Here is a 144,179-nt window from a genome sequence, read left to right on the forward strand (position 1 = left end):
TGTGTTGTCTGGTTTGCATGCATTTTCATTTACATCAATGACTGTGATATAGATCTCATCGTACCTTACTTTTTCCACTTTGCACTTCAGTTTTGAGGCCCATCCACACTGTCATGTCCACTCCAGTCCACCATTCCTGATTGCTGCAGACACTCTGTCACGCACACACACACTGCACGTGGCCTCTCTGCTCCCCATTAAACGGGCACTCCCAGAGCTTCCAGCTTCCCACCACCCAAAACAAAGATGCCATGGGACTTCCCCGGCTTTCCAGGAGACTGTGTTTCCAATGCAGGGGCTGTGGGTTCTGTCTCTGGTTGGGGAACTAAGATTCCCACACACTGCATTGTATGCCCAAATAAATAAATCAACTATACTTCAATAAAATACATTAAAAACAAGAAATTATTATGTCATCTGAGATGACTAATCAAGAAGAAATGGACCCAAATTAAGGCAAGGGAGATTTAATTTGGGTCCTGATGAAGTATTTTACAAAAGAGGAAACACAGACTGGACTAGCCATGGGCAGGAGGATGAGGACGTCAACTCATTCCAAAGCCCTTGAAGCAACAGCAGAGCAGGAGACCTTGCATAGTCTGGACTGGAGGCACGCTGTCTGCAGTTAGGGGAGGCCAAGGTGCCTTTCAGACCAGGCAACACTCCTGCAGAGTGGCCAGACGCTCTAGCAAGCAGCGTTTTTCATTTTTAACAACTGAACAAGAACCTCTTCCTAGAGGAAAAAGGAGGGCTGAGAGCCTGGCTAGGATTCCAGGAGCTCAGACTCCCTGTTCCATCTGCTGTCTGGAACCCCTGGAGCGTGGGCCTGTTCACTACTCATTTTCTTAACCACTCACAGGGGCCAAGGGGAATCTTAAAATATTAATGTCCATTTAGCAGAAGAAACTTTTGAATCATCCAATCTTACCTGTTGTATCATAACCATATTTGCCAATTATCCATGCAGAACTGCTATGGAAGGTTTCTTCTAAAGAAAACTTCCTGGAGGTATTGAACAATGTTGGACATAGAAGAAAGGAGATCACAGTAGTACCCAGCGAGCTTCTAGGAGAACACAAATAAGCAGGTCCAGCCTAATAACCAGCAGCTCCCCAGTTCTCAGCGGGGGCCCAGCACACACATGAGAAATATCCCCCAACAGCCAACAGCTAGGAAATCCTAGCTCTGCATACCAAGCTCCTTAAGCAATGATAAATCTGCTTCACTTCCTCCTTTATTTTCTAACCAAGAGTTGCAGTTTCTGTGTGGAGGCCAGAAGGACTGACGACGTCATGACTTTCTCACAGCAGTTCACTCCGTCATCTTAGCAGTTGCTTAAGAGGTAAGTCACTTTCTTTGAACTTCCATTTGAAAGCCAAAACTAGAGATTATAGTTCTCAAACAGGGTACTCAATCTATCCCTTGATTCCTATCAGACTAAAACTTTCAAGACAAACCTCCAAGGTGTATCTTTAGGACTTGGGTGGAGGTGGGGAGCTGGCCGGTGGAACTGAGACCTGGCATCTGCTGTGAGCCCTGCACATTCAGGGCCTTTGGTAACCTTTACGATGATGCTCTGACCGTTTTCAGCAATAACATTTTCTAGAACTCTATGCTAAAAGAGGTAAAGGGGCTACAGTGGCTACAGAAGACTTCTGGAAGCAACTTCACCTACTCAGAAGAGTTAGAACCGTGTTGTAGCCACACAAATAAGAAACAAGACTCAGGGCTGTGGGCACAGCCACCTGGGGACAGGTTTGTGGTCTCTACCACTTAGGAGGGCTTCCCTGGTGGGTCAGAGGTTAAAGCGTTTGCCTGCAAGGTGGGAGACCTGGGTTCAATCCCTGGGTCGGGAACATCCCCTGGAGAAGGAAATGGCACCCCACTCCAGTACTCTTGCCTGGAGAATCCCATGGAGGGAGGAGCCTGGTAGGCTACAGTCCATGGGGTCGCAAAGAGTCGGACACAACTGAGCGACTTCACTTTCACTTTCACCGCTTGGGAATGAATTTCAGGACAACCATTGGTTAACAGAAGAACACTGCTGCCATTCCCATCCGTTTCCCTCCTTTCCCGCCCCCTTTCCCTTCTCAGAATCATTCTGAGACTAGATTATTTCTGTTTCCTGTGTGTGTGCTTAGCTGCTCAGTCGTGTCTGACTCTTTGCAACCCCATGGACTGTAGCCCACCAGGCTCCTCTGTTCATGGGATTCTCCAGGCAAGTATACTGGAGTGGGTTGTCATTCCCTTCTCCAGAGGATCTTCTTGACCCAGAAATCGAACCCACATCTCCTGCATTGCAGGCAGAGTCTTTACTGTTTGAGCCACCAGGAAAGCCCTATTTCTGTTTTACAGAAAGAAAAAGTTATGTCTCCCCCTTAACTTCAGAATGAGTGTTGGTGACTGAAGCAAACTCAGCAGTTTCTGATGCATAAACCAACATTTAGATAATTAACCATCCCGTTGCAAGTCTTCTGAAAAATATTGGCTTACACTCTGATCTCCTATCTTTAAAAAATTTTATCACTCTTGGAAAATCATAGTGCTCAGGGCTATGGAGTGAGGGGCTGGTTACATGGAATGTCCTGCCGTGATGAGATTACTAATCTAATGAAAGAGATAAGACAGAGGTGAAAAACCTCTAGAAATAAAGATAAAAGACTCAGGTAAATGCATAGGAAACTAAGCACAGCTCTATAGAGTTAGTGTAGCCTAAGAGGCAGGTGGCGGACAGAATAGTGTATAATGCACAACAAAGAGAAATTACTGGACGTGCACATTCTTCTAGAAACAATTCACACCATTTCTCCTTTTTAACTACAGTGAAAGTGAAAGTGAAGTTGTGTCCGACTCTTTGCGACCCCACGGACTGTAGCCTATCAGGCTTCTCTGTCCTTGGGATTTTCCAGGCAAGAGTGCTGGAGTGGATTGCCATTTCCTTCTCCAGGGGATCTTCCCGACCCAGGAATCGAACCCCAGTCTGCCGCATTGCAGGCAGACGCTTTACCATCTGAGCCACCAGGGAAGCCCCTTCACTACAATGCTCAACCCCAAACCTAAACATTGCTAATTCTGCCCTCTACATAAAGACTGCTCATTTTAAAACTATGTATAATTTAAAACATATAAATAGTAGGCTTTTTAAAAGATAGTTATTATTCACTAATTTATATAGTGAATAATATAATGATTCCCCGTGCACCCATTCTCCAGCATCAACAATCACCAACTCCTGGCTATTATTATTTTGTCTCCCCGACACACACACACTGATTCCCCTCCATCCTGTGCCATTTAAAAATTTTGTTTGTTTTACTTTTGGCTGTGCTGGGTCTTCATTGCTATGCAAGCTTTTTCTCTGGTTGTGGCCAGTGGGGGTTCCTCTCTAGTTTCGGTGTGCGGCTTCTCCCTGCAGTGGTTTCCCTTGCTGCGGGGCACAGGCTCTAGGGCACTTGGGTTTCAATAGTTGTGGTTCCTGGGCTCTAGAGCACAGGCTCAGTAGTTGGAGCATGAGGACTTAGGTGTTCCGTGGCAGGTGAGATCTTCTCGGATCAGGGATCAAACCCATGTCCCCTGCATTGGCAGGCAGATTCATTCCCACTGAGCCACGAGGAAAGTCCTCCTGTGCCATTCTGAAGCAAATTCTAGGCACTGTAGAATTTCTTTAAACAATTTTTTTTATTATAAAATTTACTTGGCAGCACTGGGTCTTAGTTGCAGCATACAGGATCCTTAGTTGTGCATGACAAGCCTTAGTTGCAGTAAGTGGGATCTAGTTCCCTGACCAAAAATCAAACCCGGGCCCCCTGCACCGGGAGCATGGAGTCTTAGCCTTTGGGCCACCTGGGAAGTCCCAGCATCATATAATTTCATCTATACATGTTCATTATGTATCTCTAAAAGACAAAAACTCATTTTAACATAATCACTCCCATGTTTGAAATTAATAATTCCATAGCATCCATGGGATCGTGTTTTAGGGAACAAATGAAAAATGCTGACCTGTGGAGACAGGCAAAATATCCCCATGGCCATAGAGATGTGAAACTGTCATTCTCACACTGTGGTTCAATAGGACATGCTTCTAGGTTGGCTGTTAAGACCTCAGAAAGTGGGTGATGAGATCTCAGAGTCAACCTAATTGTTGTTATTTGTTTATTCTGCATTTCTGGGTGGGGAGTCATGGGATGAAATCCCTCTGAAAGGAAGATTAGAGAGCCTGCCTTCTCATGAGTGATTCCCTTTAGACAAGGGGAGAGTCTGTGTAATCAGTCCATGTCATGGTGTCACACTTGCCAAAGTACTACACACACAGCTCAGGAATATAAGTGAGCATTCTAAGCCAGGAAATTAGTTGTAGATCCAGAGCACAGTCCAGAAGCAATTGTCTGAGAGTTCTCCAATGCTTAATTCTACTGATTTCTATTTCTTTGGAAATATTTCAGGAATTTGTCAGAGATGTAATGACATTTAAGTGGCATTCATAAAGTAGCTGCTAAGTCACTTCAGTCATGTCCGACTCTGTGCGACCCCATAGACGGCAGCCCATCAGGCTCCCCCGTCCCTGTGATTCTCCAGGCAAGAACAGTGGAGTGGGTTGCCATTTCCTTCTCCAATGCAGGAAAGTGAAAGTGAAGTCGCTCAGTCGTGTCCGACCCTCAGCGACCCCGTGGACTGCAGCCTTCCAGGCTACTCCGTCCATGGGATTTCCAGGCAAGAGTACTGGAGTGGGGTGCCATTTCCTTCTCTGTCATAAAGTAGAGTCAAGTAGAAAAGGGGTTTGTTTTAGGAGACATACATATTCCCTATATTCCTTTGTGATGATTGGTCAACAAATGTTCCTTTAAGAATGTCACACAAGGGCTTCCTTGGTGGCTCAGTGGTAAGGAATTCACTGCCAATGCAGGGGACACAGGTTCAATCCTCGGTCTGGAAAATCCCACATGCCACAGTACCACTGAGCCTGTGTGCCAAAACTACTGAGCCTGTGCTCTAGAGCCCAGAGACCGCAACTACCGAGTCCGTGCGCCACAACTACTGAAGCCCACGTGCCCTAGAGCCTGTGCTCTAAACAAGAGAAGCCACCACAATGAGCAGCACCACAGCTAGAGAGCAGCCCCTGCTCTCCACAACTAGAGAAAAGCCTGAAAAGCCACGAAGAACCAGTAAGCCAAAAATACATAAAGAAAAAATATATATACATAGAATGTTACAGAAATACAGGTTGGTTTCCATAGTTCCCAGAGATGTGCAAAAATTCCCTAAATTCTGTTCTGTTGTTGTTCAGTCACTAAGTCATGCCAGACTCTTTGTGACCCCATGGAACCCAGGCTGTCCTTCACTATCTCCTGGAGTTTGTTCAAACTCATGTTCATTGAGTCGGTGATGCCATCCAACCATCTTGTCCTCTGTCATCCCCTTCTGCCCTCAATCTTTCCCAGCATCAGGGTCTTTTCCAAAGGGTCAGCCCTTTGCATCAGGAGGCCAAAGTATTGGAGCTTCAGCTTCAGCATCAACCAATCCTTCCAATGAATATTCAGGGTTGATTTCCTTTAGGATTGACTGATTGACTGATCTCCTCACAGTCCAGGGGACTCTCAAGGGCCTTCTCCAACACCACCATTTGAAGACATCAGTTCTTAAATCCTATTTAAAAGCTCTCAAGTGTAACACATTTTATAAAGCTAATAATTATTTCCTCAATTATGTTCCTTTTGAGTCTAGATTTTTAAACGCGTTTTTGTTTTTCTTAAAATGAAACAATCCCAGTTAGACTTGCAGGAGGAAATCACATGCTTTTGGTGTTCAGCATTCCTTGCCACTCCTGTGCCACTACTGCTGTAGCCACCTTACTGGTTTTTCTGCGTCTCATTCTGCCCCTTCACACCGAGTTGTCTTCCTGAAGCACATATCTAATCCTGCCACTTCAATAATAGGCATTGAATGTTTCCATCACCTTCCAAAAACCCCAGTTCCTTAGGATCGCATCACATCAAGGTCTCTGAGCTGTGCCCTGACTTATCAGAACAACCCTATCTCCCACCGTTCTCCCACCCACATATTCTGCTCTCCAGTCACATCAACTAATAAATGCTTTTAGAATGTGGTCCATGATTTCCAAACACTAAGCCACTTGCCTCACTTCCTAGAATAGAGAACAATATAGCCCAGTGATAAAGAGCATACCCTTCTATGTTAGACTAGATTCAGTTCTGACTCCGTCACCTTCCAGCTGTGTGAGTTTGATGACTTAATCTGCCTGAGCCACAAGTTTCTTCCGCACTAAAATGGGGATATTGACCGTGCTTTTCTCATAGGGTTGCTTGGAGGATTCTGTTGGATTATGCATGCAAAATGCTTAGCACAGTGCCTGGCACACATTAAACACCCAATATATGATGGCCCTTATTTCAATCTATTAAGGTCCATCTATCTGTCAAAAAACACTACCCCTTGAAGCATTTTTAGTTCCCCTAGTCTCATCTCTCCCTCTAGGATCCCACAGATCATTAATAATCTCATTCTCAACACTAACTACAGGGTTGGCCAAGATGTTCTTTTGGGTTTTTCTGTATGATGTTATAGAAAAACCTGAAGGGACATTTTGGTCAACTCAGTATTATTATTTAGATACTCTGCTCTACTTTACTGAATCTCTGCCATGTACTAACTGCCATAGCGAATAAAAGATGGAGAAAACTTGGATCTTTGCCATACAGGTATTCACAATCTAGTTACCAAACACTGATAACTCAATACAATTCACTCAAAGACAATGTTTGTTGAATAAAGCTGTGGCTCATTATCATTATGAAACTATTTTTCCTGAGGTTCTCTTGTACAGAATAATCTCAAAGTATGACCTAGATTTTAGTCCTAGTATGACCTAGTATGATATGATCCTAGTATGACCAAGGACCATGACCATTTCCCCTACTACTAAACAGAATTTACCTCTTAAGAACATATATATAGTGAACATAGCTGAGTTTAGGAAACTATCGAAGGAAAAGTTGTACCAGTGATATTGTCAAATTCAAACAATGCCATCAAACTATGACTTCCTCTGTTCCCAAAGCTTTTTCCAAGATAAGTACACAGAGTGTTGGATCTAAAATATGGCCCAGGGCTAGAAGCACTTCTACCCTGCTTTTCCTGATGATGCAGTTGTGATGTGTATTCTTGGTGTACCTGTAATTCAAGGGCAGAGCAGACGGTGAAGGCTGCATGTCCACGCTGCATCCTCTAACCCTGTCTAGAGACTGTCAAGACCACGAGGTCAGTGACTACCACTGAATTTTGGCTGTGGAAAGCTGGCAGTCCTAACTGCTGAAAGAGTCCTCTGCCTGTATGAAGTGATGCTCTAAATCAGTGCCAGGTTCTCAGGGTCAACAAGGCTTCGGGTGAGACCTGCTCAGGTTCCTGCTTCACCCAAATACCAGTTGATGACTCATACAATGTTTCCACACAGGAAACAGTGCATGTTTGGGGCCTGTGAACAGAGCACATGTCATCAAGATGGCTTCTCATGAAATAATTGCTCTGGGCTGCCAAAGAAAGAGGAGTGGCTCCTCATCCTGGGCGGAGCTCACCACCCCTTTCTCCTGCTGTCCTCCCCTCCAAGCTGCCTGGCACTGTGACCAGGAGCAGAGCTAAGCTGGTTTCTTCCCTCTCCCTCCTGAGTTCTAGCTCTGTGGGTAACGGTGGGAAAGGAAGCCTTATTCAACTATAAGCAGCTTTGCGATTTTTGAAAACATCCTCAAAAGTCATGTGTATTTCAGACATGCATCTTGTTTAAATGTTTTTAAGGACAGTTCATTCCAAAATAGTTAAAAACATGTCTCACAGTTTGATCAGTGTCAACCATGTTTCCAGCACACACAGACACACACACACATATATTTTTTTCTTTCCTTCACAACTGAGTATGTCATCTATCTTGTGACATCTGGCATATAAGAGTTCAGCTGAGGCTTAAGGTTCGTTAGCACCCTCTTAGCACCCCTAAGGAGCTCATCTTTGTCTTAATGCAATCACATTCATGAAAGTGGGGCTTCTCTTGTGTTTGTGTGTGTGCGTGTGCACATGTGTGTGCCCAGTGAGGCTTCTAATCACTAGCATCAGCAGTCTCATTTTTCCACTGCAAGTAATTTTTGTTTTTACCCCAGAAAGAGTAAAATATTTAAATTGTCCCATAAGCACCATTATGCTAACAACGAGAGCAACACTTTCAAGACTGCAGGGCATATTAGACTTCAATAGCCCAAATGATGACTGAGAGCCTGAAAATAAGACAGGTTCAACTAAGGAGAAACTGCAATTACAGTGAATACAAATGTAAAATGTCTCAGAGAGGAGGGTGCTTGTTCTATTAAAGTAACCTGTGTACGGAGAGCATGTGATGGGTTTCAATCTGTTAACATCAATACTTTCATGGGGCTGTCACCTCACTCTTTCATCTCATCCCACACCCTTCTCCAGTTTCAAGGAAGAGCAAGGATAGTAGGATGATGGAAATAAGTATTTGTTTAGCATGGATTATTAGTAAACAGAAAAGTATTATTTATGTCTTTACTTGACATGGTAAATATTGAGTAATAGCATAACCATCTAATGGGGTTTTAAGAAAAAAGATACGTTACAGGAACTTTTTACACAGTCTATAAGAACAAAAACCAACATTCTCACAGAGTTAGATGATTATCAGTGATGAACAAACCCAGCTTCTGTGGAAATGGTTGCTGGTTTCCACAAGCCACATGAAGTCTAGATTCCGAGCCCATTGATGAAGGGAGTGAGCTGCTCTTCACTCAGACTGAGATCTTCAGCCCCACATATTTTCAGTAGAACTTTATACTTAATGCCTTACACAGGGTAGTCCACCAGCAGTTTAAAAAAAAGTAAAAGAGAGACTTGATTCAAACAAAATGTAAAAACAGGAGAAATATGGAATTTGAACACTGACTGGGTATTGATAATATTAAACTTCAAAACTGTTGTAAAGACATAATTATATCTTTATAAAAAGAGGACTTAGCTTTTAGATATACACATTGAAGTATTTAGGGAAGAATTATACTGATGCCAGTATTTGCTTCAAAATAATACAAGAGGAGAGGAAATAAGTAGGGGAATGAATGAAATATAATTGACCACATGTTAATAATTGTTAAATCTGGGTGATAAGTACATAGGGGTTCATTGTGCACGTATCAAAATGATACTCCATCTACTCTTGTAGATGTAGATGGATATATACTCTTGTTTATATTTGAAACTTCCCACAATAAATTTTTTTTTTTAATTTTGGAGCATTGGAAACAAAATTAGATGCAAAGAATCCTGCCATGGACAAAGTTGTTTTTTAACTGGGGAAAAATAAGTTGCAGGAGGATATGTACAGGATGATGCCATTTAATAAAATGTCAAACATGCCAAACAGTACAATACAGATTTTAAGGGTACCTGCATAAAGTCAGGAAGATAAGAATGGTATTCCAGATACAAATTTCAAAACTATAGTTATTGGAATGCAGGAAAGGAAATGTAATTGATGGCTACACAAGGGGCTTCAACTATTTTTCTAAAGTTTTACATGTTGTCATGGACACATAAGTGATTATTGTATTATTCTCTGAGCATCTTTATATTTCTAAAATGTTTCACAATAAAAACATATAAATTAAAAATAAAAATGAAATGGAAAGTGGACAATCATCTGTAGGGATGTCTGAAGAGTCCTGCACTTCCTGTACTGACTTTTAAGAAAAATATCCATTTCTATCTCAGTTTGTAAGAATTGGGTTTTGTTTAAAATATTTTTATTATAAAAATACAAAAATGTAACTAGCATATTTAAAGAATAGTAATAAAACAGACACTGTTGAAGTATAGTAACTCAAGAAACTCAACATTACTAGTCCCATAGAAGTTCCAGGTATACTCTCTGATCACATTCCCAGCAGATAGAGTTGCTATCCTGAATTTTGTGTTTGTTAGTACCACCTTTTAAAATAATCTAATCATATACTGTATATTTTAAGATACAGTTTTGCATGTTTTTAACTTACACATGTGGAATCATATTGTGACTTGCTTTTTTGATGAAAGATGTTGGTGAGATTTATTGATGTTGATGCACTGGAGTTGTAGTTCATTCACTTGAAGACTCTGTGTGTGTGTGTGTGTGTGTGTGTGTGTGTGTGTGTGTATTAAATATATCATTGTTCATCCAGTCTATTGTTGAAGGACTTCTGGTTTGTTTCCAACTTTTGCTACAGTAAACCACACTGCTAGAAACATCCTTCTGCTACTTAGCTCCTGAAGCCCATGTGCAAGCCCTTCTCTAGGGTAAACACCAGGGAGAGGGATAGTTGAGTTAGTGCAGGCTCATCTACAACTTGAGTGGATAACGCCAGATTTTCCAAAGTGGTTGCGCCAATGTGCATTCCCACCAGCACTGTATGATACACCCTACTGCTCCACATCCTCACCAATACTTGGAATTGACAATTTTTGCCAAATGTTATTTTCTTACTCAACCTCAATACAATAATCAAAAGTAGGATATCAACACTACTATAATAGTACGGTGTTAATCCAGAGTCCTCATTCAAGGTTTTTCCAGCATGTTTTTAATAGCAAAACATGCTAGTCCAGGATCACATGTTTTATTTAGCTTTCATCTCTCTTCTCTTTCAGTATGGAAAAGTTCTTCCGTCTCTCCTTGACTTCCGTGGCCTCGATCCTTTTGAGTATTGCAGGCCAGTTGTTTTTCTACAGGGCTTCAGATTTTGTTTTCCTGATATTTCCTCGTGTTTATATTCAGGTCATGCATTTTTGGCAGGACTATCAGAGAAATAATGTTGCTCTTCTCATTGCATCCTGTCAAGTGGTAAATTATATCAATTTGTGCCATTACTGAAAATGTTCACTTTAACCAATTATTAAGATTACTCCTCTGTAAAATTACTTTCCCCTTTGTAATAAATAATTTATCTATGGGGAGACACTATGCAATATCCTGTTTAGTTTTAACACCCTTCAGTGATCTTTGCCAGCATCAATTATTAGTGTGATGGTAAATGATGATTTTCTTTTTCCATCATTCCCTCTACATTTATTAAATGCAGCTCTACTGCAAGAAAAAGCTGTGTCTTCTCCCCTATTTACTTATTTTTTGCATTATTCATTTATATGTTCATAGAGTCATACTCATTTTTATTTATACATCCATTGTTATGTTCAGTCCCTAAGTTGTGTCCTATTCTTTGTGACCCCATGGATGGGAGCAGGCCAGGCTTCTCTGTCCTTCACTATCTCCCGGGATTTGCTCAAGTTCATGTCCATTGAGTCTGTGATGCCATCCAACCATCTCATCCTCTGTCACCCCCTTCTCCTCTTCCCTCAATCTTAGCTAGCATCAGGGGTTTTTCCAATGAGTCAGCTCTTCACGTCAGGTAGTCAGAGTATTGGAGGTTCAGCATCAGTCCTTCCAATGAATAGTCAAGGTTGACTTCCTTTAGGATTGACTGGTTTGATCTCCTTGCTATCCAAGGGACTCTCAAGAGTCTTCTCCAGCACCATAGTTTAAAAGCATCAGTTCTTCAGCGCTCAGCCTTCTTTATGGTCCAACTCTCACATCCATACATGACTACTGAAAAACCATAGTTTTGACTATACAGAACTTTGACAGCAAAGTGATGTCTCTGCTTTTTAATACACTGTCTAGATTTGTCATAGCTTTTCTTCCAAGAAGCAAGCATCTTTTAATTTCATGGCTCCAATCACTATCGGCAGTGATCTTGGAGCCCAAGAAGATAAAATCTGCCACTGTTATTACTTTTTCCCATTCTATTTGCCACAAAGTGATGGGATGCCATGATCTTAGTTTTTTTGAATGTTGAATTTTAAGCTAGCTTTTTCACTCTCCTCTTTCACCCTCATCAAGAGGGTCTTTAGTTCCTCTTCACTTTCTGCCATTAGAGTGGTATCATGTGTATATCTGAGGTTGTTGATATTTCTCCTGGCAATCTTTATTCCAGATTGTGATTCATCCAGCCCAGTATTTTGCATGATGTACTCTGCATATAAGTGAAATAAGCAGGGTGACAGTATACAGCCTTGACGTACTCCTTTCCCAATTTTGAACCAGTCTGTTGTTCCATGCCCAGTTCAAACTGTTGCTTCTTGATCTGCATACAGGTTTCTGAGGAGGCAGGTAAAGGGATCTGGTATTCCCATCTCTTGAAGAATTTTCCAGTTTTTTGTGATTCACACAGTCAAAGTCTTTTTAGCATAGTCAATAAAGCAGAAATAGATGTATTTTTGGAATTCCCTGGCTTTTCCTATGATCCAACGTATGTTGGCAATTTGATCTCTGGTTCCTCTGCCTTTTCTAAATCCAGCTTGAACATATGGAAGTTCTCAGTTCATGTACTGTTGAAGCCTATAGCTTGAAGGATTTTGAGGATTACCTTGCTAGCATGTGAGATGAGTGCAATTGTTGGTAGTTTAACATTCTTTGGCATTGCCTTTCTTTGGGATTGGAATGAAAACTGATCTTTTACAGTCCTGTGGCCATTGCTGAATTTTCCATGCTTCACTGAGTGAAGCATTTTAATAGCATCATCTTTTAGGATTTTAAGTAGCTCAACTGGAATTTCATCACCTTCACTAGCTTTGTTCATACTGATGCTTCCTAAGGCCCACTTGACTTCATACTCCAGGATGTCTGGCCTAGGTAAGTGACCACACCATCATGGTTATCAGGGTCATTGAGACCTTTTTTGTATAGTTCTGTGTATTTTTGCCACCTCTTCTTAATCTCTTCTGCTTCTGTTAGGTCCTTGCTGTTTCTGTCCTTTACTGTGCCAATCTTTGCATGAAATGTTCCCTTGGTATCTCCAGTTTTCTTGGAGAGATCTCTAGTCTTTCCCATTACATTGTTTTCTATTTCTTTGCATTGCTCATTCAAGAAGGCTTCTCTAGAACTCTGCATTCAGCTGTTTTGTTGTTCCCATTGTCTCAGATTTGACCATGAGGAGTCCCTTCTAGTTGGTGTCTGTGTTCTTTCAGCATCTCTTTTAAAGGAACTTACTGTTACAATAATATGTCTCAGGTTCATCATCTACTCCCCCCACCCCCACCCCCTGCACTTGGCTGTCAGAAACTTGAGTCTCTCCTAACTCTGTGTGATCTCTAAGAAGTATTCAGCTTATAGCTCCCTGGCAGATACTCTTTGGCTGGCTTTGTAAATTTCCTCTATGCATACCTTGTCAGTCTGGTTACTCCAAGAAGCAGATGCCAAGAAGAGGATGTGACATGAAAGAGATTTATGGAAGTAAATACCCATAAGGAAAAAAGGGAAGACAGCCAGGGGTAGCGAAGGGAGTCATAAGACTGCAAGGCAGTGCTGAGACTTATGAAGGAGAGAGGGATGAAATCGAGAGGAAAACATTTACACCGCACTGTATCTCTAAGGAAGTTTGGGAAGGATGAAAGCGCCTGATATATTTGACTTGCCACCAGTGAGCCAGTTAGTCTCCTCAAGGAATGATGCCATATCAGGGGCTCAGCATCAGTCTCTTCACTGTAGTTCTCAGTATATAAGACTTGCACTTCTTTTATTCCTAATGAACTTGTGTCCCTTGGGCCCTCCCATGGAACATTATTCTCTGGTTGTCTCCTGGTCTTATATAACACATTTATTCTATTCTCTATCCTATTTCTCTCTTCCTTTCTCACTTTAAGGGCAATTCAGGCACTTCTACTTCCCTGGGTGTTGGTCATAGTTATTCCCAGGCTTTTAAGAGCAAACACAGCAGTGTGCTTCCTACATCCCATAAGGTCCTTGCTAGAGTGTTAAATCTCATGTCCTGACAGGTTTCCCCCAAGTCAGTGAACTCTTGCTTATCTAGACATATATTCTAGTCCCCTTGATTAAATACCCCAAATCTAATACCAGGGATGTTTTCCTGAATCTTCCCAGTAAGGTAGCTAGTTCTTGTAATTCTTTTGGCGTAAGTTAATTTGCAGTCCCTGCAGTTGGAGCTCTAGGAGGCACATTTTCATGATTGCCACACATTCTCTGATTACTGCTCAGCAAGATATTGGAGAGGAATCCATGCGGATTTCTAAGTTCCTTCTCTACATAGTTTTTCCTTCTCTAGTATTCTGCCTTACCAACTCTAGCCATCTTGACCTCCCTAAGCTTATATCCCCACCTCATAAACTCACCAAATGTGCCAGTCTCTTGCTGAATCACCACCTCCCTGTTCAGTGATCCAGAAATTATAGAAAGCCTGTGTGATCACAGTGATTGTTTCAATAATTTTTCTTCTCTCAGAGATCACAGTCCTGGGCTGCCTGTTGCCCAGGGTCCAAGATAGTTGTTTCATGTTTTCTTCTATTATCTTAGAAATTGACAGCAATAAAGCAAAATCTTTGACTTGTCAGAGATGAATACAAATTGCTACTATCACTATTTCTCTGATAGCGCTAACTGTAAGGAAAGCTGGGAAAACTAGTTTTTATATCTGGCATTCATGTGCTCAAACTGAAACCTGAGAAAAACTTCAACTAAACGTTCCTAAAAGCACATGGAACTGTGAGTGTTCTGAAATTTTAAGGAAGAACTGCAACATGACATCACTAACTACTATCCCAAAACTTCTTCTGACAAGCGTGGTCTGTGACATCCATGTCTCAGTTTCTTACTGATCAGTTTTGACATCATCCATTGATTCTTCAGCAAGTCTCCAAACTACCAAGGTCATTTTGAATTTAAATGATTTGTTCCATACATATCAAGGTACATAATTATATAAAGGTACTGGGGGTAGGGTGTTAAGGTACAAAGATACAAGTTAAGAGGTAACTGACATTATAAAGCAGGATGTGAAACATAAATTTGTTTATATATGGTATAAGCAATAAAAATGGAAGTCTATTCTTCAAGGTGATAAATGTATCAGGGTGCTTCCTATCACTGGAATGGTATCCTGTGTTCCTTCTTCCAAATGAAGGGAGAGGAGTGCCACACAGCAGCAACCTGCTGAGCTACCAGTTGTAAACCCTTCCACTTATAACAACTCCACTAGGCCAAAGGACTAGAACCAGGATTCCTAATCATCACATGAGTATCTACTCAATAGACTTCAAAACCTGACCTGGTTGATTGCCAATTCAGCTGCCACTGCCTCTGCCTTTCCCACTTCTCAGTGACTTTTGGTGACCACAGAACCAAGTAATGGCAACCCTATCCACAGAGGCATATATGCCAAGAAGGCAATAAAGTCCTCTCCCTTGTATAGGTACCTTCCAAGGCCATGAGAACAGCCCTAACAATTTCATAATCGCAAATTTGTATTCTTTTTTCCCCAGCTGCTGCTGCTGCTGTTAGGTCGCTTCAGTGTCTGACTCTGTGCGACCCCATAAACGGCAGCCCACCAGGCTCCCCCCTCCCTGGGATTCTCCAGGCAAGAACACCGGATTAGGTTGCCATTTCCTCCTCCAATGCATGAAAGTGAAAAGTGAAAGTGAAGTCGCTCAGTTGTGTCCAACCCTTCACAGCCCCATGGACTGCAGCCTACCAGGCTCCTCTGCCAATGGGATTTTTCAGGCAAGAAAACGAGTGGGGTGCCATTGCCTTCTCTGTTTTTTTTCCCCCTCAGAGGGGCCTTCAAATCTAAAAGCTTCAGGCTTCATAAAACCTTCATCTTCTTATATTACCACGTAACTCATCTACTCAGCACCCTACAACAGCCACATTTGTAACACCAACTTACCTACCCCCATAATGCACAAAGACTCTGAGAAAATCCAATGTAGGCTCAAAGGAGAAACACTAGAAACTGCCGGTCTTGACTTGGTTTTCCCAGGACAGAACAGAACTACAATACCCCAGGTGGCTCAGTGGTAAAGAATCTGTCTGCCAATGCAGATTCCTGGGTCAGGAAGATCCCCTGAAGAAGGAAATAACAACTCATTCCAGTATTCTTGCCTGGGAAATCCCATGGACAGAGGAGCCTGGCAGGCTACAGTCCATGGGGTTGCAAAAGAGTTGGACAGGACTGAGCGACTTCACTTTCACTTTTCACACTTTTACACATTAAAAGCAGGGATGTATTTGTCATCCATGCCGATTTCATATCTAAACAAGTGGAGACCAAGGTACAGATCCCCTCATAAATCTCACAGGTGGTACACAATAAGAGTAAGGGGTACTTACAGACCAATTTATTATCAAAGTAAATGAAGTCAGGATAAACTTGGACAACTTGGTCAAAAGAACTATGATTAAAGACCACCATTCTGGGAAACTCCCTGGCAGTCCAGTGCTTAGGACTTGGTGATTTCGCTGCTATGTGTCTGTGCTCAGTCACTAAGTTGTATCTGACTCTGTGACCCCACTGACTGTAGCCTGCCTGGGTTCAATCCCTGGTTGGGGAACTGAGATCCAGCAAACTGAGAGTACAGCCAACAAGCAAAACTGTAATTCTGCATCTTTGAAGAAGACAACTAAATTTCATCAGTACAGTATAAACTCAATATGCCCTGTGTGTATTAAACCTTATCTTAGTAAGTCCTCACAATATCTCTATGAGAGAAGCTTTTCTTGTCTCCATTTTCCAACTGAGGAAAACTGAGGCAACAAAATACCACACCCATACTCTGCAGTAAAGAAGTGTGTAAAAGTCCTGATTCTATTTTGGGCAATCAGATGATAACCTGGACTCTATTATACTATATGGCTCTTACTAAAAACGGAAAATTCATTCAACAAATGTGTTTTTAAATGTTTAATTGGAGGGTAATTGCTTTACAGTGTCGTGTTGGTTTCTGCTGTATCACAATGTGAATCAGCTACAACTATACACATATCCCCTCTCCTGAGCCTCCCTCCCACCTGCCACCTCTCCCGTCTCCCGATCTCACCCCTCTAGGTCATCACAGAGCACCAGCTTGAGCTTCCTGTGTCACACAGCCACTTCCTGCCAGCTATCTGTTTTACACATGGGAATGTATGTGTTTCAGTGCCACTCTCTCAGCTCTTCCCACCCTCTCCGTCCCCGGCTATGCCCACCATTCCATTTTCCACGTCTGCGCCTCTGTTCTGGCCCTGCAAATAGGTTTACTAGTACTATTTTCCTAGATTTCACATATATGCATTAATATACACTCTTTGTTTTTCTCTTTCTGACTTACTTCACTTTATATAGGCTCAAGGTTCATCCACCTCACTACAACTGACTAAAAATTCCTTTCTTTTTATGGCTGAGTGATAGTCCATTTATAGATGTACCACAACTTCTTTATCCACTCATCTGTCGATGGACATCTAGGTTGCTTTCATATCCTGGCTATCATAAATATTGTTGCAGTGAACACTGGGGTATATGTGTTTTTTGAATTATGGCTTTCTCAGGTATATGCCAAATAATGAGCTTTCTGGGTCATATGGTAGTTTTATTCCTAGTTTTCTGAATAATCTCCATACTGTTCTCCACAGTGACTGTATCAGTTTACATTCCTAGCAGCAGTGCAGGAGGATTCCCTTTTCTCCACATCCTCTCTGGCATTTATGTTTGTAGGTTTTCTGATAATGGCCATTCTAACCACGGTGAGGTGATAACTCATTGTAGTTTCAATTTGATTATTTTTCTAACAATGAGCGATGTTGGGCATCTTTTCATGTGTTTTTTGGCCATTTGTATTTCTTCTTTGGAGAAATCTCTGTTTAGGTCTTCTGTCCATTTTTTGATTGGGTTGTTTTTCTGATATTGAGGTGCATGAGCAGATTGTATATTTTGGAGATTAATCTTTTCAACAAATATTTTTAAAAAGAGAAAAGCCCCAGGAGTTCATAGATATAGTTTCAATAAATATTCTGATACCACTAGATATTGTTTGAAGGGCAGGAATTAAAGGAACCCATTTTCCAAATTCAAATCTATTGAACAACAAATCAAGGGAGACTGCCGGTGGCAGAATTTTTTTAAGGTTGATGCTGGGAAAGATTGAGGGCAGGAGGAGAAGGGAACGACAGAGGATGAGATGGCTGGATGGCATCACCAACTCAATGGACATGAGTTTGAGCAAGCTCCAGGAGATGGTGAAGGACAGGGAAGCCTGGTGTGCTGCAGTCCATCGGGTTGAAAAGAGTCGGGTACGACTTAGTGACTGAACAACAACAAAAGTTTTTCAAGAGGCATCAGATGCTTTAAACAGTTTAGTAATACTGATAAATGTAATATTAGTAACTACAAAGAAATTACTCAGAGACATCCAAGAGAAGCTGCCTGAAATGTATATAAATAATCAGGCTTGATCTAAAAAGTCTTAAGACTTTGGAGTCATTCATCTGAGGAAACTCAAATCCTAGCATGCATTGTTTCCTGCATTTCTCATCCTAGGGAGCAAAAACCACTGATTTAAGGGCAAAAACCACTGCCTCATTAGGACCCCATCTTCATACACTAGGTTCAGTCCAACATGGAGCTGAATGACTTGTCCTGTTAGACCAGGGTAGACAAGAGCTCCTGGTCCTGAAAATGACGGCTATTGAGCTCCCTCTGGAGGTGGTTAGGACTAACTGACTTGAAAGAGAACTTTGGAATCCTCTTTATGCTTTGGCAAGCCAGGCACAGAGACTACATAATAGCCATTGGATGCCTGTAGTCTCTATTCTGCTATCCATTTAATAAAACACCAGTGGTAAAGAGCAAGAATCTTAACCCAAAGTTAGTCTGAAAATCAATCTGAGGGACTTCCCTGGTGGATGGGAATCCAGCCTCCAATGCAGGGGACACAGGTTTGACCCCTGGTTGAGGAACTAAGGTCCCATATGCCGTAGGGCAACTAAACCTGCATGCCACAACTAGAGCCGTGGGCCTCAAGGAAGAGTTAATACAGCCAAATAAAGAGATAAGTACCTAAAGATAAAAGAAAGTAAATCTGAAGCACTTTTTGTTTTACTTATCCCTCTACGTTATACATTTTGTTTATACTTTCAATACCATCCAATTAAGCAAATAAATCACTTTGCTTGTTCTAAGCCAAGAGTTCCTTGAGAGACCTGCATACACTGAGACAGTACTCACACAATTTCTCACTCTGTGGCAAGCACTAAGTATATTAATTTAGGTCTCCTGATACATAGTTATTAAAGAAACAGAAATGTGGTCACTTTCAGTGGAAAATCTAAAATTCTGACCCATATACTGTAACTCATATGCGTAATTCTGACCCATATATTGTAGAGCATTATTTCTTTTTACCCTTTCACTTGTCTTATCTGAATTTCCTTGTCTCTTTCTAAATTTCGAGAAAAAATTTTTCTCACTTATCCGAGATTCCTCTGGATTCTATTCCTAAAAAGCATCCTCCAAGTTTTATCTCTAAAAGTACCTAAGTTTCAATTCCTCCATTAAAATGCTAACAAGCTGTAAGCTTACCTCATTTCCTTCACCTTTAACCTCCATGCCGAATGACTGCTACTCATTCAGCTACTTGACAATGAATATTAACATGATATAGACAGCACATTCTACCACATCAATAAAATTATCTCATAGTTTATTCTTTGTTTTTTTTCAAGTGATTCCTATGTAGGTGTTTAATAAATTCATTAATTCACAAGAAAACGTTATTGAGTGTCAATATATGCTAGGCACTATTCTATGCTGGGGAATATAGCAACAAACAAAACACTAATTTTCCTGTTCTCATGCAGTTCATCGTTTATTGGAGGGAGATCATTAAAAAAAAAGCTTGTCAGATAGGGAATGATATATGAAGAAGTCAAGCAGGAAACAGGAATGAGAATGGGGAAAGTTGTCATCTTAAGCAACCTGATAGAGAAAGCTTCATATATGAGTAAAAGTCAGTAAGGAGGTTGTTCTGAACAACAGGAAGGAGTTAAAGGAGGGACTCCTGCAGTTACCTAAGGAAAGATATTTCTCATCAGAGGAAACAGCAAGAACAAAGGTTCTGAGGCAGGAACAGCAAGGAAGCCAGTGGGCCTGGAACAGAATAAGTAATAGAAGAGAAATAGCATCATAGAGAAAGTAGAGGCAGGCTGTGTAGGGCCCTGGAGGTGGTTGTAATGTCTGCAGCTTTTACTCTGAGTTGATAGGAAACTGAAGGTGGAACAGTGTTAAAGCGGGAAGATCAGGTACCAGAAGACCACTACAAAATCCAGGCAAGAAATGTTGTAAGTAATAGTAGAGGGAAGAAAGCAGTCACTTCTTAGAAATACTTTATAGGTAGAGCTGAAAGCATAAGTTAGAGATATAGAGATGAAGAGAGAAGTCAGGGATTACTGCAAGATTTTCCTCCTGAGCAACCGGAAGAAACAGAGTTGCCCTTAACCAGAATGAAGAAACATGGAGCAGGTAAGAGGAACACGAGAGTGGGGAAGAGATCAGGACCTGAATTTGGGACATAAGATATCTATTATATGCTTTGAATGGACAGTTGGAAACTTGGGTCTGGAGTTAAGAAGTCCAGTCCAGTCTAGAGAGAAAATTAAGAGTCATCAATATATAAGTGATGTTTAAGGCCATACACCAGGATAAGCTCACCTAGGGAATGTAGAGAGAAAAAGAGATCTAAGAACAGAGACCGAATGCTTGTTGATTACTTGAACTACATAACTATTATATCCCTCGCTTTCCCTTTGCTTACAGGACTCATTAGGTTATTAATTAAGAGAAACTAATGAGATTAAAATAAGTTCATAGTGATTATCTATTGTCCAACTCCTTGGGCAGAGTTGATGAGAGAGATGCAGGCATGGAATAGAAATAAATTAAACACAGAAATCAGTACTGTATCTTCTCTGAGCTCCATCTAATGTCATGTTCTAGCCGCCATGGGACATTTTCAGTTTTGATGGAAGCAACCCATTATTTCAACCAATTGCTTTGTAACAAATATTTACAAGTTAGATTCATACATGGAAAATGAAAATAGGCCAGAAATACAACTCAAACACACTTGTCTGACTAACATCTTTTGACAAAGTATTATCAACCAATAGACTATCCATCCTATCTAACTATGTCCACTGCTGAAGTTCCATTGGCAAACCTCATACTTCAAACTTTCATATTATTGGCAAAGAATTCACAGAATAAATGAGTTACAATAACTGAATAAGAACAACAAAAAGAACGGGCAAGCCATTACAAATTCCTATCCACATATCCACATCCTTAGGGATAGTCTTAAACTAAAAGAGCACACAATCAATCAGGGATATTTTATATAAGACAGAGCTAGAAATTTTGGTAATGACTCTAAAGGTTATTCCTTATTCACAACTTTGACTAGATCTTCACTTTCAGAATTCTTTAAATTTCTACTTCCAGGCATCATTGACTAATAGGTATTGGCATTACCTTAAACAATGATAAAACTGGAAAAATAAATAAAACAACTGTTTTCACACAATGGACAGAAGAATAAGGTCAATTTCACCAGAAATAAATAGCCCTAAATATACATGCATCTGTGAAAGTGCTGCACTCAATATGCCAGCAAATTTGGAAAACTCAGCAGTGGCCACAGGACTGGAAAAGGTCAGTTTTCATTCCAATCCCAAAGAAAGGCAATGCCAAAGAATGCTCAAACTACTGCACAATTGCACTCATCTCACACACTAGTAAAGTAATGCTCAAAATTCTCCAAGCCAGGCTTCAGCAATACGTGAACTGTGAACTTCCTGATGTTCAAGCTGGTTTTAGAAAAGGCAGAGCAACCAGAGATCAAATTGCCAACATCCGCTGGATCACGGAAAAAGCAAGAGAGTTCCAGAAAACATCTATTTCTGCCTTATTGACTATGCCAAAGCCTTTGACTGTGTGGATCACAATAAACTGTGGAAAATTCTGAGAGAGATGGGAATACCAGACCACCTGACCTGTCTCTTGAGAAATCGGTATGCAGGCCAGGAAGCAATAGTTAGAACTGGACATGGAATGACAGACTGGTTCCAAATAGGAAAAGGAGTACGTCAAGGCTGTATATTGCCACCCTGCTTATTTAACTTACATGCAGAGTACATCATGAGAAACACTGGGCTGGAAGAAGCACAAGTTGGAATCAAGATTGCCGGGAGAAATATCAATAACCTCAGATATGCAGATGACACCACCCTTATGTCGGAAAGTGAAGAGGAACTAAAAAGCCTCTTGATGAAAGTGAAAGAGGAGAGTGAAAAAGTTGGCTTAAAGCTCAACATTCAGAAAACGAAGCTCATGGCATCCCGTCCCATCACTTCATGGGAAATAGATGGAGAAACAGTGGAAACAGTGTCAGACTTTTTTTTTTTTGGCTCCAAAATCACTGCAGATGGTGATTGCAGCCATGAAATTAAAAGACGCTTACTCCTTGGAAGAAAAGTTATGACCAACCTAGAGAGCATATTCAAAAGCAGAGACATTACTTAGCCGACTAAGGTCCGTCTAGTCAAGGCTATGTTTTTTCCAGTAGTCATGTATGGATGTGAGAGTTGGACTGTGAAGAAGGCTGAGCGCCGAAGAATTGATGCTTTTGAACTGTGGTGTTGGAGAAGACTCTTGAGAGTCCCTTGGACTGCAAGGAGATCCAACCAGTCCATTCTGAAGTAGATCAACCCTGGGATTTCTTTGGAAGGAATGATGCTGAAGCTGAAACTCCAGTACTTTGGCCACCTCATGCGAAGAGGTGACTCATTGGAAAAGACTCTGATGCTGGGAAGGATTGGGGGCAGGCGGAGAAGGGGACGACCGAGGATGAGATGGCTGGATGGCATCACTGACTCGATGGACATGAGTCTGAGTGAACTCCAGGAGATGGTGATGGACAGGGAGGCCTGGCGTGCTGTGACTCATGGGGTCGCAAAGAGTCGGACACGACTGAGCGACCAAACTGAACTGAACTGAGTAACAAAGCTTAACATGCAGAAACCAACTACTACTAGAGCTGAAAGGAGAAACAAACAAATCCATCATTACAGCTGAAGATTTTAATAATCCTCCCTCAGCAATTAATAAACTAGCAGACTGAAGATTAGTAAAGATATAAGACCTAACTACCTCATTAGCATGAACTCAGGTATGGGTGAAAGGGGTTTATTATGAATTACAAAAGACACTCCTCTCACTCCTCAGCCAGGAAATTATAAATGTTTTGGGAGCTCTGTGTCAGGAAAAGGCGACAAAGACCTAAAATTTGTATTTGTTACTATATCACAATATCACAAAGAGCAAATTAAGCCCAAAAGAAGAGCATAAATCAGTGAAATAAGAAACAAACAATAGAAATAAAACCAAAAGTTGGTTCTTCAAAAAAAAAATTAGGAAAGTTGATAAACCTCTAGGTAGACTTACTAAAAAATCCCCCACGAATTACCAATACAAGAAATGATAAGCGGGACATCACTTCTTAAGCGATAACAAGGGAAAATGGTAAGCAATGTTATGCCAATAAAAATCAACAACTTTGGTGGAATAGATAAATTCCTTGAAAGAGGCAAATTACCAAAACTGACACAGGAGAAATAGCAAATCTAGATAGCTCCATATGTATTAAATAAATTTGAGGAAATTGAATTTGCATGTTAAAATCTTTCCACAAAGGAAACTTTAGGTCTTGCTGGCCTCACTGGTGATTTCTAACAAGTGTTTAAGGAGAAAGTAAAATTAATCTTGCACAAATTCTTGCAGGAAAGAAGAGGGAAAACTTTCCAACTCATTTATGAAGCACTGTAACACTGATATCAAAGGCAGGCAAAGATAACACAAGAGAAAGGAATGGACTAAAATCCCTCATTAATGTAGATGCCATATCTTAATAAAATATTAACAAATCAAATTCAATGCAATACATAAAAAGGATCAAGTGGATTTTAACCCTAAGAATGTGGGTTGATTTAGCATTAAAACATTAATTAATATAATTCATACTAACAGAAATAAAGAGGAAAAATCATAAATCATCTCAGAAGATACAAGAAAAGTATTTAACAAAATTTAATAGCTGCTCATGGTAAGGACACTCAACAAACAGAAATAGAAGGAAACTTCTTCAATCTAATAAAAGTTATCTACATAAAACCTACAATTAACATCAAACTTAATGGAAAAAGGTTGAGTGTTTTCTCTCTGGTATAGGAAAAAGGCAAGAATGTCCACTCTCACCACCTCTGTGCAGCACCGTCACACATCCTAGAAACACTGGAAAGGAAGAAGTAAAAGTATCTTTATCTACAGATGTTGTAACTGCTTATATAGGAAATCCTAAGGAATAGACCAAAAAAAAAAAAGGAGGAAGGAAAGAAGTAAACCTACTAGAATAAGTTGAATTTAATTTAGCAAGGTCTCAAAACACAAGATCAATATAGAAAGACAAATTGTACCTCTGTAACTACTAGTAACAACCAACTAAAAGATATTTTTAAAAATACCATTAATAATTGCATCAAAACCCAAAACACACTGGAGTAAATTTAATGAATGATGTATAAGACTACTACAAAATACTACAGAAAAAATTAAATATCTAACTAAATGTAGCGCTTATATCACGTTTGTGCATTGCAAGATTCAGTGTTTCTGAAATATCTATTCTCCTCAAATTGATGTATAGACTTTAACACAACCCCAGTCAAAATCCCAGCAGGCATTTTTGTAGGAACTGAAGAATAAAAAAGACAATCCTTTAAGGATCAAACATCTACTTCTGCTTCATTGACTATGCTAAAGCCTTTGTTTAGATCACGACAAATTATGGGTAATTCCTAAAAAAGATGAAAGTACCAGACCACCTTACCTGTCTCCTGAGAAACCTGTATATGGGACAAGAAGCAATAGTCAGAACTAGACATGGAACAACTGACTGGTTCAAAATTGGGAAAGGAGTATGACAAGGCTGTATATTGTCACCCTGCTTATTTAACATATATGCAGAGTACATCATGTGAAACGCTGGGTTGGATGAATCACAAACTGGAGTCAGAATTGCCAGGAGAAATATCAACAGCCTCAGACATGAAAATGATACCACTCTTAATGGCAGAAACTAAAGAGCCTCTTGATGAAGGTGAAAGAGGAGAGTAAAAAATCTGGCTTGAAACTCAACATTCAAAAAACTAAGATCATGGTATCTGGTCCCACTTCATGGCAGATAGATGGGGGAAAATGGAAGCAGTGACAGATTTTATTTTGGATTGGAAGATTTTATTTGTTTGGATTTTGGACTGGACTCCAAAATCACTGTGGATGGAGACTGTAGCCATGGAATTAAAAGATGCTTTCTCCTTGGAAGGAAACCTATGACAAACCTAGACAGTGAATTAAAAAACAGAGACATCACTTTGCCAACAAAAGTCTGTATAGTCAAAGCTATGGTTTCTCCAGTAGTCATGCACGGATGTTAAAGTTGGACCATAAAGAAGGCTGAGTGCCAAAGAATTGATGCTTTTGAATTGTGGTGCTGGAGAAGACTCTTGAAAGAACTCTGGACTGCAAAGAGATCAAACCAGTCAATCGTAATGGAATCAACCCTAAATATTCACTGGAAGGTCTGTTGCTGAAGCTGAAGTTCCAGCATTTGGCACTTAATGCACAGAGCCGGCTCATTGGAAAAGACCCTGATGCTGGAAAAGACTGAAGGCAAAAGAAGAAGGGGGCAGCAGAGGATGGGACAATGACTCAATGGACATGAATCTGAGCAAACTCCAGGAGACAGAAATGCAAAAAGGCAAAACGATTGTCAAGAAGGCCTTACAAATAGCTGTGAAAAGAAGAGAAGCAAAAGGCAAAGGAGAAAAGGAAAGATATACTCATTTGAATGCAGAGTTCCAAAGAATAGCAAGGAAAGATAAGAAAGCCTTCTTCAGTGATCAATGCAAAGAAATAAAGGAAAACAATAGAATGGGAAAGACTAGAGAGCTCTTCAAGAAAATTAGAGATTCCAAGGGAACATTTCATGCAAAGATGGGCTCGATAAAGGACAGAAGTGGTATGGACCTAACAGAAGCAGAAGATATTAAGAAGAGGTGGCAAGAATACACAGAAGAACTATACAAAAAAAGATCTTCATGGCCCAGATAACCACGACGGTGTGATCACTCGTCTAGAGCCAGACATCCTGGAATGCGAAGTCAAGTCCTGGGTGTTCACTGGAAGGACTGATGCTGAAGCTGAAACTCCAACACTTTGGCCACCTGATGCAAAGAACTGACTCATTGGAAAAGACCCTGATGCTGGGAAAGATTGAAGGTGGGAGGAGAAAGGGACGACAGAGGATGAAATGGTTGATGGCATTACTGACTCAATGGACATCAGTTTGAGTAAACTCTGGGAGTTGGTGATGGACAGGGAGGCCTGACATGCTGTAGTCCAAGGGGTCACAAAGAGTAGGACACAACTGAGCGACTGAAATGAACTGAAATGAACTGGGATCTAGTTCCCCAACCAGGGATCAAACCCGGGCCCCCTGAATTGGGAGCATGGAGTCTTAGCCACTGGACCACCAGAGAACTCACTGCAAATTTTAATCAACCTTTTAATAAGTTGAAAAGAGATCACAACATCATAATAAAGAAATTATGTTTTCCTTTGTTGTTCAAGTCTATTTGGTAAATACAAAATCAGGCAGAGTCTTGGTAAAATACCAAACTATCTCATTTTGTTTCTTGAATAATATGACAACCAAGAATTTTGGTAGTGTTTCTCTTCTGGGTCATACATAAATAGAAAAAGTTTGTACTACATAAAAGGCACTATCAGATTGAACTAGGAAACTGAAAGAGTGCTGGCAGTTGTTTAAAGGAATTTTAAAAATTAACATTTAATATGATATAATTTTGATACTTTATAAGTATTATAAATGCTTTTATAGCTAATTAACAGAACATATTTTTAATCATGTAATGGACTACGTTTTTTAAAAATGTCAGACATTTCATTAAGAACTCACTTCAGGAAGCTAGAGCATTCTAGAAAAAAACTGACACTTAGATTATATGACTAGCAGAGGGCAGAGATCAGTAGAAATACAGTATGGGTCATATGACAGGATGTATTACCTACTCAGTAATGATGGCAAGTAAAAAAGCACGTAGAGATGAGATGACTTTATAATTCCAAATCATAACATCACATCAACAGAATTTTTAGAAGAAAGAAGAAAACTATGAATGGTTTGCTAACAAAACAAAGTTGGATGATGCTACTATGGACTAACTACTGTCGTAACAGCTCATGTTACGTTTCTGTTGTATATAAAATTAAAAGGGAAGACTTGCCAATTTGTATTTTTTAAGATTTAAAAGAGAAGACACTACCAGGAAAAAAGTCTGTTCCTCTTCAAATTCTTCCCCTTACAATGGCCATCTCCATCCTAAAATCAGAAACCAAGCCAGTAAGAACCAGGGATAAGAATATAAATACATGTTGCCAAAACTTTGACCGTATAAATGTTAAATTATACATAACAATATATTCTATATAAACTACTAAATGATAAACATGCTGGTCAAGCCAAAAGATTTCCTTCAAGACTCGGCTCAATTTCCATCGTTTTAAACATGTTTCATGATATGTTCAATTAAATACTGCTCCAGAATGTCCAATGTAAAACCAAACCCATGTTTCATGTTATCTAGTGTACTTGCTTGCTCAGAGATGTCTGGTTCTCCCAGACATTGGAATCTCATTTTACACATTTAGAAATCTTTCTATCTATAAAGTTCTGAACCAAAGCTAAGAATGACCAGTAATCAAACATGACTGAGATAACAGGTCATCAAATACAATTATATGACCAAACATAAGCTGTAGTTTTATTAGGATGTACCAGTCAGGCCATTTTTATAAAGTAATGTTCAAATTAAGAAAACATGAAACATTTATAGATTAATAAATTTAAAAACAAAGTTAGGTTGAGTTTACACATAACTACACAGGATTTACGATCTATCTGTAGAATTCTCTAGTCAACATTTTTGTGTATGTAATATTAATAAAAAGGATTTTTTTTAACCATACAGTGTGATTCTGGGGTTCCCTGAATTTTCAGCTGCTGCATTTTCTACTCTACATCTGGCAGGTTCTTCTTCCTTTCAGTTTGTGCATTTCCTGTATTCTAAAAAGTAAATAGAAACAGGACCTTAGTTGAGGAAACGGTGAGTCTTTGGCTAAGGAAATACAGCCACAGATAAGTACTTGGCTTTGCACCTGGGAGCTATTTTATAAGGCCCAGGGAGACTATTTAGCAAAGGGTCCTTATTACCATCCTAAGACAGAACTGAAGGGGGCTCTTCTGCAGACTCTTCTTTCCTGCCTGAATCACTCAGCAGTAATGGGAATTTCTCTCTAGGTCATAGCATCTATTGAATACATGTCTATACTGTTAACTGGGAAGTGCCTGGATATGATTTAGTAAGTCAGAAACAAATCTGTGGATAGAACAAATAAGCTGCCATTCCCTGTCTTAAGTTTTTAAAAACATATCATATTCTCTCATGCTCTAAATTAACAACCTATCAACTTGAAATTTAGGACATTTTCTTAATTCTGAGATTAATTTATTAAAAGCATTTGAATCAGCCTCATAGGTAATTTCGGAGAAGGCAATGGCAACCCACTCCTGTGTTCTTGCCTGGAGAATCCCGGGGATGGGGGAGCCTGGTGGGCTGCCGTCTCTGGGGTCGCACAGAGTCGGGCACGACTGAAGCGACTCAGCAGCAGCAGCATATGTAATTTCTGTCACTTGTCAGAACTGCATTTGAATGATTAGTGTTGGGTTGGGTTTTTCCTTACCATCTTGTGGAAACTGTCTAAACAAACTTTTTGGCCAATCTGATACATATAAACTATTATTATCATTGATGACTTCTGGATATTTCTAATAACTACAACTGTTTCACTGTTACTCTTTAAAAGATCATCTTTTCAGGAGTTCTACATTATATGCACAAAAAGGGATTTTCCCTTCCTATTATGTATTTTTAAAATGTCAGAACTGTCTTAAGAGTTCCTTTCTTCCTGGATTAAAATGTAATTTTAGTTCTGAGGGCTTTCACAGTACAGTAGGACAAACACATGCAGCACATTACTAGTCTGCCCAAACTCAAAACCCTTAACTCATCCAATTATTCCAAAAATGTGCAAATGGTGTGCTGTTCAACACACTGTGATATCAGTAAGTCACCCAGGTTTAAAAGTTTGAAGTCACCTTATTCTTTTTTATAACAAACTAAAAGATGACTGTTAATGCCTTTCTTGTTCTATCTAGAAAATATTTCTTCTCTGCGAAACTGATTGTGGAGTTGTCAACAAGTTCAAGGCCAGGAATAAGGCATAAATGTCACTGTGAAAGTATATCTAACAGTGTCTGATAATTCTTACCTGAATGTTTTAGAAATCAATAGACTTGGTTAAAAATATCTTCTTACAAAAAAAAATACCTTCTTACATAGTTTTAGATGATGGTTTCTATTTTTATAAGTTCCTCAAATTTCCTTAATAAGTATGTGCTAATTTTATCACAGATAAAAATGTAGTCAATTTTATTTAGAAAATAAGAAACCGAGATAACAAAGTTGATGACCTCACAGGTGTACAGGATAGAAGGCTGTTAATATAATTTAATTCAGTGGACTCTCAGCACAATCCCTTTCCCTTAAAAGAATACCTTTAAAGAGTATTAATTTATAATAGATACTGATGGCTTCAAGATCCCCAAATAAAATTCAAGATTATCTGATACTTAGCTCAGAGCATATCTTTATGAAAATAGGACAGTAGTTAGAGAGCAGAGATGGGGGAATAAATTGGAGGGAAAAAAAGGAAGAAAAAGGCTAAAGACAAAATACATATGTTCTTGTGGCCAGGATAATCCTATGTTTATACCACTATTCCTTTCCTCTGGCATGGTTTACCTACCACCAAGTAGTATACATAACACACATACTATTTTCTCTGGGTAGCATATATTCAGTTACTCAACATTCAAATGAGGGTTCAAATTTACTACCCTCAAAAATAAAACATTTTTTAAAACCTTTATAATTGATTATTCTAGGAAAATATAGTTCTGTTTCTAGAGGTCAAAGATTACAGAATTTTGAAATTTTATCTAACTTTCCAACAGTAATAACAAATTATATACTAAGTCAAATGTTCTAAACATCATTACTTAGCAAAAGCTATCAATAAAAAGTTTTACCTCTTGTTTTTCTTGATATTGATCTGCATTAAGTAAAGTTGGTATTTTAGATGAATCTGTTCTCTTTGATTCCCTCTTCAACACTTTAATCTGTTTCACTTTTGCAAAAATATATACGAGAACTTGTTACTCTTACCTTGAAATTTTACTTTCCTTTTCAAGAGTTTCAAATGGAAATTCTGATATCCACTAAAGTCAGTTTCTCAGTTTATTATAAAGGAACTAAACAAATCATGAGCTGTAATGGTATAAAATATCAGTCATAAATGATTTGTTATATAATTTTACAAATAGTCTACCAGTCTGTCCTCTAAATAAAGAAGACATTTACTTTTAAAATTCTGAGTATTACTGTTATGTGGATCAGATAATTCCTCTTGAGTTATGCAAGTACTATTTTCTTGCTATTATATTATCTTTTCACAAGGTGTCACTGTTCTTCAAAGAAATGACTGCAAAAAAAAATGAGCTTCATTTTATGAGCTCAATACATGTTATAAAATCTTAATTGACTAACTCCTTGAATGCCTGAAGCACACATACATCATTCCTGCTATTATATGGACAAGTTATCCCAGAAAAACAGAGGAAACTGCAATTGCCCTAGGTCATAAACCAAAAACGTCTCCCTCAAATACTATTCTAACATTTCAACAAAATTGAGCTAATAAAATTTTTACTTTAAAAATTTTTCTTAACCCTTCTTTAAAATTATCTCCTTTAAGTATTACCCTTTATTTGACTATGGAAAAAAATTTTTTTTCATCAGCTGAAAATATTTTGCCTAGCAGTATACTCCATTCTGGGGCTTCCTAAGTGGCGCTAGTGGTGAAGAACCTGTCTGCCAGTGCAGGAGATGTAAGAGATGTGGGTTCGATCCCTGGATCAGGAAGATCCCCTGGAGAAGGGCATGGAAACTCACTCCAGTATTCTTGCCTGGAGAACCCCATGGAGCCTGGAGGGCTACAGTCCATAGCTTCACACGGAGTCAGACACGACTGAAGGGACTGAGCATGCACGCACATACACACACATACTTCTTTCTACCTAAGTCATATTATAAATGTAAGTTGTATTACCAGAAAAGGTTTTTTAAAATATTCTATCTGGAGATTTGTAAAACTGCAATAAACGTTTACCTTCCATTCCTTTCATCTCCTTTGATTGTATTATGAAAGGCAATTCTGGGAAATGGAATTCTTTCCTGTCAGATCTGGAAAAATTCAGCTTCCTTTTGTTTCCATTTGCCATTTGGTCAGTTTGGCTGGTTCGCTCATTAAACACACACTTCTCCATTTGGCTCTAAAAAAAAAAAAAAAACAAATAAGAGTTAATTTGAAAAAAGGTGTGTAACTACTTGCTGGATGAGGAGCCAACAAATTTCAGCCTTTTGGATGGTGTAAGATAGGCATAAAAATTAGTCTTTGCAAGGTTATTTTAATAATTAAAAAGTAGAAGAGAGGGCTTTCCCTGGTGGCTCAGTGGTAAAGAATCCACCTGCCAATGCAGAAGACAAGGGTCCAATCCCTGGTCCAGGAGAGTCCTCCGTGCCATGGAGCAGCCAAGCTGGTGCGCCACAGCTACTGAGTCTGTGTCTGGAGCCCAAGAGCCGTAACTACTGAGCCCACATGCTCTAGAGCCCATGCTCCACAACAAGAGAAGCCACTGCCGTGAGAGGCCCGAGCACTACAACTAGACAGTGGGCCCTGCTCGCTGCACCCGGAGAAAAATCTGTGCAACAAGAAGTCCGAGCACGGCCAAAGATAAAATAAATCATTTTTTCCAAAAAGACGTAGAAGAGCATATCATCAAACATATAAACGGATCAAACTCCAATAAAAATTTCATAAATTTTTTTAGCTTATTCAACGTTCTGAGGATAGTCTTGATCATGAGAACCACAGTCTCAACTTTTAATTTTTTATCCTATTCATTGCACTCTGATTTTGAACAAACTGCTCTGGTTCATTTTATTAATAACTTATTTTTCAATTTACAAAATGATGTGCTCTGGACACTGGGAAAAGCCAAAGGAAAAAATTACTTGTGAACTCAGCATTCTGGAAAAACTTTTGTGCTACCTGTTTTTGCTTATTTTATAACAAACGATAGAAACTTTCTTAGGTTAATGTAATGTAATGTCATGTAATGCTCAGTATCCCATTATGTGGATATATTCTAACATATTTAACCAGTCACTTGTTCTTGGATGGATGTGCTGTTTTCAATGTCTTATTATTATAAATAACATTGTTTCAATTATAAAGTAAACTATTTTCCTATGTGAAAAATGGGAAAATGAATGACACCAATTTTGTTTTCTTGGGAAAAGTAAGATGTATTTATTTGGCAATTGCTCTTACTCTATAAAGTAAGATATTAAAATCATTTTTTGAAGTGAAAAACCAAAAAGTCTTGTGATTTTTAAAGGAAAATCTTACCTTTTTCCCCCCAAGTCACTCATTGAATACACAAATCAAGTTATAAGAAATTAACTAAAACTGTGAAAACATTAAGGAAATGATGACCTATTTTCACTCCAGGGTAAAAGGGAAAAATAAAAGCACATTAAATAAAATGTTAGAGCCCTAAAGACAAAGAAAAGGACACAGGGTGAGAGGATAATGTTGAAAGAGGATGTAATTTAATGATGAGGTTCTTGCCTTACTTGAGTGGAACCTGTATCCTCATGCCTGTTAGATATAACTTGTCCAATAGATTGTGAAGACGTACGTCTCTTTTTGGCTCTTTCAGTTAACCTATTATTTAAAAACAAATGAGAAGTTATTAGAACTCCTCAGAAATTCTTCTGTTTTAGCTTCAATAATGATAAGTTATACCATGGTAGTCTACTGTTTGAACATGTGCCAAAATGCAATTGTTAGTCCATAAGTACCAACAGCTCTAAGAGGAAAAAACAGCAGAGAACAACTCACTCATGGCTAACATCAGTGGTGACACCATGCTGTGGATGGGGTTACTCCAGCTGGCCCGCTTGGTTCTCTCTATCTCTTCTGAACCTGGACCTCTTAACTACTGGGTTCATGAATTTCTGAGCTTTTGACCAAGGCTAGTTTATAATTATGGTTATTACAACCATGGTTTGGGAGTTACCTCAAGAACGACTGGCACTTGCTGTCTGTAGTCTGTTATATAGACATGTCCACTTGCCACCTCTGCAGACCGCTAAGCTTCACAACTTACAGCCCAAACCAGCCTGCTAGGATTGAACTAGTCTTCTAGGATGCTGAACTGAGCCTCCTACTCCATCTAGAGCCATGCTGCTGCTGCTAAGTCGCTTCAGTTGTGTCCGACTCTGTGCGACCCCATAGACGGCAGTCCATCAGGCTCCCCCGCCCTTGGGATTCTCCAGGCAAGAACACAGGAGTGGGTTGCCATTTCCTTCTCCAATGCATGAAAGTGAAAAGTGAAAGTGAAGTCAGTCAGATCTAGAGCCATAGCAGTTCCCTAAATTTAGAACTGGCCCTGATGCCTTGCTAGACAGACTCTTGCCGTCCATTCGTCACACTGCCCTTGATTAATTAGGTTCATGGTACCAGTGTCTCAAATCTGTATTAGTAGTTGAATCTAAAATTGATCCAGTATGTTGTTTTTCTCCCAAAATATTTAACCTTGAAAAGCTATCTGACTACATAAGATTATTTTCAACTATCTTTTTTCCATTTAGATAATTTGCTACGATAGGAAAATAAAGCTTACTTTGCTATATAAAGGCACATCAATACCAAAAGTGAGGTCACATTACATTTTTCTCTTCAAATGGGAAGTAATTTTTCTGAGGGCCTTTTTTTCAAAATGAGGTTTTTGCAAACTGCATTAGTGCAAAACCACACACCTAGAGCATACCCAAGAAAAGTTAATTTCTTCTATAGCATTCATAAGAAGAATTTAGTAATGGCCCATTATATGATTATAATTTCAAAACACCTTCCAATTCAGTTTATATACAGACATTACAAACTTGCTTCTTTGAAATACCATTATATAAAAACATTATAAAACTTAGGTCCATTTCCTTCTGTTTATTTTCTGTTAAAACTCACCTTGAATTGGAGTGGGAGAGATTTGAATTGGGATTTGAAGCCATCAAGTTACTGCTAGTTAGATTGATGGGTGGCATTACCGTACTACCCCCAGCACATGGATCATCTTTCATGCCTGTAGCGTTAGTGCTGGGATTGACAGGGTTTGCTGGCTCACTGATTACAGGTTTTGTATCTTGAGACATAGTATGAGCAGTTTCAGCTGCAACCTGTTGACAATGTCCACCTTCACACACTATCTTTTTTGGTTCTAAGATATCTCCTTTTCCTCCTTTAACTTTAGTAACTCTGACTTTGATCTCCTTGGGCTTTTTCTCTTTTTCCAATTCCTAGAATAGATACATCCAAAATCTGAGTCAGTTATTTTTATCACGAGAGTACTAACTATAATACAGTTATACTAGCTAAAAATAAGACCAGTTTTTACCTTTCCCCAAACTGAAATACTTTGCAGTGTATTGGTATAAATTGTTTTTCTTTCTTCTTTCATAAATTCATTTTCTTTAGAATTCTCTTTTGGTTTTATGAATGAATTGACCTTTGCTTCTTGTAGCAATTTAGCTTTCAGTTCTGGTATGAATCTGATAAAACAAGCAATATCAAATAATTTTATGTAGATACTGTTTAATCTTTAAAAGACCTTTTAATCAATTAATTTACATCTGAGCTACAGCATAAATAAGTTATCAGTAATGTATGCCAAGAGATGGCACAATATTTATCTAATACAAGTTGTTTCTTGGTAAAGATACATCTTTCAACAGTTTCTCCATGGTAATTTACTATTAATAAAACTTTCACAAGATAGACATATGAATTAGTTTTCTTTTGTGATGTAAAGCTTACTTAATAAAAGCACTGCTTTCAATTCTGATAAATGTACTATTCTCTTCAAAGAAGACTCAGGCCACTTTGTCCCTTTTAAGTCCTATTCTTTTAATAGGACTTAAAAGATGAACTAGTTTCTAAAATCTTACTCTAGAGAAATATTTTTGAATTAGAATACATCAATACTGAAGCGAGATTGTTTTGGCTTTAGGTTGGCTTAAAATTTATTTATTTATTTATTTATTTTTGGCTGTACTGGGTCTTCATTGCTGCACATTGCTTCTCTGGTTGCCCTTCTAGTAGAGAGGGGTTACTCTCTCGTTGTGGTGTATGGGATTCTCTCATTGTAGCTGCTTCTCTTGTTGCAGAGCATGGCCTCTTGGGCACACAGGCTTCAGCTGTTGTGGCATGGAACAGGGGCTCAGCTGCCCTGCGGCATGTGGAATCTTCCTGGACCAGGGGTCAGACCCATGTCCCCTGCACCGGCAGGCGGATTCTTAACCACTGGACCACTGCGGAAGTCTGAGCTTGGCTTTTTATAAAAGTTATTTATTTTTAAATAGAAAGTCCAATTTGTATGGCTCAAAACTCAAAAACTTTATACTGAAAAGTCTCCTTTCCACCCTTTTCCCCGAGCTACAGTTTCCTTTCTTGAAGCAGCTGCTGCTATCAGTTTGAGACTGAATAAGTTCTACCATGAATGAAATCTTCCCTAGAATTATAGCAAAGGGTAAGTGTGAGATGAAGGAAAAAAAAAAAAGTGTGATTAGTTTGGCTGAATAAGAAAATGGCACATTTCTGTTAAAATTTCCTTGCCTTGTGGAACTCAAGAACTTTTACCCTGTGATAGTAAAATCCTAATAGTTAAATACCCAAGAGAAATCAAAAGAGTCTATATAGAATTGACAGGAAGCAACTCTTTTATTCAATAACTGATACTTCTCATCAATGGTACTTTTAATATATCTTCCCATTTTCTGTTTTAGAATAAAATTCTTGAAATGCTTCAGGTTCTACTTACTTGCAACAGTTCCCTTTTCTTTGACTTTTTCTACTTCAGTCTATTTTCGAAGGAGGTCCTGGACTTTCCTATGCCTGATCTTAACTCCAACACATTTCAAATTAATATTTATGTTTCTGCCTCATACTCCAAGGCAAACAATAATTTTGCAATTAATAAACTTTTCCTGTTTCTTTCAAAGCTCAAATAGAAAATGGTGTTTTTTTTTTTTAAAGAAGCATGGCTGATTTATGAATTCACAGTGTTAACATATATTTTAGATACAATGTGGGACAGAGAAAGGCTTTAAGAGCCATGGTCCCTGTCTTCAGGGAACTTCCAGTTTGGTGGGGAGAATAAAACAACAGGAACTGCAACAGATAATAAGTAAAGCAGAGAAAAAAATCATCTGGGAAATGAATGCTAATTATAATATATAGGTCAGAGATGCTGTCAAGAGGAAAAACTGGACTATTCTGAGTCAGGGGTCTAAGTGGAAACAAGGCTAAAAAATATTGATGGTTTATTTAATGTTATCTCTGCACTATAGTTGGAGAAGGCAATGGCACCCCACTCCAGTACTCTTGCCTGGAAAATCCCATGGACGGAGGAGCCTGGTGGGTTGCAGTCCATAGGGTCACTAAGAGTCGGACACGACTGAGCGACTTTGCTTTCACTTTTCACTTTCATGCATTGGAGAAGGAAATGGCAACCTACTCCAGTGTCCTTGCCTGGAGAATCCCAGGGACTGGGGAGCCTGGTGGGAGGCCGTCTATGGGGTTGCACAGAGTCAGACACGACTGAAGCAACTTAGCAGCAGCAGCTGCCCTATAGTAAGAATTGACAAATGCATGTGAAGAGCTTAGCTCACTGTCTAGGACATAGTAACTGTGTAATAAATGTTAACTGCACTATTTTTCTTAGCAGTTTTCACCATGACAGCTGCAAGTCTACCATATATCTAGTCAATACAAAAACTCAGTAAGTTTTTGATAAACTGAATTCTTTTGTGTAACATTAACCTATGTAGCAATTTTCATGCTAGTAAAATTTCCTAATACAAAACACGAAGAAGTCCCCACTCACTCAAAATGCTTACTTTTCAATAAATCCATCTCTAGTAAAATACTCATGATGCAAAAGATTGGTAGATGACATCCTCTCAGCAGGATCAATTTGTAAGCAAGCCTAGAAAATGAAAAAAGATTCCATGTTAAACAAATTCTTAACATGTCTCCTTAAGGTAAATGTTAAATTTCACAAATGCAGGTATAATTAATTACCCAGAGCTAAAAGAGTTCTTGAAAAGATAGAATTAGACCTCAGAACTTTTTGACAGTGAGTTCTGACCACTTGTTTCCGTAAGAAATTTGTACTTGTAAAGCAACACTACAGGTTAAATGTCCTATTTCTAGCCAAAACAGAAGTCAGTCTATTTCTGCTGGAATTAGTAGGAATTATTTAGCTCATTTTGGTCCTCTTATTCAGCCCTGTAAGGAAGAAAGTTCATGACTTATCACTTCCATTTTATAGAGCTAGAAGCATGTTTAGTAATTTGCCAAACTAGAATTTTAACTCATATTGTCTGATTCCTAATTCAATGCTTTTCATATGGCATAAAACAATTTCACAAGTATCCAAGCCCCCAAATCCTTCAATAACCCATTATCAGAACAGCTATTTTCTGCTTCCCTTCACTTGGGATTACTTCAACTGAGAACCAAAAAAACCCCTACAAAACAAAGAGACAGTGAAGTAAGAGTATCAGAAAATAAGTTGTATATAATGACTCTACATATAATTAATCATAATTAGAATACATTAATCCAAATATTAAAGACATAATTTGAATAAAAGCCATTTGCCTGATAATTTTCATTCTTCCTCCAAAAGAAGGCAAAACATACTAATAATAGGTAACTTTTATTTATGCTTATTATGTGTTTGTCATATAACACTCTATCTAGTCTTTTCCTATTGCCTGATCCCAACAACAACCCTACAAGATGGGTACTACTACTATCCTCATTGTACAGATGAGGAGACTAAGGCCCAAAGAGGACAAGTAATTGGTCTAAGATCTCATAAATGGAAACAATAGTTAAAATCCAGAATGTACAAAGTAATTGCATATAACATTACACTTCTGTTTATTTCACAAAGTCTAGTTTAAACTGATTCACAAAGTTATAGAGATCTGCTATACAAGAATTTGCTTATAGTTAACAATATCACACTGTCCATTTTAAAATTTGGTTAAGAGGATAGATTTTATGTTATGTGGTTCTATTTTTTTTACCACAATTTTTAAAAATTGACTCAGAAAGTCTATTTTCGTCTTTATGATGTGAGAATAGTCATATCCTTAAGACTGAAACTAGCTAAAAGCATGTACTTATTTTAGAACATTAATAGTTACCCATCGATAAAACTTAGGAAGAAAAAAGCTAAAAGGTCACAGCCAATTGGAAGCAGATATATATTCCTTCTGTAAACAGTATAATTTACAGAATTTAAACATTTGCCCTGGTTTGGAAAATGTAAAATATGACACTTTGAGAAACAGACTGGCTGTTGTCCCTCCTAAAATAAAAACGCATACCTACACGAAGACTTAGAAGTGAATGTCAACAGCAATTTTACTTGTAGTAGCCAAAAAGAGGAAAAAACCCAAAACAGGGAAACAGATTTTTTTTTTAAAGTGTGATATGTTCATACATGGAATATTACTCAGCAATAAAAAGGAATAAACTACTGATACACACAAAAACATGAACTGAATCTCTAGGCTATACGCTGAGTTAAAAAAGACTGACATGAAAGAATATATACACTGTTTGATTCCATTTACAGACTATTCTAGAAAATATAAACTATAGTGGAAAATAAATCAGTGGTTGTTTAGGGACAGGAATGAAGGGAAAGTTGGATGACAAAAGGATGCAAGGACATTTTGGGAAGTGATGGAAATTTTAGGTATGTTGATTGTAGTGGTGGTTTTACAGGTATGTATACATTTACCAAAACTCATCAAATTGTACATCTGAAATCATGTAGTTTACTGTATAGAAATTATACCATTATAATATTGTTTAAAATTTTTAAATCTAGGGAAAAAAATACATGCTCTACACCAGGTATTAAGATGTATTTTAGGAAATTCTTTGGCGGTCCAGTGGTTAGGACTCAGCGCTTTCACTGCCAGGGCCCAGGTTCAATCACTGGTTGCGGAACTAAGATCCCACAAGCTGCATGGTGTGACCAAAAAAAAAAAAATGTATTTGAAAGTTATAATAATCAAAATTGTACTTGTAATAGAATAAGGAGAGAAATCATTGAAATACAAATATACCTCAGCATGTATAAGCAATCTGTCTATGATAAATGTGGCATTCCAAATCACTGGATTATTCAAGTTGAAAAAAGTATTTAGAATATATAAAACAGGACACTAATATGATTATTTGGCAAGTCAATGTAAAAGTATACTTTAAATCACAAATAGTTTAAGGATTCTTAAAATAAGAACTACAAATGACCAATTAATGTCAGTAACATGTCCAATTTCCCTGTAATGAAGGAAGTGCAATTTTAAAAAATATACTGTATCTCTAGTTAATTAAGTTGCAAATGTTTTTAATATTATAATATTCAATGTTAGATTGAGAATAGAGATTTATACCCAATGCTACTTGAGTATAAATCTATGAAATCTTTCTGGAGGAAAAAATAGCAAGATATACCAAAAGTCCTAACAAGTATAAACCCTTTGGTCTACCAGTCACACTTCTAAGAATTTATCCCAAGCAAATAATACCACAAGCTCATACAGATATATAAAAGATGTTTACTATAGCATCTTTCCCAATAAGGAAAAAACTTGAAACCTAGTGTCCAAAATTTCAAGATAAACTAGAGTATAGTCACACAATGAAACACTATGCAAGCACTAAAATTATGACACAGCTCCATATTTACTGACATGGCAGTGTGCTTAAACTATAATGCTGCTGCTGCTGCTAAGTTGCTTCAGTCATGTCCGACTCTGTGCGACCCCATAGACTATAATGCTAAGTGAAAATAAACAGGTTACATAGCAGTGTGTAAAGTAAGACAGGGCTTCCCAGGTGGCTCAGTGGCAAAGAAACCGCCTGCCAATGCAGCAGATGTGGGTTCCATCCCTGAGTGGGGAAGATCCCCTCAAGAAGGAAATGGCAATGCATTTCTGTATTCTTGCCTGGGAAATCCCATGGACAGAGAAGCCTGGAAGCCTATAGTCCATGGGGTCACAAAAGAGTCAAACAGGACTTAGTGACTAAACAACAATAAAGTATGACACCTTTTAAAAAGCATAAACTGTTACGCATGTATTTGGTTGGGAAAATTATATAAACCAAAACATCAACAGTAATTTTTCCTGGATTGCGGGGGTTGGGAAAATGTTAACTTCTCTATCAAGTATTCTATTTTTTTATGATCATTATGTATTCTTTGTAAAATCAAAACTATGACATGAAAAAAAAGAAATTAAAGTGGAAAATGTAGCAAAAAACTGATCCTTTAATAAACTCTAGTTCTTTACAGTTACCAAAGAAATAACTTTCTTCCTTTGATAAGTCTTTAGGTGTTACATGTCATGTTTAGTTTTATCTAAAAGACAGCAACAACAGTTAACATTAACAACATTTGTTGACAGCTTATTCTAGGCTTTGTGCTAAGAACATTTCTACCATTAGCTCATTTTATCCTCCAGCTCCAGAAAATAAATATTGTTAATGTTGTTTTACAACTCAGTAAACTGAGGCATGGAGATTGACTTGCTCAAGTTTATGGAGCTAATTAGTAACAGAGCTGGGTTTTAAAGAAAGTTCATGTGAATTCAGAGCCCTCTCTCATAAACACCATGCTATATTTGCTTTGAAGTTAGATTACCACTTTTTTTAAGGGCTATACATTAGAAGTAAGACAAGTTAATTGACCCTGGGAAAGAAAATTGGCTGGGAAGAGAAAATAAACAGAAGCAAGTAGCTCTCTCACTTCTTGAATTCTATTCTAAGTATGCTAGTATATTTATTATGCAGTTCAAAATAAAATTTAAATTTTAAACTAATTTAAAAGTGCTATATAATGTTTTTGTTTTCTCCAAATCAACCTGAATTTTGGCACTGGTATATCCTCAAACTACATTACAACTATAGCTGCCAGTGCCTCGACATACCTTAGAATATCACTGTACAAGGAAGAAATCTCTTGGGTAGCTGCTGGGAAGACTGGCTGTTAAAAGGTGTTGATCAACATGGTAAGTCCTTAACATTTTCCAGTTTATCCTTAAAATTTTCCAGTTTATCAATAAAATTGGAATTAACAAGAAAGAATAGACTGGATTATCCCAGGGGCCTTTAAATTCTAACAGTCTGTGACTTTTAACTTCTCTGAACTAAAGACATAAACACAGAAGAATATAATAACTTTGAACAGTTAATATTACTCCAGGAATCCTTTTGGAATTTCATTAAAGTCATATCTTAAAACTGTATTATAATTTATGCAAATTTCCAATAAATAAGTCCTTAATCTCTTAACATACATGAACTATGTCAGCCAGCAATCCATTTAGCTTTGGGTATTTTTTTCTTGCACTTTTGGGATGTTGAACTTGAGGAAGGACCACCCCAGCAAAAATGGGACTCTTAGAAAAGATATTCTGCAAGTGAGGTGTCAAATTGCCTGAAAAGAGAAAAAAATACATACATAAGAAAACAGGGATATTATTCTACAACCAAAATAATCAAATTGTTATGTTGTCTGCATCAAATTACTGAAAGAAAGAATAACAATTAAGTTCTCTCAATTTTTAAAAATTGAACAAGAAACTATCTTCTGAATATAGCATAAGGAACTATCTTCTGAATACAGCATAAAAAAGTAAGTTCCCCAGTAATCTGTTGATAGCACATAGGCAGTAGAGAATAAAAAACCACAGGTGCATTTTCTTTTTTCAAAATACAAGACATGATATATAATGCTATTAGAAAAGGCACATTCAAACTGTTATGTATTTCCATAAGGGTATCAAAATGGTTTATCTAGCAAGTGGTGATCGGCAAAGTCTTATTCAAAACAGCTAAAATACTAAAATTATATAGAAATAGAAATATTGTAAAGAAAAAACAAGGCTATAGATTAGTAGCAGAATGTAGAGAACTATGAATAGGAGCAGAAAGAGCTAAGTTCTACCACTAGTTTTGCTCTTAACTAGTTCTGTGACCTTGGGCAAATCTTCCCTTTCTATATCTTCGTTTTCTCATTTGTAAAATGACAAAACTGATCCCATCATCTCTAGAGTTCTCTCACCATTAATCTCATAACCAGAATTTTAAATATGACAGAAAAAAGTATGATGCTTTAAGGGTCTGAACTGTATCTTTAACCAATATTTATCCAGATTCACAGTTTTTAGAGTTGTTCAAAGTACCTTCCTCATGATCCTGTAATTATATGTTTATGTATAGCTTTCTCATCACAAAATAGGTTGCTCAAGCTCCTCAATCAAAAATATATCTTTGAAACCCCATGAGCAACACTAACCATGAAAATGTTTGGGTAGTCAAAGCAGATCATCAAATAATTCAGCTATCATCAAACATATTTTTGAATATTTAGCTATCTGCTTATCTACTGTGGTTAATAAAAGTTTTCTTAGTAAACAACTGGTTTTCTATTTCCAAGCACTTTAAAAGAGCACCAAAATCAATTCTATTATTTAAAAGTCCTCTTTGAAAGAGGCAAATATTTGTAGAAGCCAAAATTTTATAAAAACTTTCAGACAAACTGAAGTAGGTTCCTATTTTACTATTTTTCTTAGTATCAACCATCAACATGGTACAGCTATTTGCATCCAGGACAGGGAGGCCTGGCGTGCTGCGATTCATGGGGTCGCAAAGAGTCAGACATAACTGAGCAACTGAATTGAACTGAACTGAAAAAAATATATTATTTTCAAAAACAGAATTTTTCTACCTTTTTTTAATTAGCCCAAAGCATCCATCTACTTCCATCTATCAAAACAATATGCTTCTTTATTCTTATAAAGATAGACTAAATTTGAAAATCAAGCAGAATTTATCTGAAAACACTTATTTAGCCATTTAACAGTACATTTCAGTAATACCTACCTACTTTTAAAACAATTTTATGAAGTAAATCCAAATCAGAGCTGCTAGGAAGATAGGGATTTCCAGTGGCCATCTCAATGATCATACAGCCCAAAGCCCAGATATCCACAGGTCTGAAACAGATGAGAATAAATCACTCTTTCATGGAGAAATATATAAAACATCTTTTCTTAAAAACCCTTTTTGTTTTGGCTATGCTGTGTGACTTGCAGGATCTTAGTTACCCAACCAGTGATTGAACCTATGTCCATGACCTTATCTTACACCACTTATAAAAATTGACTCAAAATGGATGGAAGACTTAAATCTAAGAACCAGAACTACAAACCTCTTAAAACAGAGGCGTTTCACAGTCTTGGATCTGGCAAAACCAAAAGCATAAAAACAGACAGAATGAAATTCATTGAAATTACAAACTCTGTTTCTCTAATGATACACACCATCAATAAAATCAAGAGGCAATTAAATAAGAGAAAATATCTGCAAACAAGTATCTGATAAGGAATTTATATCCAGATATACAAAGAATTCTTACAATTTAATAATAAAAAGCCAGTCTAATTTAAAAAAGGACTAAGGTTCTGAATAGAAATTTCTCCAAGGAAGATATATAAATGGTCAATAAGCACATTAAAAGATCAACAATGAAGTCCAAAAATCATTAGTTATCAAAGAAATGGAAATCAAACCCATAAGGAGATACCACTTTACACTGATAAGGATAACTAGAATCCAAAAGTCAGATAATAAGTGCTGGTGAGGATACGGAGGAATTTGTAACCCTCACACTCTTGATGGTGTCTTTACATTCTTCAGGATTCATTATTTGTTTATTAGATTGTTGTTTCCTATACTATTTTTACTGATTCACAATAGACCGAGGCCTTTCTACTTTTTGAAATATCTAGTACAATTTAAAAATTAGTATTTGTCAGTGTTTGCAAAGACTTTGCCATACTGAGGAACTAGGAAACTTGTGATAACACTGGCAGAATAGATTTTAAAATCTTTGCAGAATCTAGAGTCTACAGAGAAGCAAGGAGGCCACTCTGCAAAGGGTAGGGCACAGCTTAAGGCAAGCGCGGATGGCAGCCTGAGAGGTTTCTGCATGTTTCCTGGGGCTGGGGCCACTCAGCTCCAGGGGGCAAGTGCGGCAACATCAATAGCAGCAGGATAGATGTCTAGGGTCTCTCTGCTCTATTTAAGGGTGTCCCTTTTCTACCCCAAGCCTAGATGCAGAAGGCAGAGTTTATCAGTAGTTCAGGTAACAGATACACCGAGGGAAAAAAGAGATGGCTAGGAAAGGCCAGGGAGGATCCCCAACTATACATACTTTCCATAAGAGGTATCTTTTAATACTAATTCTGGAGCTCTATACCAGCGTGTGGCCACATAGTCCGTATAAACATCTCCAGGAGCTGCTAGCGTTCGTGCAAAGCCAAAATCACAGAGTTTAGTAATTCCTGATTGGGATACTAAAATATTCTCAGGTTTTATATCTCGATGAATGATCTAAAAAACAAACAGAAGATGTAATACATTAAAATGAGGTTTAATTATCTAGAAAATTTCTCAACAATTAAGAGAAAATCTAGCTAATTAAGATAGCAAAGTTATTTTCTTACCACATGCAAAGGATTAGCTACACAGTGCAAAAATATGTAACTATAAATAGTTGTGTGTGTGTGCTCAGTTGTGTCTGACTCTTTGTGCCCCACTGACTGTAGCCCACTAAGCTCCTCTGTGCATGGTATTTTCCAGGCAAGAATACTGTAGTGGGTTGCCATTTTCTACTCCAGGGGATCGTCCCAACCCCTTGAAAAGATAATAATGAAGGTAATACTGAAAAGATAAATCGCATTCCTAAAAGAAAAAGCAATAAAAAAGAACTTAATGGAAAAAGTTTAACTTTCCATTAACCCCGTGTCACACTTCAGGTACTGTCCTTTGTCTCATTTCCTTCATAGCTAAACTTCTTGAAAACATTATTTTTACTTATTCACTTTCTGATCACTCATTCATTGCTCAAGTGGAAGGTGAGCAATCTTTCTTCTGCTCCCCCATTCAAACTGCCCTCGCAACTCTATTCAATGCTCTGTGGAGCCCTAAATGGGAAGGAAATTAAAAAATGTGGGAAAAAATATATATATATATATATATATATATATATATATATATATATGATTCACTTTGCTGTGCAGCAGAAACTAACACAATTCAAAACAACTATTTGCTTAGTCCCTTAGTTGTGTCCGACTCTCTGTGACCCCATGGACTGTAGGACACCAGGCTCCTCTGTGTCCAGGAAACTTTCCAGGCAAGAATATGGGAGTGGGGAGCCATTTTCTACTCCAGGGGATCTTTCTGACCCAGGGATCAAACCCCCATCTCTTACATCTCCTGCATTGGCAGGTGGATTTTTTACCAACTGTGCCACCTGGGAAGCTCGCAAAACAGCTATATTCCAATAAAAATAAATTTTAAAAAGTGTCCAGGCCAAAGTCATCAACAACTTCATCATTGCTACATCCAACAGACACCCCTCCATACATATCTTGCCAGATGTGAAATGAAAATTGCTCAGTCGTGTCCTACTCTTTGCGACCCTCATGGACTATATATAGTCCATGGAATTCTCTGGGCCAGAATACTGGAGTTGGTAGCTGCCGTTCCCTTCCCCAGGGGATCTTCGTAACCCAGGGATCGAACACAGGTTTCCTGCATTGCAGGCGAGTCTTTACCAGTTGAGCCACCGGGGAAGACCTCGTTAGATATCTTAGTGTAAAAATATAGCCAACCACTCCTGCATTCCCGACTTCTGGGACCAGTTTCCTCCAATGGCAGTTTCTTTTCCTCTGTCTGTAAATCTAGGGTTCTGGTCTTAGGCTTCCCTTCTCATGCATCTTCTTTCTTGCACAATCTCATCTACTTTTTTTTTTTTTTTTTGGCACTTTCTTGGTTATGGGAATACCATATTCTTTCGGGCTTCTTCCCACCTATTGGCTGTTTCATCTCAATCTCACCTACTCTTACAGGCCTTAGTACCTATCTATATACTAATGATTTCCATATTTCTATCTCTAACCAAGATATTTCTCTGGGTTTCCATAAGAAGTGGAAGCCTGCAAGAAATCCCATAAGGCTGACCCACACACTACCACAAACTCAGATAATTAAAAACTAAATGGATTATCTTCTCCGCCAAACCCATTTGTTCTTAAGAGTCCTTTAGCTCAGTGAATGGAACCAACATTGACCTCAAGGCTCGAGCCAGAAATCAAGACACATTTCTCCCTCAGGTCCCATATTCTCTCCATCCACTTCTCTCCCTAGTTCAAGTCCCCTCAGCTCTCTTATCAAAATTCTTACTTACTAAATGGTTTCCCTGAATTCCCTCTGATCCTCTCCCATTCATTGCCCACAACGAAACCTGAGTATTATTTTAAAATCATGTTTGTGATTATGGCACTCCTTCAAGGATTCCCCATGCCATAGGACAAATTTGAAGCTACATAAAATGGCTGGTAAGGACTTACAGGATTTGGCCTCTGCTCACATTCTCAGCCATTCTTCCCTAGCCTATAGAATATTAGTTTCCCAATTTTCCAGCTTTGTGTCATCACTCTTTGCGTTTGCTAATGCTGTTCCAACTGCCTAGAACACTGCCTCGCCAACTATTTCCTTATGTCTCAGCTGAGATGTCTGCAATAAAGAGGTTCCTTTTATATATTATTCTACATTTCCTCCTTCACAGTTAATAATAATGCTTTATTATTATTTGCCTATTTACTTGTCATTCCCATTGGACAGTAAGTTCCATGAGGGTAAGATGTGTGTGTTTTGTTCAGGCTATATCCCCCATGCCCAGTACAGTGCCTGAAACAATGAAGGCATTTAAAAACTTTATCAAATGTATTAAGCATACTCTCATCACCAGCAAAGTATCACAGCACCAGGGAAAATATCTTGGTGACAGAATTCTGGGATCTTTCCTTTTTTATATAACTTATTGCTATAAGCTTTGGGGATTAGCTTTTGTTCTGCCTCAAGCCTTCCTCCTAATTGGCCAAATAATTATCTTAGGGTAATGAATCACCTTAAAGGCACCATCTGTAAAACTTTGTTAGTCCCTTTGTACTTTCACAACTTTTACTGAGTGACTACTACATGCCAGGTACTATACCAAGATCTGAGACTATAACATGAGCAAAAATAGACATGGAAAAGTGCTTTAAAATATCACTTTACATATTCTGCCTACTACACAGCTATGACCCTCCTCCTCAGTGCTCTAAACATGCATAAAGATACACTCAGTTGACACCCTAAGATGTTCACTCTTTTTAACAGTTAACACCCTGACTACATGCAGAATTTTGTTATCTTTGAGAATCAAGCACTCTCTGAATTCCAACTTCTAAAATTCGGTTTTAGCAACATCCTCTTTGGTCTTCCACAACCACACTGAGACCTCTATAAACATAGTATTTCTATGTGTTTAGACTTTCTCTAATTTTTCTCATCAATGTTTAATAGTTTTCAGTGTATAGGTCTTATTTTCTCTAAGTATTTTATATTTTTGATGTCATTACAGTGGTATTTTTAATTCAGTTTCTGAGTTTGCTAATACGCAGAAATACAAATAATTTTGGTATATTGATCTCCTATCCTACAATCTTCATAAACTTACAGCTTAGTTTTTTAACTTTACTGTAGATTCCATAAAATTTTCTACAGAAATGATCTTGTCATTTGTGAATAAAGACAGTTTTATTGCTCAAAACAAACAAACAGAGAGATACCACTTCACATCCACTGGGATAGTGATAATCGAAAGACAATGACAATACTGGGAGGACACAGAAAAACTGATACATTGTTGATGGGGATATAAAATGGTATAGCCACTTTGGAAAAAACAGTTTTGCAGTTTCTTCAAAACGTTAAAACATAACCTCACCATATGATCCACTGGTATTCTTGAGTTATCCTATTTCTATTCCCCACTCCCCAGTTCCTGGTAGATTTGTAGACCAACAGCCCCCAAATCATGGTGAAAACTAGCAGCCTAGTAGCCACCAGAGGAAGCTGTATCCCCTAGCTATAGGGTTGGATCTCCTCCAAAGCCCCATTCCCAGGTAACTATCATTATCTAACATGTCTGTCAGATTACTGGAAAATGCCACTAGAAGTCTTGTCTTCACTGACCTAACTCAGAGCTTGCCCAGGGCAAAGGGCCTTTGTCAGAAACAATTAGCATCTACTAAATAACATTACTGGAGAAGGCAATGGCAACCCACTCCAGTGTTCTTCCCTGGAGAATCCCAGGGACAGAGGAGGCTGGTAGGCTGCCGTCTATGGGGTCACACAGAGACGGACAAGACTGAAATGGCTTAGCAGCAGCAGCAGCAGTAGCAAATAACATTATAGCCACCTGAGGGAGCTATAACAGGACAAACAACAAGCTGACCAAAATACTTAATTAAAAAGAGAGGCTGGGAGTGAGATGTCCATAAAGGATTTGGAAAGTTCCAACATATTACTTAGAATCATGAAGGGTACATGCCCAGCTGTGCACACACTAGGAAAGACCTGAGATTGTCCCTAAGCTCTCAGTCAGTTCAGTTCAGTTCAGTTCAGTCGCTCAGTCGTGTCCAACTCTTTGCGACCCCATGAATCGCAGCATGCCAGGCCTCCCTGTCTATCACCAACTCCCGGAGTTCACTCAGACTCGCATCCATCGAGTCCGTGATGCCATCCAGCCATCTCATCCTCGGTCGTCCCCTTCTTCTCCTGCCCCCAATCCCTCCCAGCATCAGAGTCTTTTCCAATGAGTCAACTCTTCGCATGAGGTGGCCAAAGTACTGGAGTTTCAGCTCTAGCATCATTCCTTTCAAAGAAATCCCAGGGTTGATCTACTTCAGAATGGACTGGTTGGATCTCCTTGCAGTCCAAGGGACTCTCAAGAGTCTTCTCCAACACCACAGTTCAAAGTCTGGTGGAATCTGGGTTCTACACAAGCAAGAAGGGCTAAGTTGTTAACTCTCTGCCTAAACACTGAAGATATGCCCCAACACAGAGAGAGAAGGAGCCTTCAGTAAATACCCAGTTAATATGGCTGAGAGATTTATTAGTTTCACGAGTTTAAGGAATTCTCTGTTCAAACATTAGCTGACCAGTAAGCTAACTGAGCAGATTTCAGTGGTCACATATGACAAACAATACAGACTTCACAAATTAGTTCAGGAAAATAACTAACAGTTACAACTGCAAACCTTGAGACATGGGAAGTTCTGATCTCCAGATTGCCACAATGTTTTATTTTACATGTCCAGTTCTCAACAAAAAATTATAAAATTTCCAAGAAAATTCCCCCAAAAAGGTGTGCAAAGGAAGATACATGCCCATGCATAAGGGGAAAAAGCAGTCAATAAGAAGCTTTGCCTGAAGAAACCCAGATATAACCTGCAAGAAAAAGACTATTCAGTTCATTTCAGTTCAGTCGCTCAGTTGTGTCCGGCCCTTTGTGACTCCATGAACTGCAGCACGCCAGGCCTCCCTGTCCATCACCAACTCCCGGAGTCAACCCAAACTCATGTCCATCGAGTCGGTGATGCCATCTAACCATCTCATCCTCTGTCGTTCCCTTCTGCCCTCAATCTTTCACAGCATCAGGGTCTTTTCAAATGAGTCAGCTCTTTGCATGAGGTGGCCAAAGTATTGGAGTTTCAGCTTCAACATCAGTCCTACCAGTGAACACCCAGGACTGATTTCCTTTAGGATGGACTGGTTGGATCTCCTTGCAGTCCAAGGGACTCTCAAGAGTCTTCTCCACACCACAGTTCAGAAGCATCAATTCTTCTGTGCTCAGCTTTTTTTATAGTCCAACTCTCACATCCATACATGACTACTGGAAAAACCATAGCCTTGACTAGATGGGCATTTGTTGGCAAAATAATGTCTCTGTTTTTTAATATGCTGTCTAGGTTGGTCATAACTTTCCTTCCAAGGAGTAAGCATCTTTTAATTTCATGGCTGTAATCACCATCTGCTCTGATTTTGGAGCCCCCAAAAATAAAGTCAGCCACTGTGTCCACTGTTTCCCCATCTACTTGCCATGAAGTGATGGGACCAGATGCCATGATCTTCATTTTCTGAATGTTGAGCTTTAAGCCAACTTTTTCACTCTCCTCTTTCACTTTCATCAAGAAGCTCTTTAGTTCTTCTTCACTTTCTGCCATAAGGGTGGTGTCATCTGCATATCTGAAGTTATTGATATTTCTCCCAGCAATCTTGATTCCAGCTTGTGCTTCTTCCAGCCCAGCGTTTCTCATGATGTACTCTGCACAGAAGTTAAATAAGCAGGGTGACAATATACAGCCTTGATGTACTCCTTTTCCTCTTTGGAACCAGTCTGTTGTTCCATGTCCAGGTCTAACTGTTGCTTCCTGACCTGCATATAGGTTTCTCAAGAGGCAGGTCAGGTGGTCTGGTATTCCCACCTCATTCAGAATTTTCCACAGTTTATTGTGATCCACACAGTCAAAGGCTTTGGCATAGTCAATAAAGCAGAAATAGATGTTTTTTGGAACTCTCTTGCTTTTTCCATGATCCAGTGATGCTGGCAACTTGATCTCTGGTTCCTCTGCCTTTTCTAAAATCAGCTTGAACATCTGGAAGTTCACAGTTCACGTATTGCTGAAGCCTGGCTTGGAGAATTTTGAGCATTACTTTACTAGCGTGTGAGATGAGTACAACTGTGCAGTAGTTTGAGCATTCTTTGGCATTGCCTTTCTTTGGGATTGGAATGAAAACTGACCTTTTCCAGTCCTGTGGCCACTGCTGAGTTTTCCAAATTTGTTGACATATTGAGTGCAGTGCTTTCACAGCATCATCTTTCAGGATTTGAAATAGCTCAACTGGGATTCCATCACCTCCACTAGCTTTGTTTGTAGTGATGCTTCCTAAGACCCACTTGACTTCACATTCCAGGATGTCTGGCTCTAGGTGAGTGATCACACCATCGCTGAGTATCTAGGTTGTGAAGATCTTTTTGTACAGTTCTTCTGTGTATTCTTGCCACATCTTCTTAATATCTTCTGCTTCTGTCAGATCCATACCGTTTCTGCCCTTTATTGAGCCCACCTTTGCATGAAATGTCCCCTTGGTATCTCTAATTTTCTTGAAGAGATCTCTAGTCTTTCCCATTTTATTGTTTTCCTCTATTTCTTTGCACTGATTGCTGAGGAAGGCTTTCATATCTCTCCTTGCTATTGTTTGGAACTCTGCATTCAAATGGGTATATCTTTCCTTTTCTCCTTTGCTCTTCACTTCTCTCCTTTTCACAGCTATTTGTAAGGCCTCCTCAGACAGCCATTTTGCTTTTCTGCATTTCTTTTTCTTGGACATGGTCTTGATCCCTGTCTCCTGTACAATTTCATGAACCTCTGTTCATGTCCCTAGTTCATCACTCTATCAGATCTAGTCCCTTGAATCTATTTGTTACTTCCACTGTATAATCATAAGGGATTTAACTTAGGTCATACCTGAATGGTATAGTGGTTTTCCCTTCTTTCTTCAATTTAAGTCTGAATTTGGCAATAAGGAGTTCATGATCTGAGCCACAGTCAGCTCCTGGTCTTGTTTTTGCTGACTGTATAGAGCTTCTCCACCTTTGGCTGCAAAAAATATAATCAATCTGATTTCGGTGTTGGCCATCTGGTGATGTCCATGTGTAGAGTCTTCTCTTGTGTTGTTTAAATATGTTCAAGGTAAAAGGAAATCATATCTAAAGAACTAAAGAAAAGTATCAACAGAATGTCTCACCAAATAAAGGATATCAGTAAAGAGAAAGAAATGATTTTAAAAAAAAAACTAAGTGGAGGGGGGAAAAAAACAGTATTAAGAAAGCAAAAAGGCAACCCAAAAGAGAAAATAATAGCAAACCATGTATCTGATAAGGATCTACTATCCAAAATATAGAAAATGCAACTTGACAATAGAAAGACAAATAACCCAATTTAAAAATGGGCAGAGAACTTGAATAGACATTTCTTCAAAAATAAACAAATATAAACTTATTTTGCTTTAATTATGACATCAAAAGCAAAAGCAATCAAAGAAAGATATTCAGTCATGTGCAACTCTGCGACTCCATGGACTATAGCCCACTGGGCTCCTCTGTCCATGGGATTTCCCAGGCAAGCATACTGGAGTGGGTTGCCATTTCCTTCTCCAGGAGACCTTTCCGACAACCCAGGGACTGAGCACAGGTCTCTTGCGTCTCCTGCATTGGCAGACGAATTCTTTACCACTAGTGCCATCTGGGAAGCCCAGACAAATTGGACTCCATCGTATCTGAAGACAAAAATGCCTCTTCTGAATTTTTCATTTAAGTGGAATTTATACTTACATGTTTTTTGCATTTGATTTTTTTCAACATGTTTTCAGGTTTCACTCATTCTGTAGGATGCATCAGCAATCAATTCCTTTTTGAGGCTGAATAAATCCCATTATATGGGTATACTTAATTTTGTTTATCATTCATCAGCTAATATACATTTGTTTCTACTTTTCAGCTATTTTAAATAATGCTTATATGACATTCCTGGGCAGGTTTTTATGTGAACATATGCTATCAATTCTCTTGGATAGATACCTAGGAGTAAAATTGCTGGGTCATATGCTAATTCTATGTTTAACTTTTTGAGGAACTGCCAAGCTGTTTTCCATAGCAGCTGCACCATTTTACATTACCACCAGCAGTGTATAAAGGTTCCAGTTTCTCAAATTCCTTGCCAACATTCGTTCTCGTCAATTTTTTAAATTACAGCCAGTCTAGTGAGTGTGAAATGGTACCTCACTGCGATTTTTGATATGCATTACCATAATGACTCAAGATATTGAGCATCATTTCATGTGCTATTAGCCATTTGTATATCTTCTTTGGAGAAGTATCTGCTAAGTCCTTTGCCCATTTTTAAATTGGGTTGTCTTTTTATGTTGAATTGTGTTTTGTACAATCTAGAAACTAGTTGCTTATCATATTTGATTTTCAAATATTTTCTCCCATCTGTGAACTGTCTTTTTACTTTCTTGATGGTGTCCTTCAATGCACAAAAGTTTTTAATTTTTATGGGGTCCAATTTGTCTACTTTGATTGCTTTTGCTTTTGAGGTCATATCTAAAGAACTATTGCCTAACACATGGCCACACAGATTACCACCTATGTTTTCTTCTGAGTTTTATAGTTCTGGTGCTTACATTTAGGTCATTAATCCATTTAGAGTTAATTTTTATATATGATATGAATTATCATATTTTGGATTCAAACAGTAAGTTTCATTCTCCCTTATTTTGTAGTGAAATGCTCCCAAAATGCATAGAACTCCATATTACAATGATAATAATTCTGTTCTATTAGCTCTATGTGCTTTTGAAATTTTTTGATTCATTTTATTAGTTTCAAGATCATTTACATTTTTACTCCATTTTGATTCTATTAAGCCATTTTTGTTTGTTTTAGTGAACTACAGTTGAATCAAAATATTGCATCAATTTCAGATGTACAGCAAAGTGATTCAGTTATATACATATTACTTTTCAGATTATTTTCCATTATAGGTATTATGACATTAACTATAATTCCCTGTGCTATAAAGTAAATCCTTGCTGCTTATCTATTTAACATATAGTAGTTTGTATCTGTTAATCCTATACTCCCAGTTTAGCCCTCCGATTTCCCCTTTAGTAAGTCTGTTTCCTATGTCTGTGAATCTGCTTCTGTTTTGTATATAGAGTCATTACTATTATTTTTTAAATTCCACATTTAAGTGACATATTTGTCTTTCTCTGTCTGATTTAACTTAGTATGATATTCACTAGGTCCATCCATGCTGCTGCAAATGGTGATGTTTCACCTTTTTTCATGGCTTGGTAATATTCATATGTGTATCAATGACATCTCAATTGTCTGTTAAGCCCTTGGGTTATTTCCCTATGTGCCTGAATTTAAACACCTAAGTTCAAAATTCTTACTTTAATTTTACCCCCTCTTTGAAGTTTTCTGCTCTTAGACTGGTGTCTCCCATTATTCAAGAAATGTTTTTAGTCTACTACAGGCAAGACACTATAGGGATAGAGATAACTATATCTGACTCCCTATCAGCACTGTTTATTAAGCACTTAAAATATACCTAATACAGTGCTAAATACTACATAGCTATTACCTAATTTGATCTTTACCAGAAAATCTGTGAGATACTATAGCATTATTTTACAGATGAGGAAACTGAGGCTCAGAAAGGTTAGATAATTTTCCTGGGGCCACAGAGTAATAGGACTACCTTTCATTATGTAACTGTGAGCTACACAAGTTGTGTGGTTATCTATAGATAAGCTACTAGGTTAAAACCTAGCATAGTCTGACTCCAGAGACTGTGTGCTGCCTCCCCTTGGATCCATTTGGGCAAGGAAATTACAATCTGAGTCCTAGATGCCATTACAACAAAGCTGCAACAGGAGATGCACTGAGACAGACTATTAGAAATTAAGGTGTCTGAAAAAGCTTAGGCTATCCAGATGTTATGCCTAATATCACTTACTATGTCTAACTTTACAGAAAGTAGAGTTCATGTTGGGAACAAAGTATGTCCATAAAAACCTGCTGAAATAAACAGTAATTAAACAATGTTAAAAGGCAACACTAAAAATCAAAACAGTTGATCTTCTTTCCTTTCTTGATTTAAAAGACAAGGCTCTATACTCCTCAGCCACTTTCACTCCTTTCTTTCCCTAAAGGCATCCATATTCTCTTGCCATTCCTCTGGCTTAGCTTCCAATTCCTACTTCCAAACCTCCCATCATCTGGGCTGGCTTGACTTTCGATGTCTTAATATATTTCACTAATAAAAGACACCAGAGTTGACTGCTGATTTTTCTATACCTCCTTAGCATCTCAGAGTTGGTCTGCTTTATAGTTACAATTATTGTGTGTTCAATATGTTTTTTGGTTCTGTGACTGAATTATAAGGTAGTAATTCCCCCAACCTTCTTTCCGTTTTCACAATGTTGATATTGTACAGAAAAATAATTTTAACAACTTTCATAAAAACAGAACAATGTTTAAAAGGCACTTACAATTCACGGTTTTCCTATAGTTTGGGTTACTTTGAAGCACTTACATTATTATTGTGAAGATATTCAATTGCTCGAAGAATCTGGAAGAGGTATTTTCTAAGTCGTTTACTCTCTAATCCGTGACAATAATGTTGTAACTCATCTAAAACTGTGTGGTCAATAAATTCAAACACCAAATGAATTTTCTTTTTCTGTCTAAAAACTTCAATCAGATTGACCAGGTTTTCATGACGAAATTGCTATCAACAAAAGAAATGGATTTTTAATAAGTATCTCATGCACCATAATTTGCACATATAAGACTCATATAATTTTAAAAAGAGGAAAATTCTGTTTCTTTTCCTCCAAGTATTTCAATAAAAATTTGATTTGCTTACATTTCTATTTTTTAATGTTTATCTATTTCATAGTTAATATTTATAGAACAAAGGGCGATATATTGCTTTACTTCAAGTTGACATTTGGTTGCTTAAATAATTCAGAGTTAACATGATGAAATATAACTTTGTATTCTGCTAAGAGATATTGTCCTACCCTTTAAATTGGCTGTGATTAAAAGGTCCTTATGATTTCAAATGAGCACGAATTCCAGTGCCATTGAGCATGTAATCTGAATTTATAGAAATTAATTACTGAATTTGGTCCTGAACTCTCAAGAGTAAAATGTAAGTTCCAGGTGGAGATTATAAATTCATCACACTGTAACAAAAAGGTATAAAAATATCTAGAAACTTTTCAGATATGTGAAATACCAATTTATATCCATAGGAAATTTATATAAATATACAATTATCTGTGGGTACATTTTTGCTCATTGTAAGATTATATTAAGCAATGAAACACATTTTTACATTGGTAAGCACTCACTGAAGATACTTTCAAAATGTCAATAATGGAATATATCAGCTTAGAAAACTAAAAGAAGTTTAATATTTTATGCTGCTTATTCTATTTTTTAACACACTGACTTAATTATAATCAATTCTCAAATATTTAACTTTTTCAAATTACCAAAAATATTTATTCATTTGGTTAAAAATTAAAGGGTATATTTTTGATGTTGGATTCATCAAAAAGTTAACTTGTATGAAAAAAAATTGCCTTTATTCCAATGGCACAATATCAATTTTTCTAGTTATCTGTACTAATATACAAACTAAAGTCCTCAAAACATGACTAACAGAAAAACATGCCAAAATATAATGCCAGATTCCTTTCCTATTTTTGCTCCGATTTCCCTGGTTGGTGGGGCACCAGAGTGCTACAGCAACATGCTGGCAGTAGCAAAAAAAAAAAGACTGCCTTTGGATACTACAATATAATCCTTCAACTATGGAAAATTACTGTTTTCTTGCCCAGTTGTGATTTTAAAGGCCAAAGCAGAGAAGGGTGAGTGCAAGTTAATAAGCATAAAGGAACATCCATCCAGGGGTACTGGAGAAGGAAATGGTAACCCACTCCAGTATTCTTGCCACCTATATCTTGTCCATGGGATTCTCTAATCGCGTGGACAGAGGAGCCTGGTGGGCTGCAGTCTATGGGGTCGCACAGAGTTGGACACAACTGAATCGACTTAGCAGCAGCAGCAGCAGCAGCATCTAGGGACAAGGGATCAGTGTCTTCCTCAGATAAACCGTGAAACCCCCAGAAATACTCCACTGTCCTTTTTCAGGTTATTTTTGTTTTCTTTTATAAACAGAAAACTTTTCTACAGATATTCCCACTAATTAACCTATTTAATGAAATTCTAGCAGATAAAAATTTAGTTCTAAATAAGTCATTATGGCAGTTGTTTTTAGACTAAGAATGTTAACTAATCCAAGAAATGTCTCTTGTGGAATTAGATTTGATTAAACTAAAAATTCTACAAGAAATAAACCAATGGGGAAAAAAGTTAGGGTATCTCAAAATAGCTTGAACAGTTACAATAGTAAATTGTCAAATTCATCTCTGTGTTCTTGCCACATATCAGTTATTTTTACAAAACAATCAAGAAGGTAAAAAAATCTGCTTAAATGCAACAAAGCTGAAAAAAAAAGAGCAAAAGATATTGCCTGGGAAAAGGTCTCCTAATTAGATTTCACTTTTGGTGTACAAAGTTGCCTTTCAGTATTATTATATTTTAGGTCATCAGGATAAGGACATGTATCTCTCACAAAATCATAACATCTCTACTGACTTTAAGTTCCCTTTTCATTGTCTAGAAATAGAGCAGTTCCAAATATCCGCAGATGCCTAATATATTTCTTCTATTTAGAAAGCAAATTGATCCATCATATCTAATACAGACTTACAAAGGAAGAAGAGAATATTACTTTTGTATCAGATAAAAATGAACAAGAGTAGCTGTTTTTTTCATCACATACAAAACATCTAGACTATGAACCTTACAGCATCTAAATTCCAATAAAAATACATATGTATATATAGATATTTTTAAAATCACTCATTTTGTACCCAATCCCCTAGGAATGTTAATGCTCCTTTCTTTACACTTCTTTAAGTCTTTCCCTTGGGTGGACCTATCATACCTACATGAAATTCTACCTTGTCCCCTGATCTCTCCTCATATTGTTCCCCATGTCTAAAAGCCTACTGGTCATCTTCACTGATTTCCTGTCACCTCGAATTCAACATTTCTAAAACTGAACTAGTTCCCAAACCACGTCTCTTTTGAGTCTCTGATATTTCCATCAATGGTAGCAATCACGGAACCGCAAAGATACCTTTGATTCCTCCTCTTTGTTGCCTTCTACACTTTCATGTCTTCTTTAGTAATATATTACTACTTTTCATTCAAATTGCTGCATTCTAGCATGGTCCCTCACATTTAACAGGATTCTTGAATTAAGGCCACAACACATCTCCCTATTTTTACTTTCTTAGCCCTCCAATCTATTCTAAAAAATAATGCTAGATTAATATTAAGCATTTCTTTACTCTGAATTAAAAATCTCTCAGAAAAATCAAGTTTTGATTTCTCAGCCTAAAAGACTTTAAAACCTACCTCCAATTTACTTCTCTAATCTCACTGCTTTCCACTTCTGTATAAGAAACTCTACAGGCAAATGTTCTTTGTCCACTCTACTCCGTCCTTTGTCCTTTGTCTTGCTTTAGGCTCTATGAGCTTAAGCTGTTCCCCTAACCTGGGAAACAATAGTCTCTCCCTCTTTCTTAAGTCCTACATACCCTTTAAAGCCAAGTTCAAGTTCCATCTTCTCCAAGAAATCTTCCCTATCCAGCAGGACATTGTGTTAATCACTGCCTTTTATTGTAAGTCACTTAAAATTAATTGTTATTTTTATATGCCCTCTTGTCTTTCTGATTAAATAATAAAAGTTCTGAAGAGCAGGTACTGTCTCTTACCTCATTATAGTCACAATATCTGGCACAAACACAGACATTTTTATTAAGTGTTATAAAACTAAATAATTGAATAATTATTTCACATTTGGCAGTTTTTGTTACATTATACACAAGCACATTTTATCTAGCATCACTGTAAAATTACAAAATATACACAATAAGGTAAGCTATCACGAACTTTTCTATTCCAAATACCTATGTTAACTGAAATATTTGTTATATAAGTTTTTATTCCATAACAATCTCTTTTTTGACTTACAGAGAGCAATTAAGGTAAAAGAAGCAAACCTTTAGAAACTTTATTTCCCTCATTGCAATTTTGTTGACAGACTTTTCTGATTTTTCATAAAATATCTTAATGGCCACTATCTGCCCAGTATCCTTATGTTTACACTTCATGACTGTTCCATAACTTCCCTCTCCCACTTTTCCAAGGGTTTCATACATCTCCATTTTGAAGCCCGGTTTTTGCTTTATGGAAAGAAAGGGTGGGAGGGGGGGAGAAGATTAAACATTCATACCTTTATTTATTCAAGGTGGATAATGCAATATCACAATAAACTAATACTTTAAATTACGGAAAACGGAAAACTAGGAATCTTTTCCACGAGTCCTGTTTGTCTCTGGGAACTCTGCCAGTTCGCCAGCAAGGTGTCCTTATGCAACTTCGGCCACCACCAGAACTTGGGGGAACTTCCTACTGTCTCCATCATTTCCACCAAGTTTTAAGATGCTCTCACTACATGTCACCTATTCATCATGGGTAGGGTCCCCACACGTCTCGTCAAGCCCCATCAAATATAAGTTTTCCGCAAAGCTGCGGTCACCAACAGATCAGGTCCCGGGACCCAAGAAAACCTCGGTCCCGCCCACTCCTCAAACCAGGAGTCTTAGGGTCCCAGACCAGTGCCGCGCCCCTTTCCCCACCGTCGACCTCGTCCGGGCAGCCGCCGCTGCCTCAGCCCATTCTGTGATCCTGCCAGCCTGGCTCAGTGCAGTCACAGCGACTCCCACCCTACCTAGCTTGCTAGCTCCCCACTGCCTACTACCATAGCAACGGTGCAGCAGGTCACTAGCTTGGGGGTCTACTGCGCAAGACCGGAAAACCGGCCAGGCCCGACCCGGAAGGAAAAATGGGAACGAGCGGACGCGAGTCCCCGTGGGGGCTAACTGGAAGCTTCCCTGCGGGTGGAGGTCGGTAATGCGAGCAGCTGTCGATCAAACTGGGGCCAAGACAGAAGGTTGGTTCTGAGCAGCAACAGGGGACGATCATATTTTAGCAAAAGCTCGAGAGACTGCAAATCCTCTAGGGAAGGGGAGCCGGGGTGGAAGTTTATCCGACCTGCATCTTAGACGCACACAGGCCCGAGAACACTTGCTGCTTGTGCTGGATCCTAAAAGGATGCTTGGTGTCACAGGTAGAGACTTCTTGTAAAACGAGACTTCCAAGGAAGTCTTGTAAAATTATAGTTTTCTAAGTTACCTAGTTATCTTAATATTGCATAATCTGTTTGACCTCAGCTGTCGACATACATCCTTAAAACAGGTATAAGACGATTCATAAGAACATTTCTTGAACACCTCTTATATGCTTAAATTTTTTTTCTTGAACTCATAGTGATCCTCTTTAAAAAATTCCCTTTCTACACGTCAAAACTCGTTCAAAGCCCTCTTTGGAAAGGCAAATAATTCAAAGGGCTCCACCACAAAATAGAGTGACATACAAGGCACCCCACCTCCCAGAATCTTAATTGCCTAAGAACTAGACATGGGGTTCGGATCGAGTGACAGCCTCCAATGAATAAAAAGAATACCACTGGAAGTGCCCAGGCAGTGCTGTTTTCGTTACGGCTTTCATTTTCCTGTTAAAAAAAAAAAAAAAAAGTTAAGCGTAAGAGGCCAAATCTCACTTTGCTTTTAAATAAGAGAAGGCGTCATTATTATCCAATGAATTCTAGTCCAGTTGGTCTTACCCCAACATGCACATTAAAAATCACACCTAGAGAGCTTGTTAAAAGGCCCCACCCCCAGAGATCCTGATTTAAATGAGTTAGGGTAAAGAAATTGATATTTTAAAACATTCCTAAGTGTTTCTATGTTGTGACAGCTTATTTTGAGAGACGGAGGGGAAAGAAAGTTGGTCATGGTTTTTGCTTATCACCATAAAAATATTCAAATTTGTCTTTCCTTTTGAAACGTTATTCAACTATGTTATATTTTCTTTGAGTACCATAGTAAATCTTATACTGGACTCAGACTTGTAAAGCACATTTATTAAATATTTGTTGTTGACTTATACTGTTGTCAAGGATCAAGGCATGAATCAGAGTCCCTGCTCTCAGTGAGCTCACAATCTAGAGCAACTCAGTCTACACTATAAATTATAGCCTTAAAACTATCCTTTCTACAACTAGGTTATGACAGGGTTGGTAACCAGGACAACGTATGATTCTTGCTTATACAATAAAGCTCTCGGACTTTAATGAAACTTACTTGATTTGATCGAAAGCATTACTTCATTCTGGAAAACCATGAACTGTAGATTTCCAAAACAACTATAATTGCTAAACAAATGACACGACAGATTAAAAAAAAATTTTAGCATTTCACTGTAGGTAACCCTAACAGTATGTCTCCATCCTTAGCTATAGGGATTGCTATGGCAAAAAAATGAAAATAAGAAAATAACTTTTTGACTTAGAGAATTACATTTGTCGGTGGGTATCTATCAAGTATTAGATCTGGCTAACTTGATTACCAAGGCATTTAATAAAAGCAAGAGAAAGAATTCAGGGATTGAAGAAAGAGAGGTACCAGAAAAGTAGGGGAAACTAACCCTTTCTAGTTCAATGAAAGTATGCCCAACGCCATATTCCTCATTCTGTCTTACTGTAACACCTTGGGTTGAGGAATCACCCAAATGGACTTAAAGAGCTCAGGGTTCAGCCAAAAAAAAAGTCTTTAAGAACAGAATTGGAGGCGATAGAGGAAGGAAACTCAATGACTAGAAATAATGTCAGAATTCCAACGGCCAGTATCTCTGAGCCCCGGTGGGGGACGTTTCAGGCTATTAACTTACTAGTGTTGAAAATCTGAAATAAATTACTCAGGCTAGATATACAACCCCTATCCACGTCTGCATGATCTCTCCCCCACATGTGAGTCAAACTTTTAGGTTTGGCAACTAGTCACCTACACTCTCTTTATACACACTCTCTATGATCAAACCTGCACATTTCTTGACAAATACAATGGTACCCCACTGTAGACCAATCCAAGGACTCTGACACAAAGCCTCAAATAAGAGCAGACTCATAAAGGATAAACAAAATTCCGTAATCCTGTGGGGATTGTAAACAAACATTAAACAATCTGTACACCGTTCTTTAATCTCTGCCCAGCATCGCCAACCCTGGAAACACACTGCAATGCTCATACAGTAATATTTGGTGGCCCTAAGGAAGCATTTCAGGGGATTTCGCTTTGTATGGGCCTCTGCATTCAGCTGAGGAAAACGGAGGTCCCTTCACTTTTCCTCAGATGCCAGATTTGATAAGCCATTGAGCCAACCAGAGGGGAGTTTTAAATCCAAATTATTTGGGGCTCTATTTTAAAGATTTAAGAAGCAAAACAAACTACTGCTTCCGACACAATCTCATCAATAGCTGTCCACAGGACAAAATGGAGAAAAAACATAAAAGTGCCTACCAGCCCTCAGCCCATAAATTTAACTACCGGGCTGAAAGACGGCTGAAAGTTAGATCCAGGAGACGCTCTCACGTGATCCGTCCTAATGGCGTCATAGGGACACGTGGTTCTAGATACTTCGTCCCCTCCCCCTCGGAGGTGGATTGTTGACAACGCCGCCGGCAGTCACGTGATCTTACGTCATCCTACCTCCTTTCCCTGAAATCTCTGGCCCCGGATGCGTCCCTCTCTCCCCACCCGGCTGAGCCTAAACTAGTGAAAGAGGGGGAGACGGGTTGGTGTTGTTTCAGTTCCGGTACTTCTTTATCACAACCTCCAGTCTGAGCATAAGGAACAGTAATTGGTCAATTCGTTCAAGGAGACAAAAGGGATAAGGTCCCTGGTGAAGGGGCCCCGTAACTAGCTCTCCTACGTCCCGTTCCCTTCTCCCCCACCCCTCACTGCATGGTACCGGCGGAGGGCGGAGGGATCTGGAGGCGGCGGAGGGAGACGTCATTGCAGGGTTGTTTGTGCAACCTCGGCAGCGGCGGCGGTGACCCACAGTGATTCGGCCGCCGCGCCGGGGGGTGGGGGGGCTGCGCGGGACTCTTTTCTTTCAGACTGACCGCGGGGCTGCTGGGGAGCATGTCGACCCCGGCCCGGAGGAGGCTTATGCGGGATTTCAAGAGGTAAGGGCCTTCATTTTCGCCTGAATGACGACTCCTCCCCGAAGCTCCGGGGCTAGGGTGGGGATCCGGGACACCTTCCCCTCTTGACCCTAAGAGGGCTGCTGTGGGCCCAGGGGGACAGATGGAAGCCCAGTTCCAGCCCCGCTTTAGCACTCTCTTCTCCTTGGTTGTTCACTTGTCCTACGTAAGAAATTTTGATACTTCCTCACCACCACCCTACCCCCACAAAAAAGTAAAAAGATGGCTATGGTTTGTCCTACGATTCCCTGCTGCCCACTGCGGCCAGTTGCCTGATACCTCGCCCTGGCTTTCAAATCTCATCCTTCGCCTCTGCACCCTGCGGTGCCTCTTCTCTCTGCCCTAAGAGCGAGCCCTTGCAGAAGCCTTTCCACCGCTAGCTACACCAGTCAGCTTTGTTCGATGGCCTTGCCGCCTTTCCGACTGCCAGGGTTGGGGCCAACCCCCGCCTCCCTCCCCATTCTTTCTGCAGTGAGGGTGGGGTCTGATGCGCGAGGGCCGGAGGTTGTTAACCCATCCTCCGAAACCCGACTCTTCCCCCCCCAATCCCTCCCCGCCCGCCTGAAAGGACCTTGAGAACTGGCTTAGAGGGCTGCGATTCGGGCTGGCAAACCCGGCTGCCAGTGCTTTCTGGAACTCAGCTCTGTGGCCTGGTGTGTAAAGACCTATCTATAGCCTCCAAGGTCTGGAAAAATGCCTTTCTGGAGGCTGGGGCTAAGCTGATACTCCCTGAGCCTCTTTTGTAAAATAGGGTTTTGTTAGATATTAGGGTTGATGAGGAGGAAGTGACTTTTTTCCCCCCAGTTGTTTTACTTTGAATGCTTACAGGTACGGAGAAGAAAATAACCAAGAAAACTTAGCGTTACGCTCCCGTGCGCATTTATAAGTGTTTTTCTAGGGAGATCTGCCCTGCTCGAGAGAAAAAATCCAGTGTAAAAACTTGGATTGGCTTATCAGGAAGTAACCTCTCAACTTCATTGTAAACCTTTAAATGAGGCACTTGGAAGCCATTGTTTGGGGCTTTGCCCAGTTTGGCCTTGAGTGTATTGGTAACTTAGCCTTTATCTTTGGTGGGCGATATCACGCCCCGTATCTTCCAAGGGTTCTTCTTTTCGTCGTGGCCTGTACTGCTTAAGGTTGACTAAAAGCCATTTTGGGGGACTAATTCCAAGAATCATATCACATGACGGTGTGTTTATGTGTGTGTGTGTGTGTGTGTGTGTGTGTATATTTAGTGTCGCGTTTACTTTTTTTCCTGAGATGACAGTTTTAAAAGGAGATACTCCTTTTTGTGCAAAACTCTGTTTCTACAGCTTGAAACCATAGATTTCAGATTAGCTCCCATGAGTGAAATTCCAATAATAAAATTTCGAGGTTCCTGGCCTTTGGTACCCTGGTTTCTCATTGCAGTTCTCTGCTTAATTCTGAGTTGTGTGCTTGGCACCTTCGGTAGTTTTCCAAGGGTCGTCTTTTGCAAGAGTTTGTAACAGGTGTTGGAAGGTAGCTCTGTATATGGGCGCATGATCTGAGAGGTAAAATGCAGTATTGGTGCAGAGCTTTTAAAATAGGGACTGAGGGAAAACCTAGCCAGAGCTTTGCTTACTCTAAAAGCTGCTGCTAACGCAAATGGAATAAAGTAGTTCTACTGCCCAAAACTAGTTTCCTGATTAAACTGGATGCAAGTGTTTTTCAGTCATTTAATGTTTACACTGAGGTGGGGTCTTTATATTTTGTTTGGGGGAGAGTTTTTTTGGTGGCCATGTTGCCCAAGTAGCTTTGGTTAGGACTCACACAGCCTTTGCATGTTTACAGTAGCAAAATTGATAGTTGAGTAAATAGTGTTTTTTTACACTTGAGGTTTTTCCTTTGTTGTTATTGTTAAAAGTAGTTCTTGAACAGATATCTTAACCTTGGTGATATTTGAAGAGGGATGACTCCCAAGCCATTTAAAGTGGTATGGTTTATTCCAGCTCAGCACAACAAGAAAATGGATTTAGTTTGTTTCTCAAAGTAGATGGTTGAAAGATGTTTGACTGGCCTTCTTAGTGGCCTTAATGTTCAACTTTTAAAATTTCTATTCTGGATTTCTAGATTGCAAGAGGACCCACCTGTGGGTGTCAGTGGCGCACCATCAGAAAACAACATCATGCAGTGGAATGCAGTTATATTTGGGTGAGTTGAAAGAAATAACAAATGGTAGGTATGGTGATTCTTTTAAGAAAATTGAATGTATAACAGCTAGGAAGGGAAACTTTCCTAGGGATGAGGGATCTTACAGAAACTGTAAGATTTAAAAAAAATTCTGATAGAGTTTTGGCAGTCACATAAAATTTGATTTTATAATCAGTGGGTTTTATTTGATAAAAATATCATTTGAGACTACAGGAGAATGATAAGTTTGTACAAAATGTGCCAAGCAAATGCTTAGTATGTATTCTACTAGAACTGTAAAAAGAGTAGGAACCAAAAATATTGATAACTTCCACCATAGTAAGAATTTAAATAAAAAATGTTTGACAGCTTAATGTGAAATAACTGTATGGAGCCTTTCAAGGTGCAGTCTTATATTTTACATATAGTATGTATTGCATGTAGGCGTATTTGTATAAGAGCATTATTTCTTCATGCTCTTTCTTTGGTTTTCCTGAACTGGATTTTATTTTCTTTCACTCTTTAAAAAAATTTTATTTTCTTTATTATTTTTTGCTGTGTGTGGACTCTCGCTAGTTACAGTGCCCTGACTTCTCATTGCAGTGGCTTCTCTTGCTGCAGAGCGAGGCCTTCAGGCTTCAGTAGTTGTGGCATGAGGGCCCTAGAGTGCATGGGTTTAGTAGCTGTGGCCCATGGGCTTAGGTGCTCCTCTGCTTGGGGCATCTTCCCAGACCAGGGATTGAACCTGTGTCTCTTGCGTTGGCAAGTGGATTCTTGACTTCTGGACCTCCAGGGAAATCTCTTTTGTTGCTCTTTTTATACTAGGGTTTTGCACTAAGACGTAAAAGGAACACTTCTGTAAACAGAATTCTGAATTTCTGTTGACTCCATTTTAAGAGTCTACATTAAAAATTAGTGGGGAAAATGAGTGTAGTTCACCCTTCTAAAGTAAAGTCATATTAAATTCAGGGTGTTAGCATGCTTCTTTGAGATCTTGAATGTACCTTGCAAATAATAATTAAACCTTACCAACCCAGCTTTGTGAAGCAATTAAAAAAACGAACTTAAAAAAAATAAAGTAAACTTCAGGTTGCTGCTTAGGAAAGATGAGATAGGGATATGGTACAATGAAAAGACGTGGACAAAAGAAACTGGCATTCTTGGTGACATCAGATAAATTTAGTTGAGTTGAACAAGGGCTATTTCTCTTTTGAAAAGCAGGATACTTTGGTATCATAATTATCTTAAAGGGTATTGACTTCCATTTTATTGATATATATTTAAGAAAATAGGAATTTTTCTGTTAAGAATACATATATTTACAAAAGGATTGATATTTATGAACTGAATTTTTTTGTGCTAAAATTATGGCAAGTTTCTTTTGTTTTTTGTAAAACCATTCTAAAAGGAACACTTGGAAAATGAAAGTTACTATTTATGTCTGTGTTTGTTATTGTTAGTTGCGCAGTTGTATCTGACTCTCTGTGACCCCATGGTCTATAGCCCACCAGGCTCCACTGTCTGTGCAATTCTCCAGGCAAGAATACTGGAGTGGTTAGCCATTCCCTTCTCCAGGGACTCTTCCCAACCCAGGGATCCAGCCTGGGTCTCCCGCCTTGCAGGCAGATTCTTTACTGTCTGAGCCACCAAGGAAGCCCCTTTTATGTGTATATAAATAAAAATCCAGGGCTAAGGTGATATTAAAGTAACAATAAATGCTCCACAAATTAGCAGAATGAGCTCCTCTTTCTCTTGTTTGAGTTTATCCTCTCCACTATGAAAATCAGGAAAAAGCAGAAAGAAAAAACTTTTTTTAATCAGAAATCTTCTTATTTTCAGACCAGAAGGGACACCCTTTGAAGATGGTGAGTCAATCTCAATATGTTTTCTATAGTATTAAGAGGCTTCTTTTAAGTAGAAAATTATAACACCAATCTATCTAGTTAAGGCTATTTTCTATTAATAATAGATCAGATTAAAACTAAATAATGCTACTGAGAATTTATAGCTTACAAAGAACTTTCTTCCCATGTCAGCTTGATCACCTTCATTGCTAGTTCTTTCTGTTACTTTTGTATTGGTTCTTGAACTGTAGGCCTATGTGGTGGGGTCTATGTTGAGAATAGTTTTAAATTTAAATGACCTCATAGCATGCTAAAGGTGTCTCTGAGGTAAACATCAGAAGAGTAATAATCATGCATTTTTAACTTTATATATGTTGATCAGTGCTCTTAATTGTGTGTAACTGCCAGTAGTTTCACTTAACAGCTATCTTTTGACACCTGTAAATAGTTAGCATTCTACAGAATCTTTTGCATCTTAAATTCAGTATTTATCCAAGAGCCAGAAAAATGGAAAACTTGTTCTAATGTGTATTTATAGTTAAACTTATTAAATTGATTTTAACCAGATACTTAAAGTTTCCCTAATATAGCATGAATTTTTAAAATGTGTTAAATAGATTTGTCTTAGTTATTACAGTGGCTCCAGAATTAACCCATCAAGGTTATTTATACAAATAATTATTGCAGAAGTATTTTTAAGGAGAAAACCTGAATGTTCAGTAGGAGAAATGGTTAAGCAAATTATTAAACATCTAGACTGTAGAATATTATGTACCTATTAAAGAATACGGTAGATCTGGTTGTATGTTTGAGGAGACAAAAAAGTTGCAGAACATATGTTACAATACCACAGTTTTACTGACTAGCATACATGCAAGTGTGTGTGTGTGTGTCTGTGTGTCTGTGTGTCTGTGTGAAGGCTTGTATACCATACAGTTTACTGACTAGCATACATGCAAGTGTGTGTGTGACTAGCATACATGCAAGTGTGTGTGTGTGTGTGTGTGTGTGTGTGTGTGTGTGTGTGTGTGTGTGTGTGTGTGTGTGTGAAGGCTTGTATACCATACTGCTATCAGGTGGGGAGGGGTAAGGAGTTGAAGAAAGGTACTCAAGGGGTTCTGCTTTTTACTCTGTACCAAGGATACTCACGGGTGGTCCACAAGCTCTTTAAGTTTTCTGAGACCTTTTCAGGGGTTTCCTGTAATCAAAACTGTCTTCATAGCAATAGGAAGGCTTTTTTTTTTTTCGTACCTTTTTTATTGTATTAACATAGCACTGATGGTACAAAAGCATTAGTGACTAAAACTGGCCCTAAGCAATTTAGTGCCTTGGCACATACCAAGTCAGTGGCAGCAAACTGCGCTTGGAGTCGTATTTTTCGCATTTTTTTAAATAAAAGATGTCAGTTTCACTTTTTAAAATGTTTTGATGAAAAAGTGGGAATTACTAATATTGCTAAACTCTGACCATTGAGTATGCTGCTTTCTGATGTTCTGCTTGATGAAGTTGGAAGTATGCATACAGCACTTCCTTGCATACCAGTTTGGTGGTTGGAGAGAAAGCCATTTCTGCAGTTGAGTTGCAACTTGAATTACTGCTTTTTTCATGGAACATTTTTACTTGAAAGAATGACTGGCAAACTTTGGTTATTTAGATTTGAGTATGTATTTGGTTGCCATATTCTTAGTGAAAGTGTTAGTTGCTCAGTCATGTCTGACTCTTGGTGACTCCGTGGACTATGGCTCACCAGGCTCCTCTGTCCATGGAATTCTCTAGGCAGGAAAACTGGAGTGGATAGCCATTCCCTTTTCCAGGGGATCTTCTGACCCAGGGGTCAAACCTGGGTATCCCACATTGCAGGCAGATTCTTTACTATCTGAGCCACCAGGGAAGATTTTAAATTAAGTCGAGGAAAGTGACTGACAGGATTTGTTGCTGCTGATAAAATTATGGTTCCCAATACTTTTTTCTCTGATGAGATTAGTAGATGGTATTACCGGTTGTGACTTTGTTTTTGATGGTGTATATCTCTTTCTCTTTAGTCGCTAAGTCATGTCAGACTCTTGCGACCCCATGTACTGTAGCCTGCCAGGCTCCTCTGTCCTTGGTATTCTCCAAGCAAGAATACTGGAGTGGGTTGCCATTTCCTTCTCCAGGGGATCTTCCCAACCCAGGAATTAAACCTAGGTCTCCTGCATTGCAGGCAGATTCTTGACTGACTGAGCTATGAGGGAAGCCCTAGTGTATATAAATGCATATCAAATGAAATATGGCAACATTTAGATGATTTGGATAACTTGGTGAACTGGTATTTTCCAAATGGCCAATGTGTTAGGAAATTATGGATGGATAAAAGATACATGCAATGTGCAATAGTCATTAATATAAGTGATGCAAAATTTATATGGCTTCACATTTTATGTTGCAGCTAGCCATTAAAAACTTTACCATTTATTTTATGTAACAGCAAAAAAGAATATCTACCTTTATCTGAAAAGGCTATGAAAATACTCCTTCCTTTTTCCTTTTCATATTTGGAAGAGGCCTGATTTTCTTCATGTATCTCAACCAGAACAGCATGTTGCAACAGATTGAATGCAGAGGCAGCTGAGAGAGGGCAGCTGTTTTCCATTAAGCTAATCGTTTAAGAGATTTGCAGATAAACAGTGCTACACTTCTCCCTAACGTGGTGGGGGAAATACAGTTATTTTCATTAAATGTTACTTAGGTTAATGTGTAATGAGTTTACAGTTGTTAAGTATTTTAAGATTTCCTTGAGTAATCATTTCTAATACAACAAATATCAATAGTGGTAGCACATGGTGTGCTGGAGACAGTTTATACCAATTATGAAAATGGATTGTGTAAAAATTTGAGGAATTTCTTTTTTATTAGGGGAATTTTTACCAACCAAAAAGTTGAAATATTTTTAAATATTTTTAATTTTTGGTGGAAATGCCATAAAATGGTGTGCTGTTGCATGCGTCTCTTCCCATCTTCATGTTCAGTGACTTCACATTCGAAGCTTGGTGTGATTGGGAGTAAGAGTATAAAGAGGTCCAGAGACCCCATAAATAAGAAGAAAGCAAGCTTAAAGCTGTTTCATATTTGTGTTTACCTGAAATGTTTACATTGTACATTTTGTAATGAAGGAAAACTAAAAGTAAGTGTAATATATATATATAACATTAGGTATTAAAAATATATTAGGTTTAAGTCTCTCTTTGCTAATGAACTATACATTTCATAGAACCTCTTAATATATCGGAACGTGAATTAAATATCACCTTTGATTTTGTTTGTATCTTTGGCCTCCCTGATCCGAAATTTCCAAACAACAAAAAATTTAAAGAGGTAGAGGTTATATATTGAATAAATGAGCAATGAAAATAGAGTGTTAAATATTTTACTAAATACATGTCTTTGATCTTGGTAGACTGAAGTCATGAGTTTAGAATTTAGGTTGAGAAAGTATGTTTGTTTGTTTAATTGATAAAATAAGGAGAGAAACTTGTGGAGACATCTTGAATGGTTTAAACTTGTATTGACTTCATTAGGAATAGGCTTCAACTTACTGAGTAAGCCCCACAGTGGGTAATTGGAGCACCTGTGGAGCCTTCAGGTATATTTCCTCAAAAGTAAAACGTCTCTGGATAGTGAATAAACACAAAAGGAGTCCAGAATGACAAACATAAAACTATATATTAATGGTGGTTGTGTCTGCTAAATAGATTTGTAATTTGAGTTGAGAACTCTTTGTACACTGAACAGATTGACTTTGTTACAAATACATAATTTTTTTTTCAATGCCTGTCTCTTGACAGCAAATAATGATTTAGGCTGACCAAAATGTACCATATTGGTTTATAACCAACAGTAGACAGTTACACTAATGCTTAACTGATTCTTGACGTACTTAAATGATAGGAACAGAAAAGACTTTTTCACATTAGTAGCCATACCCTCCAGTCTGAGTCCTTTGTCATATGATGGTTAGCCCCTCTCAAAATCATTTGGCACCTCCTTCTAAGTTATAGTAAATTATCTGTAGTTCTTCAAATGTGCATTTAAAAGTTTGGTAGCTAGGGCAAAATTGCCTGCCAAAAATATGACAATGTTCTTACCAGTAGTATATGTTAAGTGCTTGTACCCCAAAATGCTTGCCAATGTTGTATATTATCAGTACATAAATAGAAGTATATTTAGTATGTTTTATATGCTAAACCAAAATTGACATTAATTTTTGTGTGGTTGTGCAAAAGCCAGCATAGGGTTGGAAATTCAAGTGCTTGTCATTACTGTAATTATTTTGGTTTGTTTTCTATCTAGGTACTTTTAAACTAGTAATAGAATTTTCTGAAGAATATCCAAATAAACCGCCAACTGTTAGGTTTTTATCCAAAATGTTTCATCCAAATGGTAAGTAGCATTTTTTAGCTTTTGCAAATGATAGGAGGAAGAAAGAGTTGTTCCATCCTTTTAGGTGCTGCCCATGCTTTTCATCGTTAGGGCCCACCTCTCGGTGTTGCTTCCATGTCAGTGTTAACCATGCTTCTTTAATCTGGAGTCTTACCAAGGTTCCTGATTTGAGGAAAGTTTTGTTTTAATAACTTCTGATTTTTAAAACTAATATCTATTTATTTGTCAGAATGTGAAAGATACTGAAAAGAATTTGTAGCTTAAAGTTTAGCTGTAAAACTACAAACAAATGTTCAAAATTGAGATCCTGTTATATGTAAAATTAACAAATATCCTCTTTCCAAAAAAAGATATCCTCAGCCAAAAAAAGGCTGATCCGTGTGTCATGTCAGATCTTAGTTCCCAAACCAGGGATGAAACCTGTGCCCCCTGCATAGGGAGGGTGGAGTCTCAACCACTGGATCACCAGGAGGTTCTTTGGTTATTTTTGTTATCCCTCCATATTAATAGCGTGGTTTCCCTTTTTTCTCCACTATGAGTGGAAAACTTCATTTAGTTAACTTCCTAGTTTACTTTTTTTAAAAAAAAATCTTTATTATTAAAAGATTCATATACTATGCTATTCACCCATGTAAGTTGTACAATTTAGTGGTTTTTAGTACCTTGACTGAGTTGTACAGTCATTACCATAATCAATTTTAGAACATTTTTATCACTCTCCCCAAAAAATCCCATTCCTGTTAGCATTCACTCCCCATCCCTATCCTCCTGCCTCCCAGCCATAGGCAACCACTGGTTTATTTTCTCTATATAGGTTTGCTTATTCTGGACATTGCATATAAATGGAGTCATATATGTGTCATATAATGTATGTGGTCCTTTGTAATTGATTTCTTTCAGCTGGCATAGTTTTCAGGTTCATCTCATAACACATAACTGTACTTCATTTTATTGCTGAATTATAATCCACTGTATGAATAGACTACATTTTATCAGTTGATGGATGTTTGGTTTCTAATTTACTTTCGTATTACTTCTCAAAAATAGTAAACTACTTCAAAACTTTAAAATCATTTTGCATTTTTATGGGTTTTACAGAGGTTATGATTTTTGCTTTGAACTTGCTAAGTTTGATGTTCCTGTGGGGTACACAGTAAGCAGTTGACTGTGCTGCTTTAAAGCTGAGCGTTAAATCTGGTCTAACGCTAACAATTGGAAATACCTAGCACACAGATAGTAATTGAGGCCATGAATAAAGTTGCCCCTAGAGGTTGTGTAAAGGGTATAAGATGGAAGAAGACCAAGAATAGAGTCCTGAAGAATGACAGTATTAAGTGTAATTTACCTCCTCTCCCCCAAAAGGCCGTACTTCCTCCTGTTTCAATGTAGAGTGATCAGACTGTTCTGTGAAGCTTTCCACAATTTGATAGTATTGATAACATTCGAATGCACTTATCCTTTGTCAACAGTGATTCTATTTTTGTAAATTTATTGTACATATACATAATCTGGCAAGTGGATAAAAATTTGTATTCATTGTTTGTATTCTCATAATCAAGAGGGGGAAAAATCCACTCTCAAATGTTAAACTTTTAAAATAGTAATCACTTGATTCTTATTTTTATTATGAGAGGAATGCATACTTATTGGAAAAACAAATCAAAGTACAAGTGAAGGTAAATAAGATCCTTCATAATCCTACTATTTACAGATATCTACATTTTGGCTTTGAGTCTTACACATTTTTGTGACTGCCTGTACTTCAAATTAAAGTATTTGTAAATGATTCTTTATAAGAAATGGGATTATATAAGTAATTGGAAACTTATTAATGTAATATATTAGGGTTGTCATTCTGCGTTAATTAACGTATGGTAGACGTGTGTCGTTTCTGGCAGCAGTAGTGGTCTGTGCCATTAATGATGTACTGTTACTCAGCCAGTCCCCTCACTGGGGACCACACACCGTTTCCAGTTTTTCACTTCTGTGGAGAGTGTGATAGAGAATGTGCTGTAAATAAAATTTCGCATGTGCATCATTACTACTTTTAAAGTAGAATTGCTATTTCAAAAAATTAGCCCCCCCCAAGAGCTTTATTTAGGAATATTTAGAAGTGTGGAATTTAAACAGATTTGCTATATGTCATGTGTTGAAAAAATTTAACTTACTCAGCCTCCTCATCAAAAGGTATGTGGTAAACAGTCGTTAGTTTGAGACTGATTTTCCTGTGAGAAAGTTTTAGTCATTAACCAGTGTTCAAGGCTTCTGACTGAGCCAGGCATTCTGTTTGTGGTAAAAAAAAAAAAATTACTGTTTAATTATTAGATATGACCAAGTTAACATGTAACCAATTTTAGTGTTGTCTTTGCAGTATATGCTGATGGTAGCATATGTTTAGATATCCTTCAGAATAGATGGAGTCCAACATACGATGTATCTTCTATCTTAACATCAATTCAGGTAAGCATGTGTTAGAATGCATCTTAATTTTTCAAGATTCTATGGAATATAATTGACTCTTTTAGGATCAATTTAAAGGCCAAGTGAGCAAACTAACACTCCCAACACTAAGGTTACCAGTGGCAAACCTCATACAGAATCCTCAGGATTTTCATACAGCTGATCTGCTTTTTCATTAGTGATCATGTTGGATCAAATCCATGATCATTTTCCTGATAAAGTATAAATTGTTCTCACAGATCAAGTAATTTTGTTTTGTTTCTTTGGGTTTTGGGTGTTTTTCGCTGCATCTTGCAGCCTTGGGGTCCTAGTTCCCCAACCAAAGATAGAACTCGTGCCCCCTGTGGTGCAAGTGCAGAGTTATAACCACTAGACCACCAGGAAATTCCCTCACCGGTCAAGTATTATTCATGCCTAGAAAGCATAGCCAGAGGTGATGGAGAAAGATGAAAAAATCTTGGGGAGAGAGAAAGACAATTGTTTAGTAAAAACATAGGGACCTCAAGAAACTGCAGTGCAGAAAAGCATCATTTTGCCCCATCCGGGAAATGCTGTTTCAAAGGAAAAGAATGTAACTATCCACCAAAGCACTCTGGCAGAATATTTCAGAGTTGACCTTGAATGACAGTTTAGGAGGAAGGTTTGAGGTGGAGTCAAGTTTTAGTTACATGGATTTGAAAGGAGCAGATGTGATATTTTGGTTTGTGGCCTTCAAGTTTTTTCTGTCACACTTCTGTTTTAATTTGAGTCATAAATAGTATTTTCAGTCTTGCTGTTATTAATATATTCCCTTGCTGCTAGGTGTATATGTTTTGTTGATTAAAGGAAATAAGGTATACTACCCAACTTACTGCCAGGAATTTGCAAACCTATCACAATAATAGAGTTTAACTTTGGAAAATGTTAGTTGCTGAGGTATTTTGTAGACATTGTATATTAACCAAATCAAATTGTTTAGTTCCCGTTTAATATCGCAGTATGCTGAATTAATGTTTGTTCTTTTCCAATTTCTTTGAAATTAGAGGTCTTAAGGCAATTGAGAGCTATCTGTTTTGAAAACTGAAGTTTTGTAGCAATAGGAAACTTCTTACTGTCTTTATCAAACTAAAGTGTTTAGGTCTGAAAAATACATGAGACATACTAATTTCTTTCTTCATTAAGTAATTTCTGTTTTCTGTAACTTTTGTGCTCCATATCTGACCCATGTTAATATAAAAAAATAACTCTACATATGTGTTTTTCCTTCTTTCTTTCCTTCTAGTCTCTGCTGGATGAACCGAATCCAAATAGTCCAGCCAATAGTCAGGCAGCACAGCTTTATCAGGAAAACAAACGAGAATATGAGAAAAGAGTTTCGGCCATTGTTGAACAAAGCTGGAATGATTCATAATAGACAACTGGTCTGTTAATCTTTTTCATCATTGTTGTGTATAATTTACCTCTCAGTAGAAAGGCTAACAAATTTTAAGTGCCACAGGTTTTAAGGATTCTGCAGAAAAAAAGTCCTTCAGTTTAGAACCTACAAAAGCTTGTGTATCTTGATTAATGTACTTTTTATTGCATGGTGTGAACTAAGTTATTGCTTACATAAATTTGTAATATATCCTGTTTGTATTTTTTTCCAAGTGTATAATGTTGGTGTGGAGTTTTCATGACAGAATATACACATTTTGTAAATCTGTACTTTTTTCAAATATTGAATGCCTTATTTTTGAATTCTTTAGATTTTTAAATTGGAGAAAAGCACTTAAAGTTTTTTATATATGAATATTACATGTAAAGCTGTTAAAATACATACTTCAGTGCAAGAGACTTTGTCACTTATTTCCTTATCTAAGTAGGAGGGGTTAATAAGTCTCTAGCTCTCTATCAATTGATAGTTTCATTTCCAGTTTCAAAAGAACAGATTTATATTTTATCAAGAAATTCAGATTTGATTCTAAATAACCAATTATAATCTCAAACTGTATTTTGAATGTACCTTTATTAGTTTTAGTTGAGCAATTATAACTGGTTTGATTCTGTCCAGCTCTGTATTTAGGCCACTTATTATTGTTTCTTCATGCACTACTTACTGTTAAACTGCACCCTTTGATTTCACAGTTTGCACCTCCACCATGGGGTATTGGCACCTCTACCTTGAGCAGAGAGCTTATGCAACTTACTTTGCTGCTTGATAACACTTTAAAAGATTTTTGATAATGAAGAAAGTAAAACGATCAACATTTTAAAAAAATCCATGCCCTACAATTAACAATATAAGAATTTGTTGCATTGGTTTGAACAAGGCAGATATTTGGAAGGAATCTTAGTGTAATTTAAATATTTGAAAACTGCCTTTTAATGCAATTGCCTATCTGTTTATTCTGGAAAAATGTTTTAATACCAGGGCCTGTTGAGTTGCCTTCTCTTGTGGAGATTTTTTTTTTTTTTTTAGTCTCCTAAGTTGTATAAAAGCTGTACTGCATCTTAGTTTACTGGATAAACTTAAAACACAGTATTTGTAGAAAGCTTAATCCAAGCTATCCTATGCCTTCAAATAGTATAGAAAATGGAAAATATACAAGTAAATTCTGTTGAACCACCTGTGTAGTCTTTCTAGTAGTTAAAACAGCTATTTCATTAACCCCAACAGTTTCTTGTACATTCATACTAGCTTAGTTAGCTAGCAGCATCTTTTCTGTTGGAAGATGGATTTTCTTTTCTACTGGAAGACTTAGAAGGGCAATTTCTATAGCTTCTATTAAGCAGAGCTTAGGGAGGAGAAGTGCTAATGTTTCCCTTTAAAAGTTAATGCTTGGGAAATCTGGGGATAACTGTATGATCTCAGGGAACTTTTGATACAATTGAGAGTTCACTCACTGGAATTATGCCCCCCCACCAAAAAAAAGATGCTGTATTTAAAGGTAGTTTTTCATCATATCAAATGTGTGATAATTTTATATTCAGCTCTAAAACAAATTATAGTTTCTTGAGACATTTAATCCAGTGACTGACTCTTAGATTAAATATGCAGTAGCTATGATAGTCTCCCCTCTTAATATATTAAATGCTATTTGGATAATGCTTCAAAATCTGTTTTCATCCTGAACCTGTTTCCTTTCCCCTGTTTCATTCTGTGCTTCCAGTGCAGGGGGTGCAGGTTCGGTTTCTGGTTAGGTCACTGAGGTCCCACATGCTACGAAGCACAGCCAAAAAGTAAAACTAAGAAATTTCGAGTATTGCTAGATAGTTACAAGGAAATTATATCTTACTTTACAAAGGATTAATAGGCTCTAATTCCTAAATTCAACACATGTGCGTAAACCTCATACCTAGTCCCCGTTCCTATTGGAGAAAATTCTTAGGGACGTTCCATCTTTCAATTACTCAGGTTTTTCTCTTCAGCCTTGGAACAGATTCCTTATTTGGTTGAATACCAGGTTTACTTTTAACATTTACTACGTAAAGTTTATAGATGTATGGTATGGCAAGAGGCTAGAACTAATTTATTCATTTTGTACAAAGTTGGATTTCATGTTAATGTTTAAGTGCATTTGTGATGTGTAATTCCTCTGTAACAATACTTCTAACATACTGTCTGTGCAAGGCACCATTCTAAGCATTTTAATATGATCACATTTCAAACTCAAGTAATCTTATGAGGTGGGTACTATTGTATTACAGATAAGAAAATTTAAGATACAGATCAAGTGACTTTTCTCAAGGCCAACCAACCAGTATGTGATAGAGCTGCTATCTGAACCCAGGCAGTCTGGTCTTTTACCCAGTAACTGTACTATTCCTTAAGAAATATTAAGGGATTGAGTTTAGTTTTTAAAATTGTACTAAATTTAAATATTCATCCCAACTTGTGAAAATTCATAAGTTAGAGTTTTGTATAGATTTGTATCTATCCAGTGAAGAGGTTTTCAGCACTTTCCACCTTTTTTTAAAAATGTACAAGTCTGAACATAGGAACACTAGTCTCTGATAGAAGGCACTTTACTTACAGACCCCATTTTTTTCCCCTTTGTAGAAATATCCTCCAGTCTGTACAGATACAGTCGCACACACTCCCTAAAATTTAAAGATTCCATGAATATGAATAACTTTTGGAACTGATCTAAAAGTTCTTTCTCATGTCGGTGGAAGGTAGTGAAGAAAGTTACTGAAGGTGACATATTTAGTTAATAGTCTGTTGTATGCCCAGTAAATAAGGTACCTGTCTTAATTTATTCATTTAGTACTGTTTTAAAAGAGAAGCCTGGGGCTCAAAAGCTAGGTATGAGGTATTTTGATCTCTCAATTCTTCCAAGTTTTAAGAGAGAAAATTTTTAGGTTTTGGTGGTAGTTATTATAATTCCTTTCTGCTGCATTCAGCATTGCCGAGTCCCAAAGGAACCTGGTATGTGGGGATTATGTATGTAAACAGAAAAGTCAATAGGTGGAAAGCTGTTAAAGGAAACTGTCCATAGGGCAGGGGCCTTGTGCAAAGATGGTAGCTCTGTCACTTCATTTACCATCTAGTTAGGGAAAAACTAAGCTATTGTCCGATAAGGGGAAATTTTAGTTATCTTGTTATCTAGTATATGATACAGAGCACAAAGATATATTAGAAACAAAATTTTGTTTTAAAGAATTGACTTTTTCCTCTATCCTTTGAAAAAATATACAGACGTGTGCTGTTCTGAGTTTCCTATTCATAGCCTGGACTGGGCTTTCTTTTAGTTGGGCCCAAAAGCTGAATGAGATGCACCCTTTGCAAATCTTTCTTAGCTCAGCAACATTAGCTGGTTGAAATCAAGAGCTCTGGAAGGAAAGGCTCCAAGCTTCCTCTCTGGCACATGGGGGACTCAGGTTAGGAGCTTGCTTGGACTGTCAGGAACTCTGCCATTGACGTAGTGCTAAAGTTTGGCCACAAGATGCTTTTGTTTACCAGTGACTTCTGGAATCATGTGTTTGGGAAGACTAAATAGAGTGTGTGCTCTGCTGAGTAAAAGGAAATGATAACCTTTTAGCTAGAGAGGTCTTTATATGGTGATGGTCTTGGGTTTGGTTACAAGTGTGATGCTTCTGTAGTCTTTTGGGAGGATATTATAACTGATCTAAAGTATTACCTGCCAGACTGGGATCTTTAATGTACCACTGGGTTAGGAATTTTGTCTAGAGAAAACCAGAGCCTCTCTCTGAAAGGATCCACTCATCAGCCTAATCTGCTTTAGTTGTCATTCTTCGTAGAATGTAGGAGAGCATCTGTGGTGTGCTGAACGCTGCCAAAGTGCAAACGTAGCACGCTTAAGGTAGACTTCTTAATGCTGCTTCCTGTCTGAAGCCCCTCTTGCTCTTTCCCCTTTACAAAGAAGGCCTTATGCCAAGAATACTGAAGCCCACCAGCTGAATTGGACTAGCGGCACTAGAAGAATGCACTAGAAGAATGCAGATGCAGAGAGGTTTGCAGCTCTTTGGCTAGCCTCTGTGTAAAGTCATCCTACAAAACTTGAGTTGGGAGGTTTTCTGTTTTTCTGTCAGTGGTAATACAAAGACAACAGGAAGCTTCTTGTTCAGATAACCATCCTGGGCAGAGAAGAGGAAAGAATCCAGAGACTTCAGCCCGTATCTTCAGGTTTGGCTCAAGGCTTAGAATATGGCTTCCAAAGAAAACTCTAGATTAGTGACCTTGCTGCGTTGTAGTGACTGCACCTGCATAAGCACCTAAGGCTGTGATTTCAGGTAGAGACTCTGGAATATCAGCCGGAAAACTGCCTTTAGAATGAAGACATCCCAGGGGTTAGGTACAAGAAACCTTTTGCAAGTCAGAAATATGAGTGAGGGCAGTCCTGGGGCCTGGTGGGGAGTTGATGATACCATCTGTTAGGAAGAAGTTTCCTTTCTAGCTTTTGTTAGCCCTTACTGATTGGTTCTTTCACGGGCTGGGCACTGTGCACAAGGGAGCTTGAGGACAGACCACAATCACCCTGGCACCCTCAAGACTATGTTTGAGGTATCAGGCTGAGCCATACTATAAGTACCATAGAGTGGAGCTAACACTTGGAACTGCTTTCCAGATAACTCTGGCAGTACATGCACAGGCCTGGGCAGAAGGCCAACAGGACAGCAGTGAACCTCCAGGGTCCATGAATCCTCTGGGAACACTTTTTTAATTAGCGGCTTGCTGTTTTTTGTTACAAAAGTAGAACACTGTCATAAAAAATAATTCAGTAAGCACAAAGGTAGAAGGAAGCATGAGTCATTCTCACCACCTGAGAAGCTGAAAACAGCTGGCTTAAGAGGAAGTGAGGACTGTAGGTGTTGGTCTAAGACCAAATTTTTCAAGTTGTCTGAGACCCAAAATTCACACCCAAGAGTGATAAGGAATCTAGGCAATTTACAGTGTGATACTCTAGGGCAAGACGTCTGCCTTTCAGCCACTACTAGGGCAAAGTCCATATTCACGGAAAAAGGAACATAGCGACATCCTTTACAAGCCCCAGACCCCTAGATTAGGGGTTCCAAGGCTGGCCGTGTGCTGGCCCCTTTCCTCCCATCCTGCTTCTGCCCGGATCCAGAACAGCCTCGTGTTTAGTTTGTGCTGTACTGTACGTGCCTGCTGCCATTTGTTCTGTCAGCATGTCTGCTGATAATGCTGGCGCCCATTGGCACCTAATGGGTGCCAGGTAGCATGTTAGGTCCACCCTTTTGCAGCTTTGGGGATGAAGCCTGGCATGGAGGGGTGATTATGGGTGTTTATTTTTATCTCATGTAAATTTTAGTTGAAATATTTCGTATCTTCCTACCATGGTCTCAAAGGAAAAGCAGGGCAGAAATGAAGCAGTGGGAGCTCACTAAGAGCCAGGTACTAATACAGTTTTTCTATGGAATCCCCCAATAAACATTAAAGTAGGAATCATCGTAAACCGAGGAACTCAGGAGGCAGGAATTACTACCAGTCCACAGCTACTAGGGATAATTAAACATTCTTAATGAAAATGTCAAAGGGAAAGAAAAATGCAGCCCTAGCAGCATGAGATTTGGGTGCTAGCATTGACAGCAAAGCAAGGGCTTTAATCACTAGGCCCATGCAGTTCAAGGATGACTTCACTGTTAACTGCCCCTTCACTAAATCACAGGTGGACCAAGACCTGTCTCAGGCTCCTAACAGCATCTTTCTCCCAGGGCCTTATTCAAGGATATTTTTGGTTTGCTAACCTACTTTTACTTGGTTGGGAAAAGATAGGACTTGGGCTGTGACTGCCTGGCTTATGTTCTAAAGAGGCATCCTTGTCTGACAGCATGTCAAGGGGAAAAAACTGGTTCACATGCCAAGGTCTAGAACAGGTAAGAATTAGCTCCATCTAATGTGAGCTCTTAATAGTCTCAACTTGAGTCTCTGATTTCCAAGGGAATCTGTGTACGTGATGCAGTCGTCCTACTCCACCTCCTCAGCTGGGACTCTTCTCTTTGAGCAAGGCTTCAGGCCCACCTCCGTGTCAGGTAGGAGCACATGCGAAGAACTCTGCCTCTACTGCTGCTGCTAATAAGTCGCTTCAGTCGTGTCTGACTCTGCAACCCCATAGACGGCAGCCCACCAGGCTCCCCCATCCCTGGGATTCTCCAGGCAAGAACACTGGAGTGGGTTGCCATTTCCTTCTCCAGTGCATGAAAGTGAAGTCGTTCAGTCGTATCCGACTCTTAGTGACCCCATGGACTGCAGCCTACCAGGCTCCTCCATCCATAGGATTTTCCAGGCAAGAGTACTGGAGTAGGGTGCCATTGCCTTCTCTGGCCTCTACTGCTGGCAGTGTTGAAAAAGCCTTCCAAACCAAAATGAGAAAGGCAGTGAAATATTGCTGTGCCTTGCCCCAGGAGTCCTAACTTTGAAGGGACAGAGTAAACTTGGGGAAATAAACAACTTGCTTGGCTTGCTTTTCATTTAAATAAATAGGTTATCTGGCTATTTATTTTAATGAAAAACAAGCCAGGTAAGGTTCTGTTTCTTAGGGAGTGCGTGTGTATACTATGCAGGAGGGCAGTTTGTTTTAGCATGTACTTGTTTATTGAAGGAAGCGATTTCCATATGATCACAAACTTTTAAGTTCTAAAATTCTTGCCTCTTAAGGGTTGGGTTTATTCTTATTACTACAGAACTGAAAGGTGTCCCTAACCTAGTCAAGAATGAGAGACAGGGCTAGACGACAAGATGACTTTCAGACCCCTGAGGTTTCAGTCTCCTTTCAGACATAGGGTACCCAGGCAGAGCTGGACAGCTGGGAAACACGGCAATATATCTCCTGTCAGATACCACACTATTCACTCATTTACTAAAGATAGCAGAGGAACAGAGGATGGGCAGTGACAGTTAATGTGATTCCACCCAGTGCCCATAGAATAGGTAAGCCACAGATCTAAGTGGATCCTGGAAAAGCTTGGAGGGAATCCTTGCCTGTGCACAGGTAGAAAGGGATTATCAGGTGGGCCACAGACTCAGCAATGTTTCAGAAAGCAATTTCTGGATAATATGGAAGGGCATCACTATTAACTGAGCACCCTAAACTGTACTGTTGGTATGGATGACCCAAACAGGTCTGAATTGCACAGGTCCACTTAGACGTAAATTGCTACCAATAAACAAGGACCTGCAGCACTACATGATCTGCAGTTGACCGAATCCATGGGTTGTACCTCTATCGATTGTGGCTGCTGCTTCAGAAGGTCTTGAGACTTAAAGTCTAACAGATGAGAGCCTCTCCTAGTCATTACTTGAAGTAATACTTTACCATGTCCCTCTGTATAATCTAACTTGATCCTCACTCCATTTTGTGGGCAAGACTATGAAACCACCAGTGGCTTGTAGCTTGTATCTTACCTGTGAGCTCCTGTTTCAAATCTAAAAGTGGGCCATTTTACTAACCTACAAGGGGTGCTGCAATGCAGAATATTAGATTTCTATGCCACTTTCTATTCCAAGTAAACAAAGGATAAAAGTCTAAAATATTAATTTTATACGGGAGATAGCCATAGAGATAAAGGTAAGATGAAAAACAGGCAACTTATCCTGGGGAGAGTAATGGGATCCTGAAACAGAAAAAGGATATCAAGTGAAAATGAAGTCTCAGTGAAGCATGGACATCCTGGACATTAGTTAAGAGTGTATCAATATTGGCTTGTTAATGGTAACAAATGTACCATACTAATGTAAGATGCTAATAATAGGGAAAACTGCAGAGTATACAGGAACTCTATAAACTATTTTTACAGACTTCCTGTAAATTGTTCTAAAATAAAAAAAATTTTAAAGGCAGTTTAAGCTGAGGAAATGAGAGAAAATCCACTAGAAAATGACATCAGAAAATTTGATTAACTGGCAAAATCTTCAAAAATAAGCTGAATTTGCAATGGATGTGCTCCTGATAGGATATTATTGAATATTTTATTGGGGAATTATATCTTGTAGAGGCTGGGGCTAACTGAGCACCATACTTGGCCCTTAATCTTAATCCTTGTCACAGATCTCTGTGGTAGCTATTTCTATGATTATCATTTTCCAGGAAAGGCCACAGGAGAGAAGTGACTTATCAGAGGTCCCAAGGTCTTCACTTGGCCCACCCTAGTGGTCACTACAGATCAGAGCTAGAAGCTGCACAGAGATGTGGTGTGCTATTTGGCCTCAGCCTCGAATCATGGGTGAGAGTCGTCCCCCTTCTCTGCTCCCAGGCCCCAGGCTCCCAGTCACTCTCCTCGTTAGCACTTCAGTGTCCTGAGCTCCCCAGCAGATTAAGCTCAGGCAGGCCCACAATCATATCTTGCCACTACCCCCAGTACCAAGCACAGTGATAAGGGAATCCTGCTGTGACTGACTGTTACACTGCTGTCCCCACATGAAGTCCTTAGTATTTATGCTTAGAGAGAAGCACATAAGAGTGGGTACTAAATAAGAGGAACGGGGCGGGGGGTAAGAAACACACATCAACTGAAAGGGAAATTAATGAGAACTTCAGAGCAAAGCAGCACTGCACTAAATAAGTATTTCTTGAGGGATTGTACAAGGCAGTTCCTCAAGTCTAGAAAACCAAACCTTAGGCTCCCTCCAGGAAAAAAAGGGTACGGGCTTTTTACTCAGCAGCCTGGAAGGCCTTATAGAGACCAAGCTGTGGAATCTTGTTTCAGTGAGCTTTAAGGCTTTTTTTTTTTTTTTTTAAATAAGACTTTTTAAAAAAATAAGGCTGCCTTTTCCCATGAGCTGGTAGATAAACCTGAAGCCCTATGATTTTGATTTTCAGTCATCTCTAAAAAAGGTGAAATGTGTGTGGAAACAGGGTATATGGATGGTGTAAACTTCAGGTAGAAATAAGGGATATGATTTGCCTCAGGCAGCAGAGGAAAAAGACTATAAAGCAGAATCACACTTAAAGGTACACTGTTGAAAAGTCCAAAGTGTATAATTCATTACCTGCCATTATTACATCAACATAAAAAAAAATAGGCACTTTAAACATTTTGACCAACAAAAGGGCATGATTTTTTTTTTTGAGAGCATGATTTATAAACACATAAATATCCATGCATACTTTTACAATGATAGCTACTAGAAAAATGAGAACTTTAAAAATGCCAATCTAGACAAGATTCCCTTTCATTCTAATTGCCTCTTTCCTACATGTTAATACCAAGAATCTTAAGAGGCCGCTGAGGTCAATGTCGCATTCATGCCAGCCTCCTTTCCAAGTCTATAACTAATGATGAAAGTGTGACGAATCTTCTGCCTTAGCTTTGATGCTAGGAAAAAAAAGAAAAAGTTAGTAGCCATGTAGTCTAATGACTCAAATTCATAAGTAAAAATACAGCAGTGATACAAATTTTATGTCCTACCCAGATGGTATGTAAGTAGACTCAGAAATTATCAAGAGTTTACTATGTACAGAAGATAGAGCAAAACACTGACCATACCATCCACTTGGAAGCAGATTTTTTGTTTTGTCACCTGTGTTCTGTTAATGTTCACAATTCACAGTAATAGAAATACTTAAAAAATAACTTTTTCCATGGCATGCTCTGCAACGAGGGCTTCTAAAAACAGAATCACACAAACCCTTTATTGTTCTAAATTAAAATCAGTTGAATCCAGGTAGTAATTCACAACATTTCACATTGACTCAGGATATTTAGAAGATGTGAAGGTTATGTGTTTCTGAATTTCACACTATTAGAAACTGTAAATGCATGTCTTCAAATAGTGATGAACTGAAGCAGATATATTCTTTCTGGGTACTCTCTAGCACCTTTGGTAAATTTAAACTTGGCTTTAGACAACTCTTAAGCAGGGTGTGAAGAAATCATTTTGGCTCTCACCTATTTCAATGGATTTCCTTAACATTTAGCAGTGCAAGTGAGTCAATCAGAGTCTTTTTAGCAATCAGTTTTCAAGGTATGACCTATTTCCTGGCTTAAGCCTGTCATATCAGTCTTTGAGAAGTGAAGAAGCAAAATTCCTCAGCAAGAGCAAAATATAAGAGGTCTTTCTCCTTTGAGGAAAATGCAGTTACCACCTAAAGAAACCATCTTTATTCCAAAGGGAAAGAGAATCCGGTAAGCCCTCTCTTCAATTCCCAACAGGACAGACCAAGACTGGAGTAGCAGCAGAGCTGCCCCTGGCTTTGGCTGTTTCAAGTCTGGTCTTTGACACTCGTGTTGGTAGGTGATTAACTCATGCTGGGCACCAGGCAACAGACTGGCCTGTAGGGTCAGACACAGCTCTTCTGGCTGGTTCTATTTCTGTGGATAAAGGGAAAAAGAAAGGTAGCTCCACGAAGCATTTATCTTAGGATCCAAGACAAAACCTGATTTAACTACTCTGGCAGGCTGAAAAAATTTTTTTAATATTGACAAATACTTGCCATCTTACTAGAATCACATCTCCTTCCATCAGTGGAGTGGCTGCTCTGTTACTTCAGAGCTTTCCAAGACTGGATATAATGTACAAGAAGAAAAATTCTCTGAAAGGCAAGCACACTTTTCTAACTTCTCTTCCACATTTCATATTTAGTCACTTTCCATACTGCTATTTTCCCTCTTGATAAAAATGTTCTCAGGAAAAATGGAGTTATTAAGTGGACAGATTCTTTCTTTGGCCAATAACGATAACTTCCTAGTGAATCACTGCTCTTCTTAAGATGATGCCTTGGAAATAATATAAACAGTCTCAGTAACACCACCATTCCTGAGGGAGCTGCTGCACTCGGTTAATTATTGCTCATTAATGGGTAACGTGGTTGATCACAAAGTTCTGCTGGTAGGTACCTTGGGAGGGCCGGTGGATAATTGAGAGTGTTCAATATATTTGTGTTTGAACCTCTTTTTTTCCAAAGAAAAATCATACACTGCAACTGTCTGACAAATACCACCTGTCAGAGTCCCATGCTCATTTCTTTTATCAGATTTGCCCACACCATACCCCCTTTAAAAAAAGCTGGACAGACCTCATTTTTACTGGCCTTAAAAGTGCCAAATAGCCATAAAGTATTTTTTTAATCTTTAAAGAACTTAATGTCCCTAAATAATCTTCACTATCCAGTCTCTGTATACCACTGATGCCAGGCGATTCATTTCTACTTTGTAGCTAGCTTCAAAATCCAACTAAAAACTCTTAGAGCTAAGGATCAATTCTGGGCAGAACCATAACTGACCTTTTCAAGTGCATGGCTCAGCATCAAGGTTCTTTGTTTTGTTTTTTTGTCTCTGGGCTGGCAATGGTGCTTAATGTTTGTCAACCTCTATTACATGCAAAAACCTCAGGCAAGACACACACACAGACTGCTGCAAAGCCCCCAGGGCTCCCTCTGCAGTGGGCACTCAGGGTGGCTTTCAGAAGAGAAGGGACAGCCTTCAACACACCACAGTTCTGTCATGGAACAGGTAAGATGACTCATTCGCAGGACAGGCTTATCTAAAAGACCTTACCAACTGGCAACACACTACACATCCTCCAAGTATCTCACTTTTCAGAATCTACTTAGCTTCATTTTCAGTGACACTGACAGTCTAAAATTTAACTGGGTTACTAAAAAAACCTAAGTATTATTTGAAGGAAGTTCAAACATACATAATCCAAAAGTGCTATAGAAATGCAGCCACCCTGAAGGCTTCTTCCAGGTAACTAGGTGCCAGTGATGAGTCTGATGGCAAAGCTGGCTTCAGGGATGCCAAAGTTCATCTCTGAGAACTCTACTCTGGAGGCTGACACTGTGAGTGTCCAAAATGAACAGGGGATTCAAAAATGAACTCAGAACAGGGGTTCCCTACATTTTTGAGGTTCCAGACCCCTTTACAAAATGTTTAACAGTTTAGAAATTCTTCCCTCACCACACACACATACTTCTTCACTCTGGTCTATGGATAATGTTAGGGACATGCTTGTTAATTACAAAAACTCCTTAGACTCATCTGGAGTTTGAAATCCAAAATTCATCAAGTGTTATGACCTCCAATATCCCAGCATGACTGTGAAGAGAGAAATATAATATTTACGAGAAAAACAGATCTTAGAGAGGGCAGACCACCTTTTAGGAGCAAAAAGTCAAGGAAAGAACTGGCCATGAGCAGTCAAGAAATGAAAGCTCACCCTACTCCCTGCCTGTCCCTAACCCATGTGGCCAGAAATTATCTAACTGTCCCATGCCTGAGCCCAAGGAACCTGATGACCTGGATACTAAGGGACTTACTCCAGGTTTCTTTTTTAATATTTCATAGGAGAATTCCAAAAGTCACAAATGCACAATTCACAATGGCTCCCTGGCTACAAACAGTAGCCCTGTTAACAGCTGATATGAAAAACAAAATAGCCCCTTGAACTCAACCTGAAACTTTTGATTCCAGATTCAGTTACAAAACAATACTTTGTGTGTGTGTGTGTATGTAATAAAGTTTTATTAAAGTATAAAGGAGAGAGAGAAAGCTTCTGACATAAAAAAACAACAACAATACTTTTAAAGGGACACTACCTGAAATCAAGTGGGGTTTGCTGTTTGGGGCTGAAATACTTTTGGGGCAGCTGAGGATTTGATTAGTTCCCGAAACCCACACTGAAGGGAACCTTTTTCTATGCCCTGCTTCCCAAAACAAGACCCAAGTGGGGTGAAGCAAGCGTTTGCCTATGTTTCTGAGATGAGAACTAACAGAGGCTAGCAGCCTTTGGTCAATTCTGTAAGCATTTTCTGAGCACCTTCTCTAGTGCATGCCTATACCAGGTTTCAGAGTTAACAGGATCAATGTCTTAAGCACCATCTCATCTCTCAAGAAGCTTACCATGTGCCCTTAAAAAGGTCTGGGTGAAGTGCTATGGGGGATGAGGAAACAATTAATTCCACTGCCTAAGGAGACCAGGGCAAATAAGAAAAAGCCTATCTTGGGAGACAGTAAAAAGCAGTTGGTATCCTCTGAGTTTTCTTCTGCCACACACACACTATGGCCCCTGCCCCTACGGGCAAATACAAGGCTTGACAGGCAACAGCTCACTATGGAAAAATTCACAGCCTCACATCAGACCAAGCCTGGCAGAATAGGAAACAGTTACGATGTGCGGATATCACCCCATCCACATTTCCGTCAACAAGTCAGAGAGGCCAAACAAGTCTGGTGGTGTCCTCAACCACTGCGGTAAGGATAAGTTAATGTTATCAATAAGATTTTTTAATAAGTGGGAAACTGTAGCACTCTAACAAACATTTTCTTAAAATTCAAGCAAAAAGCTCTAAACAGAATGTTCCTAAAGGAACTAAAGAGGTTGAATTTATGTGTTACTCCACCCACTGTGTAATTTACCTACTGAGTTGTTATCTGGTTATGAAAAGCTTTATACCAGTTACAGAGAAATAAAATGAAAGGGCTTAGATTGGGGTAGTAAAGAAGAGCATTCAGAAAACAATATACTCTAATACATCACCATAAAGGCAGGGGCCATTAGCTCTATACCATTTCAAATGCACTTGGAAATCCTGTTTACCTTTTTCATGAATTCACCTCTGGTAGTAAACTGTGGCAGGTCTTCCACTTCAATCCCATCAGCCATTTCCATCACCTTGTCTAAAAGGTCTTTGTTGTAACTGCACAATAAAAAGTAGTAAGATAAAAACCCTGGAAGAATTATTGTCACTGTGGGCTAAAAAGAAACTGCAGGTAGCTGGACTATAAACGCAACTCTCAGAGGAACAATTTGATACTACTGGGGAAACTGATAGCAACATCAAGTTAGAAAATAGTTCTTCCGCATGTAGCTACAGAAGCGGCACTAGGAATGCCGACAGAGCAGGTGTAAGATTTACAAAACAAGACTTACAAAAACAGAGGCACTGTACATCTGGCAGTACGTATTCTTGGATATGGTATGAGGGCCAATTTTTTTTTTTAATATGTGGAATACTGGTCTAATGAAAATAATGTTACTTGTTCATTTGTCCAATATTCTTTCTTTTGCCTAATCTTGGATCTTGTTAACTAGAATTTACTAGGGGCACCTGGAAGTCAGAGAAACAGAAGGGATGCAGCAGGCACTGCTTCCCAAAATTCTGTTCCAATAACTCCCCAAATCTGAAAGCAAAACCAAGTGGCTTAGGACTGGAGGGGCCATGTGACCACACAGCCATAAGGAGCACAGAGACCAGAACTAGTCAACTAAGTCATTTCATTATCCTAACAGAATTTCAGGAAATGCTAAATAAAAGGATGGAGCCTAAAGATTTGCCAACCACTTCATGGAGTGGTAGAGTGCCATATTTCAAGCATTTCAAACACAGTTCTTGAAGGCATTTGTTATTTTCATAAAAGGAAAGGCAGAGAGGCAAAGAGTGCTGCTTGCTACTGGGTCCAGCAGACTAGGATGTGAGAGAAAAAGCCAAGGGCCACAAACTACATCCTGCCATAAATGGTAAAATCCACCAATCCTGCCAGAAGCTGCATGGTCCTAGGTATGTCTCTTTCCCTCTCTTCAGTTGCTTATGTAAACTGGGGATCTCAGTTTCTGTCCCTGCACGTTTGCCATGTGGAAGAAAGGAGCTAATGAACTTAAAATTATGCACTCAGAAAGAGGATGGCTTGAAGTAATTACAGTAATAGTACAAACAAAATATTTGTATTTTGCATTACTAAATACAAAATTGAACGCCTAGCACGTATAGGGCTCTTCTTGCTAGATGACCGCCTGTGCTAAGTGCTTTTCACCCTTTAATACTGTAGTCATCACAATTCATTTTCCAGATGAGAAAGTCGAAGCTCTGAGAGGTTTAGTATCTTTTCAAGAATTGGCTAAGGTGGGACTCTGCCTTAGGCCTGGCCAGTACGGTTGGAGACTGGGGACGGGGGTCAGCCTTGGGCGGGGGCTAGCCCTGGGGTTAGGACTGCGGGTTGGGACAGGGTCAGTTAGCCGGCAAGGGTCCGCACCTGCAACCCAGGAAGAGGTGGTTGGCCCAGACCATGGAGAGGGACAGCAGCTGGTCCAGGCGGCCGCCACCGTCGGGTGGATCGCGGTAGTCGGGCAGATGGCGCAGGATGAATTCCATGCGGGCCTTCCATTGCTTCTCGCTCTCCGAGTAGGAGCGGAACTGCTCAGCGAAGTCAGTCGCTCGCCGCACACCCGAGATTAGCTCTTCCACGGCAGCGGCAGCCTCGCCACCCACCATGGCGCCCTCCACCGCTAAGGGCTGGACCCGCCCACCGCCTTCCCGACATGCACCGCGCCACCGCTCTGCGGCTAGAGGAGCACCGGCGGCGCGCGACTGCGCCGGAGGATTGGTCTGGAGCGCCCTCGGCGGGCGCGGCGGCCTCACCCAGCCCGAACCGGCACCTCAGACCTCAGCCGGCGCCTCTGGAGTGGCTCTACCTCAGGGCCTCAGGGGCAGTTCTCACTGGACCGAGTGGGAAACCAGTAGGGAAACGGAGGCCTTCCCAAGCACAGAGCAAGGACGGCCCTCTCCCATTCGGCAGCTGGACGTCAGTCAGGGCTTTTACTGTGTCCTTGACCTGGGAATTCCCTGAGCACCTGGCCCGCGGGACCATTGCCCACAGTTCCGAGGAGTTACAGGTGTGGTTGCTCAGGGTCTACTTTTATCCATTCCCAGAGGCCTTGACACTCCACCCAGCTTGTGGCCCGCCTTCCTGGAACCAATTAGCGATTCAGCTGAGTGCTTGCCAGACCCTTTGCTAGGTGCTGGGATGTATGAGAGCAAACTCAGAGCGCTCCTCTAGTGAACTTTAGTCTGCTGGGGGAGATAGACATTATTAGTGAATATTTAATAATTGCTCAAGGAAGACTTTTGAGCATTGACGAAGTTTAATAAAAGAGAGACCCAGAGTGCCAGGAGCATGGATAAGCAAGAGACCTGATGCAGACTTGGTGGTCAGGGAAATGATACTGGAGAGCTGAGGAACTGACAAGAGTTAAGTACCCGGAAAAGAGTAGGGCACCGCAGGAGACCCCGAACTGGTGAGAGAACTGCAAGATCTGTATGACAAATCCTAGAGTAGGGGGACAGTGGAGGAGATAAGGATGCAAAGATCACCAAGGACAGTAGATCACAGAAGGAGTTGTGGCCTAGGCCCTAAAAAGAATGGGGAGCCACTGAAGGATTTTAACCAGGTATTTCCAAAAGATGTTGGCAGGAGCCAAAATGGAAGTGTCTGGAGGAAATAAGCAGGTGAGTTGGCCTGACTCTGCTGTCGGTTCTAGGGTCAGGTAGACCCACTGACAAACGAGTTCATAAAAGCTGAATTTCACATCTCATTCAGGAACTGGGAAACCACTTGCACTTCCATCAACCTTGGGAAGTTATTGAGCTAATAGGCTTCCCCATCTTCCCCCATCAAATGTGGGTTGAAGTACAGAACTGAGCCTAGAGTCCAGGATCCAAGGCTTCAGTGTAGGTCCAGTATTGTGAGGCTTAGGAGCAAAGCAACCTATGAGTCTCCTGCTTCTGCAGCTTGTGATGAGACATCAGGGCCTCTAGCAGGCATAAAACAGGTATGGAATGGAAATATCAGGCAGTCTCACAAGTAGACTGTGCCTGCAAAAAACAGTACCAGGCTCAGTGACACCCATTGTGGTTAACAATAGGGAGGCATGCTACTTTTACCCTGGTTATTGGGAAGAATGTGAACAGACCTGTGAAATCAGACAGACTCAGCTTCTCCACATCAGTCAGCAATAGGTGCCAAGAGCTGGGGTTCCTGAAATTAAGTGTAGATTACATCACCTAAGGAGCTTGTTAAAATAACAGATTCCTTAAGAGTTGCGGTAGTCCAGTGGTTAGGATTTGGTGCTTTCACTGCCATGGCCCAGGTTCAGTCCCTGGTCAAGAAACTGAAATTATGAAAGCTGTGAGACACAGCCAAAAATAGCAGAGTCCCAGGCCCATAACTGGATTTTGCGTCAAGGCTCCAGGAAATTGATTCCATCTGCAGCTGACCAAACTTTGAAAAACATTGATGAGGGTTCTTGGGACCAAATTCTTGGTCACCTGATTGTATGGTAGAGAGGTTGCCCCAGAAATAGGAACCTGGACTTTGCAACCAACAACTGCAGCTACATAGCTAACTCATGTAAAGGCTAAGAGGTCATCTGGCAACTGTCTCATTTAGAATCATCTTTAATAATGATGAGACATATGCATATGTGTACCTACATATAGACATATTCATGCATGCAGGTCATAAGAACTCAAACGTACACAAATAGGTATTTTTTTTATACTATGATCTTCTTAACATTATACTTTCAAAATGTAAAGTAGCCTAAAAATGTTAGTTAATATTAACATTTTACAGGGCCCTGTGGCAAGTCCAGTCACTGCCCAGGTTATTGTTTCTAACTCGTTTCCGTGATTCAGATTTTCTTAAAGTGAAGTACTTATATAGAGAAGTACAGCTTTCCTACCTTATCTTCTTTTTAAAACATCGTTGTGTGTGTGTGAAAGTTGTTCAGTCATGTCCAACTCTTTGCAATCCATGGACCATAGCCTACCCATCTCCTCTGTTCATGGAATTCTCCAGGCAAGAATACTGGTGTGGGTACCACTGAGTATTTTAAATGGATGAATTTAGTGGTTTCAATATATTCACAGATTTGTGCAACCATCAACACAAATTAAATATAAAACATTTTCATCACCCCTAAAAGAGAATCCATACCCATTAGCAATTGCTTTGCACTCACTCAAGCCCCTGGCAACAACTAATCTACTTTTTATCTCTATAGGTTTCCTATTCTGGGCATTTAACATCAGTGGAATCATACAATGTGTGGTCTCTTGTAAGCTCTTCACTTACATAATGTTTTCAAGATTCATCCATGTTGTAGCATGTGTTAGTATTTCATTCCATTTTTATGACTGAGTCCCTCTAGTCAAGGCTATGGTTTTTCCAGTGGTCATGTCTGGATGTGAGAGTTGGACTGTGAAGAAAGCTGAGCGCCAAAGAATTGATGCTTTTGAACTGTAGCGTTGGAGAAGACTCTTGAGAGTCCCTTGGACTGCAGGGAGATCCAACGAGTCTATTCTGAAGGAGATCAACCCTGGGATTTCTTTGGAGGGAATGATACTGAAGCTGAAACTCCAGTACTTTGGCCACCTCATGCGAAGAGTTGACTCATTGGAAAATCCCTTTGCTGGGAGGGACTGGGGGCAGGAGGAGAAGGGGACGACAGAGGATGAGATGGTTGGATGGCATCACCGACTCGATGGACGTGAGTTTGAGTGAACTCCGGGAGTTGGTGATGGACAGGGAGGCCTGGCATGCTGCAGTTCATGGGGTCGCAAAGAGTCGGGCACAACTGAGCAACTGAACTGAACTGAACTGAACATTCCATCATATGGATACACTTCATTTTGTTTATCCTTTCATCGGTTGCTAGACGTTTGGATTGTTTCTACACCTTGACTAGTATAAATAATGCTACTGTGAACATTCGTGTACCACACTTACAAGCTAAAAGTTTCTCCTGTTGTAGTTTCAGTGGATGCTGGCAAAATATTTAAGACTCCTAAAACAGAGCAGTGGTCATAGCAAACACCCTCTTCCAACAACACAAGAGAAGACTCTACACATGGACGTCACCAGATGGTCAACACTGAAATCAGATTGATTATATTCTTTGCAGCCAAAGATGGAGAAGCTCTATACAGTCAACAAAAACAAGACCGGGAGCTGACTGTGGCTCAGATCATGAACTCCTTATTGCCAAATTCAGACTTAAATTGAAGAAAGTAGGGAAAACCGCTAGACCATTCAGGTATGACCTAAATCAAATCCCTTATGATTATACAGTGGAAGTGAGAAATAGATTTAAGGGTCTAGATCTGATAGATAGACTGCCTGATGAACTATGGAATGAGGTTCATGACATTGTACAGGAGACAGGGATCAAGACCATCCCCATGGAAAAGAAATGCAAAAAAGCAAAATGGCTGTCTGGGGAGGCCTTACAAATAGCTGTGAAAAGAAGAGAAGTGAAAAGCAAAGGAGAAAAGGAAAGATATAAGCATCTGAATGCAGAGTTCCAAAGAATAGCAAGAAGAGATAAGAAAGCCTTCTTCAGCCATCAATGTAAAGAAATAGAGGAAAACAACAGAATGGGAAAGACTAGAGATCTCTTCAAGAAAATTAGAGATACCAAGGGAACATTTCATGCAAAGATGGGCTCGATAAAGGACAGAAATGGTCTGGACCTAACAGAAGCAGAAGATACTAAGAAGAGGTGGCAAGAATACACAGAAGAACTGTACAAAAAAGATCTTCACAATCCAGATAATCATGATGATGTGATCACTAATCTAGAGCCAGACATCTTGGAATGTGAAGTCAAGTGGGCCTTAGAAAGCATCACTATGAACAAAGCTAGTAGAGGTGATGGAATTCCAGTTGAGCTGTTTCAAATCCTGAAAGATGATGCTGTGAAAGTGCTGCACTCAATATGCCAGCAGATTTGGAAAACTCAGCAGTGGCCACAGGACTGGAAAAGGTCAGTTTTCATTCCAATTCCAAAGAAAGGCAATGCCAAAGAATGCTCAAACTACTGCACAATTGCACTCATCTCACATGCTAGTAAAGTAATGCTCAAAATTCTCCAAGCCAGACTTCAGCAATACGTGAACTGTGAACTCCCTGATGTTCAAGCTGGTTTTAGAAAAGGCAGAGGAGCCAGAGATCAAATTGCCAACATCCGCTGGATCATGGAAAAAGCAAGAGAGTTCCAGAAAAACATCTATTTCTGCTTTATTGACTATGCCAAAGCCTTTGACTGTGTGAATCACAATAAACTGGAAAATTCTGAGAGAGATGGGAATACCAGACCATCTGACCTGCCTCTTGAGAAATCTGTATGCAGGTCAGGAAGCAACAGTTAAAACTGGACATGGAACAACAGACTGGTTCCAAAGAGGAAAAGGAGTACGTCAAGGCTGTATATTGTCACCCTGCTTATTTAACTTCTATGCAGAGTACATCATGAGAAACGCTGGACTGGAAGAAGCATGGGTTGGAATCAAGATTGCCGGGAGAAATATCAATCACCTCAGATATGCAGATGACACCACCCTTATGGCAGAAAGTGAAGAGGAGCTAAAAAGCCTCTTGATGAAAGTGAAAGAGGAGAGTGAAAAGGTTGGCTTAAAGCTCAACATTCAGAAAACGAAGATCATGGCATCTGGTCCCATCACTTCATGGGAAATAGATGGGGAAACAGTAGAAACGGTGTCAGACTTTATATTTTTTGGCTTCAAAATTACCGCAGATGGTGATTGCAGCCATGAAATTAAAAGATGCTTACTCCTTGGAAGAAAAGTTATAACCAACCTAGATAGTATATTCAAAAGCAGAGACATTACTTTGCCGACTAAGGTCCGTCTAGTCAAGGCTGTGGTTTTTCCTATGCTCATGTATGAATGTGAGAGTTGGACTGTGAAGAAGGCTGAGTGCCGAAGAATTGATGCGTTTTAACTGTGGTGTTGGAGAAGACTCTGGAGAGTCCCTTGGACTGCAAGGAGATCCAACGAGTCCATTCTGAAGGAGATCAGCCCTGGGATTTCTTTGGAAGGAATGATGCTAAAGCTGAAACTCCAGTACTTTGGCCACCTCATGCGAAGTGTTGACTCATTGGAAAAGACTCTGATGCTGGAAGAGATTGGGGGCAGGACGAGAAGGGGACGACCCAGGATGAGATGGCTGGATGGCATCACGGACTCGATGGACGTGAGTCTGAGTGAACTCCGGGAGATGGTGATGGACAGGAAGGCCTGGCGTGCTGCGATTCATGGGGTCGCAAAGACTTGGACACGACTGAGCAACTGAACTGAACTGAACTGAACTGAAAACAGAGACAAAGAATTCTGTACTATGATCACAGCACAGCAAACAGCATAAGCTTTATGTTTGCATTGGTTCCTCTTGTCCCTTAAGTCCCACGGGGGTTATGACAAAAGGTCAGCAGTGGATGAGGTACAAACAGGTACAGGCGATGGATTTGTATGACTGCTGAGGAACCCCAAGTTTAGGGAACATCAGTCTTTTCTAAGGGCTTCCCAGGTGGTGCTAGTGGTAAAGAATCCACCAGCCATGCAGGAAATAAAAGAAGCGAAGGTTCTATTCCTGGGTTGGGAAGATCTCTTGGAGGAAGAAATGGCAACCTGCTCGATTATTCTGCCTGGAGAATCCCATGGACAGAGGAGCCTGGCGGGCTACAGTCCATGGGGTCCCAAAGAGTCAGACATGACTGAGAGCACACACACACACACAATCTTTCATAAAAGGCTGCAAGCAAACCTGCTTAACCTTTGCCCCAGAGGAGTACATTATCTGTTTTATCTGGACAGTAAACAAACTGACCCTTTATTTTGAAGATAGACACTATCCCTAGACTGCTTCATGGACAAATATCCTTGAAAAGACAATCTGGAACAAAAGGGCAGTTAGTGTCTAACTCTTAAGATGTGCAGATACATAAGACACCCATGGAAAATTGTTTCCCAGCATAGGTTGTTTTTTCTTTTTCTTTTTATGCATGTGGTTGTCTAATTGGTCCAGTTCAGTTTGTTGAAAAAGACCATCTTTTTTCCATTCAATTATTGTACTTTAATATCTTTGTCAAGAATTAATTGACCATCTATGTGTGAATCTATTTCTGGAGTCTATTCTGCTCCATTGATCTATGTGTATATCTTTTTACCAATATGATAGTGTCTTTTTTTTTTTTTTTTTGATAGTGTCTTGATTACTGTAGCTCAAGGAGCAAGATTTTTCTGTAAAGGGTGGCTATTATATAATTCCTGTTAGATACTTTTCTTTGTTTCTTTTTTCAATTGTTTACAAACATGAAAATCATTTTTCATCAACTCCTGCTGTAGCTTTATGGCAAGTCTTTAGATCATGTCATTTGAGTTATTCAGCTGTGTTCTTTCACAAAATGGTTTTGGCTATTTTAGTCTATTGCTTTTCAATACAAATTTTAGCATCAGTTTCTCAATTTTTAGAAAAACAAAGCTGCTAGGATTTTGATTGGGATTGCATTGAATCTGTGGATCAATGGGGGAGAATTAACATCTTAACAATATCGAGTCTTCCAATTCATATACATGGTGTATCTCCATTTATTTAGGTCTTATTGTTATGGTATATTTTAAAATCTGTTGAAACATTAGACTTAAACACATATTTGCCACTTTATTTGTTATTCTTCATTCATTCTCTGCTGCTTACTTTCCATCTTTTTTACTTTTCTTTTACCTGAAAAATTTGTTAACATTTCCTTTAGTCTGTTAGTGGCAGGTCACTTTTTGTCAAATGTAAAATTTTTATTTTCCTTCTGTTTTCGTTGTTTGGCTGGATATAAATTACCCCAAAACTTAGTGACTTAAAACAGTAACTATTTATTATCTCACGGTTTCTGTGAATCAGGAATTCACAGAATAGTTTAACTGGCATAGTTTAACTGGGTGGTTCTGGCTCAGGGTCTCTGATGCCAGAGACCTGTTTCAATACATTTGCGGGTTAGTGCTTTAGTTTTGTGAAGGCTTAGGTAGGAGCCCCGGAGCCGCCTCTAGGATGGCTCAGGCACATGGCTGTTTGTTTCAGGGCTCCGTTTCTCCTGACACGGACTCTCTGCAGGGCTGCCTGTGTGTCCTCACATGGTGGAGGCCTTCCTTCAGCATCAGCAAACCAAGGAGGAATAAGGGAGAGCTGCAATATCTTACATGACATGGACTCAGAGGGTCCATACCACCACTCTAACTTAGAAGTGAATTATTGAGTCCGCTACATATTTAAGGGCAAGATATTTTAGGCTCCACCTTTTAAATAGAGTGTCAGAGAATTTGTGAATGAATTTTAAACCACTACATTAAAAATTTTTTTTCTCTTCTCTTGTTTCTTCCTTTTCTTTCTTCTCTTTCTTCCTCCTCTGACTCTTTCTGCCTTTCCTCTCTCCTCCTCCTCCTCAGATTGTTTTCTAGAATACTCTTCACCAATTCTTTTAATTGTGGGCCTAGAAACTTTTAAGAGAATTCTAGAAGATACTTTAGAAAATACTCTAGAATACTTCTATTCAGTTCTTTTACTGCTGATAGAATTTAAGCTGTTTTAAGTAGTTCAAAATGGAGTCACAGTGGCCAATGTGAACTTCCATATTAGTTGTTTAATGTAGAATTGTGAGTGTCTTAGTGTTAGAAATTAAGAGTGTTACTTTAGGTAAGAATTTTTTTGGTAATCTGCAGAAAGACTTCACTGGAACAGAAAGAACATTGGAGACAAGACTCCCTGTGGTGTAATCATTATACCCTACTGGTGGACTCCTTAAAATAAGACCATAGATGGTCTAAGCAGGGGACGCAGGTTCGATCCTGGTCAGAGAACTAAGATCATATATGTTGTGGAGCAACTAAGCTCACACGCCACAACTAGAGAGTCTGTGCACCATAATGAAAGATTCCGTGTGCCGCAACTTAAGACCTAACATAACCAAATAAATAATTTTTTTTTAAAGGTCCTTGAGTCAGGTGACTTGAAAGCTCTTTGGTGGAGGACCGGATTCCAGTCTGCTGAGAGCTGTTCTATAGCAAAACTGCTAGAGACTGTTGGAGTAGAGGGTGACTACTAACTCGGCTTGTTGTGAGACCTGTTGAGTGATTGGGGACCACTGCTGAGATGCCTCCTTCTGGGGACTTCCCCTTGGAGTGGTTCATTACCCTTGTCTATTTTCACTACTTTGACTAAACTGTGTTGTGTGTTAATTGTGTGCAATAGACCAAATGATTATGCATTGAGTATTGGCTGTGTTTCATACATCTCCAACCCTGTGTTCTTACCTGGCCTTACTGCTGGGCCCTGCCACAAGGTGTCTTTGTCTAGATGTCCTTGCATCTCTATACTGTATTATGTGAAAGTTCCTGCTGTGTTATTTGGTACATATTCATGGTTTAAATGTTCATAATGAATTTTATAGCCTTTAGCATTTAAATGTACTTCTCTTTATCTTCTTTGAAGCTTTTTGTCCTGAATTTTGTGTTGTCAGATAGTAAGATTTTTAATGTTTACATTTTTCTGGTATGCTTTTCTTTGCCCATCCTTTCATTTTAACCTTTCTGAGTCATTTTGTCGTAGATGTATATAACCTAGAGTTGGATTAGGCTTTGAAATCTATTTTGAAAACCATTCTAAAAATAGATGAGTTAAACCCACTTATATTTATTGAATTGACAGATGTATTTGGTTTCAATTCTGTCATATTACTTTATGTTGTGCTTTCATTATTTACTTTTGTATTTGCCCTTTTTCTTAATGTAGTTTTGATACTTAGGAAGGTTTGTGTTTTTGCTCTAAAAGTTACCTTTGTAAAATACCCTGGATCCACCCTTTCTGGGGACTGGATCTTGATTCTCTACTATGAGCAACAATAAAATGACCTTTTAATTTCACCCTCTCTGCCTCACGCCTCCTCTCCATTCAGTCAATAGAATTAGTGTTTATGTTGAATATGATTAAGCTTCTACTTGATTTGGAAGCTTTAAATACTATCCTTTGAAACAAATAATTTGAGGTGATCAGTAAACTTATTCTTACTCCTATTTTCTCTTTCTTCAATTTTTTATTAATAATGAGAAATGTCTACAATATTAAGTAAGGCATGTAACATCTGCATTCTGATCTGTCGCCCTAATCTCTGTATTTGTTTTATTTCTACAGTTTAATACAGCCAATGCTCAAGGAAGGTCCTTGTATCCTGATTTCCTCAGGCTTGCTCAGGGGTGCTGCAACTGCTGTCCTATGGTTCTAGCGGGTTCCTCTGAAAAGGCTCATGAGAATAGTATTCTCTGATTTCTTACAGATTTTTAAATGTTTGTCTGCAGGCTGTGTACTTGAAGATCAGTTTGGCTGGACAGAACTCTTGGCCCATACTTTCCTTCCTTCGAGGGTCTTGCAGGTTTGGGTCCAGTTTGCAGTAATGCTTGTTGCCCTGGAAAAGTGGTTGGAATGTGGGGCTGGGGGAGCCCTCTGTTGCCACAGTGATGAACTTCTGATATGGACCCCTTGAGAAGTCACCTATCCCCTGGATTTCAGAGCTTGGTCCAGGAGAGTTTCTGTTTCTCAGATTTCTTTACAACCTTTATCTCTAGGAAAATTAGACCCACATTTTAAACTTCTTTTTTTTTTTTATAGTGCTTTCCAAGATTTTTCAGTGTCCCCAGCAATTCTGCTTTGTTCTATTTAGACCTTGTTTTCATAGTTCCCTTTCATAGTAGGGTCTTCTCCTTCCAGAAGGGAATCATTGCTGAGATTTCTGAGCTCTCTGAGGCTATACATCCCCTCTTTACTCAAGGTTTTCACCAGGCTTCCTGCTCATTTTCAGCCCTGCAGTTCTTTAAAAACACTTTGGAGGTTGCATTTTTCTCCTGGTTGCACAACTCCGTAGTTGACAGGTTTGCTGTTGTCCTTGTTAAGTCCTTGTTAGGACGATTCAGAACTAAACTGTTCCTTCAGAGATGGAACATTCTCCTATTTTGAAATTATAAGAAAAAATGTTATTTCCACTAAGACATTCTTTCAGCTAAACCTCTGTGGACATCAGGGTTTTTTTTCCTTCTGACAAACTCCTAAAAGTGAAATTCCTGGTTCAGGAGGGCATTCACACTTTTACTATGCCAAAGTATCCCCTAGAAAGTTTGCACCTGAGTTTCCAAATCTACCAGCCACAGGCCTCCTCTTTAAAAGCTGGCAAACAGTTTCTGCAATCACTGCTCGGCACATTCTAATGTTTCCAGACTCTGTTGAGCAAAACCTTCCTTCTCTTTGTTCAGGCTCCCACTTTGTGGCTGGTGCTCTGTAGAAGACCTCCCCGCCTAAAGGCCATGGCATGGAAGCCTGAGACTGGAAAAACAGCTAGTCCTTATTTACCTTCCAGCACTCTTCTGTTCTGATTTTGGTCTTAAAAAGGGAGGCCAATCCAACAGGTGAAAATGCTCCTGGAAATGACTCAAGGCGTCCTAGTGGGCAGTCAGATGAGAGCACTGAACCAGGGACTCCAGGGCTTCCTTTTTCTCAGCAAATAACCTAAATTCATAATGGTCCTGGAGGTAGCAAATGAAAAAAAAATACATAGTTTCCCTCCATACGTGACAAAACTATTCCAGAATAGCCAAATGGTCTTACCCATCCTGCTTTGGAAAAGTTGACAATGGAGGCGCATTAAAAATACCGAGTGAAGAGAGCTCTTGGATCTGGCTTCTCAAGCCTTTGTAGAGAATGGCTTTCCCAGCCAAAGCTGGGAAACATTAAAAGTTTTGAAACTCTGGGATCCACGGCTATTAAAGAAATATCTAAATTCTAAATATTCCTCTCCCAGGGCTTCCTTGGTATCCTGCCTAGCCAAGAGCAGAAGGCTCTCAGAGAGACAAATAATATGCACAACTTTTTTTAGTTCGCTTATGATAATTATCTCAAATTAACATCACAAGGCAGTGAAAATTACATTCCCCAAAGGCTTCCTACTGCAGGAAGTTACTCTGCTCCTTACTGCAAAGGTAGTAAAGATTAAAATCAGGTTAGCTTCTGTTGTGCAAAAGTTCGTTAATCCATTATTTATATTCATATGAGACGGTGGGTTTTTTAAAGATCAAAATCATGAATGCTTTAACCTGTTTTAAATGTAAGCTTAACTTTTCTGTTGAATTAGTCTTCTCTTGGCTAGAAATGTTAAAATTGGTATTTTTAAAACAGCAGTTGAGTGGCTGCTTTAACTGAATGGACGTTCAGCTCTCAGATCACAGAAAGTTATAGTTCCTCGCTATTTTGTACACTTCAGGGCATACCAGGAGTTGAGTTTGCCTCATTTTAAGCATAGCACTGATGAACTGAAGTGGTCACGTGGAAGGAGGTGGAGGAGGGAAGTCGGAGACCAGGTTACATGGGAGCAAAGGACACCGTTGGAGAGGCCATAGGACTATCTTCCTGTCTTTGAAGGGCTGTTTTGTAAAAGATGGCTCATTCTTCATTGCTTTTTGAGGCAGGCATAGGGCCAAAAAGTGAGAACTCTATAAAGTTGGATTTCATCTTTAAATAGAAGACCTTTATTAGAGATGTCTGAAAAATAAAAAAAGCTTCCTTGACTTGAACCGAGCTCCCAGCCATCGCACATCTACAATAAATTCATGATTGAACCAGATACATAATTAAATATTTCACAATTTAAAAAAATACGATAAGAAGAGCTCAAAATGTCTTTTAAAAAGCAAACTCTCTTGTTACCTGTTAATTTTGCAAAACAGGACACTGTGGCTGATCATCTTAATCCCAGTCTGAAACATGTTGCCTGCCTGGTTGCCTTTGACATCTACTCACATAAGGTATAATTAATAGCAAAAACTCAATAATGCTTTATATTTGCATTCTCTCTCATTTTTAAATATCCAAATGTTAACTCTTTCTCTATATACATTTATATATGTGTATTTCAAATTATGAATTTATATATTCCAGAGATAATTTTAGCTTTCAGGAGAACTCACATATCCTTTGTATTAATTCTGTTAACCCCAAAGAACCGTTTCCCAACATTCCTACCATTGGTCAGTGGTGGTAGAGGATTTCCCCACAGTTCAAGAACAAAATTCTCCGTGAGAGTGAAACTCTTAAGCACATAGTACAGTTTTTGTGTAAGAAATTTGCTGAAAGAGGTAGTTTCTCCAAACAACCCATCAAAAAATGGGCTGAAGACTTAAACAGACATTTCTCCAAAGAAGATGCTCAGATGGCCAACAGGCTTGATTGAAAAGATGCCTCACATTGCTAATTATTAGAGAAATGTAAATCAGAACTACAGTGAAGTATCACCTCACACCAGTCAGAATGGACATCACCAAAAAGTAGAGGAGGTGTGGAGAAAAGGGAACCCTCCTACACTGTTGATGGGAATGTAAATTGGTGGAGCCACTCTGGAGAACAGCATGGAGATTCCTTAAACTAAAAATAAAGTTGCAATATATCCAGCAGTCCCACTCTTAGGCATATATTCAGAAAAGACAAAAACTCTAATTCAAAAAGATATATGCATCCCAATGTTTATAGTAGCGTTACTTACAATAGCTAAGACATGGAAGCAACCTAAGTGTCCATCAACAGATGAATGCATGAGTATATGGCGTATGGCATAATGCAGTATTATTCAGCCATAAAAGAGAATGAAATACTGCCATTTGCAGCAACATGGATGGACCTAGAGATTGTCATACTGAGTGAAGTAAGTCAGACAGAGACAAATATCATATGATATCGCTCATATGTGGAATCTAAAAAAATGATACAAATGAATTTATTTATAAAACAGCAACAGACTCACAGATATAGAAAACAAATTTATGGTTACCAAAGGGGGAAGGGGAGAGGAAGGGATAAATTAGGAGTTTGGGATTAACAGATGCACACTACTATATATTAAATTGATAAATAATAAAGACTATATTTTATAATAATATATAATAGAAAACAAGGACCTATAACTTATAATGGAGAAGGAAATGGCAACCCACTCCAGTATTCTTGCCTGGAGAATCCCATGGAATGTATCCTGCCAGGCTCCTCTGTCCATGGGGTCGCAAGAGTAGACATGACTTAGTGACTAAACCATTACCACCACCAGACCTTATAGTAACCTATGACTGAGTCACTTTGCTGTACACCTGAAACTAACACAACATTGTAAATCAAGTATACTTCAGGGACCTCCCTAGAAGTCCAGTGGTAAGGAATCGGCCTACCAATGCAGGGGACACAGGTTTGATCCCTGGTCCAGGAAGATCCCACATGCTGCAGGGCAGCTAAACCCTTGCGCCACAACTGCTGAGCCCAAACACCACAACTACTGAAGCCTGCATACCCTGGAGCCTGTGCTCCACAACAAAAGAAGCCACCACAGTGAGAATTCTATGCACCACAACAAAGAGTGGCCCTCACTTGCCACAATTAGGGAAAAGTTCACATGCAGCAACAAAGACCCAGCGCAACCAAAAGTAAATAAATAAAGCTGGGAGAGTGAGGTCATTCATGATGTAAAAAATTGTACTTCAATAAAAAAGGAGATAGCTTTTCAATAAAAAGCAAGAAGGGGAAATTCCCTGGTGGTCCATTGATTAGGACTCAGCACTTTCACCATTAGGGCCTGAGTTCAGTCTCTGGTTGGGGAACTAAGATCCTGTAAGCCACGTGGCCTGACAGAAAAAAAAAAAAAAGGCAAGAAGGGATGATATGGATGTGGTTTCACTCCTGAATTTAGCTAAAATAAGTTTGTTTTATCTTGCCCTGTCTTCTCAAGAAAGAAAATGCAGCAAAGGAATGGAGATGAATGTGAGAGCCCCGGGCTCATCTCTTATGTCCTGAGGGGTAGACAGAGGCAGGCTGCCAAGTGCTGGGCCCTCGGGTGGACACAGATGCCAGTCACGGGCAAGAACTGCACTTTATAGTACTTCTAGACTCACCAAGACCGGCCAAGGACTGGTCAGCACCATGCCATGACTAGACACCAGGTTGCTTTTCAGCATCTAACCAGCAAGTCTTGCCACATACTGTGTCCTCTCCCACACTGTGACTATTAAGTGCAGACAAACTTTCTGGTTCCGCCCTATCTTTAGCCACAGTATTAACTTGTGGTGCTAATGGAAGAATCACATCTTAATGTGCCAGATTTAGCACACACAGAGAAATTCCGAAGCTTGGTTAAATTTGGATTTCAGATAAATAATATTTTAGTTTTGCTGCTGCTGCTAAGACGCTTCAGTTGTGTCCGACTCTGTGCGACCCCATAGATGGCAGCCCACCGGGCACCCTGTCCCTGGGATTCTCCAGGCAGGAACACTGGAGCGGGTTGCCATTTCCTTCTCCAGTGCATGAAAGTGAAAAGTGAAAGTGAAATCGCTCAGTCATGTCTGACTCTTAGCGACCCCATGGACTGCAGCCTACCAGGCTCCTCCGTCCATGGGATTTTCCAGGCAAGAGTACTGGAGTGGGGTGCCATTGCCTTCTCCGTTTTTTGTTTTTTTGTTTTTTTTAGTATTAGTAGATCCTAAATGTGTTCTGTCTAGCAACCTACTGCATTGTTCCAATCAGTATTTAAGACTTTGAAAGGAAAAATAAATGAATCAATACATGAATGGTCAGGAAGATCAATAGGACAGAAACAAATCACAGAGGTATAATTAATGAAAATTTAACACTTAAAAAAATAGTTTGTCAATTTAAAATTTTGTTGTTCTTCAGTTGCTAAGTTGTGTCCAACTCTATGCAACCCCATGCACTGCAGCAAACCAGGCTTCACTGTCTCCCAAAATTTGCTCAAATTCATGTCCATTAAGTCAGGGATGCTATCTAACCATCTCATCCTCTGCTGCTGCCTTCTCTTTTTGCTTTCGGTCTTCCTCAGCATCAGGATCTTTTGCAGTGAGTCGGCTCTTTGCATCAGGTGGCCAAATTATTGGAGCTTCAGCCTCAGCATCAGTTCTTTTAATGAATATTCAGGGTTGATTTCCTTTAAGATTGACTAGTTTGATCTCCTTGCTTTCCAGGGAACTCTCAAGGGTCTTCCCTAACACCACAGTTCAAAAGTATCAATTCTTCAGCACTCAGCCTTCTTTATGGTCCCACTCTCACATCCATACATGATTATTGGAAAAACTATAGCTTGGACTATATGGATCTATGTCGGCAAAGTGATATCTCTGCTTTTTAATATGCTGCCTAAGTTTGTCATAGCTTTTCTTCCAAGGAGTAAGTGTCTTTTAATTTCATGGCTACAGTCACCATCTGCAGTGATTTTGAAGCCCAAGAAAATAAAATCTGTCACTGCTTCCACATTTTTCTCTTCTATTTGCCATGAAGTGATGGGACTACATGCCATGATCTTAGTTTTTTGAATGTTGAGTTTCAAGCCAGCTTTTTCACCGTTCTTTTTCACCTTTATCAAGAAGCTTTTAGTTCCTTTTCACTTTCTGTCATTAGCGTGATATCGTCTGCATATCTGAGATTGTTGATATTTCTCCCGGCAATCTTGATTCCAGCTTGTGATTCATCCATCCTGGCATTTCTCATGATGTACTATGCATATAAATTAAATAAGCAGGGTGACACTATACAGCCTGTCATACTCCTGTCCCAATTTTGAACCAGTCCATTTTTCCATGTCCAATTCTAACAGTTACTTCGTGACCTGCATACAGGTTTCTCAGCAGACAGGTGAGGTAGTCTGGTATTCCCATCTCTTTAAGAATTTTCCACAGTTTGTCGTGATCCGCACAGTCAAAGACTTTAGCATAGTCAATGAAGCAGAAGTAGATATTTTTCTGGAATTCCCTTGCTTTCTCTGTGATCTAGTGAATGTTGGCAATTTGACCTCCAATTCCTCTGCTTCTTCTAAACCTAGCTTGTACATTTGAAGTTCTCACTTCATGTACTGCTGAAGCCTAGCTTGAAGGATTTTGAGCATTACCTTGCTAGCATGTGAAATGAGCACAATTATACTACAGGAACAATAGTTTGAACATTCTTTGGCATTTCCCTTCTTTGGGACTGGAATGTAAACTGACCTTTTCAAGTCATGTGGCCCTTGGGTGAGTTTTAAATATTTAAATTTAAAATATTTTCTAATGATTTTTCTTAATTTTAAAAATTTATTTATTTTTAATTGAAGGATAATTGCTTTATAGTATTGTGTTGGTTTCTGCCAAGCATCAACTTGAATCAGCCATGGGTATACATATGTCCCTATTCCCTCCCTCTTGAGCCTCCCTCCCACCACTCTCCCCATCCCACCCCTCTAGGTAATTTTTGTTATTTTCATAAAAATAACACATACACTCCCCCAGATTAAAATATCAAATAGAACTAAAAGGCATATGGCGAAAAATGGTAGCCTCCTATCCCACCCAACCATAACTCCCTGCTTGATGCCCAGAGGTAGCCAGTTAAACTCTTTCAGCTGTTTCTCCTAGGTTTAACTTTTCTAAATCTTATATTATCATGTTCATTTGTTGATTTGTCAATTTTAAACATTGACAAATGTAGGTAGCAATTGCCTCAGACATTTTTATTGACTCAGTTTTTGGTAAACTTATTGCTAATTCTTGCAACCATCTAATAGCCCCTGAACATAATTTCCCACCTATTCATACCTATTAGGTAATCCATCTGGCCCATCTGGCACCAGATATCCTTCACCATCATCCTGAGAATGCCTCTGCCCTCTCCTGGGTATGTCTTGCTCATTCTTGGATTGTTCTCTTATTTGGGTGAGAGACTATAAAGTATTTCATTCTTCTCTTCTTTGGGTGGAGAGCTTCCTGAGAAAGGGAGCATGAGAGGCAAATGATTTGTGATCTTCCATGTTTTCAAGTATTTTTTGTTCTACCATTTCTCTTAATGGTTTGAGTTTAGATTTCTAAGCTAAAATAATTCTCATTCAGAATTCTGAATCTGTGACTCCATTATCCTCCAGCTTCCAGTGTTGCTACTGAGAGGTCTGGTGTTGTTCTCATCCCTGATCCTTTCAACTGACCTGTATTTCCTTTCTGAGTTCTTTTGGAGCCTTTTCTTTATCCCCGGTGTTTTGACATTTCATGAAAGTGAGTCTTGAAATAGAAATCTCATTTTCTCTCCCTGAATATTTCATAGCATTTGTAAAGCTTTCTTCTCCTCTCTAAGCATGCATTCTTCCTCCCTCCCCTACACCTACCTTTCATGTCTGAGGCTTTCATTAAATGTCTGGGGATCTTGGCTCTCTGATCATATTTAGGAACTATGTGCTGTACAGATGATTGGATGGTCAGCATGCATGGGTGGATCTTGTCAGCGGACATTCCTGTAGAGCGTGGCTGGTCGTGAGCTGGCTCTTCTTCTGGGGGTCTGTATCCATATCATGTATGTATCTATAGGTCTTTCCCTTGAGTGTGCTCAGTTTCTTCAGAAAAGAGTTCGTGAGTCTTCAGTCTAGAGTATGCCTGCTTATCAAGCTTCCTAGAAACAGAATGAGAAAAAGGGGCTGGCAGTTTACCTCTTAGTTTCAGAGTTTCCATTTATTCCCCATATTTTCGGTTTTGTACTCCATACTCACCTTCTACAGTGCCTGAGGAGCTGACCCAAGTTCCCCAGTGGGCACTTCATGTCTCCTGCAGGAACAAGCGAGGTGTGACCCCACTGCCCAGTGGGATTTGTGCTCTCATGCAGTCTCCACCAGTCCCTCCTGTGTGCAGCTCTGCCCTCCCTGTCCCAGCCACCTGCCCACTCCTTATCCGGAAGCTCTCTGTAGGCATCAGGCCTTCAGCCTCCCTGTGCTGCCCTGTGGCTCACCACTGCTTCCTGCCTTTCAGAAATGTGCTGAGGCACTCAGTCTGCTGCCATGTCTTCCCCTGTTTGCATAGACTTGTCAATGTGTAACTCTTTTTATTCCTTTATGTTTGTTTGTAGTAGGGCTTTGGGAGGGAGCAGACAGAGATTCTTGGGAAGTTCTTCTGTCACATTTGGTCCGAAGTTCTTTAGAGTCCCTTTTCACTTTGAAGTACTTGGGGGGAACAATTTCCAGGCCATGTTCTGAAATAATTTCTGCTGTCAGTCAACACAGTCACCTTTTTTCAAATTGGAGTATAGTTGCTTTACATTGCTGAGTCTGTTTCTGCTATACAGCAAAGTGAGTTAGCCATACATATACATATAACCCTTTTTTGGATTTCCTTCCCATTTAGATCACCACAGAGCACCAAGTCCCTGTGCTATACAAAAAATACTGTATATAGTAGTAAATATATGTCAATCCCAATCTCCCAATTCATCCCACCCCATTCCCCAGCATAGTCATTCTTTATTTTGTTTTGAGCTAGGTGTTTCTTTGTGGGAAATGGAGCAAAGTCCAAATACACACATTGTTTAATCATGTTAGTAAGACACTTTTGACCTTTTGAACAAGATCCAAATGTCCTTCTCTGCTTTTGCCTGGGAATGGGGACAGAAAAGCATGAGAGGCAGTTTGAAACATGGCCTTGGCACCAGTGCTTACCAGACCTGCTCTGTCTTTTGGGCTTGAATAAAACCAGGGAGAATGCTGAAATACCATCTTCTTTGAATTAATCATGAGCCCCACCTCTCCTGCTATCTTGTGTTTATGCATTACTGCTATTGTGTTATATCTGCTGGCAGATCTCCTTTCATCTTCTGGCCACACAAAACCCTCTTCATTTAAAGCTGCACGCGTGGCTCTTGAATTAAGAGGGCATTTTAGCAATAATTCTTCATTCCTCTTATTGAAGGGCTCAAAGTGTTAGGAAAGGGTCACTGCTGTTTCAGTGTGCTCTGCTGTGCCAGCTGACATCTTAAAGTCCAGACAAGGAGAGAGAGCAGGGTCAGGAGGGTGTTACAGGGAAGGATGACTCTGTGGATGGGGCAAAGTTTAGCAGGACATGAGTAGATCAGGATGGAGAGGCTTTTGAAGGCCACACTAAGGACTTTGCACTGTCCTGCAGGCAGTGGGGAGCCACCCAAGGAATCTTGAGCAGGAGAGTGACATGAGATAAACTGAGCTTTAAGATAATAAAGCTTATGGGACTTCCCTAGTGGTCCAATGGTTGAGAATCCACCTTCTAATTCAGGGGATGCCAGTTCAATCCCTGGTCAGGGAACTAAGATGATACATACCAAGGGCAACTAAGCCTGCATGTCATGACCAGAGAGAAGCATGCACACCACAACTATAGAAGCCCCTGTGCTTCAGGGAAAGATCCCACATGCTGCAACGAAGATCCCAGAGCCTCAGCTGAGACCGGGCCCAGCCAAACAAATAAATAAACACCTTTTAAAAAGAAAAGAAATTTAAGCTTATAGCTGTGAGTGGGAGGGTTTGGAGCAGGGAGAGGTTGGAGTCTAGGTGGCTAGTTAGACAAAGGATCTCTTAATCCTGGCTGCAGAGATGACTGGAAGAGCTTTTTAAAAACGTGAACCCTAGCCTCTACCCTGCCAGATTTTGTTTCAGGTGGTGTAGAGAGGGAACTAAGAATCTGTGTTCTCAGTACATTCATCAGGTACAGCACTGAGCTGGAAGGCTATTGAAACAAGCCAATAAAGGGCCCTGGACCTCAAATATGGGGCTGTGACTCTGGGAGGCGAAGGAGGACAGATTGGAGGAAGGCTGACCTCAGAGTGGGAAGTAGGGGGAGAGCAAATGGGAGGGATGGAGTCCCACCTGACCTCTGACTGTTTAAGGCCTGAGGGGAGGGAGGCATGAGGAGTACCATCAAGTTGGGCTTCAAGAGCCAAATGGAGGCTGGGCCCCTCCCGCGGGAGAACCTAGAAGATCACAATTAGGAGAAGATGATGATGGGGGACGTTCATGATGCCGAAGAGGCCTGGGACTTGGGGGAAGATGACTATGAGCATCTGGCTCCTACTCTAGTCATGGAATATATGAAGCTGGGAAAAGGAGACTACGGTTCAGATCCTTCTGTTCCCACATGTGCATGGACACATGCATGGCTACACATGAACACAGAAGTAGACACACAGTCTTCCTCTGCAGGAGGCAGAAAGTGTGGTGGTTCAGAGACTCGGCTCTGAAATCCAGCAGCCCTGTCCCTGAGACTCTGGGAGCCTCAGCCTCCTCACCAATAGAAAGCCAATGCCACTAGCAGTTAACTCAATATGGTTGTTGTGATGACTTGATGAGACGCTGCATGCCAAGGCTGGGCACAGAGCCTGGCACGCAGGGAGCACTCCATAATGGTAGCTCTGAATAATACTAAAAAAATGTGATCTGACTTCTGAAGCCAGGGAGCCATAAAATATTTCATTCAGTGTATCTCACTTCTGAAGCCAGAGAGCCATAAAGTATTTCATTCAGTGTTAGGAGACAAGTCCACAGGAAGGCACGAAACCTCTCATTTCTTGCTACCCACTCTGGGTGGCTTTCTCTGGGTGTGTGTTTGGTGAGTCCTTTGCCTTTTATTTCTAGGACTTCTGGAGAAATGACAGTCCCTTGCTACTGTGTTTAATTGGAGAGGATCTCAGAGACCCGAGATTATAATTATGACGCCCTAAATGCCGAGCTCTTCAAAAGTCTGCCATTGCCCTTGCTGTCACCCTGAACAGCTCTGAAAATTCAAACCCTGCAGCCCCCAGAGCATGCCCTGGGTCTCTCAGCCACGCCTCACCTGGGAAATCTGAGTGATGGTGACGTGCAGGCAGCAGAAAGACACGCAGTAAACCCAGGAGCCTGTGATGAGCTCAGAAGAGGTGAGTTGATGATCTTCTATTTATAGCCCCACTAAGAGGCTCTGGCCGCCAGCTCCATGTGAGGCTGGGTGGAAATGATGTCTTCACAGAGCTGAGAGCACAGAATGAAATTGGTGATTCATGGGCGGCAGTCACTTGAAATACAAATGCTCCCATGTCCCAGCCTCGCCAGCCTTTCAGATGCCCACTTTGGAAGCATGTAGAACAGAGTTGTTAGTCTACTGCCTCCACTCTGCATGCCTTTGGGCAGGGTGCGTGGACAAGCAGGTTCTGCCTCAACAAAGGCCTGAAAAAGGGCAGCAGTGCTCCTCAGAGCACTGTAAGAGCCTGAGCCCGCCCCTCCCAGGGCCTCAGCCAGAGCCTAGGTCAGGGCTGAGTAAGAGACAGCCCTGGGCTAACAGGAGGCCTGTGGGTCAGACAGAAAGGACCGTTCCTGCTCCTGCCCTGCCTCTGCGGGCAACGCTGGCCACAGAGCAGCTTCCTGGTGATGCTTGTTCTGCTGAACATGCAAATATGGACTTTGAGGAAATCCTGATAGCTCTTTTTCTCCTCCCAATTCCATAGCCCAGTACCTGTCACCTGAAATAGCTGTTGTTTATTTTCCTTGGTAATATTTTGGCTTTCAGGTCAAAGTCTACTTGGGGGCCGCAACTCAACTCATAATCTGTGAGAAATGGGCTGGGGGGTCTCTTAACTTCCTGCAACCAAGACTGGATTGAAAGGGTCTAACCAAGATAATTGAGAACACAAACCAATCAAGCTCTGGAGCCAGACTGTCTGGGCTCCAGTTCTGTCTGCACATGTGCCAGCTTCGCGGCCACCATCACATTCCTCTCTTAGACTCAGTTTCCTTCCTGGCAAAGTGGAGATAATAACAGAACCTACCTCACTGGGTTATGGGGAAGATGCAAAGAAGGAACATATGTAAAGTGGTCAGCACATTGCCAGGCACTCGGAAGGGCTCAGTAAGTGGGAGCTGCCGCTGCTGCGTGCTTGTCTTGCTGCATCATCTGGGCCCTACACTGACATCATCCTCTGCCCACAGCCTTTGGCACCAAGATTCCTCATGGAGGTGGTGTCTTGAGCCTCAAGAGACTCTCTGTCCATCACAAGCGTCCCCCTCATCAGGTTGCCCTGCATGATGGAGCTCACCCCTAGACAGCTTGGCTTTGTATGGCCTGCCCCTGCCCTTCCTGAGGAATCAATTGTCTATCTTTGGTTTGGGCCATGCCTGGGCATGACCACTACTGTTTCTCTCCTCTGGGCCTACGATGTCCCTTGGGGGATTAACTATCACACCCCAGTGAAAGACTTCACCTGAGGGCCCCAGGTATTAACTCGAGGTCGTAGCTAGCAGTTTGCCTAAGAAGGGAGGGCCTGGGCAGTGGGCAGGTTGGGCCCACCTCACCTATCAGTTGGACACACAGCACAATTTGCTGAGTCATGAAGGCCCATGAGGCCTTGGCCGTACATTCTCTCATCTCTAGCTGTCGGCCAAAACATAATTGTAGTTGTCACTTTGGCAGCAAGATGCTGTGATATGTCCTAATACAACTGCCTCTGCTCCACAGCAGTGAGCTCTGGGGAGGTGGGAGGAATCTGCAGCTGCTCACGTGGAGAGAGCCCTTCTAGAGAGTGGTCTGTGTGACGCTCAGCCAGGTGCAGCCTCAAGGGCGGTGTGAGCACCCGGGTAAGGCCCCGCGTTAGAGCAGGCACTGGGACGCCTGCATCTGCATCTGTACAGTGTAGTTCTGATGACACCAGTTAATAAGACAGAGGCTGTCTTTGAAATGAGGCATTTGGGGCAGCTGCGAAGTTTGGAAAACAGCCTTTAGACTTATGCATAAGTTGGACTCCAGTGTGCCTGGGCTGAATGAGTGGTTAGACAAGGGGGTATGTGGTGTTGGGAGATAGTGCCAGAGGTATACCTGGGTCCAGATTGCAAATCTAGGGACTTGAAGGCCAGGCCATGGAGCTTGGACTTGATCCTGCAGGCAACGGAGAGCCACTGAGGGCTGAAGGGAGAGAGCGATGTAGTCACACGACATTGGGTATCTGGGCTCAAACATCCCAAGTAGTGGCACTAGGAGTGAAACTCTCCCTCCCCGTGGTAGTGGAGGGTATTGTGGAGCGCCTGGAGCAGCAGCCCCAGGATTCAGGGGTGACCATGACACTGTGCTTAGTAGGTAGTATGGGAAGGGTCAGCTCTGGTCAGGCCAGCTGTGAGTGTACAGCAAGTGAGAGGAGGGCTGGGCTCCTGCCTGCCTTCTTCCTCAGTTTTCCTAGACCAGAGTTCAGTAGCAAAGCACCTGTGTGCAGATGTGCCAAATGCAAGGGATGGCACACACTCATGCCACAGGTCAGGGGCTTAGAGATGGTCCCACTGCCTGTGGGTATTGCCTCCTTCACCACACACACACACGAAGAGAACAGCAGAGACAAACATCCAAGCCTGGAGAAATTCCTGGAAGGAAGGTGCTATCCTCATGAACTTAAATGCCAGTTTATAGGCTGGTTAATGAAGACAAAAGAATGTGAAGCCATTACTAGTGGATGAGCCTCCGTTGAGCATGGAAGCCAGAGTATATCTGGACCATCATGTAAGTCAGGAGGAACACAGGATTCAACTGACAAAAATTGTATGTACCCTACTCAGAAGCACATTGTTGTGCAAGCAGTGGTTTGGCAGTGATTCTTTCCTTCCAGTGGCCAGCCAGGGAGGGCGGGATGCCTCTCAGTTGTCAGGGGAGGAAGGGGAGGGAGAAGGAATGTTCCCATTCTGGCATGGTCTTCCATCAGTGTTCCTTGCCTTGGGCTGCCAAGAGAGCAAGAGGGAGGGTGTGCGACAAGTATTGAACAACAAGGAAGGTCCCTCTCCTGGATAGCCCTGACATAGAATGTGTATGAAGGGAGGGTGCCTGGAGCCCTTTGACCTGTGGGTGTAGCCTGAACCTTATCCTCTTCCCTGAAGACAGGCAGTACATCATAACCACTGGCTGCCCTGGGCTGGCTTGGAGCAATATGCCAAGATGTAGTTTTTCTTATTTGATTTGCCTTTCCCTTTAAATTTTAAAGTATCAGATTATTTTTTTCTTGGCTGTGCTGAGTTGTGGCATGCAGACTCTTGTTTTTTTCATACCTGTGGCTTGTGGGATCTAGGTCCCCCACCAGGGATCGAACCTGAGGCCCCTGCATTAAAAGCACAGAGGCTTAGCCACTGGACCACTGGGGAAGTCCCAACAAGTTATATTTAAATTTAAATTTATTTTTAAATTTAAAAATATACAATCAGCAAAGTCTAAACAACCATATATAAGCTTAACAAATAACTATAAACTTAATGTTATTATTTTAATAGGGAAAAGTTTAAAAAAAGAAAACAGATGACCCTTAAACCTTTGCCTGGCCAAGGCGGCATCCACTGAAATTCTTATAACACAGTTTAAAAATTAAAATAGTTCAAAAAAATATAAAATGAAAAGTTAAGTGCCTCTACCCTGCATTTTCCCCACAGGTGAACTCTAACAGTTTCTTGTGTATCCTAAACTTTTTTCTCTAATCATTAATATTTCTAAAGTGAGTATGTGATCATACAAAGTTTGTCTGTATTTAATGATAAATTTTAAAAGAGTAGATATAATCATGTCTGTCCCATGATATAAAATTAACATGTCAAAGATTTAGTTTAACTCATTAATTAATGAGAGAACCACTAAAACATTACAATCAATTCAAAGGAGAACTCACAGTATCACAAGGAATACTGATAAGGAATGCTGAAATCACTTCAGAAATGGATGCAAAATTGGCCAATATACACAACTGTCTTCCACTAGACACAATTTGTATTACTGTGAACAGGAATTATTTGCATTACTATCAAGGTTTTACAACTTCACTTCCATCTTTAGAGCTGAGAAATGTCTAGTCAAAGACAACAAAAAGCAGAAAGAACCTAGGTGGGTAAGTTATTCAGGACACCCACTAAATTCAACATCTTTCACAGTTTTCTCTACACTTGTAATTGGCTCCCTCCCTATATCCCTCCTTGGAATTCCCCAACAACCCCTATTGTCCTGTTTGTACCAGCTGACGTGTTGTACGTGTTCCAGATGATGGGTCAGGGCAGAAAACCTAGCCTGAGAGGACCAACAAGCACCCAGGCTGGGCCAGCCAAGTGCTCCCGCTGCCCTGACACTGCTTCTTTGGGGTGGGCCCTGGAGTTGTGAGTCAGGCTGACTCAGAACCGGTGATCATGTTGGGTCTTGTAAAAGATGGTTAAGGGTTTTGTGAAAAAAGGGAAGAGATTAGAAATGCAGGGAGAAAAGGCCTGTAGTCCAGCACTGAAGATGGAATGGTTGTCTAATGAGCTTCCAGTTCCTGAGATGACTCTGTGCATTTGGATTCTGTGAGAGTCCTCTTTATGCTAGAGTCAGCTTGGGTGGGTGTCTGTTCCAATAATTCCTTACCTGAGGGAATAGCTGACATGCAAGATATATGATGACTGAAGGGTCTGGGGTGGTGTCTGAGGCAGTTTTTCACAGAGTCTAGGGTCTGTGTTGGCATCACAAGGCATTACATCAGCAGAGTGGGTCTATGACACTGTAGAAAAGAACAAATACCCTTGGGCAATCACCTCATCTCCTATGAACAGGTTTTCTTATCATAAAAGTGGGAGGCGATGCTTCTTTCTGGCCTTCTCCCAGGGCCCGGTGGAGGTCCAGTGGCAGACATGAGTGTGAGAGTACTGCCAAGGCCAGTCATGTGGTAGGAAGTGAGCCACAGTGCTCCCAGGACAGGAGGAGTCAGCCCGTCTGTGCAGAGTGCTTTGGGAGGAGTGCTGTGGGCAGATCTGTGCTGTAGAACTGTTGCTCTGGCTGCCGTGGAGAGTGGCTGGAGGGAAACAGACTAGAGGATAAATACCTGTTTGGCAGTGGCTCCAGGCACTGAGCAGAAGCAATGACCTGAACTGAGGAGACAAGTGGAAGGAACTGATTCAAGAAATGTTTTGGCCAGGATTTAACCTGAGAAATGAGACAATGATGACTGTCATGTTTTCAGCAAGGACAACTACGTGGTTAGGGTGTTGCCATCTCTAAAAACCACAGGAGGAGAAGCAGTTTTGGGGGAGGGGGAGAAGCTGGACATTGGTGAGTTCAGTTTGAGATGTGGTGAGTATGAAGGACCTATGTGCATGTGGGTAGGGGCATCCAAAGGCAGAGGGACACACAGGTCTGGAACCTAAGGAGCAGGTCGGACCGTGAAGCTGGAGGGAATGTGGACACGAACAAATTTATATGAGTGTGGCTGGGGAGGAGAGAGCAGGGGAAGGAGTGGAGACACATCATGCCTTCAGCCCTAAAATTCGCACTTGTTGAGAATACAGGTTGGGGAGTGGCTGAGGGCAAGGAGAGAATGTTTGGAACACCTGTTAGGGGAAATAGCAGAGATTCTGACCCAGGCCTAGCAGTACAGGGGCCCTGGTGGCTTTGGAGGTCATAAATCTGCATTGATGTTGACCTATCCTCCTTGGTGTTTTCTCCAGGAAATGGAAAGCAGGAAGGTAGGTCGGCCTGTAGTGCCTGGGCTGCAGTCTTGCAAGACATTTGTGGAAAAGGTTTACTTCCTTCTGAGTGTGTAGCCAAGAGAGCTAACTGTTCACAAAAAAAAAAAAAAAAGAAAGAAAAAAAAACAGTATAACCCTTGTCCTTCTATAGAACAGAGCTGAAGCTAGAAACGGGCTTCCCAGCAAGGGTTACATTTCCCAGCATACACTGCTTCCCTCACATCTGCTACATCTGAGAGGAGTCAAGTGACACCTTCTTGCCAGTGGGATGTTGATCAGGGATGACATCTGTGATGGGTTGTTGATCAGTGTATTTTCCAGCCCCAAATAGTTAAGAAGCAGATGTGCCTTCTCTACCCTTCTTTCCTCCTTTTAGTTTGAGGTCCCCTTGGAAATCACATGTTGGAGACACAGAGCCACAAGGTGGAAGGATCTTGGTCCCTGAATCATCACTTGGAGGAGAGACACCACCAATTAGAAACACCTATGTGAGCTGAACAAGAAATCAGTGATATTGTCTGAGCCAATATACGTTTGGAATTTGTTTGTTATAGCATCTAAGCATTACCTTAACTAATATAGGGTTTAAGAAATTTGTTGGTTGTTCAGTTGATTCTCCAGCCTGGTCTGAAGCCCCTTGAGACAGCAGGCCTTTGTTAAAGTGCCAGAGCAGGAGTGGAGAGCAGACTGGAAAAGTCTAGAAAGCCGGAGATGAAGGCCTCTGGTAGAGGAAGCTAAGATTTCAGAGAGAAGGTATCCCACAGTGTGGCAAGAGCCAATGGGAGAAGGTGAGGAGTCTTAAGCAGGTCTGGGAACTGTGATGCTGGGGGTCAGGAATCACGTTGGGTGCTTAGTCCACTTGGGAACTGTGATCTCTAACAAAGCAGGACATGGGGTGGTGAGGGAGTGTCAGAGGGCTGAGCACTGTCTTGCAACCAGGGCAATGGGAAGAAGTGTTTTAGTTAAAACTAGGCTAACAGCGCTGCCATCACTCTGCCCTGTCAACTGCCATGGCTGAGTGGATCTGAGCAGGGTGTCTCATCACTGGCGAGGATTTGTTCAGTAGGTCACAGAGATGCACACCTGGAAGCTGGTCCCTGAAAGGAGCAGCTGTAAATTCTGAGGCCAGCTGGCTCCATCCAGAAACAGCCAGACCCACAGCAAGAGTGCTTTCTTCAGTCAGTAGAGCAGCTTGGCACTCCCCAAATTGCTTATTGACACATATTTTTGAGCCTCATGGATATCCCGTATAAATTCTGTGCCAGGTAAGGTCACCAAAGTGTTAATAAGTGAGAGCTCTCAGGAGGAGCCAGGGTCTCCTCATCCTTGGCCAGTGCTTCTCATTATAAAATTTCTTTCACAGACATTTTCAGACATTAACTACCATCATCTTGGGAAGATTTAGGCCTCAACATGCCACCACCAGCAGGAATGACAAGGATGACCTCCCAAGACACTTTCAGTTAGCAATTCTTAAGAGAGTCTCTGAATGAGTGAGTCCAAAATAAAACTAGGAATAGGAATGACAGAAAACTCAAGATAATAGCTGTGAAAATAAGAGAAGTTTATATCTCTTCCACGGTTTCAGAGGATCAAGACTCCTGTTTTCTTGCTCTCCTCTATTGCTGTGTAAACAAATTACCTCAAAACTCAGTGGCTTAAAACAACAATAAGCATTTATTATCTCACAATTTCTGTGTCAGTAATTCAGGAGTGACTTTTCTGAGTGGTTTCAGCTTAAGCTTTCTCATAAGGTTGCAGTCTAAGGGAGCTGTGATCACTTGAAGGCTTGACTGGCACCGTAGCATTGCCGGCAAATTGGTTCTGGCTGTTGGCAGGAAGCCTCAGTTCCTCACCACCTATAATCCTCCACAGGGCTGCTTGAGTGTGCTTACAACAGAGCAGCTGGCTTCCACTAGCCTAGAGCAAGTGATCCAAAAGAGAATAAGGCAGAAGCTGCAATGTCTTTTATGAAGGAATCTCAGAAGTCACACTGTCATTTTTGCAATACCCTATTGGGTACATGTCAGTCCCATTGAATATGGGAGAGAATGAAACAAGGACATATGAGAAGTTGAGAATCACTGGAGGCCATCTCAGAAGATGGGCTACCATATCTGCCATCTTCATAGAGTGCTTTCATCCTCATGTTCTAATGTGGCTGCTCTAACTCCAGCTATCATATCACAAGAGGTGATTTGTGGCTAGCATGAAGAAAGTAAGGTATGCCTTTCCTTTAAAGATACTTTAGAAGTTTATACCATCCTACTTATATCTCATTGACAAAAACTTAGTCATATAGCTGGAAAAGAGGCTGGGAAATGTAGTATTTATTTTGGATGCCATGTGCTCAGCTAGACCAGGTATCAGGGGACACATGGCAGTGTCTCAGTTATGTTCCTGTGTATAGTTCAAAGGATGGAGTGGGAAGGGGAGCATATAGAACATCACTATCTTTAGGTTACTGGCCTGGCTAAGGACGTCTGACCCATCTTGTCTGGGAATTGTGTGTGGGGGTTGGGGGGGGTAGGTGCAGGGATAGGGGAGGAGTGCATATAAGCCCTGCAATTAGAGAATCTCAGTGTCCAGAGGAAATAGTCCTTAGAAGAACTCAGGAGACAAATGAGCATTAAAAGCAGACCAAGTCCTAGAAACCCAGCCAAGAGTGGTCCCAAGAATTAGGATGATCCAGAAAATGAGGAGATCATCACAGGAAACACTGTGAGAGCCACCTTACTCTGCACCCAGACCTGCAGGTTTAAATAAATTCTAGGCAGCCCAATTTATGATCCAAATGCAGAAGCACAGATGGGCAACTCTACCAGCTGTGTTTTTAAAAGATCATATGATTCCTGATCAATGAACCGAAGAGACCAAATGCAAATGTGTTTAGTGCTGAGCTGCAGATTTGCCCAGAGACCTCTTAGAGACCAGAGCCAGGGCTTGAGCAGCCAGCTGGGTGCTGACTCAAGTTGGGGGTGAGCCCAGCATTGGAGCCTGGCTAAGCAGAAGATGAGCCGTCAGCCAGCCAGAGAATTCTAAGGCTTGAGAAGCCCACAGAAAGCTGCCCTGGCAGAAGGAGAGCAAGGCTCTGACTTGGCCAAGTGACCAGTAACAGAGGGCACTGGCATTCTAGAGGAATGCAAAGTCTGGACCAAGAAGCCTAGAGCTGGGACATCCAAGGGGGCAGCTAGTACTGCCAAGGCCCCTGTGGCCAAGGCTGACTCTCTCCTCACTGTCAAGGCCTGCCTGCACCTTGGATCTTTATCTTGAGGGTGGAAGAGATGGATCAGGGATATTGTTTCATGGAGGGTGGCTGTGGTCTTCGACCTGCCTGGCGAGTTTCGAGTGCCCTGCCTATTTCCCAAGCTGGATACTGTCCTGGGTCCAGAGTCCACTTCCAGATGGAGTGACAGGACACCCTGAGTAGACTCACTTCCCCTGGGTCATGGCCCGTCCCTTATTATACATGGACTGTCAATCATCACCACACTGCTACTGCATAAGGGTCAACCTCCACAGCTCCAGCCTTCCCCATTCTGCCTTGGTCCGTGTGCGAAGTTCACTGAGAACTTGGGGGACCTCTACAGGCTGCTGGTCTGAGGACTTTTTCAAGAAAGACATCTCTAGGTGTGACTGACTGATATCCGGTTCCAAACTTAGGTTGGGGTAGAGAGCTGTTGGAGGCTAAGGGTAACTGGTAGGGGGTGGTGAAGAAGGGTAAAGCATCCCCAAATGGCCTGGAATTGGCTTGGGAAATCTAGGACTGTGCTTCATGGCTCTATTGCACCAATGCTTGCTAAGTTCCTGCTCAATGAGGCAGACACTAGGCTACCCACTAGGGCCCACATGACATCACACCAGACCATAAAGAAAGCAAAACAGCAGAGGGTGCGATATGCAGTGATAGGCTAAATACAAGACATGGAAACAGTGGAGGAGGGGAGCGTGCTAGTGGAGTGGTAATGGAACGCTTCATTTCACAGAAGAGGTGATACCTTCCTGAGAGAGCAGGAGTTCCTCAGCCTCCATGGGGCCAGCTGAGAACAGGCCTCCCGGCAAAGGGAAGAGCGGGCCCCAGAGCTCTTAGCTGAGAGACCACCGGAGGTAGAGGAAGAGGTTTTCCTAGCCTAATGTGTTCATTAGACTCTGAAGGGTCTGGGCCCTTTAGGGTTGCAGTGGCCTTGATCTCTTTTCATTAAGCACCTCGGAGGTGTAAGAGAAGGGAGAAAGTGCTCTCTCTCTGCTCATTGGGCTTTCTTTGAACTTTGAATCTTTGGTACCTGGTCATAAAAGTGGGAGAACTATAATTATGAAGAGGAGAAGTGAGGGTTCTTTGATCTTGAAGAACCCGCCCAAGGCCCAGTTCATTCTGTGTAGGTCCGTAAGTGCCCCTGGATGGCCCCTTAGGCATGACTGTCCCCAGCAGCCTCTGATGGGGCGGGAGGCGGGGCTGGGAGGTCCGCAGAATGGGGGACGCTAGCCCACCTGCCCTGCTGTCGAGGCCCAGTCCCTTCAGGTGTCTGCACCCTCTGGAACCCTTGGGAACCCCCAGCATTGCCTAAGTACCTGACCTGCCTCTTGCAGGTGGCTCTCCAGTGTGAGAATCACCATCTGGCTCAAGTTGGCACATACTAATAACTTTTTTGGTGGTGTACAGGCTTGCTTTTCCTCTGGGAACCAGGGAAATATGATATGCAAATGAATCACGAGGTGACCCAAAATCAAACAGCTGCTCTGGATTTGTTCTACGGAGGGAAAAGGAACTGGAGGCCCCCAGAGGTGTAGTTGGCACCACCTTCTTTCTGGGTCAGGGTGGGCAAGGGAGAGTGAACCAAAGGTGCACTGAGATGTCAACTTGTCTCTAGCCACACGTGAACCAGGAACTTGAGGCAGAGCTGCAAGTGCCCAGCAAGGCTTTGGGAAGATTTGCAGTGCAGGTAGAGTGTGGGTCCTCAGTGCTGAGGTTCTGGCCAGCCCAGCTTATTCATCCAGGAACGTCTTTCCCCTGATTGTTGCTCTTCTCACTGGGAAGTGCAAATAGCCTCCTGACAGGCCTGGTCTTTCTCTCATTTTTGCCATTTCCAGGCCCAAGGTCTAGCTCAGGTCACATCTTTCTGTTTCAGAAGCCCCTTAATATAAATTCTTGGTCTGGCATCCAAGGCCTTACATCCTACAGTGCTAATTCACCTCTCAGAAGTCTTCTATAAATCCTCCTCCAGCCCAGTGTATGCCCATCATTTTTGTCCTCTGCTCCTAAAGCTCTCTCATTTTTGAGCATTGCATCCTGCCTTTCCCTAGTCCAAAGGCCCCATTGCTGCTGCTGCCCTCCTGACCAGGCCCAGCTCCAGTGGTGTCTCACCTATCAAGTCTTCCTTTTCACCCTCTAAACCTATAGCCTATTGGATGAAACTTTTTACTAGATTTGTATCTTTAATTATAGGAGTCATCCATGCTTGTAAAAACATTCCCACATTGAAGCAGCATACACAGTACAGTGTATATGTCCTACCAACTCTCCTCTCTCTAGAACTCACCCCAGTCAACAGTCAGGCAGGCACAATAGGAGATGGAGCCTTTGAGAACCTTCCATCACCACTTGACATGGTGGTGGCGGGTGGTGGTAGGGAGGAGCAGAGGTGGTGGAAGTTCTCAGAGAGTAGTGACTTATGTTGGCTTTGGAAAAAAATCCTCAAGTTCTGACTATGGGACTCCTTGATTTCTTTAAAAGAACAGAGCCCCAGGGAAGCATTTCTCATTCACTGGTAGATATTCATTCTGTTCACCCAAGAGCCAGAAACTCAAGTTCAGAGGCAAACAGGCTGTTGGAGAATCCTCTTGACCTAGCACAACCCCACTACAAGGCCAGACTGAACTGAGCAGGAAGTCAGGCAATTTTAATGGCACGGTTACTTGGTTAGATAGAGAGGCTGAGTTTGAACGCTGGCCTTCTTTTCTCCAGCCTGGGCCCTTGCCTGAGCCCTGTACATCTAATGTTCTGGCTGGTCAGCCTGGAACCCTCCACCTACCCTGGGGCCTGCTCACAAAGCAGTGCTTCTCCTGACAGTGTGGCTCAGGATAAGAAACCACCAAAGGGACTATTCGGTCCTCCTTAGAGTAGGAACTAGAAGAAGCAGGGCTGTGCTGGCATCTCCTTTTCCAGGGGTTCCTGCCCATGTTTCCAGGCAGTTTGAGGAACAGGGGGTAGATGTCTTCCCTGAATGACCCTAGGTATCACATTTCCCCCCAACACACTCCAATTCAAATAAATCTTTTAAAAAGAGAAGGGACTGGGGCTCACCAAAGTAGGACTATGTATGTGTGCGTGCTAAGTCGCTTCAGTTGTGTCCAACTCTTTGTGATCCTATGGACTGTAGCCTGCCAGGCTCCTCTGTCCATGGGGTTCTCCAGGCAAGAATACTGGAATGGGTTGCCATTTCTTCCTCCAGGGGATCTTCCCAACCCAGGGATTGAACCTGAGTCTTTTGAGTCTCCTGCATTGGCAGGCAGTTTCTTTACCACTGAGCCACCTGGGAAACCCTAAGGTGTGACTACCTAACTTCAATTTAAGGATGTCAGGAAAGCTCCAAGGTATTGGCATATAAACTGACACTTGAAAATAGGCGGAGGTGGTCAGGTGAAGGTGAGAAGAGCATTCCACACAGAAGGAACACTACTAGCCAAGGCCTACCAGTGAGAGGGAGCATGACTTTCGAGAAACTAGAAATTCACTGTGGCTGAGCCTAGTGTGTGAGAGGGATGTGGTTGGAGAAGTCAACTGCTTGGGTGTGCAAACCTCAGGGCTTTGTTCCAGTGGCCACAGGAAGGGTTTTAAGAAGATAAGTGACATTTTAGGGAGATGACTCATGGACCATGAGTTGGAGGTAATAAGTTTGGAGGAAATGAATGCCTTTGGGTGAGCAATAATGGTAGCCTAGACTAGGGCAGGCACAGGGGAAGATGAGAGGAAGTAGAATTCAACACAGCATGTGGGGCTGAGGGAGAGGAAGGAATCTGGAGCTCCCCACACACATGTAAGGACTGACGGCCAGTGGCCAGCGATAAGCTCCAATCGGGCCATCTAGCCTGCTGACATCAGTGCAGACCTGATTGGGCCCCCAAATCTTGATTCGGGCATATCGTGTACACACAGAAGCTTGTAGACACCATAATCCTGAGGAAGATACCCCAGGTCCACAGATGGTCACTCCCAGCCAACCCACTCCTACCTGACCTATAAGCTAGATATCCCCATCAATCAGCAACACTCAGAAATCTTTCTTTGAATAAAGAACAGAGATAGTTCATAAACAACTCCATTTCTCCCCCTTCTCCAACCTAAACTGCTGGCACAGTGTCTCTGGCAGTAAAACTCTTCTATTTGGCACTCAATCTTTGGCCTCTAGTCTTAACTAGACTTAACCAGAGGCTTTCACCAACCATAGGGACCTGAAGAGGCTTCAACAAAGTTGGATACATCTTACATGTGCTTTGCACGGTTCTGGTATTCTGCACTCTGTGGTCTGTCTTTAAGTTCTCCTGGGCACTTGGAGAGCAGCCCAACCTACTGGGCTGTAGGGAATAGTGGAAGAATATAAGTAAGGAATCCCAAACCACTGGTTATGGTCTCCAGCTCCCCAAGGTGACCCTTCCTCTTTGGGTCTATCCCTGCAGTCCCCAGGCCTTTGCACATGCTATTCCCTCTGCCTGAAATACGCTTCCTTTCCCCTTTGTCTGTTTGACTCATCCTTCAGGTCTCTGCTTTCTCAGGGAAGATCTCACTGATTTCTTGACCCAGGTCATATTTTTTAGTTAAATATTTCCCTGGAGTCATGTTTTATTACTTCTTTCATGAGGGAATTTTGTTTATTTGGTTGTTTTCTACCATCTGCCTCCCCCAGCAGACTGTGCCTTCCGAGAGAGAGAGGCTCTGTCTTACTCATTGTTGTATCCCCGGCCCCTGGCGAGGGACCTGTCCAGTGGTAGGCAGGAATGCATGAATGAAGAGATGGATAGATTTCACTTGGCAAAAGAAAAGCTGAATTGGGTGAGACCCTTCCTAGCACTGACACAATCTTCTAGGCCTCTATCACTTCGTCTCTGAAACAGGAAGACCGTTTCCTGCTTGCTGCTTTACTTCTGTATCTAAAATGACTCCAGATAGCCTGATAAAGTTTGGGATGCTTTAAAAACAACTAGGATAAAGGTTCCCATTTGGCTCAAGGACCTTATTTTCTGACCCGTAGTCATACATATATGAACCCTGAGACAGAAATTCAGGCTGTGCCAGAAACCCCAGAGCCCTCTGTCAGAGTTGGAGTTACACAGCCCCTTCCAGAAGGGATGAGTTGCTAGAAGCCCCAACCATGCCTCCTAGAGGTAGGGCAGTAATGGCTTTCCTATGTGCTGATGGCCAGGCAGGCAGGGTGAGTGAGTGTCACAACTCAGAACTGGGAATTGAACCCCATTATAGGTTCAGAGTGCTCCCTACTCATTTATCCATCTGTTTGTCTTCAGCAATGGACTGAGTGTAGGAGTTTTTCTGAGGCAGAGCCAGATTTAAGGCTTAGGGCCCAGTGAGTCATCTCTCAAGCGTCTAGGCTGCACAGGAAGGCTGCCTGCATCCACCATTGCTTTCACTGCTGCAGGTGGACCTCTCCTGCTGAGGTCTAGATCTGCTTATAAGATGCACCAGGATGGGGAGACCATCTCTATAATCTTCACAAAGGTATTCTGCCCAACCATTCTCTCCCCAGAGGCTCAGAACTACCCATTCTTATTCCCCCCAGTCTTGAGGACACGTGCTCCTCTTGGAAGGGGTAGCTAGCTGGACTAGAAGAATGAACTGGTCAGGGGTCAGAGTGACCCAGCTACGTCAAAATTAGCGCTAATATCCCCAAGAGCCAGGATAGGGAGTTCCAGGTCCTAATAGATTAACAAGGTTTTTCAGGAGCTGAAAAACCTAAAGGAGGCAAAGGAGGAGCCATTTGACTCTAGGGGAGCCATTTCAGTGGCTTAGGAATGCAAAGCCCATTATACAGATGGGTAAACTGCTGCCATGAAGACCTGCCTCTGATAGAGGCCTAGGAGGAGCCAGAAATTTTGGTATTTTAGAGAGGGGTAGCCTCTTGCCCCCACTCTTCAATATACTAAGTCTGTGCCTTCTCCTTCTGCTCAGACCACCATTCATTCTTACTGCACTGCAGGTTCCTGGTCACACCGGGATACCTCTAGCTAGCCTAGGCCCTACTTAAAGTTACAAGGGTCAAAATAATCACTGTCAAAACCCTGACTCTGTTTTTTTCAGATATAGAAAAATCCACCCTAAAATTCATATGGAATCTCAAGGGACCCTGAATTGCCAAAACGATCTTGAAAAAGAACAAACTTGGATGCCTCATATCACTTAATCTCAAAACTTACTTCAAAGCTATAGTAATCAAAAGAGTGTGGCATTGGCATAGAGACAGACACATAGACTGCTGCTGCTGCTGCTAAGGCGCTTCAGTCGTGTCCGACTGTGCAACCCCATAGACAGCAGCCCACCATGCTCCTGTCCCTAGGATTCTCCTGGCAAGAACACTGGAGTGGTTTGCCATTTCCTTCTCCAGCGCATGAAAGTGAAAAGTGAAAGTGAAGTCGCTCAGTGGTGTCCGACTCTTAGCGACCCCATGGACTGCAGCCCACCAAGCACCCGTGGAATTTTCCAGGCAAGAGCACTGGAGTGGGGTGCCATCACCTTCTCCGGACACATAGACTAATGAAATATAATAGACAGCCTAGGAATAAATCTTTGCATGTATAGTCAGATGGTTTTTGACAAGGGTGCCAAGACACCCTTGAAAGGAAAGGACAGTCTTTTCAGCAAATAGTTTTGGGAAAACTGGATATCTACATTTTAAAAGAATGAAGTTGGATCCTTACTTTACACCATATACAAATATTAACTCATAGTGGATCAAAGACCTAAACATAGAACTAAACAATAAAATTCTTTTTCTTAAGAGTAAAATTAAACTTTACAGTAATTTGTTTCTATATACAAAGAATTATAGTTTATGCTTACCGGGACTCTTAGCAAAGGGTGCCCCTCTTTTTCACTACGAGTTTCACTTACTGCTGAATCTATAGGGGCAAAGCAGGGACAAAAAAGTTGATCAAACTCATCTGACATGCCTTCTGCCCCTTTCTTAAAAATATAAAAATAGGTCTCTATTGTCAGCTTATTTTTTTTTGCCAAGACTTAGGAAGTTGCTCTTCTATGAGCTCCTATGTGCTACACTCTTCAACACTCTCACCTACATGCACACACAGGCAGCACCCACCTCAGACCTGGAGACCACATTAAACTATAAAACTCTTAAAAGAAAACATAAGGGAAAAGCTCCATATCATTTGGATTTGGCAATGATTTCTTGCAAATGACACGGAGAGCACAGACAGCAAAAGGAAAAATAGATAAATTGGGTTTCATCAAAGTTAAAAAACTTTTGTGCATCAAAGGACAGTACCAATACCAATATAGTGAAAAGGCAACCCACAGAATGCGAGAAATATTTGCAAATCATATAAAGGGTTAATATTCAGAATATATAATGAACTCCCACAACTCAACAACAAAAAACAAACATACAACCAAATTTAAAAACTGGCAAAGGACTTGAACAGACATTTCTCCAAAGAAGAGAAACACGTGAAAAAGGTAGTCTGTATCACTAATTATTAGGAAATTAAAAAAAATAAAATCATTGTGAGATACTACTTCACACCCATTTGGATGACTACTACTGAAAAAAAAAAAACTAAACAGAACAGAAAATAGCATGTGTTGGTAAGGATGTGGAGAAATTGGAACTGCTGTGCATCGCCAGTGAGAATGTAAAATGGTGCAGCTACTATGGGAAATGATATGGCGGGTCCTCAAAGAATTACCATATGATCCAGTGATTCCATTATGGGTATACTCCTAAAATAACTGAAAGCAGAGACCTGAACAGATGTTTGTACACTTGTGTTCACAGCAGCATAATTCACAACAGGCAAAAAAGTGGTAACAACTCAATGCACATCAATAGACGAATCAATAAACAAAATGAGGTATATACATAAAATGGAATATTATTCATTCTTAAAAAGGAAGGGCATTCTGACATATATGACCATACGGATGGACTGTGAAGATATGCTAGGTGAAATAAACCAGGCACAAGAAGACAAATATTGTATGATTCCGCTTGTATAAGGTACCTGGAGTAGTCAAATTCATAGAGACAAAAGTAGAATGGTGGTTGTGGGCTAGTGGATGAGGCTAAGGTATGCAGAATTATTATTTAATGGGTACACAGTTTCATTTTGGGATGATGAAAAAGTCCTGGAGATGGATGGTGGTGATTGTTGTACAGTAATGTATATTTACTTAATGTCACTAAACCATTGTTGTTCAGTCCCTAAATCATGTCCAAATCTTTGCGACCCCATGGACTGCAGCATGGCAAGCTGTCCTTCACTGTTGCCCAGGGTTTGCTCAAATTCATGCTCATTGAGCCAGTGATGCTGTCTAACCATCTCATCCTCTGCCACCAGTTCTCCTTTTGCCTCCAATCTTTCCCAGCATCAGGGTCTTTTCCAATAGTTCTGTGCCATTAAACTATACTTTAAAATAGTTAAAATGGTAAATTTTATGTTACATATATTTTGCGACAATAAAAAAAGAAAAAGTTGAATGGGAGTCAGGCACCTAAATCTGTAAGCGTCTTTTTCTGAGAGCTTACTTCTGACCCTAGGAGATAGTGGGAGGGGTGGGGGCAAAGGAAGGGGGCTGTCTATTCCCCACCTCCACCCCAACCACCCGTTATTTCTACCTCTCTAATTTGTGGTCATTTTGTATGTCTGTTATGTATGTGTTGTCTCGATTGTGATTGTCATTCTGAACTAGGTAGACTTAAGAATAAAGAAGTGTGTTAGTAAGAGGTGACAGGTGTTGGGAAGGTAGATTCAGGTTCAGCAGAGATTCTCAAAGCCTTGGAGGTGGTTGGCAGATCAAAAAGTCTTCCTAGTCTTAGAAGATGAGTAAGTGACAGTCAAGAGGCCAGAGAGATGGTAGAGTCATAGTCAAGTTAGGGGCACACAGAATAAGGCCCCTGGCAACAACATTCTGTGGTCAAGATAGCAGGAGGTGAGGCTGGAGTCATATTGGGCAAGACATTTACCCAAGAGGACCACAGCCCCCTGGAAGGTCTATAGTAGGAGAGAGATCCATTTGACTTACATTCTGAGAAGCTCACTCTGGCTACTGGGTGAAGAATGAACAGCAGGGGGCATGGGTGGGAGCAGGCAGAGTGAGAAGCTGCTGCAGGAATTCAGAAGAGATGGTGGTGGCTTGGCCTGGGTGGTGCCAGTGGAGGTGGAGGGCTATGGACAGATTCAGGAGGAAGAGATGCAAAGACCTGAAGCTAGATTGGCTCAGGGGCTTGCTGCCCCTGGGACTTGGGTGGCTAGGTGGATGGTAATACCACTTACTGAGATCTAACCAGTTTTAAGGACAGGTTGAAGGGACAAGGCTGGCACCTGGTTGCTGAGAGTTGAGGGATCAGTTCACATTTGCTGATTAAACATCACAACTCTTATACTCAGAAAGTTCTTTGAGTCTAACCCTGACCTTCCAGTTGCAATTGGAGCTCCAGCCATTCCAGGCTGCCCTTGGTGAGTCTGCTTGGAGCTGAGTGGGGCTGAGGCATGGGCTGGCAGCCAAGGGCTTGGGTGGCAGGCATGCCTCTTGCATGACCACTAACAAGCATGCCAACCTGTGGTGCCCATCAGACTCAGACCCAGGGAGCCCGGCCAGGGTGCGTAGGCCGGAGGACCCAGTACAAGAGCCTCTTGCCCCAAGCACTTCAGGTCCACACATGCCCTTCATCCTGCCTCTGGAGTCCTCTCTCAGATCAGAAGCATCCCCCAGGGCCCTCGAGAAAGGTTCTTCTTCATGATTCCTTCAGAGGTAGGAGGTGGAGAGCAAAACCTCTGATCTTGATGCCAGACACAAACTCCAAGAAATTACTCACCAGAGGGCAAAGCTTCAGAAACTCGGGCAAGGGGCCCTGCCCTGTGGTCTGATCTGAATAGCTGGTATACATGGGCTGTGGCACTGGGGGCTCTCAGGGCTGTGCCAGACATAACTTCTTCCAGAGCTGGGCTGCCCTACACCTCATCTTATCAAACTTCAACTGGGGACTAGGGAGCCATGGGCAGAAGCCCCCTTGGATCTGCCCCCCAGCTGGCCAACTGGGACCCTCAAAACCCACAGACCTAACCAAGACTGACTTGCCATGTATTTGGGGTCTCATTAGCAGCTTCCTCATCCCTAATCCCTATCATGCCCTTCTGGAAAGTGTTCATCAGTGCTGCAATGGCCCCCATCCTGGAAGCCTGCTCCCTGACACCCACAGGGAAGGGTCCCAGTCCTGGCCTTGCATGAGTTTCCCATTCCCAGAAGCTGGGATCAGATGACCAGCCCACTCAGGTTTCCTTCTCCTGTCCACCCACCCACCGCTTAGCTCTCCTGGGCCCCAGGCCATGTCTGGTGTAGTCACAGGCCTGCCAAAGGGTAAAGGGATGAGCACTGGGAAGGGATGAGCACTGGGGAGGGACGAGGTGACCTGGGTTCCAGCTGGCTGGGGCCGAGCCAGGGAGTTGTCCCAGGAGAGATGACATGGTGGGCGTCATGACCTGTGGAGGAGCAGGGTGGACTCCGTGGCTTCTCCTGCAGAAGCGTGTGTGATGCAGCCTTGAGAGGCAGGTCTCTAGGGGACTAGCCCTGTAACAGGGGGCTCCTTCCACCTGATGCCTCCTGTTCCATGCTTTCATGGCTTGAGTGGTGAGGACACCTTCCTTGTAGAAGCAGGGTCTCCAGGATCTCCAGCCCGAGGCCTGGTTCGCCCTTAAGTCATACAGAAACGCCTGTCTCTGACCACCTCTCCACAATCCTGTGAGCACCTTCAAATCACTCTGCTCCTGGCTGGGCTCCTTGATTTGCTCCAGAGGGCTGCATGGGGGTAAAAGGGGCCCACAGTGTCCAGGGTCCACTTCCGGCAGGGGCTGGCCCTGGCCATGTGCAGAAAGGTTGTAGGGATTGCAGCTTGCCAGGGACCAGCGACAGTGCTAAGAGAAGGACTGATGGCTACAAGGTTGGGTCACCTGGGGGAGACTCAGCCACACTGTGTTCTCCCAGCAGCCACCTCTGATGGCTCCAAGGGCTCCCCCAAATCCTAATCGCTTTCATCTCCTGCCTCAGCCACTGCCAAGAGCACTAGACCCTCGAGGGTGAGCAAGCGGGTGAGCTGGCAAAGTCAGGACTGTGCCCTCCTTTCCTGCCATCCTTCTGCCCCAGGTTCTAGGCATAGGATAGAAGTGCCCATCCCTGCAAGCCATCTTACTCTGTGTAGTAAACAAGGCAACCCACATGCCAGGCCCCGCTGCTCATAATATTGTGTCCTGTGACTTTCCTGGGGGAGGTTAGTGCTCCCTCTATTTCCATGTCCATACAGGGACCCTGGCCAGTGTGCCCTCCATGCTTAGGGAACCCGTCAGGAATTTTCAGCAGTCAGGCCATTTGTTTCTCTGTTCCTGGTAATGCCCTGAGACAGGAAACCCCAGTTGCCTGAGGATGAAATGTCAGGCAGTGATGAGAGATGGAGAAGGGCATATTCTGTGAAAAGGAGTGATGGGAATGTGAAGACCCTCTCCCCTTTGCCCCTTGTTTACCACTCCTCTCTGGCCAGGTGATTCTCCCACTTGCTACCACAGCAATCTCTTGGAAGAAAGAGGCTGAAATCTCTAGGGACTCTGGATATTTGGAAGTTGGGGTCAGGGATACGAGGATTGCTAGAAGAAACCCCTGGGGAACAGCTGTGACCTAGGAAGGATTCCTCATGGGCCTATCAGCTTGCTCTAAAACTGCATGATGGGCAGCCTCCTTAGGGTCTGAGGGACCCTCACCCTCCCAAAGGAGGCTGATTTTTGCTAGGTCCTGCAGGGTCAGGTTAGTAAGCCAGGTACAGCCTCCCTCGCTTTTAGATGAGCCCTCAGGGAGTTGAACATCTGGGTCTCAGTGCACTTTGGCTATTTGCCAAAGCTTCCTGTGTTTCTGCCCCTCTCTGAGCCTCAGTTTATACATCTGTAAAATGGGTATCCCCATTCCAAGGGCTCAAAAGAAGTTGATTTTTTTAAAATATATTTTTAAATATTTCCCTTTTCTGCCTGCCATTCATTCCAAAACCCTGCTCTCCTTAGCAAGTTTTGGTTAAACACTGCCTTAGTCAGATACTCCTGAAAGGTGACTGGGGACATAATGAGCTTCTCATCTTTTGGGGAGGATGCATTTTCCTGGTGCCACTGGGCTCTCCAGCCCCCTTCCCCAGACTGGCCATGCCCCCATAAGTTAAGACCTGTAGGCAGCACCCTTGCCTGCTGTCCCTATGCTATGCCCAGATGATTCCAATCCAAGGGACTGCAGCCTGGGCAAAGATGTCAACACAACATTCCTCTGCTAATGGGAGCTTAAGCTTTCACTGGCCCAAGCAGAACTCTGACTCTCAGCCATGCCATGCTCGATGTCACTGACACCTGTTGGCTGAGCTCCTATTTTGCACGAGGCAACTTGATAGGCTAGAAGGCAGGGAGTGGGCAGAAAGGAAGGTTAGCCATGCTTCGATGGGTCCCCAGAGACCAGCGGTATCCTCATACACATGGCATTGAGGTTCCACACTAGCAAAATCCTCAAGTAAGGAACTTTCCCTGGAGAGCCAGTCAAGGAGGGCAGGGAGGGTTCAGCCAGGTCTCCAGGCCCCCTCACACCCTTAATGAGGTGGCAGTGCCATCAGGCATCTGGTACAGCAGGCTGAACAGAGAGAGCAGTTCTCTCACATTTAAGGGAAAATAGGATGTTGTGTATGCTATCAGGCCCAAAAGCAGAGAGCTGGCAATAAATCAAGAACTGAAAAGCAATGTCAGTGCTTCAAACTAAATTTCCAAGCCCAGGAAACAATTGTGCATTAAAATCCATTGAAAGGAAAAAAAAAATCTATTAAAACTTCAGGAGAAATGCTTTGCTATAAATTAGATTTTTCTGCCAACCAGGATAATTCAATAATTTCCCCTTGACATTCTCGAGATTGCTCTTTGGGGGGAATTATGATACTTTGAAGTTGGGAGTGATTTGTTTCCAAGAAAAGATTAAGAGTCAGCTGGGAGTGGAGGTGAGAGGGCAAAGAGGGGGGTCTTTTACTAAAAAGGAAGGGAGGCCCTTTGGGGGTTCCATGCCACTGGACAGAGATTATTCACAATGGCCAGGAGGACTGCAGTGTAGGGCTTGACCAGGGCATGGCCAGGCCAGACATGACTCTGACAGGAGAGTCTGTGTTTATGTGTGGGGGGGGTGTTTTGGGAAGCTCCTGGGGTCCTCCAATATCATCTTATAGTTGGGGCAGCCTCAGTCTTACGGCTTTCCTAAATAACTGTCTAAAACTGTCCTCAACCTTTATGGAACCAAAGCAGGTTTCAAGTGCCCAAGGTCACTTTTTTTTTTAACGTTTTAATTTTATATTGGAGTATAGCCAATTAACAATGCAACTTCACTTTCACTTTTCACTTTCATGCATTGGAGAAGGAAATGGAAACTACTCCAGTGTTCTTGCCTGGAGAATCTCAGGGACGGGGGAGCCTCATGGGCTGCCGTCTATGGGGTCACACAGAGTCGGACACGACTGAAGCGACTTAGCAGCAGCAGCAGCAGCAGTGATAGGTTCAGGTGAACAGCAAAGGGACTCAGTCATACATATACACGTATCCATTATCCCCCAGACTGCCCTCCCATTCAGGCTGCCACATAACACTGAGCAGAGTTCCATGTGCTGTACAGTAGGATCCAAGGTCAATTCTTAGTTCTGGGTGCAGGCTGGGCAGAGGTGGCTACCTGCCTCCCCCTCTTCCTTTTCTCCTTTGCTGTGCCAAGAGTAAGCACAAACCAGGACCCCACCCCCATATCTTATCTATCTCCTGTAATTGGGGGCTTTGATCCTAGCCCCTGTCAAACCCTGATCTCTCTACACAAAATCCAATACAGTCAAGATGCCAGACTGTCTCTGGTTGGCCAGAGCCACTCTGGCTGGACAAGGCAGCTGGCAGAGGAGGGTGCCAGGAAAGGGCGGGGATCTTGGAGGACTAGGCACAATCAGACAGGCCATGGGGTGCCAGCCTCCAAGCACCTATGGGTGAGGGGCAAGGGATCGGAGAGTCAGGACTTGGGCAGGACAGGGCTTCAAAGTCAGTCTGCCCGGCTGTGAATTCTGGCTCCTCCACTGGAAAGTCTTTTAACCTCTCTATGCCTTGATTTTTGTACCTGTAAAATGGGGTAATACTAGTACCTACTTTATGCTGCTGCTGCTACTAAGTCGCTTCAGTCGTGTCTGACCCTGTGTGACCCCATAGACGGCAGCCCACCAGGCTCCCCCATCCCTGGGATTCTCTAGGCAAGAACACTGGAGTGGGTTGCCATTTCCTTCTCCAGTGCATGAAAGTGAAAAGTGAAAGTGATGTTGCTCAGTCGTGTCCGACTCTTAGCGACCCCATGGACTGCAGCCCACCAGGCTCCTCCGTCCATGGGATTTTCCAGGCAAGAGTACTGGAGTGGGGGGCCATTGCCTTCTCCAACCTACTTTATAGACAGAACTAAATGTGACAAAGTGTGTGAAGCTCCTAGCACCATGCTTGGCACACAGCAGGGATACTTAGGATTAGTAGTATCTTCAGGACAGTCTTTCCCACTGCAGGAAATCCATCTTCTGCAGCCCTTTACTTAGGCCCCCTTCTCCCTTCTCTCCCACCAAACCTTGCCTGTCCCTAAGGATGTGCTAGTCGCTCAGTCATATCCAACTCTTTGCGACCCCATGGACTGTAGCCTGCCAAGTTCCTCTGTTCATGGGATTCTTCGAGCAAGAATACTGGAGTAGGTTGCCATTTTCTTCTCCAGGGTCCCTGAGGACTTACCTCCTCAAACAGAAGCATGAAGAATGATGTTTGCCTGTAAAGCTGGGCCACCTGCTAGGCACTATCATACGTCGTGCTTGGGAACACTTTACCTACGAGTGGTCATTCATTGTTGCTACTAACTACCCTCACAGGAAGGTTGGTTGGTATTAAAATTCTCTCATTTGGCAAAGGCTCTGGGAGGTAAAGTGAGATTGTTCAAGGTCACAAATCTGGGAGAAGAGGTTGGAGCTGGGACTGGGGCCCACGTCAAACCAGTTCAACCACAGAGGACTAGGCATATTCATCTTAAAATTCATCTTTCCTTCCTTCTCTTCCTTCCTTTTCCCCATGAATCATTGCCTTCCAGAGCCCACACAATGGCCACTGAGGCAGAGTGGAAAACTGAGGCAGGGATACGTGGGAGTCATTTTCTTTCCAATATTCTCTGAGTCTCCAGGAGGAAGATCACAGGCCCCAGCAGAAAGAGGTCAAAGGGGAAGGAAGTGGGAGAGTCTGGGAAAGATTCCATTTGAGCAGCTGTCAGAACAAGCCATTCACTTGGACACTGCCTGACTCACAGAATAGAGGAGTTCTGAGTTTTAAAGGTCATCTTATCCCACCCTCTTTTTGAATCATGTCTTCCACAGGTGCTCCCCCACCCTAGATAACAGGGAGCTCACTTCCTCCCAGGGCTAGCCCTGGGGTGCTTTGTGCTCCTCCACCCCTTGTGGGGCTCTCATTTGGCTTTCTGTGGCACAGCCCTGGCCCTGACCCCACACAGGCAGGGGCCAGCCAGCAGTAGTGTGGTACTGTGAGTCGCCTGCTTCTCACTTGGCAAGGCCTGATGTTTGGGGAGCTAATCTGTGAGCAAGGCAGGGCCTTTCCGGATACCACATCTCTCCAGAGGAAAGGGCTGGGTGCTGGCAGCCCAGTGTTCCCTGGGGACCTAGCTCTGTGCCTAGGAGTTTCCCCTCAGAATGGAGGTCAAAAGGAAACTTAGGGCTGGGGAACTTTGCTGCCACCTGAAACCAGGCTGGGAGTTCAGCAGATGCATAATCAAGACCGCTGCATTTGCCTCAAAAACGATAAATATTTGTATCGAGTTAGCCCCCAGGCTAGGGGATGTCCAGGTTTCTGGTTTTGCCTAGGAAAGCACCCTTAGGGAACCTGCTAGCACCTGGAAGGGCAGGACATGATAGACATAGGAGCTGGGAAGGGGCAAAAGGTGTCTGGGGGGTTGGAAACTGGCGCTTACCATTCAGTAGCTGTGTGACCTTGAGCAAATCTCTTGGCATCTCTGAGCCTCAGATTCCTTGTCTTTGAATGGAGGTAATAATACCGCCTGCTTCAGAGCTTTGATGGAGATAACAAGACAGGATGCCGGCGAAGTGCCGAACATATAGTGAGCGCTCTGAGAGTGCCAGCTTTTGTCACTATTTGCAGCAGGCGGGGAAACCCGTGGGAAATCCGGGCGCATCTGGGAAGCTGGGGGCGGTGGGCCGGTCTTCCCGGAGCCCCGGGGCGGGGCGGGGCGTCGCAGGTTGGGCCCCGCCTCCCCTGTCCCGTTCCTCGGGGCCGGCGGAGCCTCCTTGCTGCCGCCGCAGCTGAGTCACTGCGGCCTGGCTGGCAGTTGGCCTTATCTCTAGACTTGTCTACCCCCTGAAAGCCCCCGGCCGGCCCGCCCGGCTACAGCTAATTTGCGCCAAGTCCCTCCGGCACTTCTGGAAAAGTTCCCCGGGGCCCATCGGTTTGGGGTTCTTAGGAAAGAGGGACCCTCCTTTCGGACTGCCTGGAGGTATCCAGGAAGCCCCCGGCTTAGAAAAATCTCCCTGTGGCTCCTGGCACAGCGCCTATCTTTCCACCGTTGGCTAAACTTTCCTTGGGATTGTAAGCATTGACTACTTCAGGCTTCTCTTTTTAGAATGCGCATTCCCACTCAGTGCTTTAAAGGGAAAACCAGAAGACTGGAACAGCGGGACGCCTGGACCCTAGGAGCCAAGGAGGGGAGGGGTACTGAGGGGCCCGCCTGGGATTTGGCTGCCTCCTAGGCTCCCTCAGGCCCCGCCTGCCGAGCTCCCAGCCCCCAGGACTCAAGGGGAAGTGGTGGGAGGGGGAGGGGGAAATAGAGCTGACAGATTCTGTAAACAGAGCCGGTTTGGGCCTCCGCCAAGGACTGGGTGTCCTGGCCCTTGCTGGGTGTGAGGCCCATCCGCGGCTCTGCAGGCCACCCCGCCCTGCCCGGCTGCCCCGGAGGTGCCCGGCCTACAGGCAGCTCCAGCCAGGATGTGTCGAGTTTGGGGAAGTTGGCAAATTCCCACTTGGGAAATGTGTCCTGAACTGTGGGTAGGGGCTTCTCTCTGAGAACTGTCACTGGTTGTTCATTCACCAAGTGCCATACTGAGGCATGGAGACAGCCTCCGGTCCCTGCCCAGGGAAGAAGCTGGCACTGGGTTTTCCTCCACACACCCTCTCCACCTCTGATCCTACCCCGCAAAATTCTACTGCCTGAAGCAGAATCTCTGTTAGGAGGCTGAGAGAGGAGGCTCAGGTTCTGAGAATGCTTCAAGACCCAGTCCTGCCCCCTTGCCTTGTTGTCAAATGTAGTCTCCCAAGCCTTTGATCTCATAAGAGCACCAAGAGAGCAGCAAGAAATGACCTGGAAAGGAGGAGAGGGAAAGGACAGGCATCCAGGGGTAGGCATACTCAAGGATGGAAGTAATAGCCAGCAGTGGATTTGTGGGAAGGAGGGGGGTCTTCGAGTGTTTAAGGAAACACTGGCTGAGGGATACTGGCACCCCAACAGGTGGAGACAGCTGTGGGCTGTGCCTTGGAGGAGAAGAACCCACGAGATGTGAAGAGGAGTCCTGATGGCAGGAGAGGAGAGAGGTTGACCAGTGAAATCTGTAGGGCAGGCTCCAAATGCCAGTCATAAGTTCTGGACTTTATCGTTAGGGCGATGTGTCCCTGGATGATAATGAGTGAAGTGGTCAAAAAATGAGTCCCATGGGCAAGTATGTTTAGGAAGCAGCGTTTTCAGAAAACCTAAACACCGATTCATGGGGTCTCAAAGAGTCAGACATGACTGAGCGACTGAACTGAACTGAACTGAAACACCATTCACTGCAGACTTTACCAGAGCCTTTTTTTTCATATACTAGTTAATGAGCATCTTTGTTCTCTAAGAAAGGGACAAAGTATACAGAAGACCCTCTGCACCTTAAACCCAGCCCCGTGGGACTTGGTGCTCTTCTGATACACACTGGGTTAACAAGTGTATCTTCCTTGTGGCTCTAGCCCAGGTGAAATGGATGGCACATGTAATCACCAAGGAAATCCTGGTTTTCCTAGAACCCAGATTCAATGACCATTTCCTCAAAGGGAGGTGAGCCTGTAGAGATGCCCCAGGCAAGGGCCCGTGGTCATAAGAGAAATTTTTGAGTCTAGCAGACTCACAAATCTGGGTTACAGGCTCCAAGCAATATCCTATTACCAAAATCAGGTCCCCAGGTTAACTTCGGTGAATCAGGGATACCTGGTCATGGTTAGGGAACCCCATGGCCTATGCAGAAAATGTACTGACTAGAGGTTATAGGTTGTGGCCTTAAGGCTGACTGAGGCTGCATTCATTGTAGTTCCTCCATTAAGACATATCCTGAGCTGAGCATTATATGGCCAACTGTCTGACTCCACATAAAGCAAAGGAGCAAAGATAGTCCTAAAAAATTAGGCATTCTCACTGCTTTAGTAAAGCAGTGGCATCTAAGCTATGCTGCTCAGGGACCCCTTTGACAAAGTGTAACCAAAATCACTGCAGACGGTGACTGCAGCCATGAAATTAAAAGACGCTTATTCCTTGGAAGAAAAGTTATGACCAACCTAGACAGCATATTCAAGAGCAGAGACATTACTTTGCCGACTAAGGTCCGCCTAGTCAAGGCTATGGTTTTTCCTGTGGTCATGTATGGATGTGAGAGTTGGACTGTGAAGAAGACTGAGCGCCGAAGAATTGATGCTTTTGAACTGTGGTGTTGGAGAAGACTCTTGAGAGTCCCTTGGACTGCAAGAAGATCCAACCAGTCCATTCTGAAGGAGATCAGTCCTGGGATTTCTTTGGAAGGAATGATGCTAAAGCTGAAGTTCCAATATTTTGGCCACCTCATGCGAAGAGCTGACTCATTAGAAAAGACCCTGATGCTGGGAAGGATTGGGAGCAGGAGGAGAAGGGGACGACAGAGGATGAGATGGCTGGATGGCATCACTGACTCGATGGATGTGTCTGAGTGAACTCCGGGAGATGGTGATGGACAGGGATGCCTGGCGTGCTGCGATTCATGGGGTCGCAAAGAGTTGGACACGACTGAGCAACTGAAATGAACTGAACTGAACCAACACCAAGACCTACATCCTCACTGGAAGGTAGAGGGTGACTAGAAGAGATAGTGGACCCTGCATGAGACCTTCCTGGACATTTCAGAGCATTTCTTGGGGCTCCCAGAAATCCTTGGGGCACCAAGTAGAGGGCTGCAAAAACCTTGATTGAGCAGATGAGAATCAGGGATATGTAAGCTGGAACCACGCCTGGGTCCCCTTTGTCCTCACAGGCTGGGGAAGCAGTGTGTGTGTACCTGTATCCTTGCCATACCTGCAAGTTGCTCTGATAACTGTTAAGATATAGTATGGTGGTGACATCTTATGTGTAGTGGGAAAGCATGCTGAGAAGCAAGAGGTCCGTGGGAGCTAGCACCTCCAGGGAAGGGAGCTCCAAGATGAAGCAAGTCTGATGAAGCAAGGGTGTGGCAAGTCTTTTCAGATGGCTAAATTACAGTGGCATGGAAAAGAGAGGACTGGCTTGGCCACTCCAGCCAGCATCAGGATAGAAGGCTGGAGAGGCCCAGAGAGTCATCATAACCAACTTCTTTGAGGAGATGGATCTTAGGCTTAGAAATATAGTGTGTCTCATGAGGGCTTGGAAATCCTCAAGCTCTCCCCTGCACTGGACCTCACTCCTGCTCCTCATGAGCCGATGCACCTCCCAAGTCTTCTCCATGTATTTTCCTTTCTTCCTTGCTCACGTTACTCCCTGCTGCTGCTGCTGCTGCTAAGTCACTTCAGTCGTGTCTGACTCTGTGTGACCCTATAGACAGCAGCCCACCAGGTTTGCTTGTCCCTGGGATTCTCCAGGCAAGAACACTGGAGTGGGTTGCCATTTCCTTCTCCAGTGCATGAAAGTGAAAAGTGAAAGTGAAGTCGCTCAGTCGTGTCCAACCCTCAGCGTCCCCATGGACTGCAGCCTTCCAGGCTCCTCCCTCCATGCGATTTTCCAGGCAAGAGTACTGGAGTGGGGTGCCATTGCCTTCTCGGATGTTACTCCCTAGCCTGTTGCTTTCCAATACCCCGACATGGCACTGCAATGGCTTTGGCTGGGTATTACCAGAGTCCTCCTAACTGTCAGGCCCATTGATGTTTTAAAAAATAAACAACTTGATTGGGATCTAATTCACACACCATACAATTCACCTATTTAAAGTGTACAATTCAGTGGTTTTTAGGATATTCAAGAGTAGTCCAATGATCACCACAATCAATTTCAGAACACTTCTTCACCCTCCTCTAAAAACTATGCCCATTAGGAATCATTTTACTTGTCCCCTCATGCTCCACTTCTAGACCTAGATTACCACTAGTCTACTTTCTGTCTTTATGGATTTGCCTGTTCTGGATATTTCATTTAAATTGACTCATATATAATATGTGGCTTCTTTCACTTACATAATGTTTTCAAGGTTCAGCCATGTTGTATCATGTATTAGAATTTCATTACTTTTTATGGCTGGATAATATTCCATTGTATGGATGTACTTCATTTGATTTATCCATTCATCTGACCATGGACATTTAGGTGGTTTCTACGTTTTTGATACGTGAATAATGCTACTATGGACATTCACATATGAGTTTTTGTGTGGAAATATATTTTCATTTCCTTGGGTATATTGCTGGGAGTAATTGCTAGGTTATATGGTGACTCTATGTTTAATGTTTTGAGGAACTGTCAGATTGTTTTTCCAAAGCAGCTGTATTGTTTAATGTTCCCATCAGCAGTGTGTGGGGGTTCCAATTTTTCCACATTCTTCCCAGCATTTATTATTATCTGTTCCTTTCTTTTTTTAAAGATAGAAGTATAGTCAATTTACAGTATTGTTAACTTCTGCAGTATAGCAAACTGATTCAGTTATACATATATATATATATATATACACATTCTTTTTTATATTCTTTTCCATCATGGTTTATCACAGGATATTGAATATAGTTCCCTGTGTTACATAATAGGACCTTATTATTTATCTATTCTATATATAATAGTTTTCATCTGCTAACCCCAAACTCTCATTCTGTGTATGTCCTTTTGATTACAAGTTATCATAGTAATATGACATAGTATCTCATTATAGTTTGCTTTGCTTTTCCCTGATGGCTAATGATGTTGAATGTTTTCTCATGTGCTTATTGGCCATTTGCACTATGTGTTCTTTGAAGAAATGTATATTCAGATCCTTTACCCATTTATTTGAACTATTTGTCTTTCTATTATTGAATTGTAAGAGTCATTTATATATTCTATATACAAGTCTCTTGTCAGATACATGATTTGTAAAAAGTTTCTTCCATCATCTGGGTTGTTCTTTTTACTTTTTTGATGATGCTGTCTGCAGCACACATCTTTTTAAATTTTGACATAGTCCAATTTATCTCTTTTTTCTTTGATTGCTTGTGCTTTTGATTTCATAGCTACGAAGCCATTGCCTAATCCAAGTAACAAATATTTATTCCTATGGTTTTTCTTAAGAATTTTAGAGTTTTACATGTGACATGTAGGTTTTTGATCTGTTTTGAATTAATTTTTCCAGATGGAGTGAGATAGGGGTCTGACTTTCATGTGTGAATATTTAGTTGTTCCATCACCATTTGTTGAAGACTATTCTTCCTGTGTTGAATTGTCCTGCTACCCTTGTAAAAATATCTGTTGACATTAGGAAATTTCGTGGCAGTCCTGAGGTTGGGACTCTGTGCTTTTGCTCTTGAGGATACAGGTTCAATCCCAGTATGGAGAACTAAGATCCTGCAAGCCATGTGACACTGTGGGCAAAGGAAAAAAAAAAAAAAAAACAGTTGACCTTAAATGTAAGGAAGGGTTTATTTCTGAATTTTAAGTTCTATACTGTTGATCTGTATGTCTGATCCTTATGCCAGAATCACAGTCTTGATTCTTGTAGCTTTGTGTAATAAGTTTTGAAAGCAGAATGTGTGAGTGAGTTCTTTCTTCCCCCCAGGCTGTTTTGGTTGTTCTTGCTCCCTTGCATTGCCACATGAATTTTAGGATAAGCTTGTCACTTTCTGCAAAGAAGCCCATTGGAATTTCATGGAGATTGCATTCAATCTATAAATTACCATCTCAACAATATTAAGTCTTCTGATCCATGGTCATGGGATGTCTTTCCATTTATTAATTTCTTTAAAAAATACTTTGTAGTTTTCAAAAAAAATAAAAAAAATAAAAAATACTTTGTAGTTTTCAGTATGTATCTTACAGTACCTTGTCAAATGTATTCCTAAGTATTTTATTCTTTGCGAATTTTTCTTAATTCATTTTTGGATTATATTGCTAGTGTATAGAAATATAGTGGATGTTTGTGTATTGATTTTGTACTCTGCAAACTTGCTGATCTTATTTATTAATTCTAATAGTTGTTTAGTGGATTTCTTGGGATTTTCTATACACCAGACTGTGTCGTCTGTGAATAAAGATGGTTTTTCTTCTTTCTTTCTTTCTGGTCCAGATGCCATTTATTTCTTTTACTTGCCTAATTACCCTGACTAGAAATTTCATTACAGTATTAAATAGAAGTGACAAGAGTGGACGTTCTTATTTCTGATCTTCAGGGGAAACCATTCAGCCTCTCCTCATTTCTTAGTTTTTTGGTAGATGTTCTTTATCAGGCTGAGGAAGTTCCTATCTATTCCTAGTTTTCGAGTGTTTCTAGCATGAAGAGCTGTTGAATTTTGTCAAAAGCTGTTGATATTATCATGTGTTTTTTCTTTTTTATTCTGTTGCTATGATATATACATATATATATTAGTTTCAGATGTTAAAAAAACAACTTGTGTTCCTGAAATAAATCACACTTGGTCATGGTTTATAAACTTTTTTGTATGTTGTTGGATTTGGCTTTCTAATATTTTGTTGAGGATTTATATGTATATATATATAGAGATAGATAGATAGATAGATAGATATAGATATATTCATAAAACATATTGGTCTGTAGTTTTCTGATTTTGATACCAGAGTAATACTGACCTCCTACTGTTTATATTTTTAAATGACTTGGTTTTCATATTGCAAAAACAAGAAAATACAGAAAAGTATAACTAAAATTAAAATTACTCTTAATCTCACTAAGTAGAGAACCATTGTTAATATTTAAAAGTATTTCCTTCCCATTTTTCCTATGCTTATACATATTAAAATAAGAAATTAGCATCATGCTCTGTAGGCAGTTTGGAATGCTGTTTTGCTTTTTTTTAATGTTAAAATTACATTTGTGAGCTACAGTGGAATGTTGTTCTGGTTATTGTTTAGTTGCTAAGTCATGTCTGACTCTTTGTGACCTCATGGAACTGTAGCCCGCTAGGCTCCTTCCCCTGGATTTTCTTTTCCTTCTCTAGGGCATCTTCCCGACCCAGGGATTGAATCCGTGGCTCC

The 144,179-nt window shown here is 41.1% G+C and overlaps 3 protein-coding genes across 6 annotated transcripts; 1 reads left to right on the top strand and 2 right to left on the bottom strand.

Moving 5' to 3' along the window:
• Nucleotides 1-26,654: 26,654 nt before the first annotated feature.
• On the bottom strand, nucleotides 26,655-83,758 carry CDKL3 (cyclin dependent kinase like 3). 2 transcript variants are annotated; one of them, XM_060415743.1, is made up of 11 exons: nucleotides 59,079-83,758; nucleotides 55,469-55,663; nucleotides 44,620-44,798; nucleotides 43,287-43,399; nucleotides 41,699-41,838; nucleotides 37,211-37,299; nucleotides 34,711-34,864; nucleotides 34,284-34,612; nucleotides 32,888-32,978; nucleotides 31,359-31,521; nucleotides 26,655-30,317 (listed from the first exon to the last, which is right to left on the bottom strand). In XM_060415743.1, exons 1-11 carry the CDS (start codon nucleotides 59,241-59,243, stop codon nucleotides 30,190-30,192), a joined length of 1,746 nt encoding a protein of 581 aa, XP_060271726.1. In that variant the 5' UTR covers nucleotides 59,244-83,758; the 3' UTR covers nucleotides 26,655-30,189. The 2 variants fall into 2 exon arrangements, with proteins under 2 accessions (XP_060271726.1, XP_060271727.1); XM_060415744.1 differs by having other exon boundaries at nucleotides 26,655-30,457.
• Nucleotides 62,996-75,868, top strand: UBE2B (ubiquitin conjugating enzyme E2 B). Its single transcript, XM_004008801.5, has 6 exons — nucleotides 62,996-63,166; nucleotides 65,276-65,356; nucleotides 67,175-67,200; nucleotides 71,509-71,598; nucleotides 73,970-74,058; nucleotides 75,320-75,868. Exons 1-6 carry the CDS (start codon nucleotides 63,123-63,125, stop codon nucleotides 75,446-75,448), a joined length of 459 nt encoding a protein of 152 aa, XP_004008850.1. The 5' UTR covers nucleotides 62,996-63,122; the 3' UTR covers nucleotides 75,449-75,868.
• A 694-nt stretch (nucleotides 83,759-84,452) lies between the features above and the next one.
• CDKN2AIPNL (CDKN2A interacting protein N-terminal like) lies at nucleotides 84,453-90,723 on the bottom strand. 3 transcript variants are annotated; one of them, XM_027970251.3, is made up of 3 exons: nucleotides 90,469-90,723; nucleotides 89,036-89,135; nucleotides 84,453-84,813 (listed from the first exon to the last, which is right to left on the bottom strand). In XM_027970251.3, the coding sequence occupies exons 1-3, from the start codon at nucleotides 90,705-90,707 to the stop codon at nucleotides 84,802-84,804; spliced, it is 351 nt and encodes a 116-aa protein (XP_027826052.1). In that variant the 5' UTR covers nucleotides 90,708-90,723; the 3' UTR covers nucleotides 84,453-84,801. The 3 variants fall into 3 exon arrangements, with proteins under 3 accessions (XP_027826052.1, XP_027826053.1, XP_060271728.1); XM_027970252.3 differs by having other exon boundaries at nucleotides 84,453-85,809; XM_060415745.1 differs by having other exon boundaries at nucleotides 84,453-89,135.
• Nucleotides 90,724-144,179: the final 53,456 nt, after the last annotated feature.

Source organism: Ovis aries, chromosome 5, assembly GCF_016772045.2.
Source record: "Ovis aries strain OAR_USU_Benz2616 breed Rambouillet chromosome 5, ARS-UI_Ramb_v3.0, whole genome shotgun sequence".
NCBI lineage: Eukaryota > Metazoa > Chordata > Mammalia > Artiodactyla > Bovidae > Ovis > Ovis aries.

Bases quoted from the DNA above. Each gene is read 5' to 3' on its own strand.
- CDKL3 (XM_060415743.1), bottom strand. From the start codon at position 59,243: ATGGAGATGTATGAAACCCTTGGAAAAGTGGGAGAGGGAAGTTATGGA. The intron at 34,613-34,710 runs GTAAAAACTGGT...TATCTATTCTAG, and splicing joins GTATTTCAGTTTGGGGAAAG to GAATTGGAAAAAGAGAAAAA. The intron at 32,979-34,283 runs GTGAGTTTTAAC...TTTAAATAATAG, and splicing joins CTCTCCCACTCCAATTCAAG to GTTAACTGAAAGAGCCAAAA.
- UBE2B (XM_004008801.5), top strand. From the start codon at position 63,123: ATGTCGACCCCGGCCCGGAGGAGGCTTATGCGGGATTTCAAGAG. The intron at 63,167-65,275 runs GTAAGGGCCTTC...CTGGATTTCTAG, and splicing joins CTTATGCGGGATTTCAAGAG to ATTGCAAGAGGACCCACCTG. The intron at 67,201-71,508 runs GTGAGTCAATCT...TTTTCTATCTAG, and splicing joins AGGGACACCCTTTGAAGATG to GTACTTTTAAACTAGTAATA.
- CDKN2AIPNL (XM_060415745.1), bottom strand. From the start codon at position 90,707: ATGGTGGGTGGCGAGGCTGCCGCTGCCGTGGAAGAGCTAATCTCGGGT. The intron at 89,136-90,468 runs GTGCGGACCCTT...TTTATTGTGCAG, and splicing joins CACCTCTTCCTGGGTTGCAG to TTACAACAAAGACCTTTTAG.